Here is a 144,179-nt window from a genome sequence, read left to right as displayed (position 1 = left end):
TACTATGAAACTTTAACATCGATTTTCTCAAAAACTATAAGGTCTTTTTGAAAAAAAATGTTTTCCTCTTATTCCTCCTGATCTCCTTAATATATTCTCCAAATTTGAGGCTCTTAGCATTTAAGGGGGCTTTGCTATTAACCCTTAAAGTCGGCGGCTTTTTTATATTATACGCAGCGTTACGGTTTAACGCGAAATTACGGTAGCGTTTAATGCGAAATTACGGCATGAACGAAACGCGAAATTACGCGTTGAAAATTACGCTTACGGTATTTTCAATTACGATTTTAATGGCAATTACGCTACCGTAATTTCGCATCGTAATCGCAAATTTCGCATGCGTAATTATAGTAATGCTAAATTACGAAAATTTCGGCTCAACTCTAGGGAGGACGCTGTCTGTTACTTTTTGAGGGGGAGGGGGGGGGGGCGCTGCCTAATGCTATTTAATGAGGGGGTTGCTGCCTAATGTTATTTATTGAGGGGGGATGCTGCCTAATGTTATTTATTGAGGCAGGATGTTGCCTAATGTTATTCATTGAGGGGGATGCTGTCTAATGTTATTTATTGAGGGAGGTTGCTGCCTAATGTTATTTATTGAGGGAGGATGTTGCCTAATGTTATTTATTGAGGGGGATGCTTCCTAATGTTATTTGAGGGGGACGCTGCCTAATGTTATTTATTGAGGGGGGTGCTGCCTAATGTTATTTATTGAGGGGGGCGCTGCCTAATATTATTTATTGAGGGGGGATGCTGCCTAATGTTATTTATTGAGGGAGGATGTTGCCTAATGTTATTCATTGAGGGGGATGCTGTCTAATGTTATTTATTGAGGGAGGTTGCTGCCTAATGTTATTTATTGAGGGAGGATGTTGCCTAATGTTATTTATTGAGGGGGATGCTTCCTAATGTTATTTGAGGGGGACGCTGCCTAATGTTATTTATTGAGGGGGGTGCTGCCTAATGTTATTTATTGAGGGGGGCGCTGCCTAATATTATTTATTGAGGGGGGATGCTGCCTAATGTTATTTATTGAGGGGGACGCTGCCTAATGTTATTTATTGAGGGGGGGGGGACGCTGCCTGTTACTTTTTGAGGGGGGGGGGCGCTGCCTAATGTTATTTATTGAGGGGGACGCTGCCTAATGTTATTTATTAAGGGAGGACGCTGCCTGTTACTTTTAAAAGGGGGGGGGGCTGCCTAATGTTATTTATTGAGGGGGATGCTGCCTAATGTTATTTATTGAGGGAGGACGCTGCCTAATGTTATTTATTGAGGGGGACGCTGCCTAATGTTATTTATTAAGGGAGGACGCTGCCTGTTACTTTTTGAGGAGGGGGGGGGGGCGCTGCCTAATGTTATTTATTGAGGGAGATGCTGCCTAATCATGTTATTTATTGAGGGAGGACGCTGCCAGTCTAAATAGATTTGCATTCTGTGGGAATCTGCTGCCAATAGATTTGCATTTTGTGGGAATCTGCTGCCAATCTAATTGTCTAATACTCTAATTGCATTTTTTTTCCTTGTGGGATATTTGTGGCTGTAGTAAGAACCTTCGGCCCTCCACCATGTGGTCTGAAAAAAAATTGACCCTCCATGCCCGTAAAGTTGGACAGCACTGATGTAGAGCAAGCATTGTAGAGCAGCTTCCTCGCAGAGACTAGAGATGGCATATAACAAAGCATATCTACAGTACATAAAGCAAATGAGGGGCTGTACAAAGGAACGTAACAGAAATATTTTGCCTGTATATGACTAGAGCACAGGTCAGGCCTGGAGTGCCAGATCCATGCAAGTGTTTAGGATGGACTGAGAAAGAGAGGAATGTGTTCTACCTGATGGACCACATCTTTTCTGATTCAGACCCATCCATTAATTTGAGCTGTATCAAAAATGTGTTAGGACCTCGGCCCTCAAAGGACTGGTTTGACATCCCTGGTCTAGGGTTACTGACTACCCAGCAAGCCCATGGTGAACCACAACTCTAAAGAGTGTGTAAAGGGCTAGTGGTAAATGTCTAGAAATGGAAAATGTTTTCCATATGTATCATACTAAAGGTATGGGATATGGTGATATTTTGCCTTTCTACAGGTTATATGTCTGAATACTTCTGCCACCTGCAGAGCCTCCTGGTATGTTTACATCTCCCTGGCTCCTCCCAACTCCTGCCTCCCTTGAAAAGAGACAGAAGAGAAGAACAGGAGAAAAGAGATGAGAATCGTGGTTCAATCGCCTCACTCAGAAGCAAAAGAATGCAGCGCATCAGTTTCCAGCTATGTGGGTGTGGCTTATGGTGCTGCCTGGATTGCATCATCTCCACCGCTCTTCTAAAAGCAGTTTATTTGGCATTAACTCATCAAGGACCCTCTACACAGATTGAAAAAAAAAGCTCTACAAATAATTGCCTACAACCCATATCTAGGAAAACATTTGTGCCTGAACTGAGGACTTTAAAAAGGGATAAAAATAGCTAAATGCTGAAGAGCATGGTGTATATACACAGGCTTGTGAAAGAATGTCAGCCTCTAATGGAGTTCTGCCAGCCGATGTGACTCTTTGTTCATGTAAAACATCTTCTGTGTGGTATTTCTAATGGTTTCCTGCCTAGGCTCAGCCTGTTAGCAATAATGCCTAACAGGCAGTTTACTGTATGAACGTGATTCAGTGTTACAGGCTGCTACTCTATAAATAATGAGAGTGCCTCAGGACTCCGCACACACACAGGTGGCAGCGCATCCACTTGTTTTAAAATGTCTTTCTTCATGTTGCCTGTGGAGAAGCGGAGGACGTCGCATCTGCCTGGAGAAAGCCTACCATCTGTTTCCTGTTATCCGCAGTAATTGCCGATAGATGAAGGCTTTCTGCTTTCGTGATTTTTTATGTGACATTGTGGGGAAATTCATTAAGTGGATATGGATAGATTGTCTTATCTGCAGACGTAACAGACGCCCCTCAGTTCCCCATAAGCACTCGCTAATAATCAGTGTTTCCATACACAGTACTCTGGGAAAGCTTCAAACATGACATTAACGTGGGCTACTCATTAAAATTCACCCATAGTATGGATCAGTAAGACGCGTGTCAGCATTACCAAACAACAGTATCATTCCAAGACAAGGAAAGTCTAGTTCCTGCTGCAAGATTTATGTTATTGCCACGCCCCCTTATGTGGCCTGCAGAGTTTGCAACTTAAAAAAAGTAGAGTCCCGGCTATTTAAACTCAACCCTTAGGGTCGATTTCCACCAGACGATGTGCGTCTCAAGTTCTAGCGTATTTACCTGGGGCTTCTTACAGTGCCCATAGCCTTACAGGTCTGCTCCTTTGTGCTGTGCCCCCTGAAAGCTCGCCGGCTGAACCGGTCGTGCGCTTCTACACATGCCCGGCCCCAGCCCCACCTCCTTGATCGTACTCCCATTGGTGGGAGCATTCTGCACATGCACAGTTTGTAAAGATTGCAATTGCACATGTGCAAAATGCTTCTGGCAACGAAAGCGTGATCGAAGAGGCGGCAGGCCGAGCATGTGCATAAGCAGTCAGTGATCTTCCAGAGGGAGATAGCCACACAACAAAGCAGATCAGAAAGAAACCGAGGGACCTGGTAGGCTGCGGGAGCTGGAAAAAGCCCCAGGTAAGTAAAATGGAACTTTTCCCCCCGTTTCAGGTTTCCATTAAGCCTACAGCAGACATTTTCCATGTTATCAGTGTTACTATCTTGCCAAAGCCAGTGATGTCATGTTACCACCAGGCTGTCACTGTTGCTAGATTACTAGACCATAGAGTACACAATAATGTCACCTCTGATACCATATTACCAAAGCTACAATGATGCTGTTATCAGAGATATTAAATGTCATGTCATTCCACATAAGCACCGCCAGCAAGAAGCTATTTCGTTATTGATTGCTCATTACTAGAGTCAGAGTGAAGCAATGTTGCCAAATTTTTAAGGCCAGATTTATACTATGTCAAACACAAAACAAACACAGAACATTTATATCTCGCTTTTCTCCTGACTGACTCAAAGCGCCAGAGCTGCAGCCACTAGTACGCGCTCTATAGGCAGTAGCAGTGTTAGGGAGGCTTGCCCAAGGTCTCCTACTGAATAGGTGCTGGTTTACTGAACAGGAGGAGCCGAGATTCTAAACCCTGGTCTCCTGCATCAGAAGCAGAACCCTTAAAGGGGAACTTCGGCCTAAACAAACATACTGTCATCAAGTTACATTAGTTATGTTAATTAGAATAGATAGGTAATATAATCTCTTACCCACCCTGTTTTAAAAGAACAGGCAAATGTTTGTGATTCATGGGGGCTGCCATCTTTGTCATGGGGGCAGCCATCTTTTTGGTTGAAAGGAGGTGACAAGGAGCAGGAGACACAGTTCCAACTATCCTGTGTCCTGATTACCCCTCCCAGCTGCACACGCTAGGCTTCAAATGTCAAATTCAAAATGTAAAAAAAAAAAATTGCACCAAAACAGCAGAAAGAGAACAACAAAATCAGAAAGCCCATCATGCTTTGCACAGCATCAGGGGAAAAAAGCCCGGGCAGTTTTCTTCTGTGCAGCTAAAAATGAGGTTTGTATAAGAGAAACAAAGTTCTGATGCTGTGAAACTGTTAAAGAAACACAAAGCCTTTTCAGTGCTGCTGAGTCGATTTTTAGTCCGGATGTTCACTTTAACAGTACACTATCCAGCCACTGTCCATCCCTATTCCAAATTTCCATGTTGCTTCTGACTTGCAGCCTCCCTTTTCAATTTCAGACTTCTTCTATATTTAGCAACCCCTTTTCCCAAGTCCAGCCGCCTCCTTGGTCAGCAGTCTCTCAAGACCTAGGCCTTTGTGGCCTTTCCAGAAACGTATGCCTGCTAATTACCAAAGCCTAGGTAACGCTATGTTGCTATTTTTTTCCTGCACTGTCTCCAGCTGTGGACCTGCACCTACAATATGTGACTGTCGTCATCATCGGTGGGGGTAACAAATACGGTGAACACTTCCGCTGTCAATAAAGTTATTTCTGTAAAACCGCTACATTTCACTGACAAATGATGCAGCACTTCGCCTACAACTGTCACATCTGCGATAGAATGCATTCTCCATTTCCAGAAAATTGTCTTGCTTTCTACGTGCCTCATTTATAATGAGCCGCTATATTATCTGCCACACACAAAGACAAGAGGGGGATAATGGCCATAAAATAAACACTTGTAAGTGCTTTGCAATGCTCTTTTCTCGATTTTTATATATCGTGTACCATTAAATGAAGGGAAAGGCAGAGATGGAGAGGGGATCCTGAGGTATTTTCTGAGCATAATTGATAATGGGTACATTTATATTTTTCTTTTATAGAAGTTTACACAGGTATTTTAGGGACGTCTCTCTGTTGATGTGATTACCACAAGGCACGGTGACTTGAAAAATAATGAAGAGCCAGAATGCTACAGCAGTTTTAACGGCCTTTCATTAGTAATATTGATTTGTTGTTTACAACAGTAAATCCATTTTATATGGGCCTAAGGGGATGTAGCACAAAAATTCAGAAAAAAGGCTTCTATAACCAGCACATTCATTACCACTGGTTGGTTAATGCAGCTTTCTGAAGCCTTCATTCACACTTGATTCAATGTGTTGACATGCAATATATCTCATATGTGAGATGGCACATTAAAGGAATCCTTAAAGCGGATCCAAAAAGTAACTATAACAAATAACTTATCTATATACCTTATCTAAAGTTTAGATAGTTTACACAGCAAATCTAGCTGCAAACAGCTTTAAAAGTTTATGATTATTTATTGCTGTGATACAATGAGGGCAGCCATGTTCTGTTTGTCACATTGTCACAGGCCTTAGGGCTGGAGATGCTATCAGCTTGCCTGTGTGTAAATTCAGTCCCCTCTCCTCCTCCCTCCTCCCCTCTGTCTCTGAAATCTCTGGTTAGTAACCATCTCCTCCTCCTGCCCAGACTGAGCTCCCATAAGCCCCTGCTACCTGGGACTGAGTGCCAAGGCTCCCTTGAAAAGCTGTGGGAGATACTTGTTTAGTTTATAGGGAAATCGAGTATTAAAATAAAACAAAAACAGTATTTGGCTTGAGGAATGCCCTATAAACTATATGAAAGGAACACAATTATGCAATGAGTAAAAGTTTATCTCGGATCCACTTTAAGTCATATAAAAAAAAAGGCAGTTCTACTTACCTGGGACTTCTATTGGCCCCTGCAGTCGCCCTGTGCCCACAATTCCAATGTGACTCCCCCAACCAGCTGCAGTAGCACTGCTCCAGACTTCACTCTGCGCACCCTGACACTCTATGTACAATCAATGCTGGCAGGAAGTGATGTCACTTTTTTCTATTGGTGTAAATGGGAGACTGATGCCTATTGCAGATGATTATGTAGAGGCACAGCAGGATTTCAGCTACAGTATTTATTAGGGCTGATCAATGAGATGCAAATCTTTCAGAAATTAGGCACATTTTTATGCAAATGTATGCAGTGTGAAAACTGACCAATCAATTTAAACCCAGGTTTAAACTGATTGGTCCATTTTCAAGCTGCATATATTTGCATTAAAATGTGCATACATTTGCATGAATTCTGAACAATTTGCATATCTGTGATCATCCCTAGTATTTCTACAAACCACTGAGCTACTGAAGAACATATAACTGTACTGACCCAGACACAGCCCTCTCAAACCAAGCCGGTATGGGTGCCCTCTGCCCCTAGTAGGCCCCAGGAAACTGCTTATGTTCTGGTTCTTTAAGAAGTAGACTAGAAATAATTTAAATGGAATTGTATTTGCTTTCGGTTTTTTTTAGGTATTCTCTACATTCTCCTAAAACTTTATTTTTCTACACGGCAAAAAAATCAGTTCCTGGAGATCAGCCAAGCACCAAAACACACATTAAAACTTTTAAAGTCAGAAAGGCTGCGAGGCAACGCTTCAATGTCACACTGGGCATTTTGTCTCTGGCTCCTTTCAGAGTGGCAGGTCCTTGGGTCTGTCTGGGGATTGTCCTTATTGTCTGGGTAAGACCCCCTGTGGCGTTTGGCATTTGAGTGTAGCACTGCAGAAGAATAGGGGTTTGAATAGGTGTGCTACCTCTATTCAGAGCCTGGCTTGATTTTTCCATCACTCTAATTTTAAAGTTCAGCCTGTGACCTGCTATTAATTGCACAGTGTGAGGCCCAAGCTTTTTGTGCTGGAATTGTACAATAGATATTTAGGGCTGTTATTTTCTGTCATAATTGTTTCGCTTTTATTTTTTTTTCCTCTTTGGTTCAGTTGGAACCAACAAAAGGCTCAACAACTGCAGTCAAATTACTGCATTTCTTCCACTTGTGGAAGTCAAGAGAAGAGAAACTTGTATTCGGCGTACAATTTCCTGTTCCTGAAAGAGCCTTTGCAGGTATTCAAGTTCACGTGAGCAAGATATGAACCCACAATAAGGTACTTCAGGATAATAAGAGAATATGCAGATCATTCCTTTATGGCCTTCCTTTGGTATCCATTCTAAGCTGCTGGTTCATAATAGCACAACTATAGCCTCATAGATTTATAATATCAATTAACCCAAACAAGCTCCTGGGGGAAGGTGGTCTTATAGTATACATCTGGCCTCTGGGTGTCTGTTCTTCTTAGGGTATGTACTGTTTAAGATTATCTATACTGTTGTGGGTCGTTGGTTCCTGTTCTGCTCCGGCTAGGAGCTGGAGCAGAACAGGAAATATGTAACGAGCTGATGAATCCTGTAAATACACATAGTTTCAATACAATACAATAACGTTTGTAAAGCGCTTTTCTCTTATAGGACTCAAAACGCATAGATATGTCTCAGTTCAAGACAAGGTTGCAGGCTGGACTGTGTTACAGAGGAAATAGTCCGGTCAGGTGTTCCTAAATGTCAGACTAAAGAGGTGGGTTTTCAGTTTGGACTTAAAGAGGAGCTGTTAGGTATAAGGTCTCAGAGAAAATAAACACATATATCAGTAGCTAAATATAGGTTGTACTTACATTACATATGCATTTCACTGTCCACGTTTGGATTTCACAGAATTTTTATATAGTATATGCAGAGAATGATGCTCCTGACAGCTCATGGCAGGTTCCATGTTTGTCTGTCTCTTATGAAGCCAAATGTGTCGTCATGTCCTCCCTGCTTCCTGATCACAGAAAAGCTCGTACTGAATAACACTAGTGTGCAGTGAATATTAATGAGCCATGTGGCTAGGAACAATAGCGGACTCCTGCAGTGTACTCTGCCCGGAGATTTATCAGTGCTGTGCGCTGGACTGAGTTACATGCTATTGTTACTTGACCCTGTAACTTCTCATTAGCAGCCGAGGGGAGAGCCCCAGAATGCTTTGCAGTATGGTATGCGGCTTGCGTCTTCTTAAAGAGACACTGAAGCGAAAAAAAAATGATGATATTATGATTTGTATGTGTAGTACAGCTAAGAAAAAAAACATTAAGATCAGATACATCAGTCTAATTGTTTCCAGTACAGGAAGAGTTGAGAAACTCCAGTTGTTATCTCTATGTAAAAAAGCTATTAAGCTCTCCGACTAACTTGGTCGTGGAGAGGGCTGTTATATGACTTTTATTATCTCAACTGTAATTGAACTGTTTACTTTTCCTCTGCTAGAGGAGAGTTAATTACTTCACAGACTGCTCTGAAAGACTCATTTTGAATGCTGAGTGTTGTGTAATCTGCACATATTATAGAGTGATGCAGTGTTAGAAAAAACACTATATACCTGAAAATAAAAATATGAGAATATTTTCTTTGCTGCTAATCTTCTAGTAATTATTCATAGTACACAACCAATTCATTATATCATATATATTTTTTCGCTTCGGTGTCTCTTTAAGAGCTTGGGAATAACAGCTTTGCTGATAAGCACACATCAAATGTAAGAGAGATTTTTATCTTCAGTAATGCCTTTTTGGCTTCCTTCTAAACTGTTTAACACAGGAGAATAGAGGTTTAAATTAGCTTTTGTAGCCTGACAGTTACTCTTTAAATGCTTCCAGGGATGGAGCTATCCTGATTGGGTGTGGAAGGAAGTTCCACATTGTAGGGGAAGCATGACAGACTGCTCTGTCTCCAAAGGTTTTGAGGTGGACTCTGGGGGTGACCAACGTATTTAATCCTTTTGATCTAAGATTTGGGGGGGGGGGGTGATGCAATTGCTGGAGGTCCAGTTATCCTGCCTCTGTGACTACTGAACACAACATGTTTCTTTTGGCCATCTACAAAAATTCTTAATATTTTGCTTTTTCAATACCTGAATGGGTACATTGTAATAGTAACATCCCCTATGAAAACCCTATTCCCTGTGCATGTGGTCCTTCCTACCTACTTACCATGATGCCTGCTTCACTAATTTATAAATCTTCCTCTCCTCCTAGTATCTTTGCTCACTCTCAGTCAGTTTTAAGCCTCATACACACGCTCAACAAAAGTCTTTTAAATGCATAATCATCAAACAACTTTTGTTGTTGAAACAACCAAATAAAGTTGTTTGCTATTGTTCAAACAACTGATAAGACGCAGCTCAAGTCAATCCAAGTCAATCCGCATGAGCATGTAGGAGGAGAGTGATTGCTCTACTAATTGAAGCCACGCCTCTTTGCTAACCTGCCAGTCTCGAGTTGAGAGGTGTGGCTTCAGACTAATTGAAAGGTGTATGTGGGGGAGGGAAGAGGGTGCAGCCCAAGGCCACTGAACAATAAATTAAGTTTGATGAATTGGCATAGCAAGCAGACTTTTTAATTTTATCAAAAAGTACAATTGTTTGTTTTGCAAACCACACATACTGTGTAACCAAAAATATCATATTAAATGCTTCCCAAAAAATCTGCCTGAACGAAGGTTTTACAACTGGGACACATAAACCCAATTGATGAATGATCTAGTTAAAATGATCAAATTGTCTGAATAGCTAGATTTCCACCTGGTCAGCCCATACAGACTCGCCCTGATGCCAATGTCTGGAGCTTTTTCCAGTTCCAACAACCTTTCAATTATTTTGTTATGAATCATTCATTCATTATAACTGTTTTGTGTTAATATGTATGTGAGCTGACCAGTGGCATAGCAATAGGGAATGCAGAGGTTGCGAGCATATCGGGGCCCTTCGGCCAGAGGGGTCCACTAGTGGCCCTCCTTCATCCATCTTATTAGCTTTTTAGTGGTGCTATGCTGGTACTGAATACCTCTATATGTGAACTGAATAGTGGTGATCCTTGGCAAGCTTTTTTCTTACTCTGATTACCGTACACTTCTCTGAGCTGTCCTTGGTAGGTTTTGGGGCTCCATATCAATTGCAATAGAGTGCTTGGGGCCCCATGTAAAACTTGCAGCGGGGCCCCAAGCTCCTTAGTTACGCCACTGGAGATGACGTTCTTTATTTTTCACTGTACTGCATTATATATTGCTGTGTTACTTGACTTCTATTGTGACAATATTTTTTTAACAAATAAAATGACTTGATTTCTATTGTGACAATATTTTTCTTGTTATTGTATCTGAACGTTACACGACACGCCAAAACAAAAAACATAAATAAAAAGTAAAAAAGAAAAAAGGATCAAATTGTCTCTTGATCAAAAGTGAATTCTTGAGCAGTTAGATTTAGAAAGACTGTTAAATAATCATTTTATTGGCTGGGGAGTGCTAATACATTTATAGACACGTGCGATAAGGAAATCTCACTTTGGGGTAATAAACCACGTAAGGACCCCAGGCTTACACCCCCTAGTGACCAGGCTATTTTTACAAATTAGTGTTCTGCAGCTTTAATGGCTTGCTGCAGAGCCATACAACTGAGCACTCAAATGAATCCCACCCCCCCCTTTGCCCTCTGCCCACCAACAGAGATTTCAGTTTGTTGGCTCTGATCGCTGCTGACAGTTTTAGTTTTGTTATTTTTTTAAATGTATCCATCCGCCCTCCCTCCCTCCCCCCGATGTCCAATCTGGACTATCCTCTCTCATAGGCATCAGCCTATGAGAGGGGATCATGTTGTGTGCCTCTCCAGGGGACAACCAAGTGACAGGGCTGTCCCCAATACAGCGATCACTGTACAGTTTATCATCACTGTACAGTTTAAATAGAAGACGGATTCACGGTCTAACAGTCTGCTAGCAGCAATCGTTGCTTTCAGACTGTTGATGGAACGGAGCTCTGTCACTCAAGCTGGGATGCACACGATCCCTACAATTTTTTCCCCGGGACTTGATGCCAATCAGCGTTACGCGGTCCTGGGGAGCCACCTTGCTGTGGAGTTAGGCGGTCGTAAGGTGGTTAAGTCTTCCCCTTGGCTTAAGTGGCATCCACCGGTCGCCATATAACCCCAATCCTTGCTTCAGAATTGGCATACTAGCACTCAAATTTTGACATGATTCTAGGCCCGGAATACCTGAAGGATTTGTTGCAAGTGCACCACACCTCCCACAAACTCAGATCAACAAGATCTAAAAATTTGACCACCCCCAGAGTCCAACTCAAAACCTTTGGAGCCAGAGCTTTCTGTCATGCTCCTCCTATCCTTTGGAACGCCTTCCCACACCCAATCAAGACAGCACCTGGAGGTGTCTAAATCAAAGCTGAAAAGCCTCCTGTTTAGTCTGGCATTTATGACAGCCACACTTGTTTCGGAGAGGGGGAGGAGAATTATGATGCCCACATTTGTTTTGGGGGTTGTCCACAATTGCTAGGGTGAGAAAGATGGAACTTAAAGAGGAATTGTATTGAAAATAACATATGAATAAAATTGCTTATTTTTAACAATATTCATTTATAGATTTAGTCAGTGTTTGCCCCTTGTAAAATCTTTCCTCTCCCTGATTTACATTCTGAAATCTATCACTGGTGGTGACATCTTTATTCCTGCCAGGTGAGTTGTACAGAATCTTCGTTACTGGGAGTTCTATGCACAGAAGAAGATACTGCTTGCTTGGCAGCTGGAAAAAGCTGTTAGTTCCCACAATGCAACGAGGTTCACAGACAGCAAACTGTCAGCACCATGGTCATGACATCACACTGTGGGATGAGTTTTACCAAAGTATCAGCAATACAGACCCCCATGATGATCTATTCAAGGAAAGGTAGAGATTTCTTGTGGGAAAGAGGGTATCAGCTACTGATTGGAATGAAGTCCAATCCTTGGCTAATGTTCCTATAGAAGGGGGGGGGGGGGGGGGATGTATGTCATAGTTTCCCAACTGAGTCACTTGGCCAAAGCTTATTATCAGGGGCGTAACAATAGACCCTGCAAGGGATGCCTCCTTAGGGGGGCCCAGACGCCACAGGGGGCCCGTGGGGGGAAAAGTTTGAGAGACTGACGGCTAAGGGCATGGAGAAAAAAAAACATATTCTGCTCTCACACCATTGTTATATTGACTGCATGTGTCCACCACACAGATAAGGAATCACACACACTTTGGAATTTGTACACTGTCCCTGCTCTCTGGGGTTCGTAAAAAACATCTGTCTCTCACTGCTGCAAAGTTCTGATGACTAGATGTACAACCTTACAAACAAAGGAGTCACATTTTGAAAAAAAAGTTGTAGACTTTCCCTTTTCAGCAAAAGGATTCCTAGATTTTTATCACATGGGCTAATGACTTATGGCCTCTGAATACTTTTACAACATGGTGTGGAGATTGATGTCTTACTGTTGCTGCTTCATTGAGAGCTTCTTGTCTCACATGGAGTCCAAGATCCTGTAATAACAGTATCAATCAGTGACATTCTGAATGTTACAGTAAATACTATATCTTACGTTCAGCATGTCATTGTTGTTCCTCCATATAGCATGTGCTCTTATGTAGTAAAATAATACAGCTGTGTGTGTATGTATGTACTGGGGGCAGAGCTGCAACGAGGGACTTGTCAGCTGCAAGGGGCTGGAGGAAGCCCCGGGTAAGTAGATCTGGGGGGAGCATAGATTGCCTGACGTTTCCTTTAAGTCTAATTGTTTTTATCTGCATGGGGAAAACACATTGGTCCTCAGTTTTCCTGTGCAGAAAGCGAGGGGGGTGGGGGGCCCCATCCAAAGTTTTGCAGGGGGGCCAGTGATGTCTAGTTACGCCCCTGCTTATTATTGATTTGACACAGTGTGTATATCTTTCTGCACTGACCATTTTCTTCATGTATATAAATGCAGTAAAAATCTGAATATATGTAGGTGTAAATAATGAAGCATCAGTTTTTTTTTCTCTCCATTACTCTCCGAGGAGCCTAATCGATAATATTGATAACAGTTTAATTCCCACAAACAGCAAATCGATAGCTGTCTCATTCCCTTAATTTAAAAATCCATGCCAATTTTATTTTCTTTATTGTATAATCAATAGCTTTCTCATTCTCTTAATCATAAAATTCACGTTGTTCAGGCGTCCTGCACAGTCCGTATCTCCTGCGTTGCGTGTCAGCTGTGATTTTTGTTTCAATAGGGTAAGATAATATAGGAGAACTGCACAGAAAATCTCTCTTCTTACAGGTGATGCAACAGTCGCTCGTTAACAGGCAGTCATAATCCAACAGTCGCTCATTAACAGGCAGTCGTAATCTCCTCTGACATAAAACCATTGTCTTCTAAACTTTGAATAAATCAATGCTCCCGAATGACATTTATGAAAAACAGTGTCCTTGAGGACTGGACAAGCTAAAAGATTGCTATACACCAGCGGTTCTGGATGCTTGCCTGGCTTACAGGGGCAAAAAGAGATCATTTGCATATTTAGTAGCAGTGCATTGTGGGTAACTGCAAATGTTCACTCATAGCTGAATTATTGCAAGTTTTCTTCTGTTTTAAGAAGGCAAATCACAGCAAGCATTGCTTTTTAGTAGGAGGCCTTCTCATGCTCTTTTAGCCGCTTATACATTCCTAGTGGTTTGGGTCACCTTGAGTTGCTTGGTAACTCTCTTGAGGACTGGAGAAATAGACAAAAAGTAAGGAAATATGGGGGGCGGCGCCTGGACGCTGACCGAAGCAGTCGCATGCTCTAACAGCTCCGGCTCTTTAGGCCTAAAAAGCACCTTTCACCCCGTTGAACCGGCCACCAAACAGCCTTGATCACACACTGAGACTCTGCTACATCGAGCATGGGCTCCAGGAAGCAAAATGCGGACACAGAAGCCGGCATCGCTGGCATCTTCCAGCGCAAGAACCACGGGGCCTCGGCCCAAGATGGCGCCTCCGCACCGACCGAGCCAGCTCAGACTCCTGGGCGTCAAAATCCCCAGAAGGAAGCGGTGACCAAAGCAGACCTCAACAACCTCTTCACTAACCTGGAGAAGCTTATCAAATCTGCGAACACCAACACCGTGAGAGAGATAAGCTCCGAGATCACCGCCCTCGGGACCCGGATAAATGAGCTGGAGGATGGCCTAGACAAGGTGAAAGCATATTGCAAACAGTCAGACACGGACATCAAAGAAGTCAGGGCTGACATAGCCACGCTAATGGAGGCACGTGAGGACAGCGAGAACCGGGACCGGCGTTGCAACCTCCGAATCCGGGGCATATCAGAGGAGGAGGAGGAGATACACCCTTACCTGGCCGCCTTATTCAACAGCATCGCCCCTGCACTGAGTGAAGAGGACTTGCGGATGGACCGCGCACATCGCGCCCTGAGAGCCAAACCTAAAGCAGGAGGCCCGCCTAGGGATGTGATCGTGCGGATGCACTTCTACAGCTCCAAGGAAACTATCCTACTCTCGGCTAGAGACATCCCCAGGATCAACTTTAGAGGTTCGCAAATCCAGATATACCCCGACCTCTCGCCAACAACACTGAAAAGACGCAAAGAAATGAAGCCACTGACCGCAGTCCTCATCCGCCACAAGATAAGGTACCGATGGGGGTTTCCATTTAAGTTGGTGATATTACACAAGGGGGATCAACTCTCTCTCACTGATCCGGCCGAAATTCCGGACATGCTCTCCCAACTTGGCCTAGAGCAAGATGGCGCAGCAGCACCAACCCTAACTCCACGTCCGGATCGCATTCCCCCCCCGGAGCCCACATGGTCCAAGGTTCCTTCCAAGAGGGGCTCACTGAGTCCCCGCGCATCGGATCCCGCTTCCCCTGCCTCCGTAAGCTCGGAAGGGTGAGAGCTCTGCTCCTTGCATGGATCGATGACTTTCCGCCTGCATGCGGAATCTGTGACTCTCGAGGACATACCTAACTGGCAAGGCGGTTTTCCGCCTCTCACCTAGCAATGGCACCACCTCGAAACTTTGCTCAGGACCCGCGGGCCCTCAGGCCCCCGCTATTTAGCCACAGATACTGATCCCTTCCACCCCCCAAACCGCCCTGCCTAGCCGGCGGCAGAGGGACTTCCAGGGCCGCCCGTGCTCACTGTTCTGCCGCTACCAGATAGGCCTATCTTAGCGAGGACGCTTCCTTGGCGCTCAGTCCCCACGACATGCTGTGCTACTTAACACAGCTCATTCTTTTACTTTTAGAGATATTGCGTTCTGATATCTCTCCCGCGAGCTCAACAAGCTCGCTAAATGTTTATTGCACTTTATTATTTGCTTGTTACTCCTGCTGTTATAAGTTTTTATGTTTGTCCTATTATGCATGCTTCTGTCTGGGCCACAAGCGGCTCACTGTTAAATTACATAGACACCAGAGGTTTCGTGACTGTGGGGGAGGGAGGGGGGGTGCTGCTCCTTGCTATGGAGGGGTGGCAATGTTGTACGGTGGGGTAAGCTTGACTGCGAGTGAGCGGTCTGAACGTAACGGGTGCCTTCTTAAATCCCTCTTCGATATCCATAAATGCCCGACGTAATGAATAGCAGCCCGGACCCGGGACTTTCTTCCCTCAGAGTCATCACTCACAACGTGAAGGGCCTTAACTCCCCTAATAAAAGACGCTTGGCGGGCAAGTACTACTTAGATGCTAAGGCCGACCTAATTTTCCTTCAAGAGACCCACTTCAAAAAGAACCACGAACCCAAATATTGGCACAAGTCGATTCAGTCCGCTCACTATGCCTCGGCCCCTCAAAAAAAATGTGGAGTGGCCATATTGGTACACAAAAGGTTATCCTTAAGGGTTGATACCACTTATAGGGATATAAATGGTAGATTCGTTATAGTGACAGGAGAGTTACTGGGTATACCGGTTACCCTTGTTTCTGCGTATGCACCCTCAGAGGGCCAGAAACAATTCTTTCACACCCTTTCCGGGAAGATCTCACTTTACAGAAAGGGAAAAGTAATAATTGCCGGTGACTTTAATTCTTCTTTAGACGGCAGGGGCACGGGCACACACAGGCGCAGCTCCTCCTCTAAAACCCTCCTGCAATTTATTAACGACAACAATATCTGGGACTCATGGAGAGCGCTGCACCCTGGAGAGAGGGGGCACACCTTTTTTTCTCACCCCCATCAAAGTTACACCAGAATAGATTACATATTCATGGATGCAGCACTCCTAGACAACCTGGAGCAGTCGGAACACCTAGAGATCTCCTGGTCAGACCATGCCCCTGTTACCGCCAGTCTCCGCTCACTATGCTATAAAAGCCCCCCCAATTGGAGATTAAACGACTCCCTCCTGACCGACACTGACTCTGCCTGCACTATATCCAACGAAATCAACCAATTCTTTCAACTAAACTCCCCTGACGACACTTCGCAGGCCATTAGGTGGGCCGCCCACAAAGCCACAGTCAGAGGGAAGATTATACAAATATCCTCCAGACTGAAAAAACAGGCTAGGCAGCGCTCAGACTTCCTAAAAAAAGAAATTAGACGACTCGAGACCCATCATGCTGCGGTAGGTGACCCCCAGACGCTAGAATCTTTAAAATCTCTCAGACAGGAACTGTGTTCAATGCTCTTTTCCAAGGCAGATTACTCCATCAAGCTCACCAACCAGAAATTCTACGAGAAGAGCAACAAGCCAGACACTATGCTAGCCAGGAAGCTCAGCAAGAGACTAGCATTAAATAGGCTGAACCCGATACGTGATACCAAGGGCCAGCTTCAACACAACCCCACGGTAATCGTACAGCAGTTTGCTGACTACTACCGCAAATTATACGACGGCACTACCACAGACAGACTAAAGACCCGAGCGCCAGACATCCTAAATTATTTAGGCGGCATCCCTATCCCCAAACTCAGCGAGGCACAAACCTCTCATCTTAACAACCCTGTCACCACTGAGGAAGTCCTGGAAGCTATCAAGACCCTGAAACCCTCGAAGGCCCCTGGTCCGGATGGATACTCCCCAAAATATTACAAGGTACATAAAGAAGCTTTAGCCCCTGAAATTGCAACTCTTATCAATAGGTTGATGAATGGAGAAGAAGATCTCCCACCTGAAATGCTAAGGGCCACCATAGTGGTCATCCCTAAACCAGGCAGAGACCCGGCGGAGGTAAAAAACTATCGACCTATCTCCCTAATAAATATCGACCTTAAGATTATAGCGAAAGTCTTGGCAACAAGACTTAATAAGTGCCTCCCCTCTATCATCCATCCGGACCAGACCGGCTTCATCATGGGCAGGCAGACTACAGACAATGTAAGGAGGATGGTGGGGTTGTCTGAGCGGATGCGGGCCTGTCGGGCGCCTACTCTGCTCCTATCTTTGGACGCGGAGAAGGCGTTCGACAGGGTCGACTGGAGATACATGAGATTGGTAATGCGGTGTTTTGGTGTTCCAGGGGGATTTTTAAATGCTGTCAGAAGTATGTACACGGCCCCCTCAGCCGCAGTTTGCAATATGGGACTGACTTCGTCCCAGTTTCCTATCCTCAACGGAACCAGGCAGGGGTGCCCCCTCTCTCCCCTTCTATTCGCCATGTGCATCGAGCCCCTTGCCATTCTGGTCAGGCAATGCCCGGACATCTCAGGGGTGGAGGTCGGAGGGAAATCGTATAAAGTGGCTTTGTTCGCGGATGACACCATATTCTCACTCACAAACCCACAGGTCTCACTCCCTATTCTGTACAAACACATAGACAGATTCTGTGGCTACTCTGGATTTAAAATTAACAAAACCAAGTCAGAGGCGGTGGCCTATAACTTGACTGAACTACAGAAACAGGCTCTTGCCTCATCATTTGGTTTCAAATTCAGAGAAAAAGGGATTAAATACCTAGGGATTCACCTCACTCATAAGCTGGATCAATTATATAGAGCCAACTACTCCCCTATGTTATCTAACTTGCATGGTCTGCTAAACGAATGGGCACACTACCAACTATCCCTGACCGGGCGAATTGCGGCGGTCAAGATGACCCTCCTCCCCAAACTATTATACCTGTTCAGGGCCCTACCTATATCCATCCTCCCAAAGGATATAAAAAAACTCCAGTCTCACATCACAACATTTATATGGAATAACAAACCCCCTAGAATCAAATACCAATACCTAGCTAGAAACAAGACCCAGGGAGGATTCGGGGCCCCCCAGCTCCTTCAATACTACTACGCGGCCCGTATGGCCCAAACACTGCAATGGGCCTCTCCCATAGGCAGAACAAGATGGGTGGACCTAGAGGCATCACTTATAGCACCTTTCCCAATCTCTAACCTAATCTGGACCCCCCACCCAGCTATCCCTGGCCTATCGGGTAACCCCATAATTCTGCAATCAATTGTCCTTTGGAAAAAAATATCTAAAAAATTGTCATTAGAAGGCCGACCCTCCCTGCTGGGCTCCCTATTTGGCAATTCAGACTTCCCCCCTGGTATCCAAGTGTCTGAATGGCATAATTGGACAGACAATCAGATCACCAGAATAGCTGACCTTATGGAGGGGGGGGGAGATGTTGCCATGGCAAGTTATATCCACTAAATATCCCCTACCCCCATCTGAAATCTTCCACTACCTGCAACTAAGAGGATTCATCAATCATTTGAACAGGGTAGGTTTACGCCCCGAACTGTCACACCTGGAAAAAATGTACTTAAATGACTATGCAGAAAAAGGTCTCATCACGGATCTATACTCCATCATATGGTATCAGACCCTGGATGAGATATCTACCCCTATGAGCAAATGGCAGGCCAGATTAAACAAAACAATAGAGGACAAGGGCTGGCTCTCCATCTTCGATAGCATGGCTAAGTCTTCCCTTAACTGCATCTATAGAGAACGAGCATACAAAATCTTTTATGATTGGTACCGAACCCCCTCTAGGTTACACCAATGGAATCTGATGCCTACCAACACCTGCTACAGAGGTTGTGGCCGTGAGGCGGACCAGATCCACTGTTGGTGGAGCTGCCCCCATGTTCAGGCTTTCTGGGAGACATGCTTCCTCCTGATATCAGAGGTCTTAGACGTTGAGGTGCAGGCCGACCCATGGGTAGCCCTATTCCATAGATATAACCCCCGGGTCCCTAAAGGGCACAACGCATTCATAGCACATGTCTGTAACGCAGCACAATCCCTAATAGCTCAAACCTGGAAAGGAACCTTCCAACCCAACAGGGAGACCCTGATTCTCAAAATTAAAGAGATACATTCTATGGAACACATCACTTTCTCACTAAATGACAAACCAGATAAATTTCTGAGCACTTGGAGTCAGTGGTCGGCCTGGACCTCATCTCATTAGCCTCACCCCCCCCCCTCTCCCCAATCCACACAAAGTGAACCCTAGGTGGATAACGCCTTCTCTGCACGCCCCCTTGCTCCTCCCCCCCGCCCCCCCCCTCCCCCCTCCCGCAGCACGCGGAACCCTGGACCAAGTAAAGCAGCACACGTGAGCTCAACCAACCCGTAGAGACGGAAGTATGCTAATGGAGTTAAAGTTTTGTTGTTGTGTATATATACATAATATTTTTCTCTATTTTCTGTTCCTAAAGCACATACCATGTCATGCTCTATGCCTGCCTAAACTTTAAGCAATGCTTTAACAGATTAACATCAGCAGTAATGGCCGAATAATGTTGACATGCCTTGAGATGAATAATGCTAATGTTTTTCTCTTTTGCTCACCTTCTCAATGGAAATGTGTATATTTGTACCATGACTTTAAGCCTTTTCAATAAAAGAAAGTTGAAAAAAAAAAAAGTAAGGAAATATAACTAGGAATAGAATCAGCAACAGCAAATACTAAGAGTTTGTTTTCTGTATATCATTAGTGTGTCCTCAGGTAGATCTGCTGGAAGCAGGAAAGTTGGACTGCAACCATAGGATCTCATGGGTAATATCAGCTGCTGTAGCCACAGTTTGCATAGCCAGGTATTTTATCGGGTGCCTCAGGTGCCCACATTTCCCACAGTAGCTGATATTACTACTATATGGGTGCCTAAGGCAGCAAACAAATGTCTGTGGCACCCAGTGGAGGCTCCAGCTTCAAATTGTTTGGGGGGCACAATGGCTGGCTGGTGGGGCCCATTTGGGTGAGTAAAATCAATGTTTGTATGGCGAGCTTTAGATATTTCTTGTCTACCTCCAGTGATAAAATTGGCTACTTGGCTAGTTTGCTGACATGCTTTAATCCTTACTTGCTAGCAAGCTGCTCCTGTGTGAACAGATCACAGACAAATCATTCCAGCTGCCAGCCTTTGTTTCACGACTCTGCAAGCAAGGGGAGGAGGAACAGGCAGGAGGAAGGGAAACACTGGGACTCATATGCAATTCCCTTTTACTCCTGAGTTTTCTCCAAGGAGATAATTTTTCATCTTCTGCCTAAAATAACTTTTTCTGCTCTCTGCAACTGAAAAATACCAAAAAGTAGGTGAAAAAGTCCTGCCAAAACTATTTTAAGTATTCTCTTGCTGTCTCATGAATTAAAAAACATTTTATTGACAAGTTTGAAAATATTACCTAGGAGTAAACTCAGGAGAAAAAGTGAATTGCATATGGGCCTGTGTGTGTAATTCCTTATGTTTGTAGCTAAGCACTGCTGGAGACTAAGCTCTAGTTTATTGGTTAATTTAAAAGAAAATCAATAAGCTTTCAGCTTGTAAGCCTTCTTGAGACTCTATTCCTGTTGAAAGACAATGTTAGAACATACAGTCAGAGGGAGGGAGAAATATTTATTTTGCAAATATAAGTATGAACCAAATGCATTATGGCCACCCATGGCGGCACCCAATATTTTGTATAGGGTTTTTTTGCAGGCAGTTTAGACTAGGGATTGTCGTGGGGGGAGGGGTGTTTAACCACTTCAGCCTTCGGGCTGTTTTCACCTTAAGGACGGAAGCGATTTACCCCTGTCATCGCTCCTCCTATTTATTTGACAATAACTTTATCACAACTTATCACACCTAAATTATCTATCTCTTGTATTTTGATAACTTGTTTTCAGTAATTGCTTTATTTTCTATGCATGTTACAGGGAAATACAAGGAAAAAATTGTAAAACACTTGTCCCGGCTATGACAACATTTAAGTTATGTTCCTACCACAATATATGGCAACAATATATTATTTGGAAATAAAGATCTATTTTTTTCATGTTTGAACCCTATCAATAATTACATGTCCTTATTTGTCAACATAATAGTAATATACCCTTATGACATGCATATTAAAAAAGCTCAGACTCTGAGGTAATTATTTATGTATTATTTTTTTTAAACTGTCATTTCTTTATTTTTTTACCTGGCGTTTATATTTAGTAGTTACGTGGAAAAAAGGGAGACAGGGTTAATATGGTTTTGATAAATATAAAGTTATTTATTTTTAGTTTTTGTTTAGTTTAATTTTACGTTTTGGCTACTAGATGGCGCTATACACTATCCTGGAAGTTACCAGGAAATATACCAGCACAATAGTCATCCAGATAGGATAAAGTGGTTAAGGTTAGGCGTCATGGGGGGAAGGTTTAAGGTAAGGCATTGGTAGGGGTGGTTTGTGTTAGGAATTGGAGGAGGATTAGGCATTGGTAGAGGGCGTGTTCTGTATGAGAATAGGGTTAGCTGTAGTAAATTATCTGTATCATTACACTTTACTATCAGAATTGCACTGCAAAATCGTAGAATATCTGTACATTTACCAATATTTTACTACCGGCTATTTTGGGTGCCCAAATTTTCAACGCCCCTTTTTGCATGAACACGATCTGTTGGAATTTGTCAACATTTAGCCAAAAAAACATTCTGGGCTGTTTTTGACCATTGCAGCACTGTAGGAAAGACATCTGCTGTCACCTCAACCTTGTACTTCACTGACGTTGTGCTAATGCATCAGCATAACACATCTTTATTATTATTTTACTGCAGCGTTATGTGGTTGGTATGCTGCTGCTATATAAATAAATAATGAATAAGGGCCATGTATAGCCTGGGTCTCTATTTTGCTGATTATTTTCACAGGAATCCAGAGGTGTGGAAAAACAGTCAGCAAAGAACCAATTTGAATCAATCATGATGTTAATTAACAAATTATTAGCACCTGCAATGCCCATGTTATGCTAATCATGTGTGCACATTCAGCTGCTATAAAACTTCTCAGTTTGTTAGGTGTTGTCACAGTTATGCCTTTATGCTCTGTTACAAAACTAGTAGCTCTGCATTCAGAGGCACATCCCTTTCTGGGCAGTACCAACTTCACTGTGCAGTTTAGTATTTACATGTACAAAGGTAAGACAGCCATGATACTTAAAGCGGTATAAAACCATGACATTCAATATAAACATGTTTTCCTACTTTTTATATGCCATACGGTTATCATATTTGCTTTTGTGCATAAATATTATTGTTCATTTAGAAATTACAAGTTTCCAAAGTACACTTCTTTTGCTCTGAGAGCTGACTTTGCATTTTATTCATAACGGCTTTATTCATCTTCTAATGCAAGCAGAAATGCTTTCTGATTGTCTGTCTGTGTTCAGGAGAGTCTGCAGTGTCAGAGAAGTGTTTACATTCCTCACTTGATACAATTAAGTAAACACAAGATAACATTATCTCCAGTTCGGATGCGTCCAGCTTTCCCGGCAGGGAGCTTCTAAGTCCTGTGTTTAACCCTTTGAATGCTGTGCTAGTAAAAAAAATGGTGGTAGTATATAATATGCTGTACATAATGTATTAGAGCAAAGAAGAAATGCTGGGTTTCATGCCACTTAAAAGAGAAATCATAACCAAGACTTGAACTTCATCCCAATAAGTAGCTGATGCCCCCTTTCCTATGAGAAATCTTTTCCTTTTCACAAAGGGATTATCAGGGGGCTTTGTATGGCTGATACTGTGGTGAAACCCCTCCCACTGTGTGAACCATGGTTCTGACATCGCACTGTGGGAGCCTCGTTGTGGTAAATAACAGTGGTTTCCAACTGCAAAAAAAAAGCAAGCAGCATCTCCTTCCACTGACATCACCTGCCAGCAGTAAAGATGTAACCATGTGATAAATATCAGAATGTAAATCAGGGAGAGTAAAGATTTTACAATGGGCAAACACTGTCTAAATCATTTATACATAATTATTGTAAAAATGAAGCACTTATATATTACCGTTACATTATTTTCACCGGAGTTCATCTCCAACCAAACCTGAGATGAATAAGAAGTAATATTCATACATACCTGGCACTTCCTCCAGCCTCTTCAGCCTGATCGGTCCCTTGCCGCCGTCCTCCGCCTCCTGGATCCTCCGCTATGGCTCCCGGGAACTTCCGGAGTAGGGGCTTACTGCGCATGCATGGCCCAGGCATGCTCCCATTGTTGGGAGCATTCTGCAGCTGCGTAGTACTACGGTGCAGTCACAGAACGTCCTGGCCATGGGAGCACAACAGGGGAGGGCATGTGGCCGCACTTTGCCTGTGCCAACCGGTTCCGACTGGCCGAAGTTACCGGGAGGATTGCGGAGGATCCAGAAGGCGGAGGACGGCGGCTAGGGAGCGATCAGGCAGAAGGGGACTGGAGGAAGACCCAGGTATGTATGAATTTTTACTTACTCAATCCAGAATTTTGTGCCAATATTTTCATGATTAATTAATCAAATCATACAAAAAGCAGTTATCTCCATTAAAACTGACTATTTTTCTAGAAGCTGATCAATCACTGTTTAACACTTCTGATTGATCAAGACGTTATTAGACAGGGCCGAAAATTTGTAGTGAACTGGAATTGACTTTCTTTTGCATCCAGAAGAACAAGACGAATAGATGTCATTTTAACCTATTTTGTTCAATGCTGAAAGAATACACATTGAAATAAATAAAAACAAAACAAAAAACAGTGTATTGTGATGATTGACTGTTACCAGTTGGTGGATAGGAGAGCATCAGCTAATAGCAGGAAACTTGTAGAGCATGTGGCAGGCATTGTTTTAGTGGTAAGGTATGAGATTAATTATTATAGTGTATGGATTTGTCAGTTACTGACCCGACCCATTCACGGATATTTGATGAATTGCTGCTTGACCTGACCTCTGCTTCCCCGACCTTGATCCTGATAATTGATTTGGCTTTGTCACTTTGGTCACCTCCCTCCAAATACTGGGTTTGTCCTTGGGTGTCTTTTCTTTGCTGCTACCTCATGTCACATTTTCTCCTTGCCCATGTGACGTTTAATAACCACATACTTAAGTGAAACTCTACATCAGGCTTTCTCAACCAGGGTTCCCTGGAACCCCAGGATTCCTTGAGGACTCTGTAGGGGTTTCTTGGCATTTTACCCCATCGTGGGGGAAGTATAATAGAGCACACTATAATAGGTGGTACTGTAACAAGAAGCACTAAATTGGGGGGTCAGGAGACAGTATAATAGATGGCAGTGTAATAGGAGATAGTGAAATTAGCAGCCTAACCTATTTAAAGACCATGCCTCCTGAAAAATAAATGCAGGGGTTCCTCGAGACCGAAATTTTTTTTGCAGGGGTTCCTTGAGATCCAAAAGTTATTTGCAGGATTCCTCCACGGTAGAAAGGTTGAGAAAGGCTGATCTACATTTTACACAAATTCCAAATAGTCACGGGGCTTTAAATGAACAATTTGTCTTTTATTCTTCTTTCAAAGGTTCTTCATGATTGCGGACAAGAATTTTGGCAGTTTTCAGCGCTGCGTAATATGTTGGCGCTTTATAAATACAATAAATAAATAAATAAATAATAAGCATGTAAACGCAATTTTGGAATTCCAAATCACATAAAGAGACTGCCTAGGCAGAAACTTTGAAAGAAGAATAAAAGACAAATTGTTCATTTAAAGCCCCGTGACTGTTTGGAATTTGTATAGTATCTAGATTAGGGGTGGAACAGTACTACTTATTTTATTGTCATTGTATTGAAACTCTACATTCGCTTTAAGGACCACTATCATGAAAAATTGTAAAATTTAAAATGCATGTGTATGCATATGTATAAAATGTACATTTTATCCAGAGTAAAATGCAATTTATATTTTTTTCCTATCTCTGTGTCAGGTACAGTAGGCAGTAAAATGCTGACATATCTGACAGGTTTTGGACTACTACATCTTCTCATGGGCGATTTCAAGTTTTCTGATCCTGTTCTATAAAAATAACTGCAGATCCATGACAACCTCTCTCAAGGTCATCGAATTTGCTGATGACACTACCATCGTTAGACTTGTTATCAAGACTGACGAGCAGGCCTACCACCAGCATGTTGTTAGTGTATGCCATTGGTGTAGAGAAAACAGGCTGGTCGAGACCATCGTCGGCTTCAGGAAGCATGCCCCTACCCCAACTCCAATCCACATTGATGGCACTGAAGTCGAAAGAGTATCCTGCGTCCGCATCCTGAGCACCACCATCTCCAACGACATGAGTGGAAAGGCTTACACCGCCACGACCCAGAGGAAAGCCCAGCAGAGACTGTTCATATTTCACCGATTGAAGACGTTCGTTATGGCCCAGGCACTACTTACAAGCTTCTGCTCTGCCTCTATTGAACCCGTCCTCTGTTTTTTTTATCTTGGTATGGTATGCCAACGACTGGCGCAAACTACAGAGGTTCATCAGATCAGTGGAGAGAATCATAGGGAAACCCCTCTCCACACTTATTATTATTTATTGGATTTATATATCGCCAACATATTACGCAGCGCTGTACAATAAATAGGATTACAGAAAATGATAACAGGGATGACAGCACAATACAGGTAATAGACCATAGATACAACAATACAGGTAATAGGCAATAAGATACACAACACAATGCAAATAGTATACAATGCCAGATCATACACTGGAGTGGTAGTGGTAAAATATAAGCTCCCATAATTCTGGGTAAAGTGCACACAGTCCTGTATGATACACAAGGGGAGAGGGCCCTGCCAAAGGCTTACAATCTAGAGGGAGGGACCTCCTGTACAACACCAGACTGCACTCAGAGCATTGAGGATTGTCAACAATCCCTCACACCTGGCCCACCACTTCTTCAGTCCGCTCCATTCATGTTGAAGTTTTCGGGACATCTCCGACAGGACCATAAGGCACAGACAGGCCCGGATTTACATCACAGGAGCCTATAGGCACAGATATCTTGGCACCCTAGGCTTTCGCCCTCCATGAACCTACAAACCCCCGCAAGTGTGCTGACTGTCCCAGCTGTCACTTCTCCCTTACTTCCCATGCTTAGTGTAGGTAGCTACAGGTGCCCCTTAGTAATACGTAGCCAGCAGTACCTTCAGTATTGAGTAGCTAGATGTGCCCCTGTGCCCACTTGTCAGTGGAATACCTTCAGCAGGGTGAGTAACTTCTTATTTACACTCTCATTTGGACTTTGCATAGGGAAGGAGGGAGGGAGGCACTCGGGGAGGGGAGTGAACCACCTTTTCATCAGCAGGTGCCTGTAGGCATGTGCCTACAGTGCCTTATGCTAAATATGGCCCTAAGCACAGAAACACCTTTTTCCCCTTGGTTGTCAACCACCTGAACTCTGCTTCACCTGTGACCCGATGACATTGGATCAGGGAAGTATGTAAGCCTTAGCCCCCCCCATCAGTCATTATTAAGACACAGCCTCTGTCTTTTTTTAGCAGAGGTACTCGTTGAACATAAGTCCTGTTTGTTGCTGTCCAGCTGTTTTGTCTGAGTAGCTGATATGCTTGTCGTGCTTATGACGTATGTTCAATACATTTCTTCCACTTCCTCTCCTCGCAGCTCCCTTATCACACATGGCTGCTCCAGTGCAGAGGATGACAACAGAACGCCCAGGTGAATTCTCAGGGTGACTCACAGCCGAGGGCAATCTATTTTTATTTTGCTGTAATTGTCAAAGTGCATTGTGTAGGATTTGCCCAGTCATCTCTTTATCACAAAGATTCCTCTCTGTCCATTGACCCATTGCAATGCTTGTCTAGAGATGGTCAATGACTGTAAGAAACTAATCATTCTGGGTTGATGTTAACATTATGCTTATTTTATGCAAATGTATGCAGATTTGCATTGTACTAATCAAATGCAGTAGCTGCATACATTTTCACAACATTAGCCTTCCAGGGAGGTGTGTGCACTGACCCCATCATTTTCCCTACCACACTATGGGCCCAATCCAATTCACTTTTTCTCCTACGTTTCTCCTAGGAGACCATTTTTCATCTTCTGTTTAAAACAATTTTCCAGCACTGTGCAATTGAAAAAGTATCAGAAAGTAGGTAAAAAAGTACTGTCATAATTATTCTGAGTATTTCCTTGCTTGCTAGTGGCTGAACCACTTCCCCTCCTCAGCATGAGTATCTACGTTCCTGTTTTGTAAATGATACTGCTGCGCGCTCCCGCTTACCCCCACACACACACGCGCGCGTTCCCAAGCCATTCTCAAAGCCCATCCATGCAGTGCTTCCTCTTAGCATAGTAATACTAGTGAGCAGTGAGTACATCTTGTGGCCAAAAAGTATAATTAATTTACATCTACATTTTTTTTCAATAAAATATATACATTGATACTTTTAAACATTTTAAAGAGGAACTCCAGTGAACATTTTACTGTTGGCAGGTGATGTAGATGTTGCATGGTTTTTGGCAGTTGGAAACAGCTGTAAACAGCTGTTTCCCACAAAAGTTCAAACTTTTCTTGTGGGAGGGGTTACTTGTGAGAGGGGTTTCACCACAATATCAGTCATACAGCGCCCCCTGATGGTCTGTTTGTGAAAAGGAATAGATTTCTCATGTAAAGGGGGGTATCAGCTACTGATTGGGATAAAGTTAAATTTTTGGTTGGAGTTTCTCTTTAAATTAAACCCTGACCTCCCACACTCCCCAATAGTTCCCCAAAAAATTGGGGGTAAAAAAAAAATTACATTTTTTTTTACAATTAAAAAAAAAACATAAATAGTTCCCTTAGGGGCTGAACTTTTTTTAACCACCCTGGCGTTCTGATTAAATCGCCAGGGTGGCTGCGGGAGGGTTTTTTTTAAATAAAAAAAAAACTATTTCATGCAGCCAACTGAAAGTTGGCTGCATGAAAGCCCACTAGAGGGCGCTCCGGAGGCGATCTTCCGATCGCCTCCGGCGCCCAGAATAAACAAGGAAGGCCGCAATGAGCGGCCTTCCTTGTTTTGCTTATATCGTCGCCATAGCGACGAGCGGAGTGACGTCATCGACGTCAGCCGACGTCCTGACGTCAGCCGCCTCCGATCCAGCCCTTAGCGCTGGCCGGAACTTTTTGTTCCGGCTACGCTGGGCTCAGGCGGCTGGGGGGACCCTCTTTCGCCGCTGCTCGCGGCGAATCGCCGCAGAGCGGCGGCGATCAGGCAGCACACGCGGCTGGCAAAGTGCCGGCTGCGTGTGCTGCTTTTTATTTCATTAAAATCGGCCCAGCAGGGCCTGAGCGGCAGCCGCTGGCGGTGTTGGACGAGCTGAGCTCGTCCAGACCGCTCAGCTGGTTAATATGTATGTCAAGGGGGTATATTACTGTTACTTTTTAAATTATGGGCTTGTAATTAGGGGTGGATGCAAAAATGAAAAATACACCTTTATTTCCAAATAAAATATTGGCGCCATACATTGTACTAGGGAAAAACATTGCAATAACCAGGACAAATGGGCAAATAAAATGTGTGGGTTTTAATTAAGGTAGCATGTATCATTTTAAAACTATAATGGCCGAAAACTGAGAAATAATGCATTTTTCCATTTTTTTCTTATTTTTCCTGTTAAAATGCAGTTAGAGTAAAATAATTCTTAGTAAAAAGTACCACCAAAGAAAGCCTAATTGGTGGCAAAAAAAACAAGATATAAATTGTTTCGTTGTGAAAAGTAATAATAAAGTTATAGGCGAATTAATTGAAGGAGTGCTTTGCTCTGGTGTTTATGGGGAGGTGAAGTGGTTAAAGGATACCAGAGCTGAACTCTTTTGGAGAAACAGGGGGAGCAGGCATGTATGGGGAGCTGTACTAATGCCCACCGCTCCCCCCATTCTCCTACATCATGCCCGTTTCTACGGGTGTGCGACCAGTGCCACCGCACGGCGCACAGTGCAGCACTGAGGGGAAGGGGGGCGCAAGCAGAAGGACGGGACTGACAGAGAGAGGGTGATGCTCACTGAAGAGGAAAGAGGCAGCAGGGCTGCGATCACCTCTCTGTCACATCTGACTTCTCCTGGGTGTCCTGTTGCCTTGGCTGCCAACGTCAAGTAACCACCACATGACCACTGCGTGGTGACACTGACATCCTGGTTGCAGCGGCACTGTGCTGTGCAGCAGCCATCAGGGCAAAGAAGGAGTTGGCTTGCTGCTGATGTGTTCCTGCGTGTGGTGGGGAAGGAACTGACAGGCAGCTGGGGGCTGAGGCTGATTTATCACTGTGCTGGGGTCGCGGTCCATGGTGGCTACAAGCAGCTGTCCGGACATTTAGGCAAGGTTTCCTGGCCGCCATAAGCCCCACCCCCAATTGCAGGGGACACGATGGCTAGGGTGGCTGGCTAATGTGAGCCCTGTCTCTGCATGCAGCAAAGGCCATCTGCAGCCCCTGGAAGCTCATTTACGAGCTGAAAGGTGGAAGTGTGCCTGGAGGAAGCCCCATCTCATGTCCAGAGGAAGCCCTGCCTCTCCCTGCACAAGGGCCTCTCTCTAGCCCTTGTGACCTCCTCTCTCCCGCCCAGTAGCTACAGTGGCCTTTTGATTACCCCCAGTACCCCCAGTGACCTCCTCCTCCTCCCCCCACTAGCTCCAGTGACCAACTTCCTCCTCCCACTAGCCCCAGTGACCTTCTACCCCCCCCAGTAGCCCCAGTGACCTTCTGCCACCTCCCATTAGCCCCATTGACCTCCTCCCTCCCTCCACTAGCTCCAGTGACCTTCTGCCACCTCTCACTAGCTCCAGTGACCTCTCCCCCCACTAGCTCTATTAACCTTCTGCGTCCTCCACAATCCAAAGTGACCTTCTCCCTCCCTCCCCCCACTAGCCCAAGTGACTTCCCTCCCCCCACTAGCTTCATTGACCTCTATCGTTTTTGTGGACACTCTCAGTGGGAAGAGGGGGGACGCTCCTCTCTGCCCTGGTCTGAGTAGTACTCTAATGCCTGGTACAGTCCATGCAATTTCCCGTCAGATTGACAGTTCAATCAATAATTTCAGGCAGGTCCGGTCTGATTTCTCATAATTTTTCTGATCAATTTTTCAATCACTTCTACACAAAATAGATCAGAAAGACGAACAGAATTCAGATTGACTGTTGAATCAATAATTTCTGACAGGTCCAATCTGATAGGAAATTGCATGGTGTTTACCAGGCATTATCTGCTATATAATCTTCTGTGTATGATCCATGAATTTGAGGCTGGTAGTGAGTGAGTTTAGTTCCTGCTTAGACAATCTGCTATGTGATCTCCTGTGTTGGCTTAGTAGGTGTTTTCTTTATTTCTGAACTCTACCTCTGTTTTGGCTTCCTGACTGCCCCCCCCCCCAACCCCCCCTCTCAAGTATAGGTGGTATAGCCACCACAACGGATCGGATCTTTAAGATCCACTACAACTCTCATGCAAAGTACCGTGATTGTTTGGGGGGAGGGGGGCGCATTTTTTGACACTCGCCCTGTGAGAAATTTATCCTAGAAGCTGCACTGTCCTCCATCCCCCTCCTTTGCTACCTAAATGCCCCCCCAGCAGTCTCTTCCGTGTCAGCTGGGTTGTGCATTAGTGCACAGGCACTGGTGCAGCTTTGGGCCCCTCCCACATACCGCACCCACAGCCGGGAGCGCAGCTCTGGTATCCTTTATAAGCAGGGCCGGCCCTAGACTTTTTGCCGCCTGAGGCAAGCTTAGAAAAAATTGCCGCCCCCCCCCCTCCTCCTCCAAGCCGTGGGTGGGGGGCCACCGAGCTGGAGGGGTTGCGGGCAGGAAGAGGGTATTGGGCCTAGCGGTGGGGAGGGGGGGTCAGACCCCCCCCCCTCCCTCACTTGGGTCCCCCCCGATCTGCGCTCCCCCTCCAGCTTTAAATAGTTAAGTAGCAGCCGATAGTAAGAGGCACGGGCAGGGATGACTCACCTCTTCCGCGTTCCAGCATGCGCTCCACTGACGTCACTTCCTGCAACGCCGCCCACTGTATTGTAAGTGGACGGCGTTGCAGGAAGTGACGTCAGTGGAGCGCATGCTGGAACGCGGAAGAGGTGAGTCATCCCCGCCCGTCCCTCTTACTATCGGCTGCTTCTTAACTATTTAAAGCTGGAGGGGGAGCACAGATCGGGGAACCCAGGCGAGGGAGGGGGGGGCGTCCGACCCCCCTCCCCACCACTAGGCCCAATACTCCCTTCCTGCCCGCTACCCCTCCAACTCGGCGGCCGCCCCCCCCGCAGCCCCGGCCGTGCGGGTGCCGCCCCCCTAGAAGTGCCGCCTGAGGCAAGAGTTTCACCCCGCCTCATGAGCGGGCTGGCCCTGTTTATAAGTCATCATGGATAAGATGTGAAAATATCACCTGGTCCAAGTGCAATTGGATTGGGTCCGATGTGCACTGGCGTAACAATAGGCCCTGCAGCCCCTGCCCTTGTATAAACAGGAAGTCGCGTCAGACACTAGAGGGAGAAACGTCCTCGCTGGAGCACACGGAAGGTATGTAGCTGCCAATGCCCACACAATGGTATTGATGCTGGATGGGAGCGCAGAGGGGAGAGCCCGAGGTGAGGGGAGGTACCGTCCCCCCTCCCCGCCATTTGCGGCCATGGCTTTCCTCTCATGCTGCGACCCCTTCAGCCCCCCAAAATGGCCCGAGCTAGGGGGGACCTAGTTACACCCCTTCCGATGTGTGCAATATATGTAAGCCGTTTCCCCTCTTTTCTAGTGGGTTAATAAACACAATTTATCCAGAATAAAGGCCCCATAAGACCCAGCCTGTTATGTACAGTGATGGTTGTCCTGAGGGGACATTCATTAGGTAACAGTTGGTTGATTGTTCTTCAGGGTTTCTTTGTGATATGAACTGTAAATCAGGCGCTGAATGTGACACTTCCACATTCACTCATTTACAGAAGTGGCTCTCAATCACACCTGCGTGTCACATGCTGCTTGTACTGGAATGAAAATAAGGCAATCTATAGAAGGGTGCATTAAGCAAATAAGGGATTGTTGTTCTCAGGCCAGATATCCCTCTGGCTTACATAGCTCAGGATTGGAGGCGCCCCGTGTTGATATATTTTAGGCGCTTTGCTCAGTGGAAAATGTAAGAGGAGAGAGCTCACTAATACATCAGTCAGCTAAACTCTACACATGTAACTAGAAATCACAGCACCACAGCTGATAAACTCACTAAAAAAGAAAATAAAAACTCTAAAACACCTAATTTAGCATAAAAAACCTATATGGCACTGAGAGCGCTGCCCCATCCATGACGCCAAATTAAACTTTGGCATCAGGCAGCATGTCTAGAGCGGCATCTCGCTCCCCTTCCTCCCTCCCTGCTGCTGCCAGGGCCAGATTTAACCACTTATCGACCACGGTCAGCCGATCGGCGGACTTAGGTGTTAAGTGGTTTTACATGGAAACTTTCCATGTCAGTTCACGGAGGGTGTGAACTGTTTACATCAATACGGCGCTGCGATCAGCGATCCCCGGCATCTGATAGGCTAAAGCATATTAAAGGCGGCGCTGGACGGATCGCCGCCCTGTCAATTTATAAATACTGTTAACACATGAAAAGCTGAAATTACCGAGCAGTGAGGTAAATTACTGACTTGTGCGGTAAATACCTAAACAAGTCAGTAAATGTCAATTCATAAAGCCTACAACATGCAGTAAAGGCATGAAACAATACCTTCTGCTTTGAAGTAAGGGGTGAAAAGAGTGCGGAGTCTGTGTGAGGAGACTGTGCTGAGAGACGTGACTCACAAGCAGAAGCAGTGAGAGCTATGACTAACAGGAGCAGGGAGCCAATAGAAACAGTCCCTGTCTTCTGCAAGTCTGGATGATAGAATCTAATAGGGCCCACAGCCTTTTCAGGCGGGACAAGCTTTTAAACCCCCCAGGCAGCAGCAGAGCGAGAGCAGAACAAAACAGGCTTCCCCTGAATACCTTAGGCTATTTGGCTGTTTAACCTCTTGGGTTCCTGTTTGAAGATGTGTAGGAGCTAGTGGGGAAAATCACCTAAGCAGGGTATGTGTAAAGTTTCTTGGAAGTTAATCTAAGCTGAAGCAATTAAATAGAATGTTCAGAAAGACTAATAGACAGATTCAGGGCAAGCAGAGGCAGTATAACAAAACATGTACATCTAAAGGAATGTCTGAGATGCCTCTTACTATTGTAATGCCCTCACTGCTAGTAACAACACAGAGACACTCCACTCTCTTCTGCTGTTATGAAAAGGTTTTTGTCAATGGACTTCGGTAATTTACTGAACTTCTACCGCACCTGTGAAAATGTACATGAATTAGCACACAAAAGTCTAAAATACCGAATGCTGTATTTTCATGACTAGCCTTTTGTGAATCGACCCCTCTGAAACACCCGAGCTCCATTTGTATGCTTACACTGTTTCCTTGATCCCCCTGTTCAAGGTATTTACATGTGACAATAAGGTGTTTGCATTGACGATAAGGTGCTATATTCAAAGTTTCCAATCGGCAGACTTCACAGTAGGAGGCAGACGTAAGCCCTTCAAATTACATAGCTATATGTAGCTCTTTCAAGGCTTAAGCAGACCACACCTGCTGCATAAATGTGGCCATTTACTATACAATCTTGTGGCTGATCGATTGTTTCCATGGTAATCGGTAGGAAACTATCAGGCGTCCCATTACCGACGGAATTCCAACTAACCATTTTGATTCGATTAATGGAATTAAGTCCATCGTTCGGATCATATTGGTTAGTGGGAATTTGGCCATTAATTATTATTATAGTTGATTTATATCTTTAATAGGGATGGTCGGAAATTCTGATTTCCGATTCTGCAGAAATTCCGTTTTCCGCCAACGCAGATTACCGATTTAGCGGATTTCCGATCTATGTTTTCAATTCCGATTTCTGATTTGTCTTTTTTTTTGGTCATTTTGTGCATTCTCTAATTGACCAAATACTCCTGAGCTTACTCAGCATTCTCTGATTGGTCCAGTGCTTCCGAGTTCTGTAATTAGGCTAAAATTACAGAGTTACGGTAATGTGGCATTTCCATGGAAATCCGATTTCCAATTTCTAAGTTGCAGTCAGAGATGCCAATTTATGATCGGAAATGCAGAAATTTTATTTCTGCGGAATGAGTATCCCTAATCGTTAATGGATATGACCGATCATCTCTGATTGACTACGGTGACAGTCAGAGACAATTGATCGGCTGCAGGATTGTATAGCTAATTGCCGCCTCAATACGCCTTCTCAGAGGGTGCAGGGGGATATGTGTCCGCAGTCTTAAAGCGGAATTGTCACTATAAAAATCAAATTTCAACAGCAACTGGTCTGAGTGTATTAAGTGATAAAAATGCTAATCCTGCATTCAAAACTTGTAAAACTTTTTCTGCTGTTATGGTTTGTAGTTATCACATACTTTAGGAGCACTGGCCCTAGTGCCAAACAGTGCCAAAGAGTTGAATTCTGGGAGTTCTTTTTCTCTATAATATATTCCTCCTCTTCCATTTATTCCCCTATCTAGCTGCTTATCAGAAACCCCCTCTGATTACTTGTGTTTACAAGCAAGGCTGAGGTGACTCAGTGATTGGATGTGTAAATAAAAAAATAGACAGTGCAGTTGTTAGTATACACCTCAGTGGGAGTGTCTGAAGACTCTGGGAGGAGGGCAGCTAATGAATACACAATGAGCAAGAGAAGGGAGGGGGGAAAACAAGAGTCAGGGAGGATATGATGTCAGCGTTAGCTTGGCAAGATGGCCACTGCCTAGAATAGGATTTTCTGCTTTTCCTTTATAAAATTCACAGGAATCATTACGTGGATAGCACAATACATCTGTTATGTAAGTAGAAGTAGTATTTATCTACTTATACATGTGTTTTTATTTCTAGGTTAGCATAGGTGTCTCTTGTTCTTTAAGAATCGCTCTGATTTACTTCGGAGTCACTTTACATTTAGAACTGTTCCCCCTTTCCAGTTGAACTTAGTAAGTTGAATTTGGCTCCAGCCAGACATGAATAAAACTAATTTTCCCAAGCCAGTCGATAGAAAAAGTCTTTTAATTCCATGTTGGTCGTGCCTATAATTGTTCAGCACCTTGTAGACAAAATACAAGGATAACTGGATGCACAGCCGTGTTTGGCTTGTTAGAAGCCTTTGTTTAATTTCCTGCAGTATAATTATTTTAGCTGGCTAAATGCAAGAAGACGCTTAAAGTTAAACAACATTTTAATTATGTCTTATAAAATGGCAACTGGGAAATAAGGGAGACTTTACACATCATAGGAAGAAAATAAAAACTTGAATGACTCAACTGTCAAAGAAAAAGCTTCATCTAGTTCTGAGAAGTACAGAATCTCAGCAGTGTCAACAGTAATAGCAGTGATATTTATCATGTCTCCATTCAGGACATGTCACCAACTCTGCTTTTAGTTGTCTCAGTAATATTCCCTGAAGAGGGGACACACTTGTCTATTTTCATGCATGTTTTTTGCGCAGAAAAACTAATTTAAATCAGACCTGAAGTGAAAATAAACGTATGAGATAATGAATGAAATGTGTAGTACAACTAAGAAACAGAACATTAGTAGCAAAGAAAAGAGTTTTATGTTGTTTTACAGTACAGGAAGAGTTAAAAATTTTCAGTTGCTATCTATGCAAAAGAGCTTCTCTGAGCTATTCAACCCACCGGGTCAAATACAGTCCTATTTTCTGAAGCACTTAAACAGCCAGGAAACAGTGAGAGACAGCTTGAGATATAGGTTTTTTTTGCTTCAGGTTTGCTTTATACCATAGCTCCCAACTGTCCCTCTTTTGGAGGGACAATCCTTTTTTTGGGAACCCAACCCCCCTTTCTCCCTCTTTCTTCCTCATGTGTCCCTCTTTCAGGACTGATTAGTGCGGTAGCAATAGGGGGTGCAGAGGATGCGACTGCACCAAGGATCTTGGGCCAGAGGGGTCCACCCTCAACCACAGTATTAGCTCTTTATTGGTCCTGTGCTTGTAGTGTTCACTCCGCCGCACGTGCACACTTGTCCACCCGCCCGGCTCCCTGGCCCCGTCCTCCTGACCCAACGGCTGTCCGTGCTGCGCTCATGTGCAGTAGCCAAAAACCAAGGACACAGGGACAGGATGACACAGGGACACCTGTGGTTTTATTATATAGGATTTGAATAGTAGTAATCATTAACAAGATGTTCCCCATCCCCTGCTTGCATCTCTGACACTGTAGTTGCCATTGGCAGGTTTTGGTGTGCCGCATCAATTGTTACGTATAGAGTGCTGGGGAGCCCCCAATGTAAAATTTGTACTGGGGTCCACAGCTTCTTAGCTACGCCACTAGGACTGATGTACAGATCTATGGAAATATATGTATTTTTTTACAAAAAAAATGTGTTTAAACTATGGAAAGATGCATACCATTTTGGAGCGCTCTTTCTCCTCTTTCCAACGCTATATAAACCGCCACCCTACGCCTTTTAGTTTTCTATATTTTTGCGATCGAAATCGCGATCACGCAAATAGCGAAAATTAAAAGGCATAGGCGTAGGGCGGCAGTTTATATATTGTTGGAAAGAGGAGAAAGAGAGCTTCAAAATGGTATGCATCTTTCCATAGTTTCTGCACTGCTCGGAGTCCCTTTAATTCACTCCAAATCTTTAGTCTCATTTTTTAAATTGATATATAATTTTTATTTTCAAGTGTTGATATAAAGGAAAATGAACCAGGATAGAGAGGACCAGTGTGTTTTGAATTATAAAACATATTTTTCTTATGAACTCTTTATGGTATGCGTGACTATGGGGTGTGCCAGGGGATTGAATAGGGGTGTGTCAGAGGGCGTGGCTTAAGTGTCCCTCTTTCTTATCTCAAAAGGTTGGGAGCATACAATATATACACGGTAATAATAATCTCCATGAGCAGAGCAGGTCCATGTACAGCTGCCATTTCTTCTATATACATTAGTCACTTTCTTGCACCCATCCCCACAACATCAGTTGCCCTAGGCCATGGCCTATTTGGCCTTGTGAAAATCTGACATTGAGTCTCAGACCCAGACCCTGTTCAAATATGATAAAATACAGATAACATTCTAATATGGTGAACTCGCACCAGACTCCAGACAGGATGAGATGAAAATGCCACAGTGCACTGCTGAAATGGCTGTAATTCAATTAGCAAAAACAGGTCAATTTGAAATTTAAGGCTCTTAATTACAGAGCGAACATATCTCTAATGGAAGTCACAATCCTGAGTGACAGGAGCAGAGGGAAGTAAATTAATATGCTATCATCAGAGTTTAATTAACAAAAAGGCAATATGCCGAGCATCAGCCAAAGTTACATAATGCCACAGCTGAATATTAATTTACATGGCAAAAAAAAATAATCACATGTATATATATATATATATATATATATATATGTATATATATATATATATATATATATATATATATATATATATATATATATATATATATATATACAGTGGGTTGCAAAAGTATTCGGCCCCCTTGAAGTTTTCCACATTTTGTCACACTACTGCCATAAACATGCATCAATGTTATTGGAATTCCACGTGAAAGACCAATACAAAGTGGTGTACACGTGAGAAGTGGAACGAAAATCATACATCATTCCAAACATTTTTTACAAATAAATAACTGCATAGTGGGGTGTGCGTAATTATTCAGCCCCCTGAGTCAATACTTTGTAGAACCACTTTTTGCTGCAATTACAGCTGCCAGTCTTTTAGGGTATGTCTCTACCAGCTTTGCACATCTAGAGACTGAAATCCTTGCCCATTCTTCTTTGCAAAACAGCTCCAGCTCAGTCAGATTAGATGGACAGCGTTTGTGAACAGCAGTTTTCAGATCTTGCCACAGATTCTCGGTTGGATTTAGATCTGGACTTTGACTGGGCCATTTTAACACATAGATATGTTTTGTTTTAACCCATTCCATTGTTGCCCTGGCTTTATGTTTAGGGTTGTTGTCCTGCTGGAAGGTGAACCTCCGCCCCAGTCTCAAGTCTTTTGCAGTCTCCAAGAGGTTTTCTTCTAAGTGTGCCCTGTATTTGGCTCCATCCATCTTCCCATCAACTTTGACCAGCTTCCCTGTCCCTGCTGAAGAGATGCAGCCCCCGAGCATGATGCTGCCACCACCATATTTGACAGTGGGGATGGTGTGTTCAGAGTGATGTGCAGTGTTAGTTTTCTGCCACACATAGCGTTTTGCATTTTGGCCAAAAAGTTCCATTTTGGTCTCTTCTGACCAGATCACCTTCTTCCACATGGTTGCTGTGTCCCCCACATGGCTTGTGGCAAACTGCAAACAGGACTTCTTATGCTTTCTGTTAACAATGCCTTTCTTCTTGCCACTCTTCCATAAAGGCCAACTTTGTACACTGCATGACTAATAGTTGTCCTATGGACAGATTCCCCCACCTGAGCTGTAGATCTCTGCAGCTGGTCCAGAGTCACCATGGGCCTCTTGACTGCATTTCTGATCAGCGCTCTCCTTTTTCGGCCTGTGAGTTTAGGTGGATGGCCTTGTCTGGGTAGGTTTACAGTTGTGCCATATTCCTTCCATTTCTGAATGATCGCTTGAACAGTGCTCCGTGGGATGTTCAAGGCTTTGGAAATATTTTTGTAGCCTAAGCCTGTTTTAAATTTCTCAATAACTTTATCCCTGACCTGTCTGGTGTGTTCTTTGGACTTCACGGTGTTGTTGCTCCCAATATTCTCTTAGACAACCTCTAAAGCCCTCACAGAGCAGCTGTATTTGTACTGACATTAGATTACACACAGGTTGTAGCGATCGGTGTCAGCACACAGAGAGAATCTGATTATTGGTGATCTGCAGAATCACCAAGAATACAGATGTATACCTGATTATTGATGACCTGCAGAATCACCAATAATACAGATATAACTAACCTCTGGACACCTATATAATGTGAGCGTTTGGTGCAACAGTAATGACTTTGAGTAGGACCACCCGAGGAGCAGGCGGCCCTTGGCAGTATGAGGAATACCTCCCTCTGGGAAGTATGAAGACCTTCCAGCAGCCTGAGACTTCCAAGGGGATGGAGCTCCAGGCTGAATAGCAGGAAGGCCTCGTGGCTAACTGACCCCTGGAAGGTGGGCGTCACAGGTAGCAGTGAAGGCTAATCTCTCTAGAGAGAGTGATGGCTCGCAAGGTCGGGCAGGCTAGGTCAGCAACACACGGGCAGATAAAGTACAGAGACAGTAGACTGATTCAGTAACCGGGGACAGGCAGAGTTTGGCAACAGGAAGGCAGATATGCTGAGGTACCGAATCAGAAAGCAAGAGCGAAGTCAACAGAGCAAATGGTCATAACAGGTAACAAATAAGGCCTAGTCTTGGGTGTGAGGTCCATGGTCTTGACACCCTGGAACTAGTCTGAAGTATAACACAATAGTAACACAGTGTCCATAGTCTTGAGTGTGAGGTCCGTGGTCTCAACACCCTGGAACTAGTCTGAAGTATAACACAGTAGTAACACAGTGTCCCTAGTCTTGGGTGTGAGGTCCGTGGTCTCAACACCCTGGAACTAGTCTGAAGTATAACACAATAGTAACACAGTGTCCCTAGTCTTGGGTGTGAGGTCCATGGTCTCAACACCCTGGAACTAGTCTGAAGTATAACACAGTAGTAATCTGGCTCAGTGTGTGAATCTCCAGGTCTTCCTGGTTCTAACACACTGTGGGATCTGACTATGGTCTGAGTGCTTTCACGTAAGTGTTTGCAACGGCAGACAACTTGAGACTGACCAGCAATAACTATATATAGAGCGGCGCTCCCTGGCGCCACCCAGCGCTGATCAACCAATAGCCGCCCGCTCTGAGATCAGCTGACCAACCTGGTCAGCTGATCCCTCTCCGTTTGTCATAAAGGTTCCGCCTCTCCGCGCGTGCGCGCGTATTCCTCAATCTGTGTGCACTAGAAGGCCCAGCCACATCAGACGCATGCCGCCGCGTGTAAACCGCTGAGCTGAATGCGGAACCAGCCGCCTCGCTGCCAGTCCGCGCGGCGGCTTTTCCGCAATCTATTACACAGGTGCACTCTATTGAATTCGCTTGAGATTGGACCATTAGGGGCCACATCAATACTAAATAATAAATCTAATCTTCACATTCCCGATCTCCTAGCACTGACCTTCTTCTGTGGTGCTTGTGATACACGTTGTACCCACAACATCAGGGGCGTACCTACAGGTGAGCAACCTCTGCAACCGCAGGGGGGCCCAGAGCTGTAAGGGGGCTCCAACTACTACTTCACTCCCTCTGATAAATGGCTCCATCCTTCAGATGAGGGGTTTTTGTGGCTACACTTGTAATGGGTGTGAAGATTATGATGGCCACACTTGTTTTATGGTCCTTGCAAGATGGGCCCCCAGGCTGTCAGGGTCAGAAGGAATTGGCAAGGGAGAGGGTGTGAACATTGGGGGCCCCATCAGAGTCTTGCTGTGGGGGCCCCATGATTTATAGTTATGCCCCTGTACTGCATAGAAATGATAACTAGCATTTGGCTATACAACAACTGAGTAGAGCTGATGTTCGAATTCAGTAAAGCGAATGCGAACACACGATCCTGACTGCCGCTGTTCAACACCCAAACAGACAGGATCAGGAGACCTTCACTGCCCCGTGTGTCACGTTGCCCTTCACGTCACTCCTGACCCTGTCCACTCCTTTGACTGCTGAACAGTGGCGGTCGGGAGTATTAGTGTGTGTTCAAATTCACTATACCGAATTCAAGCACCAACACTACAACCGGTGTTGGTGGCCAAACAACAGCTAAACACTAATCAGTTATGTAGACTAAAGCCAGCACCCAAAGCAAAGAACCTTGCTGTGTATCAACAGTGATGAGCGAAAATGGCGTTATTCTTTTTCGCATTAATTTTTGCAAAAATGTTACATTCGACTTTCAAGTGAAAAAGGCCATTGAAAATCATTTTGTAATAAGTTTGTAATTTTTTGCATTTTCCACAATTTGCACTAAAAAACAAATTCATGCATTTCCAGATTTCTGGTGTTTTCACAAATTTGTTTTCTTTGACCATTTTGCAAAATACAACATATTTTCGCAAATATTTTCTTTGAGTTTGATGAGAATTCGCAAGCATCACTGATTTGCAATCGTTTTCTGATAACCGGCGTTCAGTTATACAGTAACCAAGCACTGGCTATACAATAGCTGAGCACCTGCACTGCATAGCCACAACTTTGAAGTCCAGTCTACCGTGTTGCCTTATATATCAGAGTGCCCTGGGGCCCAAATGACACGATCCACTCCATGGTGCTTGGAACAACGTAGCACCCAAGTACCTACGAAAACTGCATACAAGTTTGTACGAGAAAACTGTGTTACTGAATCCATTTTAAAAAATAAATGTGAGATACTTACGGTACCTCATAAGCTGAAAGCCTCCAGATGATCCCCAGATCCTGGTAGAGCCCGCCATTCTTCCTCTGGCTGTAGTCCTGATCGTGGACGAGCCCATCCGTACTGGGCATGTGCAAGTAAGGTCCGCACATGCCCAGTGGAATGCAGCTGCTCATGCATGTTTTTTCTTCCTTGGTGCACAAGCGTTTTCTGCTACTCGCACATGCCCAGTCCATAGCTCAACTACAAGAAACCTGCACAAGTCGAATAGGTATAAAGGGACCGTTCACTGGGATGTTGGGCTCAACCAGGTCCTGAGCCATATAGAGCCTTACACTTTTAATGTGAGTATCTAACTTTTTTCTTTAAACATGCACTGTAGTGACAGATATGATGTCAATTATTCAGGATACTCCCTTTTATGTTAATGATTTTGGTTTCAGCATCAGAAACAGTTTCTATATCTATATATTGCTGTATATCAGTACGTAACCCCTGCCCAGTGATGCTTAAAGGGAACCTTAACTGTGGGGGGAAAAAAAATTCACTTACCTGGGGCTTTCCCAAGTCTCCTGCAGCCGTCCTGTGCCCGCGCCGGTCCTTTGGTGCCCTCCGATCTCCCTCCGCGGCTAAGTTTCGTTTTCGGCCGACTGCCAGTCGTCCTCCGGCAAAGCGTCCTCTTCTTCCGCATTCCCCGTCGTAAAGAGCCGTAAAGCGTGTCCGCATGGTCTTAAAGAGAACCAGAGATGAAGCACCCTCTTGTATTTTACCTTATAAATCAGTGGGAACATGACAGTAAACACCTAATCTGCTCTTTGTTCTCTGTTTAATCTGACTGTTATCACCTCTGATAAGAATCCCTGACTGAACACTCAGTCTAGCTTTGCTACGGAAAGATTATAGCTGAGTCTGTCTTCTCTGGTGTCTTTTCAAGCCCAAGCCTGCCCCCTTGTGGCTCTGCTATAATTATTCCCTGCAAAGCCAGACTGAATGCTCAGTCTGGGATTCTTATCACAGCTGATAACAGACACTTTTAGCGGTGAGGATGAAACAGAGAGCAGGGTAAGTGTTTTCTCTAATGTTCTTACTGATATATATGGTAAAATACACAAGTGTGCTTCGTCTCTGGTTCCCTTTAAATGAAAATTGTAAAAAAAAATTAAAAAAAATAAGCAATTTTTCATGTATTACTTTAGTTTCGCTACAGTTCCTCATTAAATCGCTTCCTTTGTACTAGAAAGGTAAAGAGTTGTCACAGGGGCCCTGGTGGCTGACCGCAATTGGCCTTCTAAACGGTGCCAGCGCACAGATCGTGCGAACTCTGGTCGCAGTCAATGCGCAGGAACCGTTAAGAATTAGCCGCAGACAAACCAGAAGGGAGCCTGTGAGATACGGGTGATTACAACTTCACACACTGGTTCAGGGTAGATCTGCAACCACCGCGGTTACCATGGGCCCGAGGAGCCCACTGACTGACTAATCCTGCGAATAAAACGGTTAAACACACTGTATTCTGTCTAGCCGACAACAAACAAACGGTAGCGTCTCTTCAGAGACCCGGGATCAGTTCTGTGTGCGCTGATAAGCAGGGTAGCGGAACAGTGAATGACTTGGAGGAAGTCTTTTATTCACAGCAATATAAATAATTAATATATACAGACAATTATTAAAATCAACAATTATTAAAACAGTAATAGCCAGTATGAAATAAAAGGGGAGAAAATACTTAGGGTTTGTGGAAATATGTCCTTTTGTGGGAAAATCATCAAGTCCAAGCAAAACGGTTTCAAGTTCTTAAAGTTCTTTGTTTCAGAGTAAAGTTCAGCAGAATTCTTTGTTCCAGGTTACAGAAGATGGCCAATCAAGATGGCCGCTAGCCCATGTGTCCTTTGTTTCAGAGCTTCATTCAAAGTTCAGCAAAATGGCCACCAGCCATGTGTCCTCTGGCTGGCAGCAGGATGTTCTCATATGGATGGAATGGGAGGACTCTCTGCGGAGTCCCTTGCAACCACTTTTGAACAATGCCCATCTTTGGGTGGAGCATCAAGTACAGCCCAGGGGTTGGACAGGGGCGGTGAGCTCCCTGGCTAGGTGCTCTATGCCCATCAAATATGACTTTGGTCATATCTCGGCTTCCGCTTTCCGCACACACATGACCATCACATATTCATATTTCTCAGACTAGCGCCGTTCATATGATACCAAACTTGGGCATGTTTTCATGCCCGGCTAAAAAACGGTGGAATTCCCCGAGTTCTGGTTCTGCCAGTGGCCCCAATTTAATATCAAAATACTCACAAGATCCGGACGAGCAGAATGATATAACTTCCACATTTCTCACCTGAACGGTATTGCTTAAACATGCTCAAAATCCTAAACTCCATGCTTTCTTAGATGGCTCCGGCAGGCCCGCCATCAGGGGGGGACATCCGTGACTCCCGTCACGGGCCCGGCCCTGCAGGGGGGCCCCATCCCTGCCGCGGCCCTGGCGGGTGCCGCCCGGCCGCCGCTCAACCCCCCATGACCGCTGCTCCCTCCCTCCCTCCCTCCATCCCTCTAACCGCCGCCGCCTCCACCTAGTCAGACCCCGATCAGACGGCGACAATAGTGCGGGCGCTAGGACCCAGCGCCCGCACTGATATGCGGAAGTGACGTCACTTCCGCATATAGAGCGGGTGCGTCCAGCGCCCGCTCTGGTCGGGTCGCCGCTGATCTTGAGGTCTGACGCTGGGCAGCACTCACTGGCAAGGTAGGGGAGGCAGCGGAGGCGGCGACGACGACGACGGCGGCAGCGGCTGGGGGGGGCGGCTCCCTGTCACTCGCTCACTAGCTAAAGGGCCTCCCTGTCACTCACTCACTACCTAAAGGGCCTCCCTGTCACTCACTCACTACTTAAAGGGCCTCCCTGTCACTCACTCACTAGCTAAAGGGCCTCCCTGTCACTCACTCACTACTTAAAGGGCCTCCCTGTCACTCACTCACTACTTAAAGGGCCTCCCTGTCACTCACTCACTACCTAAAGGGCCTCCCTGTCACTCACTCACTCCCTAAAGGGCCTCCCTGTCACTCACTCACTACCTAAAGGGCCTCCCTGTCACTCACTCACTATTAAAAGGGCCTCCCTGTCACTCACTCCCTAAAGGGCCTCCCTGTCACTCACTCACTAGCTAAAGGGCCTCCCTGTCACTCACTCACTACTTAAAGGGCCTCCCTGTCACTCACTCACTACTTAAAGGGCCTCCCTGTCACTCACTCACTACTTAAAGGGCCTCCCTGTCACTCACTCACTACTTAAAGGGACTCCCTGTCACTCACTCCCTAAAGGGCCTCCCTGTCACTCACTCACTAGCTAAAGGGCCTCCCTGTCACTCACTCACTAGCTAAAGGGCCTCCCTGTCACTCACTCATTAGCTAAAGGGCCTCCCTGTCACTTACTCACTAGCTAAAGGGGCTCCCTGTCACTCACTCACTACCTAAAGGGGCTCCCTGTCACTCACTCACTACCTAAAAGGGCTCCCTGTCACTCACTGCCTAAAGGGCTCCATGTCACTCACTGCCTAAAGGGCTCCATGTCACTCACTACCTAACCTGGGGGTCCCTGTCAGAATCCAGGTGAGAGGTGTCTACCATAATAAGGGGGCATTCTGCCTATTTATGTGAAATGCTGTCTATTTATGTGCCTCATGACTGCTGAATTTGTCTTGTTGGGGGCCTAATGATTGAATTTTTACTTGTTGGGGGCCTCATGATTTGTTGGGAGCCTCAAGATTGCTGAATTTGTCTTGTTGGGGGCCTCATGATTTGTTGGGGATCTCACGATTGCTGAATTTGTCTTGTTGGGGGCCTCATGATTGCTGAATTTGTCTTGTTGGGGGCTTCATGATTGCTGAATTTGTCTTGTTGGGGGCCTCATGATTGCTGAATTTGTCTTGTTGGGGGCCTCATGGTTTGTTGGGGGCCTCATGATTGCTAACTGCGAGACTATGGGAAAAGCTGAATCATTACCATATGAGACAATAGCATTAAACCTACTTTTTTAGCTTTTTTAAACAGAAAATAAAACTGGGAGGTTCTAAAAAAATGATGGAGCACTTCCTCCTTCCGGCTTGAAGGAGGAAGTGCTCGATATCGAGGCTTGCAACGCGTCCATTCGGACACTTGCACCTCGTTGAAACGCTGGGTGGAGAACGGCGTTCTGGGTAATTAACCCCGCCGCATCTAGCCACTCAGCTGTGGCAATTAGAGCTAACTTGAATCACGAGTATCCACCGTGGTTATTCGTGATTAATTTGTGGACAGCAAGCCTCCAACTAGCTCTGCCAACATGTAATGGCTACGCACATTTCTCAGTTTGTGTGGGGGGGGGGGGGCCCGGACTGATGATTTGTGAGGGGCCCCAAAATTTCTGATGGCGGCCCTGGCTCCGGCCGGTCTGAGCAGAGCAGATTTTTGAATAGCCCACTGCTGGGAGCTCATCCTGTCTTCCCCAAAAGGCAGAGTGAGTTCTCTGCTGGCTAATTAACATCTAGGTGTCACCTGGTTCCCAGAACAGAAAGGGGAATTGTGCCTTCCACAGGGAATATGTCCAAGCTAATTAACACCTCCCCCCAGGCTTTTACTCAGCTAAGACAGATCCCCCAGCTGTTCCTAGGCAGAGGGATACTACACATCAAATCTTGGTTTAACGATTTGTGTCGCTAACCGACCGCAATCGCGTTTTGGCCGACTGGGCGTCGCCCGGCGTCACAAGAGTGATCGCTCTACATTTGTTTTTTCTTGTTTACCTCTTTCTTTTTTATGAAAACCTTTCATGTCACTGCTCTTTAGTTGCTTCACGGTCCTTTTTTCACAAATCCTTCTAAAGTCTCTGATTTATTTGGACTCCGATAATCTGAAATACGATTGGTGGCAATGTGTTACTGAACATTTGTGCATCATTATTGCTCCTTCCTCCCATCAACACAGTCTGTTGTCACACCCACAACATCAGAGATGTCCAAACCTGCTTTATTTAATGTGCCATCAACACTCAGCAACAAATAACCCAGCAAACGTCAAAAAGTCCAATGAATCAAGTTATGCTCCCGGATGCTGAAGTCTCTTTATTGACACAAATCAGCAGGGCTCTCCCAGACATAGATTTAGTGAACAGCAAATAATTATAACCTCCAGTGCGGCTTGTAGGAGTTAAATCAATGGGGACAACGAGCCTGCTGCATTTGCTTAGCGCTGTTTCTCTGGTTACCAACACAAACCAAACAGTTGAGATTGTAGTCAGATCACGCACTGTGCTGTGACAGCAGTGTATAATTGCTGAGCACTCCCACAGGAAAGCTGTCTCTGTGAAACCCTGAAAGGTGTTCTCTTATAGATTACCATATGCTCCAAGCAGCGCGTGTCCCCCGCAGGAACTCCGCAAACTTTTATCTTAATTATGAAAGAAAAATGGGAAGATATTCAAAACTGTCATGGAATGCTGTGCGTTTCTCTGACATGGTAATGAAAAGTCCTCAGGCAAACAACCACTAGGATCAGGTGAATGGATTCCAGGGTATGTGGAGGTTCTAACAGTCTGATCTGTCAATGATTTGTTTTTTTTTTGTTTTTTTACTGTAACAAGAGAATGTGTGCATCACCAAGTGAAACCTGATATATCTGGCTGCAAACTTGGCCTGATTGGCTCAATTGAGGGCTGGTGCACACCAAGAGCGCTTCTGAGCGCTTTTAAAAACATGTGCGCTTCAAAAAGCGATTGGTTTAGCAAATGTGGGTCCTGCAGCATTTTTGCTGATTTATGAGGCAATTCAGCCTCAATGTTAAGGATAGGAAAGTGAAAAATCTCCCTGAAAAGCGCTAGATCAGATCGATTTTCCAAGTGTTTTTGTTACAGAAGCTGTTCAGTTACAGCTCTACTTTAACAAAAAAAAAAAAAACCCTACACCAAAACGCTCCAAAAATCGCCTTAAAAAAATCACTTCAAAAAGTGCTGAGCGTTTGCTTTTACGCTAGCCCTTTTTGGCGTGCACTGGCCTTAAGCAGCATTGCTCATGCAAATTTGCATTTGCTTCCGCTTGCCAGAATATGCAGGATCTTACAACTAATTACTCTGCAAAATTTTGCTCTGCAGGGATTAGTCTGCTCATATTTTCAGTCAGTAAGCAAAACAATGATTCTAGGAAATCAGAGTAAGAAGTCTCAAAGGAAGCTCCAAGTATATTGGATTTCCAATTCAGCACAGTGTATATGCTGTCTGTCAATCATTCAATCGTAGAAGCAGGCCCGCCATCAGGGGGGGACATCCGTGACTCCCGTCACGGGCCCGGCCCTGCAGGGGGGCCCCATCCCTGCCGCGGCCCTGGCGGGTGCCGCCCGGCCGCCGCTCAACCCCCCATGACCGCTGCTCCCTCCCTCCCTCCCTCCATCCCTCTAACCGCCGCCGCCTCCACCTAGTCAGACCCCGATCAGACGGCGACAATAGTGCGGGCGCTAGGACCCAGCGCCCGCACTGATATGCGGAAGTGACGTCACTTCCGCATATAGAGCGGGTGCGTCCAGCGCCCGCTCTGGTCGGGTCGCCGCTGATCTTGAGGTCTGACGCTGGGCAGCACTCACTGGCAAGGTAGGGGAGGCAGCGGAGGCGGCGACGACGACGACGGCGGCAGCGGCTGGGGGGGGCGGCTCCCTGTCACTCGCTCACTAGCTAAAGGGCCTCCCTGTCACTCACTCACTACCTAAAGGGCCTCCCTGTCACTCACTCACTACTTAAAGGGCCTCCCTGTCACTCACTCACTAGCTAAAGGGCCTCCCTGTCACTCACTCACTACTTAAAGGGCCTCCCTGTCACTCACTCACTACTTAAAGGGCCTCCCTGTCACTCACTCACTACCTAAAGGGCCTCCCTGTCACTCACTCACTCCCTAAAGGGCCTCCCTGTCACTCACTCACTACCTAAAGGGCCTCCCTGTCACTCACTCACTATTAAAAGGGCCTCCCTGTCACTCACTCCCTAAAGGGCCTCCCTGTCACTCACTCACTAGCTAAAGGGCCTCCCTGTCACTCACTCACTACTTAAAGGGCCTCCCTGTCACTCACTCACTACTTAAAGGGCCTCCCTGTCACTCACTCACTACTTAAAGGGCCTCCCTGTCACTCACTCACTACTTAAAGGGACTCCCTGTCACTCACTCCCTAAAGGGCCTCCCTGTCACTCACTCACTAGCTAAAGGGCCTCCCTGTCACTCACTCACTAGCTAAAGGGCCTCCCTGTCACTCACTCATTAGCTAAAGGGCCTCCCTGTCACTTACTCACTAGCTAAAGGGGCTCCCTGTCACTCACTCACTACCTAAAGGGGCTCCCTGTCACTCACTCACTACCTAAAAGGGCTCCCTGTCACTCACTGCCTAAAGGGCTCCATGTCACTCACTGCCTAAAGGGCTCCATGTCACTCACTACCTAACCTGGGGGTCCCTGTCAGAATCCAGGTGAGAGGTGTCTACCATAATAAGGGGGCATTCTGCCTATTTATGTGAAATGCTGTCTATTTATGTGCCTCATGACTGCTGAATTTGTCTTGTTGGGGGCCTAATGATTGAATTTTTACTTGTTGGGGGCCTCATGATTTGTTGGGAGCCTCAAGATTGCTGAATTTGTCTTGTTGGGGGCCTCATGATTTGTTGGGGATCTCACGATTGCTGAATTTGTCTTGTTGGGGGCCTCATGATTGCTGAATTTGTCTTGTTGGGGGCTTCATGATTGCTGAATTTGTCTTGTTGGGGGCCTCATGATTGCTGAATTTGTCTTGTTGGGGGCCTCATGGTTTGTTGGGGGCCTCATGATTGCTAACTGCGAGACTATGGGAAAAGCTGAATCATTACCATATGAGACAATAGCATTAAACCTACTTTTTTAGCTTTTTTAAACAGAAAATAAAACTGGGAGGTTCTAAAAAAATGATGGAGCACTTCCTCCTTCCGGCTTGAAGGAGGAAGTGCTCGATATCGAGGCTTGCAACGCGTCCATTCGGACACTTGCACCTCGTTGAAACGCTGGGTGGAGAACGGCGTTCTGGGTAATTAACCCCGCCGCATCTAGCCACTCAGCTGTGGCAATTAGAGCTAACTTGAATCACGAGTATCCACCGTGGTTATTCGTGATTAATTTGTGGACAGCAAGCCTCCAACTAGCTCTGCCAACATGTAATGGCTACGCACATTTCTCAGTTTGTGTGGGGGGGGGGGGGCCCGGACTGATGATTTGTGAGGGGCCCCAAAATTTCTGATGGCGGCCCTGCGTAGAAGTCAATAGAAAACTAATGTGATTGATATCCATTAGGCCCCGTTCACACTTGCGGTTCTCTGCCAAACGGACCGGATTGACCTGACCGGATCCGGACCGGATCCGGATCGGAACCGTACGGTTCTGATCCAGATCCGATCCGGATCCGGTCAGTTTGCATCAGGTGTTCATCAGGATGCGATCCGGATCCGTTTGGCAAAAGATAGTAGAAAAGGAATAAAAATGTTGGGGTCTGGGAGGTCAGCAGAAGGTGGACCTGTGGAATCAGGCCCTCCGCTGTTTAGCACTCACCTATACCTCCGACATACTGCCAACATCTCCAGCACGTTTAAAATCACTGCTGCTCCACTCCAAAATGCTTGCCCATGTGTCCCCATCCAAAATCGCTGCTTCAATACGCATAGGAAGTGGGGTAGAACATCCGGATTTTTAGCCAGTGTGTTGTGCGCTCTCCGGTTCTCATTGGTTTGTATTGGCCGGATGGTGCAGTCCGGCTCCGCTCCGGATACGGCTGCCAGAGGAGCCGGACCAAAAAATAGCGCATGTTGGGTCTTACGCCGGAGTCCGGATCCGGTCCGGACGAAACGGACGCATGTGAACGGACGCATAGGCTTTCATTGCTATGCCGTGCGTCCGTTCCGTCCGTTCTGCATGCGGTCCGGCTCCGGCACGGCGATTCCGGACTACGACCGCTAATGTGAACCGGGCCTAATACACTCACAGCCCACTGACAGTGGGATGTGACTACCGTAAGTAACCCTTGGTAAAGGTTTTTCTGTATATAAGATTGATCCCTCGTTTTTAGGGGTACTTTGTTTTAATTTTACTTTCTTCTTACTTTACTTTGCTTTATGTTAGTTTGTGTAACCTAGTTTATCTTATTTCTGATGGCAGCTTAATTCAGTTTAGAAGTGCTGCTGACTTCTGACTGCAACAATACTATCAGGGAAGGAACTTGTATAATGCAGCCTGAACCACATGCGTCAGGCAGCTTAATCCAAAGGGCACCTATACTTGGCTACCTATACTAAGGGCACCTATATTTGGCTACCTATACTAAGGGCACCTATATTTGGCTACCTGTATTTGGCTTCCTATACTGGGGACTATTTTAGTTAAAGAAAAAGAAATACAGGGGCTTGCCGCTCAGGAAGAAAATATAGAAAAATTGCAAATAACCTTTATTTAATCACCAAAACATCAAACCTTAATTTCTCATAATAAACTAGTTAAAAACCAAAAGAACACGGCTGGGGTCGACCTCCTGAAAGAGCTTACATCACACCACAGACCTCCTCCACATTCACACACGTCCGTATCTGACTTGTATAAATATTCCAGCAGTATTAATTCCGATGCACTAAATACTGAATCAGTCTCTAAGCAGAGCCCATAACTCTCTGCAGACAGCAAGCCATAGTGTGCATAGCATCCACTTAAATTCCAGCAACTTAAAGCAAATTTAAAGTATTTAAAAAATATACTTATGTCAGTAAAGGGAAACCTCCAGAGCCTTTCCCAATGATCAGTGAGCTCCCCGCTTCTATCCGGGACCCTCTTCTTGTTTGCAGCCACGTTCTCCTTCTTGTATGAGTAAGATTGCACTGCATGGGCGCCACTAGGGTTTGCACCTATGCAGTAGCATGGAGCCACTTGTGCAAAGAGGAGAAAGAGCAGCGGTGCTCATAAAAGAGCATAGCGAACACGCTTGTACACAGAGGGGAGCAGGGCTACGGGCACCATATTTAACATTGTTGTTAAATATTTTGATCCCAGCTCAGGAATGGAGGGGCGTAAGATCAAGAGGCTTCCATCTACTAAGGCAACTATCTATTTTTTTTTTCTTTCCATTTCAGGTACAGCATTTTTAATAATTGAAAGCTCAGTATATGCAGACAGTAACATTACAAACCAGTCATAGTGCACCATCTACTGTCTAAATATGAGAATGCAGGTGATAAATGCATATAATGTAACAATATTTAAGACATTTAGCGTGGCTTTCCCTAATGGCGGATTCCTTACAGATCATGTAAAGAGTGCTACACAACATTTCCATGATAGCCTTCAATACGGCCACCTGTGCTCCTTGAAGAAAACTGGTAAAAATGTAACGGCGACATAAAACATAACAAAGTCACTACATGGTCCTGCCAATAGTCAAAGAAATAAGTGCAGTGTGAACATTGTTGCGGTTTCAATGGTAAAGGAGACAGATAGTCTGAGCCACTTTCCAGAATTTGTGTGGAACTCCGTCATACGTAGGGTAATGACTGCTGAATTTCATATGTGGTGCGCATGGGCGTCCGCAGAAAATTTTCCAGGGGGGGGCAAAAAGTGGGTAGCCGCAAATCTGGGCTGGTGTTGGTGGAGCTACGTCATGCGCCGAAAAATGGGTGGGGTCATGAACCAGAATGTGGGTGTGGTCGTGGGTGGAGACAAGTTTACATGAACTAAGCAATGGTGAGACATTAGATTAGGACAGTGGTGGCGAACCTTTTGGAGGTCGAGTGTCCAAACTGCAAAGTCACTTTACTATCACAAAGTGCCAACAGCAATTTAAACTAAATACAAACGTTTTAACTCATACATGAACATTATGGAAAATTACGTTAAAAATAAACTGTGAAGATAAACAATTTCATCCATCGTACTCCTGAAAAAATTATTCATTTTTTTTAGAACCTCCCAGTTTCATTTTCTGTTTTAAAAAGCGGAAAAAGTAGGTTCAATGCTATTGTCTCATATGATGATGATTCAGCTTTTTCCATAGTCTTGCAGTTAGCAATCATGTGACCCCCAACAAGACAAATTCAGCAATCATGAGGCCCCCCCCATCAAGACAAATTCAGCAATCATGAGGCCCCCAACATGACCAACTCAGCAATCATGAGGCCCCCAACAAGACAAATTCAGCAATCATGAGGCCCCCAACAAGACAAATTCAGCAATCATGAGGCCCCCAACAAGACAAATTCAGCAATCTTGAGGCCCCCAACAAATCATGAGGCCCCCAACAAGACAAAGTCAGTAAACATGAGGCCCGCAACAAGACAAAATCAGCAGTCATGAGCCCATAAATAGACAACTTTTCACATAAATAGGTAGAATGCCCCCTTAATATGTAGACACCTCTCACCTGGCAGCATTTCCCCAAAATACACTCAATCTGACAGCAGTGGTTCCCCAAAAATAGGTAGCCCCAGGTCTATAGGTGTCCCCAGAATAGGTGGCCAGCGGTATAGATGTCCCCAGAACTGGTAGCCAGGGGTAGAGATGTCCCCAGAACAGGTAGCCAGGGGTATATGTGCCCAGTATATGTAGTCAGGGGTATATGTGCCCAGTATATGTAGGCAGGGGTATATGTCCCAGTATATGTAGGCAGGGGTATATGTCCCAGTATATGTAGCAAGGGGGATATGTCCCAGTATATGTAGCAAGGGGGATATGTCCCAGTATATGTAGCCAGGGGGATATGTCCCAGTATATGTAGGCAGGGGGTATATGTCCCAGTATATGTAGCCAGGGGGATATGTCCCAGTATATGTAGCCAGGGGGATATGTCCCAGTATATGTAGGCAGGGGTATATGTCCCCAGAAAAAGTAGCCAGGGGGATATGTCCCAGTATATGTAGGCAGGGGGTATATGTCCCAGTATATGTAGGCAGGGGGTATATGTCCCAGTATATGTAGGCAGGGGGTATATGTCCCAGTATATGTAGGCTGGGGGTATATGTCCCAGTATATGTAGGCAGGGGGTATATGTCCCAGTATATGTAGGCAGGGGGTATATGTCCCAGTATATGTAGGCAGGGGGTATATGTCCCAGTATATGTAGGCAGTGGGTATATGTCCCAGTATATGTAGGCAGGGGGTATATGTCCCAGTATATGTAGGCAGGGGTATATGTCCCCAGAAAAGGTGGCCATGTGTGCCCCAGCAGGAGGGGAGCAGCGCAGAGAAGAGGGAGAGCTATGGGCACTCACCTTAGGGGGCTCTCCCTCCCTCTCTCGTTCTCCCCTCCGGAGTCTGGAATGAAGTGTGCAGCGGCTGGCAGCGGGCGGAACTTACCTCCTCACGTCGCACGCGCCGGATGGATTAGCCGCTACTCTGGTCTGATCCAGACCAGAGTGCGGCACCAGAACTTCCGGCGCAGGAGCGAGACGAGGTAAGTTCCGCCCGCTGCCAGCCGCTGCACACTTCGTTCCGGAGGGGACAGCGAGGGAAAGAGAGCCCCCTAAGGTGAGGGAAGGGGGGGGGGGAGACGTCCGCCCTTCCCCACTGTGCCCATAGCTCTCTCTCTTCTCTGCGCTGTTCCTCTCCTTCTGGCTGCATGGGCACGCGGCCAGGGGGGGGCAGCGGGCGGCCAGGCTCGGGCAGATGCCCGGTTTTGCCATATGTGCGGTGGTGGTGCGGTGATTGCTGCATTTCGTATGTGCAGTGATTACAGCATTTCATATGTGGGAAAGTGTTCATATGCATTTAATTTCATATGTGGGATAATGGCTGCTGCATGTGATATATGGGGTAATGACTGCTGCATTACAGATGTGAGGTAATGACTGCTACATTTCCTATGTGGGAACGTGTTTGCTGCATTTTATTTGTGGGGTAAGGACTGCTGCATTTAATATGTGGGGAAATGACTTTTGCATTTCATAGTGGGGTAATGACTGCTGCATTTCATATGCGAGGTGACTGCTGCACTATGCACAAGTGGCTCGGTGCTACTGTTCAGGAGCATCCATGCTCACTTGGCTGCAGCATGGCCACGCTTGTGCATGAAGAGGAGCGGGGATGGGTGGTGCCTGGAGGATGGGTGGGCAGTCACGGTGGTGTCCTTTCCTCTTCCTAGATAAATATCTCTCTTTTTGTTCCAGACCACCTCGGGTTCTCTTTCCTTTTTAAGTCTAATACTGTATCACTTTTTATTAGAATGTCACTATATGATATGTAAAATAATTAGCTCACCTGCTGTCTTTTGTGTAAATTATAGTGTCCATAAAGACATCCATCCAGTCATATGTGCAGTCCTGCATCACTGAGGGATGTGTTTATATCAGAACGCCACTACCTGCATTTTCTCCTAGGAGATAATTTAAATTAAAAAGTAGGTGAAAAGGTACTATTAATTTGAATATTTTCTTGCTTTCTGTTGATTTAAAAGGCAATTTATTTACAAAGTGTGAAAATATCACCTAGAACCCAGCATTGCTTAGAAGAACTCATGGGGAAGTATGTTATCAGTTTGATCACCTGTTAGATTTGTAAGGTTCTGATTTGCTATGATGAGTTCCTGGTTTAACACATGATTACTTATGACCAGCAAATCAGAACCTTACAAATCTATCAGCTGATTGCCATCCCTACACCTAGGAGAAAACTCATAAGAAAACGTTTATTGAATAGAGGCCCAAGTGAGAGGTTGAGTTCATTTGTTGACGAGATTCTTGTTTTCCAGCTTTCAAATGTTCAGATTACACAGCAGCTCCGATAGCTCTGAATATGTTAGAGGGAGGCACTGATTATTTAGAAGATGATGTGTCCATGATAGGTCTTCAGACTGCTCCGCCTTCCAGAGGAATTATAAACATGTACGTGGATCCATCCCTTTCACACACATACAAGAAATAAACATTTAAAAGACTACAGCTCCCCTTAAAAGTGCCCATATACATTTAGCGATGTATGGGCAGATTCAACCAACAGAAAGATCTCTCCAATCGAATCTGATCAGAGAGAGATCTATTGGCTGCCCATACAGCATACAAGCACATTTCTGTTTGATTTCAGCATGAAATCTTTGGAGAATCGGCCTTGTGATTCCTCCTCACCGCCCCTGTCCTTGTCTCCCTAAATGCGTTATGCGCCCCACAGTGTCCGTACTTTAAGATACTTTCCCTGTCCACTGTCCCTCGAGTGTCCACTGTTCTTCTGCCTTGGTGCCCCATGCGGCTGCTGGCATCATAGCTCGTGGGGCACATGTGTGACGTCACACACTCACCCCACGTGCGATACGCCGGTAGGCACATGGGTCCCAAATGTGTAAATGCAGTGGACCCCCAGCGGATGGCATGACAGATAAAGTATTGTAATGCACGGGCACCAGGGGCACATAAAAAATATGGTAGGGACAGCAGCCAGGGGTTCCATTACGTTCATCGTTCACCATTACCGTATGTCATTACCGTGGCGCACCTGACCGACCGCGTCTGCCCAATTTTTCTCAGCATGTCCGATTGATACATTTGACCAATTATCGAGTTGGATGGTCGTGGTCGATCGGCCACGAAGTTACTAGATCTATGGCCACCTTACAGTCATTGGGCACCTATCTGGTTTCTTTTTTTTAATATCTGACTTCCTTGTTGCAGCCGCAGCTCCTCCGTTCAAATCCCCCGCCACGGGGGACTTCAGATGTCTTCGGGAGCCGAGTCCTCCCGAAGACAGTGCGGGAGAGGGCGCTCATGTGTGCACAGCATGGAGTAGCACTCTGGCTCCCGAAGACTTACGAAGTCTCCTTTCGGCGGCGGAGACAGCAGCATTTGACTAAATTGGTTGAATGCTGCTACGGGGGAGCCAGCGCTGTAAAGGGGACTGGGAGAGGAGATGGAAGGCTCATTAGGACACTGAGCCTTCCCTCTCCTTAGGCAAGTATGTAGCTTTTTTTTATATATATAAAGCCGATTCCCAATGGCTTTAAGTGTGAGATAGAGAACTAGTGCCAAGGACAACCAAAACAAAAGCAAGAGGTGGCACAGAAGATCCAGGGCATCTCTGGGCACTTACAAAGAAAGAATTGTGCATGTTCATGTGTCAATTGTGTGTTCACGGTCATGGGGCATGACAAAATAATGTACCAATCCAGCAAGAGTGTAACTAGAAATCAGTGACCTTTGCAAAACTTTGGATGAAACCTCCTCGCCTCAAATTAAAAAGAGGTCATTATTACAGTCGTATGATATATCTTAAAATGATGAGTTTTCCACAACTTCAATATCTACCAAACACCAATTAGGCATCCTGTTCCTCCCAAACCACATAATTAGGCAGCGTCGCCAAAACAACATAATTAGGCAGAGGTTTCATCCTAAAACCATAATTTGCCAGTGCCCACTTGAAATACAGGTGAAACTCAAAAGGTGAAACTAATATATTATCAAATAGGAGCCCTTTGCAGGTGTTTTGAATTAATTAGCTGATTAGAGTCTGACACTTTGAGCCTAAATTGAATATTGAACATTTTCACAATATTTCAGGGGGTGTTGCTAGGATCCTAAGAGATCCGGGCACTTTTGGACACTCCAGCCAGAAAATAGGTGTGGCCATGCACAAGAATGTGGATGTGGTCATGGGTGGAGCTAAATTTACATGAACTTAACAGCGGTCCAAGTAGGCGTGCCTAAAAAAATGTTGGATGAAGCCTCTTCTCCATTAAAGAGCATTTGTAACTAAAAACAATCCCCTGGGGGGTACTGACCTCGGGTGGGGGAAGCCTCTGGATCTGATCGAGGCTTCCCTATCCTCCTGTGTCCCACGGCGGTCTCGCTGTGCCCCTCCGAACAGCGGGGATGTAAATATTTACCGTCCTGGCTCCAGCGCAGGCGCAGTATCGGCTCTCCGCTCGGATAGGCGGAAATAGCCAATCTCTGTCCATCCGCTCTACTGCGCAGGCTCAAGTCTCCTACATCTGCGCAGTAGAGCGGACCCGACTGAAATCAGCTATTTCCACCTATTTCCGAGCGGAGAGCAACAACATTGCCCGCGCTGGTGCCAGAAAAAGTAAATATTACACAGCCTGCCAAATGGTCAGCTGTGCGTTCCGTGGGCTGCAGCGAGACCGCTGTGGGACACAGGAGGACGGGGGAAGCCTCGATAGGATTTAGAGGCTTCCCCCTACTGATGTGAGTACCCCCCAGGGGAACTTTTTTTAGTTACAGAGTCTCTTTAATACAACCACCCCCACCCCCCCCCCCCCCCCTCTCAAAAAAATGCAGCATATCACATACATAGGCAGTGCCACTTAAACATATCTAGGCAGAGTTACCTGGCTTCTGTGCTGGCTGGTCAGGCTTAGGCGGCTGCCCTGCTGCCAGGTAATCTGGCAGTTCCCCTATATCATTCCCTGACCTTCTAGTGGACCCCCTTCCATGCACCCATGGGTCTCCCATTGAGGCACCACAACTCCCAGCATGCTCCCATAGAAGAACCACAGCTCCCTGCATGCCCCTATAAAAACATCACAGCACCCAGCATGGCACCACAGCACCCAGTATGCCCACATAAGGCACCACAGCACCCAACATACCCCCGATTGATGCATCACAGCTTCCAGTATGCTTGCCTTTGAGGCACCACAGCTGGCTCTGCCTAGGGGACATCGGAGGCACCCCAGAATTGATCCAGGGCACGTACCACTGATCATTGGTGCTAGCAACACCCCTGATTCTAATGGTCTGAGATTTTGATTTTGGGGTTCTCATAAGCTATAAGCCATAATCATCAAAATTCTAACAAATAAAGGCTTGAAATATGTTGCTTTGCATGTAATGAGTCAATTTCCTATATTCGTTTCACCTGATAAGTTGAATTACTGAAATAAATTAACTTTTGCACGATATTCTAATTTTTTGAGGTTCACCTGCATTTAGGCAAAGACCCAAATAAGCGTCATTAAGCAAAGTGTGACCCTAAAGCTGGCCATACACTGGCCCGATTTGCGCCCGTTTCGAAAGCAGATTCGATCACTGGGATCGAATCTGCTGCCAATCGTTCGCGCTAAACGCACCCGCCGATCCGATTTCCTCCCAAAATTGGATCGGTCCGTCGATCGCGCCGTGCGGGAAATTGCCGTCGATCGCCCGCGGGTAGGGAGCGTGTCGTTAGCGGCGGCCGATCCGATCAAGTATACATTACCTGACGCTGGCTCCCGGGCATCTTCTCCGCGCTGCACCGCTCTGTTCCTGCTTCCATCCCAGCGTACATGAACTTCCTGTGTCACTCCAGTGACCAGGAAGTTCATAAAGAGGGCGCTCTATTTGAACTTCCTGGTCACAGAGTGACACAGTGTACGCTGGGATGCGGTGCGGAATGCGGTACAGCGCGGAGAAGAAGACCCGGAGCCAGCTTCAGGTAATGTATACGGGGGGAGGGGGGGGGACAGGCGACAGGAGCAGCATAACAGATTGTGATCGGTTTCAGCCTGAAACCGATTCACAATCTGTTTGCAGTAAAGGCAGCCATACGATCCTTCTATGATCAGATTCGATCAGATAGGGATCTGTCAGTTGGTCGATCTAATGGCAAATCGACCAGTGTATGGCTACCTTAAACAACATAACTAAGTAGCATATCCCTCAAAGTAACACTTGATTTCCTAAACAAAATAATAAGCTACAACAATTAGATTTGAATCCAAAACCCTAGAGATGCAAGGCATCAGTCCGTTATTCCAATTAGCTTTGCCGTTAGACACTCAAACATCAACTTTTTTGCTGTTTACTTTGACATCTGAGCTGAATAATAATTTTAGAACAAGTAATGTATATAGTAAAAACGGTTGTCTTTTTTAAACTATGTTTTAAGCTTATATTCATTTTGCTGTATCCAATAAATGTAATATTGAGGTATTTATGTAAAAACTCTCCCTTTCCATCCTGTTGTGATATTGGTTTCATGTGACCATCCCCAAGTTCCATAACATATGTTGTAAAGTAATTCATGCAAGTCTTGGCTGCTTAACTCCTTTGTTCTGCAGAGCATTCATGATCCCGGCAGCAGATCTGGTCGCCCTGGCTACAGTAAACAGACTAGGTAAGTCTGTAGACTTCTCTCTGCTATTTACTTCCCTGGCTTCCTCAGCAACACAGAGAGATTCAGGGATCGTTATGTAAGAGCTCGCCAATTAAACGACACAGAGGAGGAAAAGCCTTGAAAGCCAACAATATTTCATCATTATAACTGGAGCTGTGACATACTTCATCCCTTGTCTTGTGTCACTGAGGGCTGAGAATGGGCAGTAAACAGATTCCATTAAGAAGGGCCACCTCAGCTGGCTACAGAATGCCAGATAGGCCCACAACTAAGCTGACATCCACTTCTTCAGTGTCATTCAGCAAGGCCCATCCTGGGACAAGAAGCCTCCCGACTCTATCCGACAGGGAGAAGGAGAAGCAAGCCTGGGGAGATGCCGTCAGGCAGGACCACGTATGGAGGGAGTTTGTGGAAGCAGAAAGACGAGGAGAAAAACGATGGTGAGGCTTAAAAAAAAAAAGAAAAGAAATAAATGGTATTGGGTGTTCTGTAATAACTATGGCAAAGGGGAACATGTCTTAGAAAGCTTGAGGTCATACTCATTGGGGGGAGAGTTAACAGCCAGAGACGAATAATAATCCCATCATTTGAATAGCGTTTTTCTCCTTTTGGACTCAAGGCGCTTGAGAGCTGCAGCCACTAGGGCGCGCTCAATAGGCTACCCTGCAGTGTTTTTGAATATTGCCTAAGAACTCCTTACTGAATGCTGGATTGCTAAATAGGAAGAGCCGAGTCTCGAACCCTGGTCGCCTGATCTCTTAACCTGTATACTATCCAGCCTCTTAATGAAATTAAAATGAGGCCTTAGGGGTAAAATACCACTTTGGATTCCTCCTGCTTGACCCTATAGGTACATATTAAAAAGCATATAACGTTATTCGTATTTACACGTTAGAAGATCTTGTAACGTGTAACTACAAATAAAGTTATATGCTTTTTAATACGTACCTATAGGGCCATGTTCTTCTGGATCTAAGTGTTTGATTACGTCCTCCCTGGTACTTTATCCTATTCGGTTACTGCTTGATTCCTCCTGCTTGCCAGGTGACTTTTTCTGCTAAGGAGAGCAGTTTGGAAAGGGTATTAGAGCAAGTGGGAACCTGGCCCCTACACAACCCCAAGCCCCAGGGACTTGCCTAGTTTGCTTGTGGATAATCTAGCTCTCATACCAACTCACAATCATTATAGAAAGGGTTCTCAATGCACTCTCATTTTGTGTGACCGATGCTTGTGTAAATCAGAATCTGAATAAACTTAACGTTAGGTGAAATAAACTGATGAGATGAGATAACAATTGTATCTATCCGTCTTTTGTTTTGTGTTGTTTTTTAGATATCTGCTCAATGGCAGTCTATAAATTGTCCCAGAGCTGAAATAAATGAACTATTGACCTTTGTTATAGATCCGCTGCGCTCAGTTGTTCTCTGCAGGAAAAAGTTATAACCCAACAAAAGTCCATGCAAAGAGAAACTCTTACTTGTATGCCTAAAAAAAACTCCAGAAACATCCTAATTATTATGTTTGGCACTGTACATACACATTAATCTCATCAAGGGGCTGATTCATAAGGGCTCGTTTCCACTATCGCGAATCCGCATGCATCCAACGCATGCGGATTCGCACATGGTATGCAAGTGAATGGGCCTGTTTCCACTGTTGCGTTGCTGATGTGCGTTTTTTTGAGCGGTGAAAAAGCTCACAAAAGAGCCAACGAATTCGCCTGAGAGTGGAATGCATGCGAATCGCATGCAATGTATTTAATAGGGAAATCGCATGCGTTTTCCCCATGCGTTTTTTGCTGCGAATTCGCATAGGTACCGATGTAAATTCACACAGGCAGTGACATGGTTAAAATCGCATATACCCTCACCTATGCGAATTCGCATGCGAATTCGCGGCAAAAAACGCACGGGGAATCGCATCCGCATGCTAATTTATCAGCGGTGGAATCCAGGCGATTCCGCACCGCAATATTTGAAACGAGCCCTAAAGCTTTTCTGTTGGATTATCTCACCTTACTTACTAATTACCTAGCTCATGATTTAGGCCCGGTTCACATTAGCGGTTGTTTGCCAAACGGACCGGATGACCTGACTGGATCCGGATCGGAACTGTACGGTTCTGATCCGGATCCGATCCGGATCCGGTCAGGTTGCATCAGGTGGTAATCAGGATGCGATCCGGATCCGTTTGGCAAAGTAACGTAAAAAAAAAAAAAAATGTTGGGGTCTGGGAGGTCAGCAGAAGGGGGACCTGTGGAATCAGGCCCTCTGCTGTTTAGCACTCACCTCCACCTCCGACATGCTGCCAACATCCTGCCAACACCTCCAGCTCGTGCTGCTCCACTCCGAAATGCTTGCCCATGTGTCCCCAGCCAATATCGCCGCAACAATCCGCATAGGAAGTGGGGTAGAACATCCGGATTTCTCAGCCAGTGTGTTGTGCGGCCTCCGGTTCCCATTTGTTTGTATTGGCCGGATGGTGCAGTCCGGCTCCGCCCCGGATACGGCTGCCGGAGGGGCCGGATGAAAAAATAGCGCATGTTGGAACGGAGGCCGGAGTCCGGATCCGGCCCGGATCCGGTCCGGCTCCGGTTCTGCAGAACGGACCCATGTGAACGGACGCATAGGCTTTAATTGCTATGCCGTGCGTCCGTTCCGTCCGTTCTGCAGGCGGTGCGGCTCCGGCACGGCGATTCCGGAGGGCCACCGCAAGTGTGAACCGGGCCTTACTGTATCTCTCCATATCGAACTTGGTAACTAATAATTTACCTCTCCTTAAATGACTCAACTCTCTCCTTGGGCTCAATCCAATTCACCATTTCCCCTAAGTTTTCTCCTCGGTGATATTTTCATATCATATAAATAAAATTCCTTATAAGCCACCAGCAAGCAAGAAAATGCTCAGAATAATTTTGACAGTTCTTTTTCACCCACTCTATGATACTTTTTGAATTGCAGAGTGCTAAAAAGTTTTTTTAAAACAAAAGATAAAAATGTATCTCCTAGGAAAAACTCAGAAGAAAAAGTGAATTGTATCAGGCCCCTTATCTCTTTATCTCATGCATTTTCTCTCCTTATTTGTTTATGTCATGAATTAGTGCTCCTTAAGGTCCGTACACACGCCGGACTGGAGGCAACGACGGGTCCATTGTTGCCTCCCGCTGGGTGGGCATTCCAACGACAGTCCGGCGTGTGTGCGCACTGTCGGCGGACTGATACAGCTGTTTCTGAGCGATCTGCCGGGCGGATCGCTCAGAAACAGCCGTATCAGTCTGCCGACAGTGCGTACACACGCCGGACTGTTGTTGGAACGCCCACCCAGCGGGAGGCAACGACGGACCCGTTGTTGCCTCCAGTCCGGCGTGTGTACGGACCTTTACAGTTAAGGTGAAGGATAAAGGTTCACATACATCAGGAGATTATGGGCACATTCGACAAAGAGACAAATGTATCTCTAGTCGAATCTGATTAGAGATAAATTTGTCTCTTTGTCGAAGCTGCCCATATACTGCAGGCCGATTCCCATCCGATTTCAGCATGAAATGTTCAGGGAATCGGCTGAGCCTGCCGCGTCCGCCCCGCCATTGCCCCCCGAATGTATAAATGTGCCCCCGATCCCCCCCTTCCCCCCGTGTGTGCATTTATACATTACCTGTCCTGTTGCAGCCTCCGCGCGGTGTCTCGTAACCTCCGGACAGTTTTCCGTACACTCCAGTGGCGCATAGCATCTGACGTCAGAGCACATTTATACATTAGGGTGCAGCGGCTGGGGTTTCGTTGCTTGTTCCGAAATTGGCCACTGTACCGCCGCAATTGGCCACCTTACCGCCGCACACCCGATCCACCAACTTTGGCCCGACAGCTTGCACCAGGCGCAATTCGACTAACGCAACCAATTTCGGCCCGAAATTGGTTGCATCCTTGATCGCACCTGCACTTGGCGGCACCGATTTTCTACCAAATCGATAATAATTGAATTGGTTGGTGGATCGGCTGCCAAAGTCACCTGATGTATGGACACCTTAAGTAAGCTTTGTAAATCATCCCCCATGCCACTTGTCACCTCCGATACACTTTAGAAGTATGGCCATTGCTGGTGTGAACCATATGAACACTTTTATCTTTTTAATATCCTATGATCTTCGCTGACAGTTCTAAATCTCGGCAAACCTCCATAATTATGTTCCACAGCCAAGTGAATAAGATCTGTTTACTATAACTCAGCTGTGTTTACCAAGACAGGTCACACTGCAGATCAGGTTTCACTGAGAAGACGTGTAATGTGCTGGTAATAGCTCAGATCTTAGCACAAATCTCAGGCGATCTCTGTAGCGTATTGAAGCCCCATACAAATGCTAAATCTGTGTCATTGGAGCGCCATTGAAGATGTCTTTATTGTCTTAATATCACTATCTGTCATGACTAGGGCCGGACTTAGCACTAAGCCCGCTGTGCACAAACCTAGATGTAATACACATACAAAACACTGCGCTAATGCAAGGGTGTAAAATGCTCGGTGGTGCGCTATCCAGTTCAAAGTGTACAATTATATATATTAAAACAGCGCACATATGGAGTCCAAAATGATTTGAGGATCAAAATTCTGCAAGTCAACTTTAATCCTTGACTCACAGTAGTGATGTATACAGTATATATCTTCTACAGTGTGTACCACCACCACACCCTCAAAATGGAACACTCACCGCAATAAATTGACCCACTGCAAGACTTGGTCAGACAGCGCCTGCAGGGACATCAAGGCCTCCCTCTGCCTATACCGATCATTACCGATCCACTCCACAAATTCAATATTGACTCCGTATCAATAGCACCTCAAACCAAACCAATAGGCCTTATGGCTTAATAACGTTAAAACAATTTATTAAAAATTATTCCAAACAACTCACATGCTTGTTTCTTTAAAAATGGCACTGAGTTTTTACGGGCTTAACCCCGATCGTGGGCCACCTGGCATACTTTCAGCGGCGCTGTCTCGCTGCACTCCGGCTCTCGCGTGCCACCCCGACCTTGCTTCCGCCTCCTGCGTTCCACGTACGCGCGTCCCGCCCGACCGGTTTCATCACATCCGGTGGTTCATCAAGGTCATGATGAGTCACCGGATGTGATGAAACGCAGGAGGCGGAAGCAAGGTCGGGGTGGCACGCGAGAGCCGGAGTGCAGCGAGACAGCGCCGCTGAAAGTATGCCAGGTGGCCCACGATCGGGGTTAAGCCCGTAAAAACTCAGTGCCATTTTTAAAGAAACAAGCATGTGAGTTGTTTGGAATAATTTTTAATAAATTGTTTTAACGTTATTACACCATGGAGCCTATTGGTTTGTTTTGAGGTGCTATTGATTTTGGACTCCATATGTGCGCTGTTTTAATATATATAATATATATAACAAACCTAGATGTGCCAGGGTGCTGAGAGACAGCTGTCACGCATTTGTGAACTTGCACATGCATGGCCGCTTCTAGATTTCTCTTGCTGCCTGAAGCAAACGTGCGCAGTTTAGTCAACCTTGTTTTCTGATTCGGCCTGGATGCTGATAGGTGTATGAAAGGTGTATGGCTGAGAGTTAATGTGTAGGTGGGTGGCTGGGGCATAACACACACTTCATCAGACCTACATGCACCGCAATCAACTGCAGGTAAACCAGAGGGCAGAATGGCACGTTGCGAGGAGGTTGGGCAAGCAAAGAGCTGTGCATATTTAATTAAGGGGCGTGACAGCACACACAGACTCACAGCAGGCAAGCTCTGTGCTCCATGAGTCAGGCAGAAACAGCAGAGCAAAGGGAGATACTTAAAATGATCAGCTGAGTGTAAAGCTGATGCTTCCCCCTACAGTCTGCTGCCCTGAATCACATGATTCAGTCTGTTTCATAGTAGGACCACCCCTGTACACATGCCCTCCTGGAGCCACAGTGACGTCACCACTTCTGGAGCATAGAGTGCTGAATGGGTGGGCTAGATGAGTATGCCCACTCATCCCTCCTGTCCAGCTCTCTATGCTCCCTCAGGTGGGGTAGGGAAGGGGGGAGAGGTGACAGCTAAACAGCCAGTACACTTGCAGTGTGGTTCAGCGGGTAGAAACGTAAATGTTGGGATTTGTGGGTTCAGCGGAAGGTGCCAGAACTTCTCTACCTATGGGCTCCCGAGATGCATAGTGGATTGCTAAACAGTAATCAAGTGCTGTTTTGTACTGTTCTTCTCAATGTGGGGTGTTGCTCCCTTGTTCACCGCTTGTTGCCCTGTCAGGTGTGCGATTAGAACAGTAATGCAGGCCCAGACAAAGTGCTACATCTAGGCCTGAGGTAAAAGTGATCTTCAGCACTGATATGAGATTTCAAAGGCATTCTGGGCTTCAGCACTACAGTGTTTATCTGATTCACTTCCACCTCTCCCCTGACTCACTGCTGTGAGTCATAATGTGTCATAATGTGAGTCATGCATGAAAAGTAATTATTATGGGATTGCATGTGGATTTCCCAGGGACATTATTTGTCTATTCAATGGGAACGTCTAGGTGTCTCTTTCTAGGAAATTAATGAATAGTAGTCTTTGCAATTAGTTGTAAGATGTTCATTCACAAATGTGCCAGCAGTGTCTGCATTGCAGCTGTCCCTTCTTATAACAAGTAATATAGAAAGATGGTAACCAAAAACAATCAGCACTAGAACGTTCATTCCATACCTCCCAACTTTTTGAGATGAGAAAGAGGGACACTTAAGCCACACCCCTGCCACACCCCTGCCACGCCCCTGCCACACCCCTATTCACGCATACCATAAAGATGTCCTAAGAAAAATATGTTGTTTTACCATTCAAACCACACTGGTCCTTTCTATCCTGGTTCATTTTCCTTCATATTAACATTTTAAAATGAGTAATATATCAATTTAAAGGATGAGAATAAAGTTTAGAGTCAAACACATTTTTTAATTGAGAAATATATATATTTACATAGAAAGAGAGACAAAGTCCTGAAAGAGGGACAAATGAGGAGGAGAGAGGGACAGGGCTCCCAAAGAGGGACTGTCCCTCCGAATGAGGGACAGTTGAGAGCTATGTCATCCACTAATGTCATAGCATCCGGTGTCAGTAAACTTCAGTGACCAGCCACCAATAGCAGGTAAATGAAAAGCTTACCAGCCCACAATACAAAGATAAACAAGCAGAAAATGGTTTAAAGTAACTGTCAGGCATAAAATCAACTCTTTATTTTTATCTGATAAACAAGTAATAAGGATGTTAACCAGGCAATCCAAAAGTTAAAATCACTATTACTTTTCTTGTTGATAAATTATCATTCCCCAGTTTACCTGACTCTTATTTGGTTCACACAAAATTTGGTATGCAAAAAGGAAGTTGCAGGGCATGCTGGGTTGTCCTTTTTTGCTTCTATACTTTCAGACTTAACTAATGCAGCCCGATTGGCTGAAGCCTCTTTCCCTCCTGTTTTCCCCTCCCACACTTCTGTCCCTCTCTGATTGGCCAGTATTTCTCATGATGAGACAATGCACTTTCTATAGTGAAAGGCGGGCAATCGGAGAGAGGAGACTAAGGGAGGAAATTACATCAGGATTGGCTTCAAAATAGCCACACTTAAAATGAAAAATGCTAAGAACGATTTTCTCTTTTTTTTTACTGTAGAAAAATCACTGAAATCAAAATTTGGACAGTACAATACTTATGTTATGTAAGTAGAGCAAGTATTTATCTACTTATATATGTGATTTTTTTTGACAGCTCCTCTTTAAAGGACCACTGTTGCGAAAATCTTAAAATTTAAAATATATGTAAACATATACCAGCGGCAGGCAAATTACAGCCCGCGGCGCCTGCCGACAGGCGGACGGATTTCACTCCTTCCCCCCTCCCTCCCTGTAAAATTGTGAGCGCGCAGCAGGGGATTTGAAACTCACCTCACTCACCGATGTCCCGCGTCGCGTCTCCGTAGCAACATGACGTCACATGACGCGACGTCAGGACGTGCCAGCGTATGAAGTTCATCTGGGACAAAGTATTAGGGCTCTTTCAGACGAACGGCTAAATGGCATGTTAAATGCGCCATCTAGCAGCCGATTGCAACTACTGCCGTAGTCAAGTGCCGCTCGGTTGCAAAAAAAAATGTAACTGAATGGGAGCATTCATACCACATGCGTGTCAGCAGCGGACAAGCGGTGCGGATACCACCCGGTAAAAAAGTCCCGCTGCATGTAGCGTCCAGGGCTGACTACCGCCGGCTCGGATACACATGCAGTGGTCACTGCAGGTGCTGGACACTCACCACACAAATGCAGGAGCAGGCGACAAGCAATAAAGTGCACTGCTGTCAGCCATTCATGTAAAAGAGCTCCTAGTAACAGGTGGGGTTTTAAAAGGTTAGGAGGTGGAACTAGTACTGCAAGTGAGTACCCCAATCATCTGATTATTGGTAATGCGGGATGTACAGTGTGCAATTTGTATTGCAGTTTACATTTTTTATTTGCCTTGATCACAGGAAATAAATGATTAAAAAACCATCCAAAAATTCCACTTATACTCAGCATTCAAAGTAAGATGACAGGTTTTCTTTTATTACTTCTAGGCATGAAAATTGGAGTTTCCTAAAAGAATACGATTCACTGGTAAGATATGAATAAATCTGCAATCTGTGCTAAATGCATTTCCAGCAATATCCATCCATTGATAATCAGTAATAAATTACATGTATCAAAGCAAAGTATTAGTACTAGAAGGCCATGGAATACAAGTCAATAAAAATATCACTCCAGTCAATATTTTGTTTCTATTGACTTTCATTATGTGCATTTTTGAAGATTATGCAACAAAACCAGCGTTTTGGAAAACCCACGCATCAAAAACGCATGTGCGTTTTTGATATGAGTTTGTTCCTGCAGGCCATAGACATTAGCGGTAAAAACGCCAACGTTTTCCGCGACGCTAGTGTTTCTGCTATGTTTGCACCTAGCCGAAGGCTAAGAATGGTTAGCAGGCATTCAAGGTATGTCAGAGGCCCACTGAGCATGCAGCTGTGATAGCAGGAGAGTTAAAGTGTACCTGAGATGAAAGAAGTCTCAGGTTTTATACTTACCTGGGGCTTCCTCCAGCCCCGTTGAGGCCGATCAGTCCCTTGCCATTTCCCTGGGCTGTTCCTGTGTCCTGCTGGAGGTAAGTATATAACCTGGCACTGCTTTCACTTCAGGTTTCCTTTAATCCTGGTGTACACTTTAATTTATGATTGCCCAATCACTGGCCACCCCCATGTAATATGAGGGTTTACCTACGCAATCTGCTCATAGTATTCAATATCTGTTGACCCCCATACTACATGGAGGTGGTAAATTTAGTAAGTGATTTGCCTATTATAATTTAAAGTGTGCATCAGGCTAATATTCTAGTACAACAAAGCTGCATACACATGTCCAATTTTATTTGGTCAATTTTATCTCTTCCATGTAGTATGAGAGCTTACTTACACAATCTGTTCATAGTATTCAAAATCTGTTGGACCATTATTGTTGGAGATGTAAATTGATTGTGGGAACGTACATTATACTCATATCTGGTGGTCCTGCCCTAGACTGATGACGATTTGGGCAGATCTTAAGACTTTGTTATAAAAAAATAAAAAAATAATGCACGAATCAACATCCTTGTGGCCCTTTTTGGAATTAGAAAAAAGAAATAGAAATGTAAAGACAATGAATGAATAATGATTGGAACCGTAGCTGCGAGGAAACCAATAGGGGCACACCGGCTTAGTGAAAAAGCACCTTCATTCCAGAAATGGTATGACAATATGAACCTTTTCTTTCCAAATGAAAAGCTGACATGGCATGATATTCCAATATAGAAAATGATTCCACTGTTATAGGACTATTGGGTGCATCTTATTAAAGAGACCCTGTAACGAAAAAAAAACCCTCTTGGGGATACTTGCCTCGGGAGGGGGAAGCCTCAGGGTCCCAATAAGGCTTCCCCGTCCTCTGCAGCTTTTAGGAATCCAGCGCTGGCTCCCCCATAAGTCTCTGAACGAGGCTTGACAAGGGAACGCAAGCGTGAGTAATATTTACCTCTCCGCGGTCCTGCGCAGGTGCACTAGCGGCTCTTCATTCAGGTAAGGTGGAAATAGCCGAACCTGATCGTATCCGCTCTACTGCACAGACGCAAAGGACTCACGCCTGCACAGTAGAGCGGATACGATCGGGTTCAGCTATTTCCACCTTAACCCGATTGAAGAGCTGCTAGTGAACCTGCGCAGGATCGCGGTAGGTAAATATCTGCGTCGACACTGTTCGGGGGCTGCTGCACAGGATTGCTGGGACACCAGAGGAAGCCTCGAGGTAAGTATCCCCCAGAGGGGTTTTCTTTCATTACAGATTTTCTTTAAAGTGTAACTGTCGTGCATAAAATCAATTCATTTTTATCTGGTAAACAAGTAATACGGATGCTAACCAGGCAATACAAAAGTTAAAATCTCTATTACTTTTCTTGTTTATAAATGATCATTCCCCAGTTTGCCTGACTCTTATTTGGTAAGTTGCCGCACAAAGGAAGTTTGGGTTGTCTTTTTTGCTTCTTTATTTCCCCTCAGACTTAACTAATGTACAGAAGCAAAAATGGACAACGTACCAAATAAGAGTCAGGTAAACTGGGGAATGATCATTTATAAACAAGAAAAGTAACAGAGCTTTTAACTTTTGAATTGCCCGATTAGCACCCTTATTACTTGTTTACCAGATAAAAATAAAGAATTGATTTTTGATTTTATGCCCGACAGTTACACTTTAAAGATAAGCTTCCTTGTCCCCTCCCTATCCCCAGGGAACAATTACCTAATAAATAGCTACTTAGGCTAAAATGTGTATATATATTTTTCAAAATTAACTTTGGTCTGTAAGGCTTCTTGCACACAAGGACGTTACAGGCGCACGTTAGTGCAGCCTGTAACGCTCCCCCAACGCACAGCAATGTAACACAAGTGGGCTGTTCACACTGCCCACGCTGCGTTACATTGTAACGCAGCAAAGTGCTGCATGCTGTGCGTTCTAGGCGGCTATGCTGCGTTAGACTGTTTGCACATGCTCAGTCATGTTGGGGAGGAGGGGAGAGCGGCCGGGCACATGGCTAATTAATATTCACTGCACTCAGTGACGTGCACTGTTTACTTCCTGGAGCGGCCGCTCTGTGCGGCGGTTGGCCACGTGATGCCGCATGCGTCCAAGAGTACGCATCACGGACGCCAGAGTGAGCTGCACAACGCGGCTCACTCCGACGTCCACACCAGAGAGCACCAGGCGTTGCGTTAGGGGCATGTTATGCACGCAGCGTCCTGGTGTGTAACTAGCCTAAGAGCTTGAATGAATGACACGAAGAATGAACATCTCTGCTTTGTAACAGAGCAGGATATCAAAATGCACTACCAAATGTGTACAACGTGTGTATAAAAAAGTATGCAGTAATGTGCACACTATTATAGAGTGCACATTATTTAATTTTTATAGCATGAAGATTTCTATAACATGCAGAGTGCAAGTTAGTTTATGGTCATGTGTCGCACCGTCACACAGAATGCATAGTAGTGTGAACTTAGCCTTAGTGTTATCTTATAACTTTTGGTTTGTTTCACTTGGAGCAATTTCTTTTTTACTGTTCAAACATTTTTATTGATTTTAAACAATTCAAAGCATAAAGCAGGCAGTAGTCATACACTTAATGCTTGGTCTTGTCAATAAAGAAGCAGTATTACACAACACTGCAAACTACAAGAACATCACATTTGCCAAAGTAAACAATGTATTCAAACAACTTCATTATGATCCAATGTCTGGTTATAATTGGATGACTATTCACTCATTTTCTTGTTTCCTTTCGGCTAGACACTCGGTGAACCATAATGCCTTACAGCCAGTTAAGGTGGCCATACATCAGGCGGTCAATAGACCATTCAATTTGATTATTAGAAGAATATGAAAATAGGTGCCGCCAAGGCATGCCCAAATGACGATGTGGCCAATTTTGGTCCAAAATTGCTTGCATGTGTCGATCGGACGTGCTGCAAGATGTAAGGCTGAAATACTTGACCGGATGCATGTGTAGTAGAAAAGGCGTGTGATATTGGAATGAGCAACGAATGCAACGGAACCCCCTATGCTGTCCCCCCTAATGTAAAATGTGCCCCCAATGCAGTATACGTTACCTGTCCATGTCCACCACTGGCTCCGGGCTCTTCATACACGCACCCAGGGGCGTAACTAAAAATCACTGGGCCCCCCTGCAAAAATTTGGATGTACCCCCCGCCCCCAGGGGCCCGCTCAAGGCCGTTTTGGGTGCAGGAGGGGTCAGAGCATAAGGGGAGAGCATGGCCACCTACATCGGTGGAGAGGCGCCCCCTCAGCACTCCCCCTCCAGCATTAAATAGGTGGCAGCAGCGGCGGGCAGGAACACAGGCATACCTCTGTGTTCCACTGCGGAGGGCCGATCTCTAAGTGCCACTCGCTACTTCCTGATAAACAGGAAGTAACGTCAGACGCTTCGAGAGCGGAACCTGTGGCAGTGGAATGCATGGAGGTATGTCAGTGTTCCTGCCCACCGCTGCTGCCACATATTAATGCTGGAGGGAGAGTACTGAGGGGAGAGCCCGAGGTGAGGGAGTGACGGGTGCAGGGGCTGCAGCCCGAGGTGAGGAAGAAGGGGGGCAGGTTTCAGGGGCTGCAGCCCGAGGTGAGGAAGGGGGGGGGGGGGGGGAGTGGCGGTTGCAGGGGCTGCAGCTCCTATTGTTACACCACTGCCCATGTGATTGCCAGCATAATATGGACGCTTGTGACTTCACACAAGCGCCCTCATATTCGCTGATGACCAGGTGGGGAGCGTGTACGAGAACGGAGCACAGAGCCAGCGGCAAACACGGAGAGGTTAAGTATACTGCACGGGGGGGGGGGTGTCTGAAGGGGCACGTTGGGGAAGCACAATTTACATTAGGGGGACGACATGGGAGACTGCAGATGCAGCATCACAAGGCCAATTCCCGAGAGGTTTTATGCTGAAATTGGTTCGGGAGCCGGCCTGCCGTGTATGGGCAGCCAACAGAACTCACTCCCCTTGGTCAAGCTTGCCCATACATAGTCTAATGTATGGGCACCTTTAGTCCCATGAGCCCTTCCTCCTGTGGTGTGTGGGGGGGGGGGGGGGGGGGGGAGCTTACTCAAGTAATAGCTAGCAAATTATGTCAATTAAAATAAAGGGTGTAAGGGAGTGTAGTACAGTTAAATTAGGTATTCATCAACGTCTTTTGCTTCTATTTATTTAACCCCATTCCTCAGCATCCTGGCTGATAGTATTCTGTTTCCTGCTCTGTTAGGGTAATGAAAAGGAAGAGGTAACGCTCCCCGAACAAGTGCCGGTGTTCTCAGACCAGGTGCCCAACACCACCAATGAGATTATTGGCAGCAGGATAGAGACAGAGCTGGGAAAGAGCCTCGTGCGCATGGACTTCTTCCTGACCAGCGGCAACCAGAAGAAGAAGCTGGGAGTGGAGCTCCTGCCATGCTAACCACAACCAGTCACCTCAAACCAGACTGACCCACCTATCCACAGACTGATATACCTCAGCTGGAGATTATTTTCTACACAAGCCTTTTGGAAGACAAAGAAATAGGTATTGCTTTTTCATTTAAAGTGATATTCCACTTTTCTAAAGGAAAGAGCAAACATTTCCACCAGGTCATCTTCCCTCATTCTTATGAGCATATAAGAAAAGCCCACAGGAGTTAGAAGACCAAACACCTATTCTGCTTCAATGATGATATGCTGGGGCTTCTATCTGGGTCTATATCAGCTTCTGGAGGTGGGGCTACCATGTCCTTACAGCTCTATGGCCTGGTGCACAAGAAACAGGTCATGTTGCCATGCGCAGGTGGCGCTCAGCAATTCTACTGGTACCAATGCCTGTTGCTGCTCCCCTGGGCTTACGTGCTGGTAAAATAGCTGTGCGCTGCCTGCTTGTGTCAAGTTTACCAGCCTTCAGCACATCTGGCTCCATATGTGGTAGCTCTGTGGACCACTGCACAGACATTGGGAACTTCTCTGGAAGCCTAAAAGATATGGAGTGACTGTTTAATGTATCACTAAACATCTGTGAGATGCATGTTCAGCTGACCAACAAAGCCCACACCATTACTTACTCACTTGTGAGCAGGGCTGTGGAGTTGGAGTAGGGGAAAGTTTGGGTACCTGGAGTCGGCAGTTTCATAAACTGAGGAGTTTTAGTCATATGATTTTTGTACCCACTGCATAGCCCTGACTGGGCCGTGTAGTCGGAGTCAGAGTAATTTTGGGTACCTGGAGTCGGAGTCAGGAGTTTCATAAACTAAGTCATGGTATGATTTTTGTACCCACTCCATAGCCCTGCTTGTAAGGCCACACCTTAAATACAGAGCATAGTCCAGGCCAGGCCAGAACACAAGGAGAGGAGATTTAGAGAAAGTTCAGAGGCCAGCGATGAATGAGAACACCAACTTCAAGTATGAATTTGAGGTGACTGTGTATATAACATTTTAGATAACATTATATTTATAGAGTCTGCAAATAAATGTATTTATGCAATGGATAGTGAGATTAGCCAAAGCAAATGAACTGAGCGCTGGTTATTTTGGCACTGGTACCAAACAATTTTTACTTAGACTTTATAGTGCTCCTAGGAATTGATACAGTTTTTGGCGTTCTGTATCCATCTCCTAACTGGTCTACAAGCATTCTTGAGATACTTTGATGGTGCCTTGCCAGCTGCTTGAGCTAAACTAATAAAAAAAAAAAAAAACACCACTATAATTGATAGCAGGTAGAAATGAATTAGCCTAGTTTGCAATGAAGAAAGTGATTAGTTACACCTGACTGAGTTTTCAATTATTTCTAGAAGGTGGAGATGCAGCTCAGTGACTTTTTTTAACTGTTGTATTATATCTAATAACTATGCTGTTATATTTAAGTAAATAAATTAAATTTTTTGGGTGCAATTCTTAATTTCAGGACGCAAAGCTGAAAAATGCATATTTTAAAGGTTTTTCCCTGTACTCACAATGAAAAATATACTTCAAAGTATTTTACCTACAAAAAATAAAATATTTGCCTCACATATCTACCAGAATTGAAGCCAATGTATCAATTAGGAACTGGAGTTTAGCTACATTATAAGATAGTGAAATTGATGCACTAAAGACAAAAGTCATCACTTGCCTATACAGTTGGAGTGCCCATGTACGAGCCATACACCCGACAAAGCTAGAAAGTTAGGAGAGGATGTACTATATCCTATTAACTTTTTTTCTGAGATTTTTCAAACTCCACAATACCTTTTTTTTTTTTTTTTAAGCTCCCACAAAGCAAGAAAATTCCGTGCTCAAATTATTTTGATATTACCTTTTTAGTACTTACAATTCTAAGCACTAGCAATTTTTTTTTTAACTAGGATGAAAGAAAAAAAAACAACAACTCAGGAGTAATGTGAATAGTAAAGGGCCCATACTGTTTGGAAATAGAGTAAGGGTAGTTTAGCTTTCACACTTATTGTACCTCAGACCGAGTAAAGAATTTATACTTCAAGCCCATTTCCATTACATGCTGTGCGATGTGGCTATATAGCCGCAGTGCACCACAGGTGTCCTGAAACCAATGGACGGCAATGGAACAGTTTCCACTGCAGGCAGGTTATTCAGATCGATCCGAGAATCAGCAGCATGCTGGAGATTCTCATGCGGCCACATCCGCCTATCTCCTCTATTCACTTCCGCATTGGGAGATGCACAAGTGACGCAAATCCAATGCGAAGGCAAACACGAATTGATGCAATTTGGCAAGGTAGCCTTGCATCACTTTAAAAGGGCTCAAACCCACTAGAGAGATTTTCTGAGCATTTAGGGAACGATTCAAACCACTAGCAATTTCCCTAAATGGTCAGCTAATGTTAATGGGTGGGCCAAATGCCACTAGAGCAATTGCCAAATCGCAAAACATGCAGCATTTTCACATCTAGCATTAGCATTTCTGCAAAGTATATAAACGCTGGTGTAATCAAAAACTGCACAGAGCGCTTTTGCTAGCATTTTGAAAATGACTGCACGCTAATAAAATTGAAAGGACCAATCAGAATTTAAACCGCTAATCGCTATACAATCGTTGTCAAAAGCTGACACTTTTTCAAAATGATACCACAATTGCTCATGAAGTCTTACAAACCGCTCATACAAAACGCTAGCGATTTGTAGTGGGTTCCAGGCCTTATAATGGAAACAGGCCCTTACCTGGGGCTTCCTTCAGCCCCATCAACTCTGTTGCCCCTCTCCCCAGTGGCTCAGTTCCTCTGTAACAGACCCCAGTAATAGGGCTTCAGTCACACCACTCTGAACTTCTTTACTCCATCTCAGGTTTCCTTTAAACACCTGAAGTGAGAAGTATATGGAGGTTGCCATATTTATTTCCTTTTAAACAATACCAGTTGCCTGGCAGCTCTGCTGATCTATTTGGCTGCAGTGGTGTCTGAATCACACCAGAAACAAGCATGCAGCTAATCTTGTCAGATATGACAATCATGTCAGAAACACCTGATCTGCTACATGCTTGTTCAGGGCGTATTGCTAAACATACTAGAGACAGAGGAGCAGCAAGGCAGCCAGACAACTGGGATTGCCCATTGGGAAATATGGCAGCCTCCATATCCCTCTCGCTTCAGTGGTCCTTTACACCTCGTACATGCGCTAGATGGTTCTTGGCCAATGCAGCTAAGAAATGAATGGCCTCGGCGTTTCGACAATTGATCTGGCTCGGCCGATAGCATGTCAAGGGTATGGTTATCCCAGGGATTGCCATGCAACGGTCTTCGTGTAGATGAGGCACTAGGGTTAAGAGTTGGGGGAAGTTTGTAGTAAAAAAAAAAAAAAAAAAAAAAGGGTTCAGCAAACAGCACTCAAGGCTCCAGACTCCATTCAAGTCAGTCAATGGGAAGTGAAATAGATCGCCAAGTACTAGTAGGTGATAAATTTTTTTTTCGCTAGTTAAAAAGGGAACCTTAACTGTAGATAGGGAAAAAAAAAAAAAAAAAAAAAAGTTTCACTTACCTGGGGCTTTCCCAAGCCCCCTGCAGCCAGCCTGTGCCCTCCGGTCCCCCGCTGCGGCTTAGCTTCATTTTTGGCGACTGCCAGTCGGCTCCCGGCAACGCGTCCTATTGTTCGCCTTCCCCGCTGTGAAGCAAGTCATGCAAGCGTACTTTGCCTGCACAGGATGCGCTTCACAGCGGGAAAGGGAGCCGACTGGCAGTCGCCGAAAACGAAACTAGGTCGCAGCGGGGGACCCGGTGACACTTAAAGGAGCTGCGAGGGCACAGGATGGCTGCAGGGGGCTTGGGAAAGCCCCAAGTGAAACTTTTTTCCTATCTACAGTTAAGGTTCACTTTAAGTCAGAAGTAAGGCACCCTTTTTTGTGAATTTTGATTTTTTGCAGGAACTACCGACTTTTACCGCATTTTTTACGCATGCGGATAATTCATGCGTAAAATTTTACACATGCTGTAAATGTTCATGCAAGCGATTTTGTGCATGTCAAGATGGTCTCATTTCAATCGGGAATTTACCGCAAGTGCATTTCCGCATGCGGAAAATGATTGTGAATAGAACCCATTGTATATTTATAGACATTTGCTGGGACCTGAGGGCTGGGTTTACTATAACAAGATTCTACTGTACTAGCAAAGGAATTAATTATCTATGCTGGAGTTTAAAACCTTAACACTACACAGAAGAAAAGCTTGCATTTTCTTTTACACTTTAGCTTCTGTCATAGACTATGAGCCAAAGTCTGTAATAAAACTGCAGGCAACTGTACCAGAAGTCTACATGACATCTGACAAAAATATAAAAAAAAAAAAAAAAAAAAAAAAAGGAGGAAAAGGGCAAATCATTCTGGATTTTGTGCACAGTACAAAGCTTGCAATAGGATCAAATAAGCATTCCATATCCAAGTTGCATATGCTTTGCATGAAAAGCAGAGTTATTACCTTATTGGTCATTGAGATGCAAATAATTCCAAGTTGATGCAAGTTTAGGCAACTACAAAATGGGCCAATCAAATCTTGTCAAGGTGGAGAAGATTGAGTGTAGCAGTGCACTACAGCAACCACATGATTAAATGAACCCTCTCTGCCAATGTCTGCTCTTTCCTTGCGTACACACAGACCTATCCTCGGTCCTCTAGGCTGGTTTCACACCAGGACGTTGTGTTAGAGGGGGCGTTAAGGTCGCATAACGTGCCCCTAACGCAACGCCTGGTGGTGTTGGAGCAGGACGCTACCAAGAGCCGCGTTACAAGCAGCTCTTGGTGCGCCTGCTCTTGCAGTCACTGCGGAGACCACGTGAGTGGAGCTCTCCGCATCACGTGGTCCCACCGGCCAATCGACGCACAGAGCGGCTGCTCCAGGAAGTAAACACTGCACGTCACAACGTGCAGTGAAAATTAGCCATGTGCCTGGCCGCTCTCCGCTCCTCCCCAACGTTACTGAGCATGTGCAAGCAGTCTAACGCGGCTCTGCCGCTTAGAAAGTACTGCATGCAGTACGTTGTCTGGTGGCGCAGCGTTACTATGTAACGCAACGTGGGCACTGTGAACAGCTTATTGATTTTTCATTACTGTGAGTTGGGCTGCGTTACAGGCTGCTCTAATGTGCGCCTGTAACGTCCCACTGTGAAACCAGCCTTATTCTTAAAAAGAGTATAAGGAAATACTGAGAATACCCTATGAGGAGATGGACTAGTCCAAAACCTGAGATCTCTTCTAGCTACTGTAAGTGAAAGCAACATATCAAGTTTTACTCTGGGAGAAATGTACCTCATATGCATGTATTAAATTTTACAATTCTTTTGAGACAGTGGTGGAGCCCCTAATCAGCTATGCCCTGCCACGTGTCATCCAGCAGCAGTGCATAGTTTGACCAGCAAGGGGCGCTTAAATTCTCCCAGCTGTATCCTAATCACTTCCGTGGATTCATTTATTACTGGTTGCTTTTTGAAGAAATGAACAAGAAGCCAAGTATAAAAGCAATAGATATTGGTAAACATTTATTTTTTCCAGAAATAAACAGCAGTCTACATAAAACAGCAGATTCATTATGCAGCAGTAATGTTTTAATTTAGTATAAAAAAATATTTAAAAATGAAAACTAAAAAAAAAGCCACAGTAACCCCTGGACATGGGAGGAGAGACAGTCATGGCACATCAAGTAGTTTGAAAGGGTTAGTGTACTTCTATGCAAGTCTGCTTAAAGTAATGGTAGATTATGGACTAGAGCCTTATTTGTATTACTAGTTTTGCTCATCACTATAGCAGCATTAGTAGCTGGCATCCTGCACACTGTGTCTGCAAAGATGCTGTCAGCACTCCAGTGGGAGGCAAATGAGCATTGAGAGGTAAATTTACAAATGTAGACTCCGTTGTTTCAAAATACATTTCACAGGCAGGAATCGGCACACAGCAGCTAATCTACTATCACTATGAAGTACAAATACAGATGGCCCAGCAAGCTCGTGGTGAACCAAGACTCCTAGGAATGTACAGTGTGCTAAAAAAAAGGACCAAAGAAAGTCCTACACACACCTAGGAGTTCTGGTTCACCATGAGCTTCCTGGGCAATCTGTAGAGTACAGTGTAAGCCTTTAGGGAAAGATGGCTGTGGCAGGAAGAACAGGATATGGGAGCTGGAGACTGATCAGTGGTTCTGCAATTCTTGTTCCACCTCGGCACGGAGGCTTTCTGGAGCAACAGTCATGTGAACTTCACCATCATCTGAGACATTGTGGCAGTTTTAAGATACCGTCCTTTCAAAAGTTGAGGGGTGCACATTATACAGTATGTTACATGTAAAGGAAGGGGAGGATACAGAGCACAGCTGTGATGAGCGAGGAGACCCCCTGGAATCTGCTACTGGAATTCTTGAGGTGATAAGCAGTGAGTAGGTAGAGGGAGGAGTACCTTAAAGAATACCGAAGTGACATGTGACATGATGAGATGTGTATGTACAGTGCCTAGCACACAAAACTGTGCCGTGTTCCCTTTATTCTTTCTCTGCCTGAAAGAGTTAAATATCAGGTATGTAAGTGGCTGACTCAGACAGGAAGTGACTACAGTGTGACCCTCACTGATAAGAAATTCCCTTTTTTATCTCTTTTTTTGCTTTCAGAGGCCATTTTCTGCTAGGAAAGTGTTTTATAGTTGGAATTTCCTATCAGCGAGGGTCACACTGTTGTCACTTCTGAGTCAGGACTGAGTCAGCCACTTACATACCTGATATTTAACGCTTTCAGGCAGAGAAAGAAAAAAAAAAAAAAGGGAACACAGCATAGTTATTTGTGCGCTAGGCACTGTACATACACATGTCTAATGTCCCATGTCACTTCGGGTATCCTTTAAGATTGTGCCCATTATGCAGTACCTGTGACAATCCCCCGATGAGCAGTGTGGATTGATACGGGAAGACATACCAACAGCCAACAAGCAGATACCAATAGAAGCAGTGAGGGTTGTAGAATCTACTGAATGGCCAGCAGAGGACACTCTTAAGACCTGGGTCCACTAGGAATTGCAAAATGCAATTGCTAACGACTTTCCCAGGATGTCCTTTGGGGCAGCAGAGTACACAAACACTTTTTAAACGGGCAATGGTGCCATTGTAGCTGGTATAAAGGGTAGTATGAGAGGCCACAGATATCCAGATCCTGGCTCGGCGTCCCAGTGGAGAGGAGGCTTGTGGCGGAGTGTCTCTACAGCGCTCACATTCTTCACACTGCTGGAAGAAGAAGAGGGGACAAGTGGAAGTTACACATTAACTTCAGGGAAGATGTGAAAGAAGTGTTCTAACTGCTAATAGATGAGTCATTCTATCTCGCTACAAAGCACAGCACCCCACGCATAACTAAAATACCTTGTTCCAGCTCTGTAACATCCTCTGCATCTCACTACTCAGCAGAAAAGGCATGAGAAGCAGTCATTTCCCTTTACCTTGCCTGCCAGGCTGATCTTTTACCTTGAGGCTCACAAAGAACAAGCAAGCTAGTATGATAATTACAGCAACATTTAGGTCATGGCAGGGCACTACACAATACTAATAATAGCCAGAAGGTACAAAAAGTCATTAACCCAATCATGACCATGCATTCAAACACATATGCTGGTACAATAGGTCTGTACTTGGCAATAGAGACACACACAGCAATAGAGACACACACACACACACACACACACACACACACACACTTCTCTTGAGCAGAGTAGCATCGTTAAAGGACTACTATTGTGGAAACATGTAAAATAAAAAAAAAAAACGTATATAATGCAAATTTGTCCCAGAATAAAATGAGCTATAAATATTACTCCTATGTTGCTGTCACTTACAGAAAGCAGTAAAGGTCTGACAGATCTTGATTAATCCCATCTCCTCATGCGGGATTCTCAAACATTCCTAGATTCTTTACAAAACCCACCTCCTTAAAAGGATCTGTAGAAAGATGCAGGCTGGTTTCCCAAATAGACTGCACATTTTGAAAGTTGTACTGAGCAACAGCAACATTGTATAAAACGTACATTTGTCCCAGAGTAAATTGAGCATTTTCTCCCCATTAAAACTTTTCACGCTAGTGGCCCTTTAAAAAACAGCACAGTAATCATCTCCCACTCACGAAGAACAACCATATGACACGACAGGAGCCCCACACAGTATGCATAGTTATGATCTATGAGACAGAGTATTCTCAGTTGATGCCAGTTTTATGCAGCAGCTGCATTTGAGAGGTCCATTTCCAACAGGGCTGTGGAGTCGGAGCAATTTTGGGCACCCAGAGTCAGAGTCGTGGTTTCATAAACTGAGGAGTCGGGGGTCGGGTGATTTTTGTACAAAATCCACAGCCCTGTTAAATATTAGACTAAGGAGTCGGAGCCAATTTGGTGAGTCGGAGTTTCATAAACTGAGGAGTCAGAAGATTTTTGTACTGACTCCACAGCGCCGATTTCCAAGCTGCATAAAAGACTTCAAAACATTAGCATACAATTAGCATCAACTCAGAATTAGCATCTCACTGCATCCCCAATTACAGCCACTCAGAAAGGAAGCTCTACACCCTTAAGACAGACTTTTCATAGTTGACGGTAACATCCCTCCAAACCTTTGGTTTGCTTCTGGCAGCGTGTTTGGAAGGTGTGGACATGGCAGCTCACCTCAGTGCAATACTCAGGCATGGGCCTCGATCAGCTGGTGAGTTTCTGGTCTGGACGCATCCTCCAGTCTCTCCCTCTCTGCCTCCTCCTCCTGCAGCTGAAACACAATGGAGCACATAAGCAACTGAAGATACAAGCTCCTCAAGCAGACCCCCATTCCTTGCTACTCCCTTCTGGGATAAAAGGAAGTCAGACTGAAAATGCATAACAGCAATCAGCCCATCTATAGATGACATTTTAAAATAGACCTGAACTGAGCATATGTCTGTTTTCAACAATACCAGTTGCCTGGAAGTTCAGCTGATTTTTGGCTGTAGTGGCATCTGGATCACACACACCTGAAACAAGCAAGCAGCCAGACACACCCCTCATCACCATGCCTAAAGTCTGATACACTTACAATTTTGATTTAGCCAATTTTACCAACTCCATGTAGGTCCGATTGGCCAATTAAAACTGAAGAATGTATCAGGCTTAAAGAGAACCCGAGGTGGGGTTCTAACAATGACATCTGCACACAGAGGCTGGGTCTGCTTATACTGCCCAGCCTCTGTTGCTATCCCAATCCCCCCTAAGTTCCCCCTGCGCTCTGCTATGCCCCTGAAATCACAGCCACGCTGTCAACACGCAGCGTGTCATAGAGGGCTGTATTTACCTATGTAGTGTCAGTCTCACTGCTCCCCCGCCTCCTGCATAGCTCCGGTCCCCGCCTGCATCCCTTCCCTCCCAGCTGATTGGAGGGAAGGGACGCAGGCGGAACCGGAGCTATGTAGGAGGCGGGGCTAGCGGCGAGAGTGACATTACATAGGTTAACACAACCCGCTGCGTGTCGATTTATGGGGCATAGCAGAGCGCAGTGGGAACATGGGGGGGGGGGGGGGGGAATTGAGATAGCAACAAAGGCTGGGCAGTATGTGCAGATATTGTTAGAACACCACCTCAGGTTCTCTTTAAAGAGAGACACTGAAGCGAAAAAAAAATGATGATATTATGATTTGTATGTGTAGCACAGCTAAGAAATAAAACATTAAGATCAGATACATCCGTCTAATGGTTTCCAGTACAGGAAGAGTTGAGAAACTCCAGTTATCTCTATGCAAAAAAGCAATTAAGCTCTACGACTTTCAAAGTCGTGGAGATGGCTGTTATGTGACTTATTATCTCAACTGTTCCTGGACTATTTACTTTTCCTCTGCTAGAGGAGAGGTCATTACTTCAGACTGCTCTGAAAGACTCATTTTGAATGCTGAGTGTTGTGTAATCTGCACATATTATAGAATGATGCAATGTTAGAAAAAAAAAAAAAAAACACTATATACCTGAAAATAAAAGTATGAGAATATTTTCTTTGCTGCTAATCTTCTAGTAATTATTCATAGTACACAACCAATTCACTATATCATATTTTTTTTCCGCTTCAGTGTCTCTTTAAGAGTATAAGAGGCAGGGGATCAGTAGGACAGCCAGACAATCTGTATTGTTTATAAGGAAATAGATCTGTAAGCCTCCATATACATCATTTCAGGCATGCTTAAAGTGGTTTGAAAATCAGCATTTCTTTGCTCTACAAAATTCCTTACAGCTTTAAACCTACTAGCACAAACAAAAATTGTAGCAGAGCAGCATTCAAACAGTTAAACACAGCACTTTGTCCTGCTATGGAAAGCCCCTTCAGCTTAAGATCCGATCTGGAGAGAACAGTAGCTTTTGTTTAAATTCATCAGTTGTTACATTGTGTGTAACAACTGAAAAGGAGCTCTCCATACGCCAAGCATACATAGTTCAGAACAGCTCACTAGAAGAAGATTTTAATATATAATAAAAAGCAGCGTGAATAAAATGCAATAGCTTTTAGAGCAGATACTTTACTTTGGGAACTTGTAAACAGACAGACAATGTTAATTGTACACAAAAGCAAATATAAGCTGTGGGGGAAAAAAATAAAAATGGAAAAAAAAAAAAAGTAGGAAATCACACTTGAGCAACTCTTGATATTTTGAGCAGAGGCGCATACCTGCAGGGCTGTGGAGTCGGTCCAAAAATCCACTGACTCCGACTCCTCAGTTTAGGATTCCACTGACTCAGACTCCTCTAATTTGCATATTACAATTTTGTTGATTAAAAGTATGTAACATGAAATTCGTCTCTTAACTGCCAACGCTTAGGAATTTTACAAGACAACTGAAGTGAGCAGGATATGTAGACTACTATATTTATTCCCTTTAGACTAAAACTAGTCCTTGGTAAGAGTACTTGTAAAAGGTACAAACCGGAACAAAGAACATCAGGCCCTAGGCAATGTAAGTGTGGGTACATGTAAGAGTGATGTGCAGGTACTCTGCAGGGGAATGAGGAGATTGTAAACAGACAACACCTCTGTGTTCAATGTGCACAGCATTCTCAGTGGATTCCCTGCAGCTCTGTGGGGAGTGCATATGTAGAGTATAGTACTACTGTGTAACAAAGTAAACCTGAGACAGATGAAATTAAAGTTTTATACATACCTGGGGCTTCCTCCAGCCGCCTTCAGGATAATCAGTCCCTTGTTGTCCTCCTCCACCACCTGGATCTTCTGCTATGAGTCCAGGTACTTGAGCCAGTCAGGCGTAGTGCGCATGCACACACTCCGCCGCCAGGAGCATACTACACCTGTGCAGCACTATTGCGCAGGTGCAGAATGTTCCTGGCTGTGGGAGCGGCATGCGCCGGACAGCGCTGACTGGCTGAATTACCAGGACTCATAGCAGAAGATCCGGGTGGTGGAGGACAGCGAGGGACTGATTAGCCTGAAGCGGGCTGGAGGAAGCCCCAGGTATGTATAAAAAAAACTTTACTTTTCATCCGTCTCAGTTACCCTTTAATTTGTAGTCACCAAACCAAATTTTAACATATCACATTATTTGATTTCATCAGCAAAGGGAGTGCATACATTTGCATAAATCAGAATCGACGCAGAATTATTTCCATCACGTTGACCATCTCTATTAGTGACACGGCTACACATCAGGCTTTATTCTTACAGCATAGATGTTATTTAGTATATATAAGAGATTCCTGTGTACACATCATATATACAGTCACAATCAGATATGTATATCTGACCTTAAAAATACAGGGACTGCTTTATTGAAGCAGCACAATTAATTTTGATTGGTTTATTTCATTTTTGTGGACTAAGCACAGCTATTACTGTATATATACATTATTTTTAATGACTATTATCTGAGAAATAGAACATTTATCATATTTTCTATTTTAATTACAGTTACAAATTCATTAGGAGTCGGAGCATTTTTTCCCGACTCCGAGCACCCAAAATTGCCCGACTCCACAGCCCTGCATACCTGTACGTCAGATTCTGAAACAGCAGCACATACCTTTTGTCTGAGGAAGGATTCCCCACATGGGCCAATACCCCTCAATATAAAGGCTATAACACAGCAACGGATAGACAGGCCAGCCTCCACCGCTGACAGGAACATGGAGGGGAACCACAGAGCCAATGTTGTGTCCTGCACAGAGAAGAATGGTCCTGAGAACACATACATAGCAACAGAGAGAGATTTCTTTTTTTTTTGGGGGGGGGGGGGGGGAGGGGGGGGGGGTAGGCAGCGTGTGCTGTGTGTGTGTGTGTGTGTGTGTGTGTGTGTGTGTGTGTGTGTGTGTGTGTGTGTGTGTGTGTGTGTGTGTGTGTGTGTGTGTGGTGTGTGTGGTGTGGTGTGTGTGGTGTGGTGTGTGTGGTGTGTGTGGTGTGGTGTGTGTGGTGTGTGTGGTGTGTGTGTGGTGTGTGTGTTAGCAGTACATAAACCCAGGTTATGACTGAAGAGGGAAAAAAAAAAAAAACCTCAAATGATGCCCACTGTCGAGGGCCAACAGATTTTAAATACTATACAGATTTTGCAAGCGGTTTCGCAGATTCCAGGTTAGCATAGCTTTCAGTGACCTTGAAGCAAACGTGATTGTGGAGAACTTGCCCAATTTCCTCAGTAGTTGAAGACTCCACCTCCAGCACTGGGAACCTCTGAACATATGACAAGAGCTTACTAATATTAGGGATGGTCAACAAGATGCAAATAGAGTGGGTGCAGGATTATGCATATTTTATATGCAATGTATGCAGCTTGAAAATGGACAAATCAAATGTTACCTCAGCAGATTATTATTATTGCATTGTAAAGCTGCATACATTTTCCATGCAAAATTGGCATACTGATGCATCTCATTGACCATCCTCATACAAGGCCTCTTTTCCACGGACTGTTGAGCTGTGAGTTCAGCAAGCAGTCAGGGCTCATTCACACTAGGGGCATTTTGGGCCCTTTTTCAAGCGCAGGCAGTTAAAACAAAAAACTCAATTTCTGTGAGAAGGTCCATTTCAGTGCGGTGTTCCGCACTGTACGTTCAGCAAAGCTGTGCCTGCACCATTTTTTGGGGGAGTTTTGCTATAATGGAGGGTATAGGAAGAGCGCTAAATTCTCACAAAACCGCTTTATGCTGCAATTGCATTCACGTTTTACAATACATTGTATCATTCTTTTCCGGGTCAGAGTTCACTTCCTGACTTGCGGCAGGGAGTGAATTACAAAACAGCTCTGGAAAAGCGATTTTACCAGAAATGCAGTGCGCAGTGGAGCACCGGGAAGGGGAGAAAAAAAGTGCACAAAACGCTTGAGATTTTAGGTGTGAATGAAGCCTCACCAGGCAGCATCGAGTAGTTACCAGGCAGCAGCAAGCAGTTCTGAGTTTGAGAGGCATTTCACTGTCTAAGGGCTGGTGCACACCGAGCGGCTTTTTGGGCGTTTTCAGATCCGCTTGCGGCTGCGGATCTGCTTGGTCAATGTATCTCAATGGGGTGGTGCACACCAGAGCGGCAGGCGTTTTGCAGAAACGAAAAATGCCTGGGTGAGGCATTTTTTGGATTGCGGATGCGTTTCTGCCTCAATGTTAAGTATAGGAAAAACGCAAACCGCTCTGAAAAACGGCACTTCAGAGCGGTTTTGCAGGCGTTTTTGTTACAGAAGCTGTCCAGTAACAGCTTTACTGTAACAATATATGAAATCTACTATACTGAAAACCGCAGCAGCAATCCGCAAAACGCTAGCAAAACGCCTCAAAAATAAAAAGCGTTTAAAAATCTGCTAGCGTTTTGCGGATCTGCTAGCGGGTTTTGGTGTGCACCAGCCCTAAGGCCTGGTGCACACCAAAAACCGCTAGCAGATCCGCAAAATGCTAGCAGATTTTGAAACGCTTTTTCTTTTTTCTGTAGCGTTTCAGCTAGCGTTTTGCGGTTTTGTGTAGCGGTTTTGGTGTAGTAGATTTCATATATTGTTACAGTAAAGCTGTTACTGAACAGCTACTGTAACAAAAACCGCCTGGCAAACCGCTCTGAAGTGCCGTTTTTCAGAGCGGTTTGCGTTTTTCCTATACTTAACATTGAGGCAGAAACGCATCCGCAATCCAAAATCTGCAGCAGCCCGGGAGTATGCGTTTCTGCAAAACGCCTCCCGCTCTGGTGTGCACCAGCCCATTGAAATACATTACCCTAGCGGATCCGCACCCGCAAGCGGATCGCAAACCGCAGCGGAAACGCTCCGGTGTGCACTAGGCCTGACAGTCTGTGGAAAAGAAGCCTAATACTAATATGTTCTAGTGGCGTGAATGAAATTAAGGCATCAGGAAATTTGGGCGCAGGCAACATACCCTCACTGCGACAGCCAGGGTCCTGCACTGTAGCTAGACTCCTGTGCAAACCATGCCGTTCACGTTTCATTATTGTGCTGGCATCCAATTTAGAATCAAACCCCCCCCCCCCCCCCCCACCACCCTATAAAATGCACAAGTTTACTAACAAAACAAAAAGTCTGTGGAGGAAGCCCACCCACATACAAGTAGCCCAGCCAGTGACTCACATATATCCGCGTTGTGTCAAACGGGCACTCGTTACTCATTATGACGGAGCGGGTATCTGCAGGAAGTACTGTAGCGTTACACCCAGATAGCAGGTTCTTGCCTCCATTAGCAATGGTGAGGGAGATGGATAAAACCAGGCCCACAAAACAGGCTGCTGACAGAAAAGCATTGAGTAGGGAGAGGACCAGGAGCGCCCAGTGCTGTAAGGAGATAAACATCAATACACTAACTGAAGGAATGGTGGGGAGAAAATATGGGGCATACAAGTGAGGAGAGCAGAGATGAGAGAGGAAGGAAAGCAGGGATAAAGAGGGGAAAGCAGACAGCATGACAGACCCAACAACCAACCACTGAGATAAAAGAAAAAAAAAAAAAAAAAAAAAAAAAGTGTACCCAAGCCAAAGATCAGGTACAAAAGCCAAAATTACTTACGGTAATTTCTTTTCCAGAAGTCGGAAGGACAGCAACCCTGAGACTTGTCTCCATCCACATTCACTGGACAGGAACTAGATTAAAAGATTTGCATAATTGATTAGGCAGAGAGCACATATAACAAGCATCATGTCCTTACCCCTTCAGTTAATAAAAAAGACTCCACACCATATGCTTCTTCAAATAATTTTAATAGAAACAGCGGTGGGTTATAAGGGTGCTGTCCTTCCGACTTCTGGAAAAGAAATTACTGTAAGTAATTTTGGCTTTCCCAGAACGTCTCAGGACAGCAACCCTGAGATGATATACAAGACATAACTTTTAGGGTTGGGGGGGGGGGGGGGGGGGGGGACTACAGCTTGCAATACTTTTCCCCCGAAACTTAAATCAGTACTAGACATTACGTCCAGCCTGTAATGTCTTACGAAAGTATTCTGACTCGACCAGGTGGCTGCCTTGCAGATTTGCTCAACAGATGCTCCTGCCCTCTCTGCCCAAGAGGTCGAAACTGCCCTGGTCGAATGTGCCTTGATTGAAGATGAAAGCTGCTTGCCTTGTTGGGTATAGGCCACTGTAATAGCCTGTTTGATCCATCTGGCTATGGTTGCTTTTGAGGCCTGTTTACCCCTGAATTTTCCCGCAAATAGCACTAGCAGTGCATTCGATTTTCTCCAGGACTTGGACCGATTGAGATATTCCAACACACACCTTCTGACATCCAAGCAATGTAACTTCTCCTCCTTCTGATTTGCCGGGTTGGCGCAAAAAGAGGGAAGGAAAATTTGAGACCTGTGAAATTCTGAGACCACCTTGGGAAGGAAAGTAGTATCCAGTTTAAGAGTGATCCTGTCATCTGATATTATACAGTAAGGCTCCAGAACAGATAATGCCTGTAACTCCCCCACCCTCCTGGCCGATGTTATTGCCAAGAGGAACGCTGTTTTTAGGGACAAGCGTTTGTCTGAACTCTCTTCCATTGGCTCAAAGGGGGGGTTCACATAAGCCTTGTAACACTGTGTTTAGATCCCAGGGAGGCACTCTGTTCTGAATAGTAGGTCTCAAGTCTTTTAATTGCCTTAAAGGGGAACTTCAGCCTAAACAAACATACTGTCATTAAGTTACATTAGTTATGTTAATTAGAATAGATAGGTAATATAATCTCTTACCCACCCTGTTTTAAAAGAACAGGCAAATGTTTGTGATTCATGGGGGCTGCCATCTTTGTCATGGGGGCAGCCATCTTTTTGGTTGGAAGGAGGTGACAGGGAGCATGAGCCACAGTTCCAACTGTCCTGTGTGCTGATAACCCCTCCCAGCTGCACGTACTAGGCTTCAAATGTCAAATTCAAAATGTAAAAAAAAAAAAAAAAGCACCAAAACAGCAGAACGAGAACAACAACATCAGAAATCCCATCATGCTTTGCACAGCATAAGGGGGAAACTGCCCGGGCAGTTTTCTTCTGTGCAGCTAAAAATGAGGCTTGTATAAGATAAACAAAGTTCTGATGCTGTGAAACTGTTAAAGAAACACCAGGCCTTTTCAGTGCTGCTGAGTCGATTTTTAGTCTGGAGGTTCACTTTAAAGAACCTGATTATATACTCTTCTTCAGCTAATTTCCTATCAAGAAATACACTCAAGGCTGAAACTTGCACCTTTAAAGTACTAGTGCTTAACCCTTTCTGAAATCCACTTTGGAGAAATTCTAGAACTGAATTAGACTGGGAAGTGTCCCTAGTGTTGGATTCACACCAGGTATTGTATACCCTCCAGGCTTTATAGTAAATCTGACGTGTTACTTTTTTCCTGCATTGCAAAAGTGTCTCTGATAATTTGAGAAACCTTTACTCTTCAATAATTGCCACTCAGGCTCCATGCAGTAAGGTGAAGCAGGTTCGGATTGGGATGCATTGCTGGTCCCTGCGACAATAAGTCTCTCTGTTCTGGAAGGATTAAATGCTCCGTAGCTAACCATTGTAGCAGAGCAAACCATGGTCTTTTGGGCCAATATGGGACAATCAAGATTGCTTGGAGCACGGTCTCGATGAATCTTGTTTATTACCCTTGAGATCAAATGTAGAGGAGGAAAGATGTACATCCTGTGACGACTCCAGGTGATCGAAAAAGCGTCCACCGCCCAGGGCTTGTCCTGGGGACATAGAGAGCAAAACAGACTGCATTTGGCGTTCTTTCTGGCAAACAAATCTACCTGCGGAACCATCAAGTGTTCCGTTATCTGTTGAAACACCTGTTCGTTCAAACTCCATTCGTCCTGGGAAAGAACTCCTCTGCTCAGGAAATCTGCCAGACAATTCAGAGTTCCTTTTAGGTGAACTGCCCTTAGGGATCTCAGATTCCGTTCTGCCCAATGCAGAATTCTTGACGCCTGAAGCTGTAGCGATCTGCTCCTCGTGCCTCCTTGATGGTTTATGTACGCTACAACTGTACTGTTGTCCGTGCGTATCGTCACATGTGACTGAAGAATCTGTATACTGAAGGCTTGTAGAGCTTCCCAGACCGCTTGCAGTTCTCTGCTGTTTGATGAACGATTTTGAAACCTGCTTGACCACTGCCCCTGGGCTGTGAAAGAATCCAGATGAGCTCCCCATCCCCAAGAGCTCGCATCCGTTGTGATAACAATTTGCGTTGGAAACTCCCACAGATTCCCCTTTAGTCCATGTTGTGGCTCTGTCCACCAGAGTAGTGACTGCTTGACACTCCAGGGAATCATGAATCTCTTGTCCAGCGATGAGAGATGCTTGTCCCATTTGGAAAGTATCCAACACTGCAGGCCTCTTGAGTGTAGTTGACCCCATTGAATCGCTGGGAAAGATGATGTTATTGTCCCCAATAAAGCCATAGCCTTCCTCAGAGATATTGCCTTCAAGCTCTGAAAAGAGAGAACAGACTTTAATAACAGAGAAGATTTTCTTTTAGGTAGGAACAGTCTTTTGTCAGCAGTACAGATCTCAAACCCCAAAAATTCCATGTTTTGGAGAGGCTGTAAGGATGATTTCTCCCAATTAATTAACCACCCCATGGTCTGAAGAAATTCTAAGGTGAAATCTGTTTGTGCCTTAACTAACTGCACAGAAGGTCCCCATATAAGTAAATCATCCAGGTAAGACATAATGTGAATAGACTGAAGCCTAAGCACTGCTAGAACTTCGGCCATGACTTTTGTGAATAGCCAAGGGGCCGAGGACAACCCAAAGGGAAGAGCCACAAACTGGAAATGTCTTACCTCTCCTTGTAACCTCACTGCGAATCTCAGGAACTGCTGCGATTCCAGGTGAATTGGCAAGTGAAGGTAGGCATCCTTGAGATCCAGAGACGTTAAGTAACAGTTCTCCTGCAGAAGGTTCAACACTGAACGGATGTTGTCCATCCGAAACTTTCTGTATCTGACCACTCTGTTTAGCCTTTTCAGATTTAAGATGAATCTGTAGCTTCCTTGAGGTTTCTTTATGAGGAAGACCGGTGAGTAAAATCCTAGTCTTTCTTGACATCTGGGGACTCTTCGAATGACTCTTTTCTAATAGAGAATGGACTTCGTTTTGGAGTGCTTGGGCCTGAGCTGGAACTCTTGGGGAGGGGGGTTACAAAGAATTGAGCTGGAGGTGGAGCTACAAAGTCTATTCTGTAACCCTGCAGAATAATGTCCAATAACCATTTGTTTGTGATTTTTACCTGCCATTGTTCGTAGAAGTGAGCCAGTCTGCCTCCTACTGGAATCCTGGCGTCATTGTTTTGGCTGTTGATTTGTAGTGGCGTAATGAGGGTTGGTCTTGGATCGTTGGGACTTATTGGGGAGCCACTTCCTTCTCTGGTTCCCTTTATTTTCTTGCTCACCTTTCCCACGAAAGGAACGGTTAGGGCGAAAGACCTACGGAAAATTCTTTTTCTTATTATTTATTATTATTATTAATTAGATTTATATAGCGCCAACATATTACGCAGCGCTGTACAATAAATATCAGCTGATCTTTCCAGAGTCTCTTCCAGCTTTGTCCCGAATAACAAACCTCCTTCACACGGAATACTACACAGCTTAGATTTAGATGAAATGTCCCCCTGCCATGTCTTCACCCAGATCCCTCTTCTGGCTGAGTTCACTAGGGCCGTGGACCTCGCTGTGAGCCTCACAGAGTCATCTGCTGCATCAGACAAATAATTAGTCGCATGTAATATCTTTGGAAAGGAATTTAAAATCTCCTCCCTAGGCTCCCCTGAGGCGATCTGTGATTGAACCTCCAACAGCCACAGTTTCAAGGATCTTGCCACTGCTGTAGAAGCAACAGAAGGTTTAAAGTTCAAAGATGTTGCCTCCCAGGCTCTCCTCAGACTATTATCCATTTTCTTATCTAATGGATCTTTGAGACTACCAAAGTCCTCAAACTGAAGGTCTGATCTTCTAGAAACCTTTGACAGGGACGGGTCTAATTTAGGTGCAGAACCCCAAAAATTTCTGGTCTTCCGGACTATACGGATATCTCTTATTTAAAGATTTTGGCCAAAACGCCCTTTTATCAGGATTTTCCCATTCTTTCTTGATAATATTTTTAAGGCTGCTGTGTACCGGTATAAAGGAAGTCTGAGGTTCTGACAGGGTTTCATACATCTGGTCAAGGGGGGATAAGGTTTTACGTTCTATCGTAATTCCCATAGCTTTACGCATAGCTTCTAACAGTTCCTTCATAAAATCAGTAGAAAAAGCAAACTTCTGATTTTTAACAGACTTATCTGTAGACCTTTCAGTCTGAGGGGATATCCTCCAGAGAGGAAATTTCTAATTCTCCATCTGATATCTCTGAATCCTCGGATTCGTCCCCCTTTCTCTTTCTCCTTAAGCTGGGGTTCTCTATAGGAGCTGAACCCGACGGGCCCGGTATATCCGAACCTGCCGGAGGAGTAGGAACTGACACAGGAGTATGAGCAGTCTCTATATTAGATACCACCACCTCTGGGTGGGCCTTAATAGTCTGCACCGCAGATGAAATTTCTGACCTTATCCATCCTTTTAACTCAATCATAGTGGGGGTCTCTTCCCTGACCACCTTCTTAGTACAATCTTGACAACATTTTTGAAGTAGAAGACATATAATTTCCACAAACAGCACATTTCTTTCCAGCTTTATGTGTAGATTTTGAACCTGAGTGTTGTACAGATTTATCAGGTTTATCAGGCTTATCAGCTCTCTCCTGTCTTGAAGCAGATGATTTAGAGTCTGATCTTTCCATTTTAGGCTGAAATTAGATAAAGACATAGCAGCCATTAGCCCGACTAAGCCTAATAACCCCCCCAAACAGATATGTAACAATATCCACCATGAAACATACCAGAGGGTACGGAGCTTGACTCCACAGAGCCCTGGGAGGAAGATCCGGAGGCAGCCTCCATAGTCACAGCATGTCAGAGTGACTAAAAACCGAAGCTTTATATAGCTCACCTTAGCTTTGGCCCGCCCATCCTTCCAGTGCTGATCCGGTGGACTACTGATCCCAGAAGCGCTATCGCTTGCTGCGCCTGCATAGGCAGCCTGGACGCTGAGATCCACGCTGTACCGCTCTGGAGCGCACGCCGGGCTAGGAACTTCCTGCTTCCGGCGTCTGGTCACGTGGGCGCCAGTCACGTGATCCGCGGGTGGGACTTCCTGCACGCCGAACTCTTCGCCGCTCAGTCACTTCAGGGGGAGGCAGATAGCGAGTAGCATGACCCCGCGCCAGACAACTAGCTGCCGCAGACTCAGGGGATCACACAGCCCGCGGCTCCTGCAACTAGCATGGGTGGCCAGCCATCCCCCACATCTAGATCCTGCTGGACAGGAAAACAACTGAAGGGGTAAGGACATGATGCTTGTTATATGTGCTCTCTGCCTAATCAATTATGCAAATCTTTTAATCTAGTTCCTGTCCAGTGAATGTGGATGGAGACAAGTCTCAGGGTTGCTGTCCTGAGACGTTCTGGGAAAATGAGACTTACCTAAGAGAGAAGCCTCAGCATCCCATTAAGGCTTCCCTCAGTGCTGTGTTGTCTCCTGTTGCTGAGTGTGCCCCACCCCCAGAAGGAGACTAGGCATTGTCGCTAATCATATTGGGGCCACACACCTACTCTCCCTTCAGCGTGGCCACACGAGCACGCCCATGCAGTAAGCTAGAGCTGCAAGCTCCATGCTACTGTGCATGCGCAGCCATGCTTGTGTGGCTACTGCACGGTTGCATTCGTAACAGAAGAGAGCTCAGGGACATCAGATAACTGAGGGAAGCCTCAGTAGGATCCTGAGGCTTCCCTCTCCAAGAGAATATCCAATTTTGTACCAGAGCTTCGGCTCCAGATCACTAACACTGCAAAAATGTATATGAATATATTAAAGGGACTCTAACAAAAATGTCATTGTGTTTTCTACCATCCTACAGGTTCCTAAACCTATTATAATGTGCTCTGGCTTACTGCAGCACTTTCTACTATCACCATCTCTGTAATAAATCAGCTTATCTTTCCCCTGTCGGACTTGTCATCCTGTGTCTGGAAGGCTGCCGACTCTTCAGTGTGATCTGCTATGCATGCCCCCTCTATGCACACTCCCGTGTGTGTGTGTTATTTACATTAGCCAGCTTTTCTCTGCTCTCTTATCTTTTACAAGCTGGATAAATCCTCTGTTCACATACTGATGAGTCACATACTGCAGAATTACAGACAACCTGGCAGAGCTGTCTGCAAGAGTAAACTAACAATCAGCTTGTAACTCTTCAGTGAGCTGCAGGGAGAAAGAAACACAAATGATCTCTTGAGATTCAAAAGGAAGGCTGTATACAGCCTGCTTGTGTATGGATGTATTTTCTATGTGTGGACATTCTGTACATCAACCTACTTCCTGTTTTGGTGGCCATTTTGTTTGTTTACAAACAAACTTTTTAAAACTGTTTTTGACTACTTTTAATGCGGCAGGGAGCGGCGAAATTGTGACAGAGGGGAATAGGAGATGTCCCCTAACGCACTGGTATGATTACTTTTGTGTGATTTTAACACTACAGATTCTCTTTATACATGCACACAGAAACCACCATGACATGAAGAATGTTTTAGCCCCTCAATTGCCGGCTATTTTTATAAAAGCTACATGCCAGTGCCAGCTATGTTTGTATTGTGTCGATTCATTAAAATGTCTTGCCCAAATCCAGACGTACCGAAATCCAAAATTATTAGGTGCAAATACGGTAAATCAGGATTTAGAATTATGCTAATTACGATACAGAATTTTACTAGTTATGAAAGTCTTGTAAAATGCACTAATCAAATCTTGCAGTAAAAGCCTTTCACGGGTCCATATGCAAGCTGCATAGATCCGGAGTAACATTTTCATATTTCTGCATCAACTTAGAATTATTTGCATATTTTAAGTGAAGTTGAAAGTCAGAATTGAACCTAAAGCCTTTTAGGGTAGGAACACACTAGGCAGAATTGCATATGTTTTCCACCATGTGCTTTTGGAAAATGCATATGTGATTCTGCCTAGTGGTTTCCTACCCCAAGACATCCCTGGGAAAGGAATATGGGAACACAAAAATGGCCATAGGATGTCCAAAGTAGTTCTGTATTAAAAAGCTTATAGATGCCAGTTGCATACGGATGCAAAACACAAACAACCATAACATGCATGGACAAGGGTTGTAGAGGCCCTGCAACACAAGAGTAGAATACAGAGAACAGAAAGATAGACAAGGAATATACTCACAAGTCTGGCTCTGGCCAGGTTCCTGGAGGCCAGGATAGCACAGATTCCAGTTGTGATGCTCTACAGGGCAAACAATGAAGCAGACAAAAGGTTATAACTAAATGAGACATTTATTGGAAGTCAGAATCTAGTAAAAAAAAAAAAAAAAAAAAAAAAAGGACAAAGTGATTGCATTCAGCTTTGGTGTACAGAGGTCACACCCATGTAAAATGTAACCATTCCATTCTCTGCAAACATCCATCAAGGCAACATGGGAGATTTATATATCCTGTGATTCACATGCCCCTACTTAAAGGGCCACCATCGCAAAAAAAATAAAAAAATAAAAAAAAAAAAGTAGGCAGCTAGAATCTGACAGAACCGACAGGTTTTGAGCCATGGGCTAGTCTATCTCCTCATGGGGGATTCTCAGCGTTTTCTTCAGCATTTCCTGAACAGCAGTTGCTGACAATAGTGTGCAAGTGAGTAGAGAGGCTGGCTGGCATCTTACTGTTTTGGCAGTTAAACTGCTGTTCAGGAAATGCTGTTGAAAACAAAAAAAACCCCTGAGAATCCCCCATGAGGAGACTGACTGGCCCAAAACCTGTCGGCTCTGTCAGATTTAACTGCCTACCTTTGTTTTTGCGATAGTGGTCCTTTAAGCTCTGTAAGATAGAGGAGGGAAGGGGGTTTGAATTATTCTGTATGGTCACTGCTCACACCTATATCTAACATACAAAGTAGATCTGAACTCAGAACTTCTCTGCTGTAAAAGATAAGCACCAGCATAACATTTAAAGAATGTTTTGTTACAGCTGATACAAATCCTCCAATAAATGTGCAGGGTGTACTTCCTGCTTTCCTGGAAGCAGGCATTGCTAACATCCTGTGCTTCACACATATTGAACAGGAACAGCAACTACCTAGTCCTGCACTGAAAGTAATGTGGTATCTAATGATTGACAACAAGGTTCTAAATTTCAAGTTCATGCAACTTTTATGAAGATTACCAGCCAGACAGGTACAATTTCAAGTTTGAATTGATCTGCAGTAAATTATCAGAATTTGTACCTACTAGAAATGACTAGCCTCTCATAGCCCATCATCATTCCTGTTCCTAAGAAACAAGGCATCTCTGACCTCAACAACTACAGGCCTGTAGCCCTGACATCCGTTATCATGAAGTCCCTAGAGAGAGTGGTCTTATCCACCCTCAAGCTATCCACCTTGCCCCTACTAGACCCACTCCAGTTCGCCTACAGGGCAAATAGGTCCACTGATGATGCTCTAAACATCTGTCTGGAACACATTACAACCATCTAGAGACAGGAAGGACATGTATGCCAGAGTACTGCTACTAGACTTCAGCTCGGCATTTAACACTATATGCCCACACACCCTCCAGAATGTTCTGGCCACACTTGGGGTCCACTCCACCCTACGTCTATGGATCACTGACTCTCTCCAACAGATCCCAAGTTGTCAAGCTGGGGGACATCTACTCACGAGAAGTGATAACCAACACAGGGACACCCCAGGGCTGCATCCTGTCCCCATTGCTCTTCTCCCTTTACACAAACTATTGCAGATCCATGGTAGACTGTCAAAATCATAAGATTTGCGGATGACACCACCATTGTCGGCCTCGTCACCAAGGACAACATCCAGGACTACCAGCAGCAGGTGGAAAGACTATGCCACTGGTGCAAGGAGAACAGCCTGGTGCTCAACAGCCAAAACCGTCAAACTTATAATTGACTTCAGGAAGTCTGCTCCTACCCCACCTCCCATCTACATTGATGGTACCAAGGTGGCCAGAGTGCCCTGTGCCTGCCTGCTGGGCACCACCATCTCCAGCGATCTCAGTTGGATCTCAGTTGGAGGGTCAACATCATGTCAACCCAACAGAAAGCCCAGCAGAGAGACTTCTTCCTCCACCAACTGCAGAAGTTCGGCATGGCGCAGGAGATTCTAACATGCTTTTACACTGCCACCATTGAATCGATCCTCTGCTCCGCCATCTTGGTCTGGAATGCGGGAGCCACCGCCAGTGACAGGCACAAGCTACTGAGGATCATTAGGTCGGCAGAGAGGATCATTGGGAGACCTCTGCCCTCACTTGACCACCTGTATAACACAAGACTGCGAGCCAGGGCTCTGAGGATGGCAGGTGACCTCTCTCACCCAGGCCACTTTTTTCACCCCACTTCCACTGGGTCGGAGACTCCGGGCCATCTCCACCAAGACCACCAGACACAAGAACGCTTTCTTACCTATGGCCATCAGCCTCCTGAACTCCCTTAACATTCTACCAACCACTATCAGCACCCTACCACCTGCAAAGGAGCGGTAGTCTTTAGCAGTGCGGTTCTGAAAGATGAATACAGAGCTATATGTATATCTGATGCTGTTGGTATATTGTGTATGTTTTACTGTTATTCTGGCATTTTTTCTGCCTTTCTCTATGTACCACTCCATTGTGCCAAATCAAATTCCAGGCGTGACCCAGTCATGCTTGGCGAAATAAAATTATTCTGATTCTAATGGCATCCAAGGCATTGCTACTACCTTCAAAGGCTAATCACATAGGATTTCCGCTTCCAGATAGCATTCCTTTGACATTTCACACCCACACTCACCAGCAGTCCTGAAACCACAGAGATGATATTGGCGGTGCAATATTCTGGGCTCACTTTCTTCTCTGGGTTGGACACATGCCTCAGAACAGTCCCATGAACAATGGCACCCAAGATGAAATTTATATGACCAATGAAGATCAGTGCAATTCCAGTTCTCATTAACTGCCGGGGACCCTTCTGCAGGTCTAGTGGAGAGAAAAGGGGGGGGGGGGGAACACCTGACAGTTAGTTACTCTGTACCATTCTACATAGGAAACAAAGCTGCACATGTAGCTAAAGCCACTCAGCATTCAGTGGACATCCAACTGCCTGCTACTAATCTCGTTTCCTCCAACTGAAATGCAAGCTGTATCCTTTCACACTGAATCAGCTGCCGTCAGTTATAACAGAACGGAACCTGATGTGCAGCCCAGGTGAAGGTGATGTCCATGTCTCTCTATGGGTCAGTTCACAGTTTTAACTGAAATCTGTGGAACAACTGCTCAGTTAAACATCAGTTTTTTTTTTTTCTTCTTTTAAGCAGACCATGAAAGTCCTAACTCAGCTGGAGCACACCTAAAAGCAATGGCATAACTGCAAACACTCAGGGCCCTTTTCCACTAGCGGCGATTGTGATTCTGAACCGCAAAACTCTAGCGATTTTAAAATCGCTATGGTTTGCATTTTAACATAGGAATTGCGGTAGGTAGTTTCCACTACCACGATTCATTTTTTTTTCTCAAGCGCGATCGCCGGGAAATTTTAGGACTTTGCTGGATCGCAATCGCTAGCATTTAGCACGAACGCTAGCGATTGCTAGTGGGAAAGCGCTCTAAGCGCTTTTAGAAGTGATTTTTCTAAGTGATTCTAGGCATGTGCCTAGCGATTTTCTATTTATGCCTAGCGATTTTTGTAGAGTTTTGGTGTAGCAAAAACAGTAGAGCTGGAAGTGTACCGCTTTTGCAGAAAAAAAAAAAAACCCTGTTCAAGCACTTTTTAGATCAAATTTTCCACTTTCCTATACTTAAAACATTGAATCGCCTCAGAAATGCTGCAGGACCTACATTTGCAAAAAAAAAAAAAAAAAAAAATTATATATACATATACACATTCACATCACTCTGGTGTGATCCATCCCATACATTAGGACAAGCGCATTTCAAAGCGCTAGCATTGAAAAGCACACAGAAGCGCTCTAGGTGTGCACTAGACCTCAGACATGCTTCATATACACCATTTAAAAAAACATGGACGGTGAAGTGAAGAACGTGGATTAGCTCAGTAAAGATCACCAATCTAGGTCGGATAAATAAGGCCTCTTTTCCATGGAATGTTGATAGGCAGTGAAATGCCTCAAACACTCCCAACTGCTTGTTGCTGCCTGGTAACTGCTTGCTGAGGACACTGATCAACACTCCATGGAAAAGAGGCCTAAGTCAGCTAGGGAATAGTCTTGATGTGTCAGAAAAGCAAGAAAAATAGCAGGCAAGGCTTCCAAGTGACTTCACCAAGAGCCAAATTATGATGAATAGACAATTTGGGCTCAGCAGGTATTATGAAATCTTATACAATACAATACCATAACATTTCTATAGCGCTTTTCTCCCATAGGACTCAAAGCGCTTAGGCTCTCTCAGATTCAGTAATTAGTAGGATGAAGTATTCACACAACAAAAGTTATATTTCTGCAAATGCCAGACTGAACAGGTGGGTTTTCAGTCTGGATTTAAACACGTCCAGGGATGGGGCTGTCCTGATCTGTTGAGGTAAGGAGTTCCAAAACGTAGGGGCAGCATGACAGAAGGCTCTGGGACCAAAAGTTTCCAAGTGGACTCTGGGTATGACTAGATTATTAGAACCTGTGGATCTGAGAGTGCGGGGATTGCTACGCAGCTGTAACATATCTTTCATGTATCCAGGGCCTAGATTATTCAGGGATTTAAATGTCAGTAGGCCGATCTTGAATAGGACCCTCCATTCTATAGGTAGCCAGTGAAGGGAATGCAGGACTGGCGTTATGTGGCAGTGACGGGGTTGGTTGGTTAGCAGTCTGGCAGCAGTATTCTGTATCAGCTGTAGGCGGTACAAGGCCTTTTTTTGGAAGGCCAGTGTAGAGAGCATTGCAGTAGTCCAGTCGGGATGTGATGAAGGCGTGGACTAAGGTTGGCAGATCTTCTGGGGGTATGAGGTGCTTGATTTTTGCAATGTTCTTCAGGTGAAAATAGGATGATTTCACCACAGCAGAGATTTGAGTTCTGAAGTTTAAAATCCCCATCAATTAGAACTCCCAGGCTACGCACATGATCAGAGCTGCGTAGATCCGTGCCTCCTATTCCCAGTGGTGAAGACTGCAAGTTAAGTTGTTTTGTTATCATGCTCTGCCCTCCAATCAGAAGGACTTCAGTTTTGTCTGCATTTAGTTTCAGCCAGTTGTCATTCATCCATTGCTGTAGTTCGCGTAAGCAGGCGTTTATAGTTAGAGTTGGGTCTGTCACACCAGGCTTGAAGGAAAGATATAGTTGGGTGTCGTCTGCATAGCAGTGGTATGTCAGGCCATGTTTTTGGATTAGTTTTCCCAACGGTAGCATGTAAATCTTCCATGTACATACTGGTTAGTACCTACTAAAGAGTGGTCCAAGGAAAGCCATTCAGCAAACTGGAAACAGTGTCATGAGCACCCAAAGATGCAGGGAAGGGCATTAGGTCTGATCCCACAAGAGAGCTAGAGTAAAGCTTGGAACACATTTTCAATGATGATTGGCCAGAGACTAATAATTACCACCTCCATATAGTGTGATGGTCAACAGATATACTATGAGCAGATTGTGTAAGTAAACACTTATACTACATGGAGGTTGTAAAATTGGTCAGCGATTGGCCAATCAAAACTGAAAGTGTGTTCTAGACTTAAGGTGTAACGGAAGCAAATACTGTTCCAGGATTTATACTTACCTGGGGCTTCCTCAAGCCTCCTTCAGGCCATTTGGTCCCTCACCATCACCTCAGGCTGCTCTGGTACTGCACTAGCCAGCCCAGTACATTGCCTTGGTACCTCTTCGTTGCACATTTGCAGTGCATCCATCGTGCGTTCCTGTGGCCAGGAGCCTTCTGCACCTTCACATCTGCCCTTCCTATTCCATCAGCAACCGCTTTCTACATGTGCCACTCGGTTTGCAGAAACCCAACTCTGACCATCATCATGCAACACATTACAGCCCAGAGCCGAGCCATTTCAGATCACCACTACTCAGGGACACATTATAAAGAGACACACACGCCAGTTGAGCAAGGCAGCCACAATGCGATCTGTAACAGGCAGCCACAATGCGATCTGTAACAGGCAGCCACAATGTGATCTGTAGCAAAAGTTTAGAATTATTACTGTAGGCATCAACTCAACCTTTACTCCTGATTATAAGCTGGCCACACTTGCACTATGCGCATCAGGGGTGAGGTCACCCCTATCCTCATACACAGCAGCAGAGGGCGCTGTACTATAATCCACAGCAAGCTGCGGGGACCCCCATAGCACCCCGACTTGCTCACCGAATCCACAGGGACCCGCCCCGCTCTTCCAGGCGGCCATGATCGCTTCTTTCAGGAGGGCGCAGCCCCGGCTGAAGACACCTATCGGGCCACGCCCACTTACGTCATCACACCTGTCCAAGCTACACTCACCTGGGAACGATGAGTTTCTATACCTCCGCCTCCATGTGAAAACCCCGCCTCTCATTTACACCGACCGCCCACTGCCATAAACTCACCCATTGAGACACAACCTAACCCACGCCCCCTACAGGTAAAACCACACCCCGCCCTATGAGCTCTTGTATAGCGGCAAAGAAACCCACGCCTCCACGCAGGGTCGGCGGAGCTGTGGCTGACTGGCTGTGACTAGCGGAGTGGTGGGCGGAGCTGTAGCTTTCACTACTGGCAGGGTGGGCGGACTGACGGCAGGGTGGGCGGAGCTGTAGCTGTGACTGACGGCAGGGTAGGCGGAGCTGTAGCTTTGACTGATGGCAGAGTGGTCGGGCTGAAAACAGGGTGGGCGGAGCTATAGCTGTGACTGCCGGCAGGGTGGGCGGAGCTGTAGCCGTGACTAGCTGCAGGATGGGCGGAGCTTTAGCTGGACTGCCCGCAGGGTGGGCGGAGCTTTAGCTGTGACTGCCGGCAGGATGGGCGGAGCTGTAGCTGTGACTGGCGGCAGGGTGGGCGGAGCTGTAGCTGTGACTGGCTGCTGCTGGTCTGCAAGGGGAAGAGGAAATGGTCCAGCAGCCGCCTGTCCTGATGGAGCTACACGGAGAGCTGCTGGTGTTCGCTAACTGGAGCACCCTGCTAGTGTGCATGGTGCTGAAATTCCCCCAGATCCTGTCCATCCTGCGAGCCAGGAGTGCGGAGGGGCTGAGCCTGGGCAGCGTGCTGCTGGAGGTGACGGGGTAAGAGCATGCCGCCCTCAGCACCGTCCTGTGGCTTAGGGGCTGCATTCCTGACATACAAGGATCAGATCAGTGCAGCTTCCCTGGCCAGGTTACGTCTATCCGGGTGGCAGAAGCACAGCAGTGCCTGACTACATTCAGTGTACAGATCTATGGGGTTTCTTTTACTATTAACTGTTTTGTCCTGTGAGAGAGCTGGTACTTCTGATCCCACCCACTGTATCCTGCAGTAGTCCTGGGAAGTGGGAGTTCCAGATCCCACTTACCACATACAATCCTGTAACAGTGCTCGGTATCTCTGATCCATCCAACTATCCTATCCTGCAACAGCCCTGGGAATTCCTGATTCTACCCACTATCCTATCCTGCAACACTCCAGATCCCACCCAATGTCCTAACCTGTAACAGCCCTGGGAATTCTGGATCCCACCCACTGTCCTATCCTGTAACAGCCCTGGGAATTCTGGATCCCACCCAGACCCATTGTCCTATCCTGCAACAGCGCTGGTAATTCTGGTTCTCACCCATCATCCTATCCTGCAACAGCCCTGGGAATCCCAGATTCCACCCATTGTTCTATCCTGCAACAGCTCTGGGAATTCCAGATCCCACCCACTGTCCTATCCTGTAACAGCTCTGGGAATTCAGGATCCTACCGTGTCCTATCCTGTAACAGCTCTGTGTATTCCTGATTCCACCCACCACACTATCATGTTACAGCACTAGTCGCTGGGTATTCTTGATCCCACCCGCTGTCCTATGTAACAGTGCTGTGTTCCTGATCCCACTCACTGACCTGATTTGTGAGATTGCCAGTGCTGTATCGATAAATAATAATAATTTATAATGCATTGCTGATTTCTACCTAAAATACTAGTTGCCTGGTTGCCATGCCATCCTATGCATTTAATACCATCACTGACTAGAGACGGTTGTGGAAATGCAAATAATTCTGAATTGCATACAAATTTAATAGAGATTGTTTGCAGCTTGGCTTTGAACCAATTACAATCAGCAGCCGATAACGACCGCCTCAGCCAGAGCAGGGACAAGGTCCTCCAGCACCCAAGGCTGAGACACCAAAGTGCGCCCCTCCATCCCTCCCACCCCAGCTGTCACACACTGATTGCTATTAGACTAAGAGGGCCACAGGGCCCACAACCTCCCCAACACCTTAATATCTAGTTATCTGGCTTGCAGTCACTGCTATGTATCCCCTTTTCTTATTTCTTTCTGCTTCATACACAATTAGGAATGACAGCTGAATGAATTGTGCGCCCCCTCCTACACTGCGCCCTGAGGCTGGAGCCTCTCCAGCCTATGCCTCGGCCCGGCCCTGGCCTCAGCCTATAATCAGGTGTGTGTACAGCAGCCCCCATCCCGTGAGTGATCTGTCTAGCGCGGTGGTGCGCAACCTTTTTTGTCCCAAGGGCCGAACTTCAAATCAAGAAAAATCTCGAGGGCTGGAACATATGCATACAAAATTTCGATGTAAAACTTTTAACGTTTTTCTAGTAACAGTTAACATGGTGTTGGAAATGGAAAGAAAACGACAATATAAGAATTGTTGTACTCACCATTTGATGCACATTTTCTTAATGAGAAGTTTGCGGCTGTTTTTCAGAAACCAATTTCTGGATATTTGGCTCCAAATTTGTAACACTTATTTTTAATACAGATTAATGCAGCAATGGTATCAGAGTCCAGTACGGTACCTGGGTGTATGCACAGGGCAGATTAATGCAGCAATGGTATCAGAGGCCAGTACGGTACCTGGGTGTATGCACATGGCAGATTAATGCAGCAATGGTATCAGAGGCCAGTACGGTACCTGGGTGTATGCACAGGGCAGATTAATGCAGCAATGGTATCAGAGGCCAGTACGGTACCTGGGTGTATGCACAGGGCAGATTAATGCAGCAATGGTATCAGAGTCCAGTACGGTACCTGGGTGTATGCAGTAATGAGCACATGGCCTGTAGTGTGCTGGCTGAGGAGGCTGTCAGCTCTGCTGAGGAGGAACAGAGGCCTAATTACCCACATGTGGCCTGTAGTGTGCTGGCTGAGGAGGCTGTCAGCTCTGCTGAGGAGGAACAGAGGCCTAATTACCCACACGTGGCCTGTAGTGTGCTGGCTGAGGAGGCTGTCAGCTCTGCTGAGGTGGCACGGAGGCCTAATTACCCGCGGCCTGTAGTGTGCTGGATGAGGAGGCTGTCAGCTCTGTGTGGGGCTGAGGGGGCTGTCACAGCATGTGCCCCGGTGTCTGCCCGCGGTGTCCTGCGGAGGAGAAGAGGATCGGGTGGTATTGTGTACTATCGGCACTCGGCAGGTATTGCGTCTCGCGCATACACCAGCGTGTGCTCCGTATTCAGCCCCAGGTAGCGCTGGGATAGTTAGAAAGCCTCGCTCATTGGTTACTGCAGGAACCTTCCTCCAATAGGAATTAGGCTGATTCCTATTGGAGGAAGGTTCCTGCAGTAACCAATGAGCGAGGCTTTCTAACTATCCCAGCGCTAACCGGGGCTGAATACGAGCACGCGCTGGTGTATGCGCGGGACGCAATACCTGCCGAGTGCCGATACTACGCAATACCACCCGATCCTCTCCCCCTCCGCAGGACACCATGGGCAGACACCGCGCGGGCCACAGAAACTGGTTTCGCAGGCCACAAATCGCCCGCGGGCCGTAGGTTGGGCACGGCTGGGATCTACTCAACCCCAGCTACTGCCACTGTCAGCTACACAGCCGACACACGTCTGTGCAGCCCAGTCCAGCTATTGTCACCCAAAGGGATCAAGTCCTAATCCCTGACCGGCGACATCTATCGAATTGTGTACACACCAGGAAACTGTGAGGACCATGGTGCTGGCAGTTTCCTGTCTGAACCTCATTGCATTGTGGGAAATAGCTGTTTACAACTGTCAAAAAAGCAAGCAGCATCTCCTTCCAGTGACATCACCTGCCAGCAGTAAAATGTCACCATGTGATAAATGTTAGAATTTAAATCAGGGAGAGGAACATTTTTACAATGGGCAAACACTGACTAAATCATTTATACATAATTATTGTAAAAATGAAGCACTTCTTTAATTACATTATTTTCAATGGCGGTCCTCCTTAAAGAGACTCTGTAACATTAAAAAGATCCCCTGGGGGGTACTCACCTCGGGTGGGGGAAGCCTCCGGATCCTAATGAGGCTTCCCACGCCGTCCTCTGTCCCACGGGGGTCTCGCTGCAGCCCTCCGAACAGCCGGCGACTGTGCCGACTGTCAGTTCAATATTTACCTTTGCTGGCTCCAGCGGGGGCGCTGTGGCGACTTTCGGCACGGAAATAGACGGAAATACCCGATCTCCGTCGGGTCCGCTCTACTGCGCAGGCGCCGGAAACTTGCGCCTGCGCAGTAGAGCAGACCTGACGGCGATCGGGTATTTCCGCCTACTTCGGCGCCGTCAGAGCGCCTGCGCAGGAGCCAGGAAGGTAAATATTACGTCACCGCTGCACGGAGGGCTGCAGCGAGACCCCTGACGGATGGACGGCGTGGGAAGCCTCATTAGGATCCGGAGGCTTCCCCCACCCGAGGTGAGTACCCCCCAGGGGCCGTTTTGTCGTTACAGTTCCTCTTTAAAGAAATATGGAGGAAACAAGGTGGGGTAATATACAATATGTGGTGTTTTCATGTCCCTGGCTGCTTGTTATAGGTTAGTGAGTAACAAAAGCTCAGGATCTACTGATACTAGAGGTCAGAATAGCATCCAGACTAATAATATTTTTTAAAACTGGGTCTGCAATAGCAGCCTCCATATTTCTGTAAGTGCAATTTACTTTTAATGTTAGTGCTGAAAAAAAAAAACGTGCCTAAACCTAATGTGCTTCTTTCCCCTAGATTTCTTGTATTTCTACGGTACCAAATATATTATGACTACCCCATGGAAACCTACCTAGAATATCCAATACTGATAGCACAAGGTAAGTGTAAAATGACTCGTCTGTTCCTTCTGCATATGGCTGCTGGTCATGTTTTCCACGTGGCTAAACCACAGGGGCGATCCATAGCGTTTCACTGTTTTTTGGGATTTTTTTAGACACTGCATCTGAATCCCCATAGCCATGCCTGGCACAGTTAGAGGGTTTCGGATGTGTACTCTCATCAGCACAAGTGCTAGATGTCCGTTTCAGAGACGGATGCCGTCACAAGTGTGAGAGGGGCCTAAGGGATGGTTTCCATCAGGAGCTGCGGCCATTTCTGATTCAGCCGTGGCTCCTGTTCTGATGCGTAGCTGCAGCTGCATTGATTGGCCGTGCCATGTACACCTATAGGGATTCCGCTGCATTCTGCATAAAACTGACGCATACCATCCAGATTCGCACCGCTGTGCAATCTGGACCACAAGCCACTAGCATTTCCCTGCCCCACTCGGATGTGGGGTAACGCTGCAGGTTTGGTTCAGATTTGGGCTTAGTGGAAATAGGGCCTAATTGTCTTTAAAGGGACGCTGAGCACTCATTAAAAATGAAATTGTGACTTACCTGGGGCTTCCTTCAGCCCACTGTAGTCCACAAGGTCCCCCGGCATCCTCCTGGCCCCGCTGGCAGGCTCCGTTATGATACGACTTCGGCCTGCAGTCGTCAGGGCTGCTTCCCGCTTTGCCGTCATCACGCTGGCCGGCGTGATTATGCATATCGGCAAAGTGGAAGCAGCCCTGACGACTGCAGGCCAAAGTTGTATCATAACGGAGCCGTCAGCGGGACCAGGAGAGGAGCCAGGAGGACGCCGGGGGACCTTGTGGACTACAGTGGGCTGGAGGAAGCCCCAGGTAAGTCACAATTTCATTTTTAATGTGGGTTCAGGGTCCCTTTAAAGGAAACCTCAAGTAACAGGCATATGGAGGCTGCCATATTTGTTTGCTTTTAACCACCCTGGCGTTCTGATAAGATCGCCAGGGTGGCTGCGGGAGGGGTTTTTTTTAATTAAAAAAAAACTATTTCATGCAGCCAACTGAAAGTTGGCTGCATGAAAGCCCACTAGAGGGCGCTCCGGAGGCGTTCTTCCGATCGCCTCCGGCGCCCAGAATAAACAAGGAAGGCCGCAATGAGCGGCCTTCCTTGTTTTGCTTCCCTCGTCGCCATAGCGACGAGCGGAGTGACGTCATGGACGTCAGCCGACGTCCTGACGTCAGCCGCCTCCGATCCAGCCCTTAGCGCTGGCCGGAACTTTTTGTTCCGGCTACGCTGGGCTCAGGCGGCTGGGGGGACCCTCTTTCGCCGCTGCTCGCGGCGGATCGCCGCAGAGCGGCGGCGATCAGGCAGCACACGCGGCTGGCAAAGTGCCGGCTGCGTGTGCTGCTTTTTACTTGAGCCAAATCATCCCAGCAGGGCCTGAGCGGCAGCCTCCGGCGGTACTGGACGAGCTGAGCTCGTCCAGACCGCTCAGCTGGTTAAACAATACTGGCTGCCGGGCAGTCCTTTATTTCATTCTGGCATCATTGGTGTCTGACTCACACACCTGAAACAAGCATTCAGCTAATCTTGTCAGATTTTTGTCAGAAACACCTGATCTGCTGCATGCTTGTTCAGTGTCTATTACTAAAAGTATTAGAGGCAGAGGATCAGTAGGACTACAGGTCATCTGCCATTTTTTTTAAAGTAAATATGGGAAATATGGTAGCCTCCATATTCCTCTTGCTCCAGGTTCCCTTTAAAGTGAATCCAAACTGAGTAAAATTATTTAAAATAAACACATGATGTAGCTGCAAATGAAAATTACATACTTACCTCACCATCAGTTCCTCTCAGAAGCTCAACATTTTCTTCTTAAAGAGAACCTGAACTGAAAATTAAAAGTCAACATAAACATGAACACGTCATACTTACCTCCTGTGTAGTCTGCTCATCAATCTCTCTCTCCTCTCCTGCGTTCTGTTTGTATGCTGTGATCAATGGAGTTCTCCGTCCTCCATTTTGAAAATGGCCATTACCCCATAAGAGCTTCCTGGTCAGCATACTGTTAAACTGTTATATCGCCCACTTGAGCCATAGGGAAACATGGACATTACCTTGCACATTCAGTTGTAACTGACAGCAGCTGATATATAACTGACAGCAACTGGTTTATTTCAGTTCTGACAAAATATCAGAACTGGAAGGGATCACTGTAAGAAGAAAATGGTGAGCTTCTGAGCGGAACTGACAGTGAGGTAAGTATGTAATATTCATTTGCAGATACGTCATGTGTTTATTTTAAATAATTTTACTCAGTTCAGGTTCCCTTTAAAGTGATTCTTTCCAGTTCTAGCAACATTTTTACAGAACTGAAATATATCAGTTGCTGTCAGTAATAACTGAAAGGACAACTGAATGTGCAAGGTAATGTCCATGTTTCCCTATTGCTCAAGCAGGCAATATTACAGTTTAACAGTGTGCTGACCCGGAAGCTGTTACAGGGTCATCTCCATTTTTAAAATGGAGGACGCAGAATTCCATCGATCACGGTGAACAAACAAATGTTTGTTGACTTTTTTTAATTTTCAGTTCAGGTTTGCTTTAAAGGACTCACGAGGCTTATAATCTATTTTTACTTACTTGGGATTTCTTCCAGCCCCGAGCAACCATCTCAGTCCCTCGCCGCAGCTTCCTCAGTGTCCTGCTGGCTGCCTGTAAATAGCAGCAACCCAGCGGGTGGGAAGATCGGAGCTGCGGCGAGGGAATGGAAGAAGCCCCAAGTGAGTAAAAATGGATTATAAGCGTTGTCTCATGAGTCCTTTTAAAGAGAAACTCCGACCAAGAATTGAACTTCATCCCAACCAGTAGCTGATACCCCCTTTTACATGAGAAATCTATTCATTTTCACAACTGGATCATCAGGGGGCGCTGTATGGCTGATATTGTGGTGAAACCCCTCCCACAGGAAACTCAGAGGACTGTGGTACTCCTGGCAGTTTCCTGTCTGTGAACCTTGTTGCATTGTGGGAAATAGCTGTTTCCAACTGCCAAAAAAGCTAGCAGCAGGTACATCTCCTTCCAGCAGTACAAATGTCACCATGTAATGTCAGAATGTAAATCAGGGTTTTAAAAGATTTTACAATGGGCAAACACTCACAATCATTTATACATAATTATTGTAAAAATGAAGCACTTTTTTTACAGTATTTTCACTGGAGTTCCTCTTTAAAGGAAACCTGAAGCGAGGAAAATTATTTAAAATAAACACATGATGTAGCTGCAAATGAATATTACATACTAACCTCACCGTCAGTTCCTCTCAGAAGCTCACCATTTTCTTCTTACAGTGATCCCTTCCAGTTCTGACAATATTTTGTCAGTGTAACGATCAGTGTCAGCAACCAGAGAGAGAATCTGATCCTTGGCGAACCGCAGTATCCCCAAGAATACAGATATACCCGATTATTGAGGATCTGCGGAATCGTCAATAATCAGATATGTCTAACCTCTAGACACCTGAGAGAGTGTAAGTGTTTGGTGCAACAGTAACAACTCTGAGTGAAGACCACCAGAGCAGCTGGCGGCCTAAGACTCCTGGGGAATTCACCCCTGACTGTGGGTGATATTCCTGTAGCCTGTGGACCCCTGAGCGAGGGACCGAGGCTGGGGTTGCAGGAAGCCCTGCTGCTGATATAAGGTCTTGCCCTGAACTGGGCTAACGTAATACAGTAGTAGCACAATCCTAGTCTTGGGTGTGAGGTCCGTAGTCACAACACCCTGGAACTAGTCTGGAGCATAACATAAATGATAATACAATTCCCTAGTCTTGGGTGTGAGTTCCGTGATCATCAACACCCTGGAACTAGTCTGGTATATAACACAAAGACAATACAGTTCCCTAATCTTGGGTGTGAGGGCCTTGATCTCAACACCCTGGAACTATGCTAGAGAATACACAGAAGATACACAGTATTCCTAGTCTGAGGTGTGAGGGCCTTGATCTCAACACCCTGGAACTGGTCTAACAAATAATACAATCCAATTAGTACTTTAAGCTATCAACAGAATCTGGCTAAGTGTGAATTCCCAGGTCCACCTAGTTCAAACACACTGTAAGGATCTGACTATGGTCTGAGTGCCTTCACGAAATGTTAGCAATGGCAGACAACCAGCAACTGACAAGCAGCAGAATATATAGTTGCTGGACTCTGCCGCCCCGCCCGAGCCATTCAGCCAATCATGAGTCCTGCGGGAATCAGCTGATCGTCCTGATCAGCTGACACTTCCCCTGCTGGTATAAAGGTCCTGAGTTCAGGCCCGCGCGCGCGTAGCTCTCCATCTGCCTATGTGCACTAACAGACCCAGCCACACCAAGTGCACGCTGCTGCATGCAAACCGTCGCATTGGACGCGGAAACAGCCGCTTTGCTGTCAGGACATGCGGCGGCTTTTCCGCATTCCACCATACTATCAGACGCGTGTCTATGCGTGCAAACCGCCGCGTTGGATGCGGAGTCAGCCGCCTTGCTCTTGGCACATGCGGCGGCTTTTCCGCGTTTTCTCACAGTCAGAACTGAAATATACCAGTTGCTGTCAGTTATATATCAGCAGCTGTCAGTTACAACTGAATATGCAAAGTAATGCCCATGTTTCCCTATGGCTCAAGTGGGTGATATTACAGATTAACAGTGTGTTGACCAGGAAGCTGTTATGGGGTAATGGCCATTTTTAAAATGGAGGACGGAGAATTCCATTGATCACAGTGGACGAATGGGACGCAGGAGAGGAGAAAGAGATTGAGGAGTAGACTACGCAGGAGGTTAGTATGACCTGTGTATGGTTATTTTGACTTTTTATTTTCAGTTCAGGTTCTCTTTAAGGGTACATTTACACTGAATCAGTTTCTGTCAGTTATAACTCTAACTCATAGCGCTATGCAAATGCCAGTAGGAGGAGGTTAAGTTGGAGGCAGTTGAGAAGCTGGTAGCCAGAATGCGACCCGAGCTTTTCTATACTTACTGTCATGACAGGATGTGTGAAATAAAATAGATGTAATCAGAATACTACAAACTTTGGTTGTAAAAAAATTCCTGACCACAAAGTACTAAAAACTGTTCGGCTATTCTGTTATTTTACCAGAATTATATGTATTATGTGATGCCAGGTAATGGTTCACTGTGAGGCAATACCAGATTTATGCTAACTGTATACATTTTATTGCAGATGGTGTGCTCTTACTGTTTATCTTCTACTACACCGGAAGCATGCAGAATGCGCTGACTTACGCCAGCGTGTATCCTTTACACCCGAGGCAGCGGATACAGTATTACAGGCCCAATGTGTTCACTGGGATTAGTTTAGTCAGACTTTTGTTACAATGTCTGGGAAAATGTCACACAGCATTGCTTATGTCTGGAAGAATTCAACCAGGTGTTTTAATACTAGAAAAACTTGCATATTCAGTTATTACTGTGGACTGAATTATGGGAAAACTAGGACAACCCACCCAGTATTTTCAGTTGGACACATTTGCATGTGTTTGTCAGTGTGTTACAGCGCCTGAATGATGTATGCTGCGTTTGTTTGTTCGCCCTCGAATGTAATGCCCCAAATGGCTCTTGTGTGTATTGGCACACTGACATGAAGGCAGTTTCCTGTAAGAGCATTTTAAAGAGTAACTGAAGTGACATGGTGAGATAAACATCTGTATGTAAGTACAAGTCCTACATAGAGCTAGCCTGTGTTCCTTTTTTCTCACTGTAAGGATAACTGAAGTGAGAAGTATATGGAGGCTGCCATATTATTCCCATTATTCCCTTTTTAAACAATACCAGTTCCCTGGCAGCCCTGCTGTTCTGTTTGGTTGATGCAGTGTCTGAAGAACACCAGAAACAAGCATGCAGCTAACCTTGTCAGATCTGACAATAATGTCAGAAACCCCTGATCTGCATATGCTTGTTCAGGGTCTATGGCTAAAGGTATTAGAGGCAGAGGATCAGCAGGATAGCCAGGTAACTGGTATTGCCTAAAAGGAAATAAACATGGCAGCTTCCATATCCTTCTTACTTCAGTTGTCCTTTAAAGCCATTACACCGATGCATGCAGTCTGGTGGGGCCCGGGAACCAATCCCTTGGGCGACACAAGACCAATGCTTTACAGACTCCTCACTAGCCTGCAGGCTAGCATCCTGTTCTGGTGCTATGTGGGTGGGGAGGGCTGGCGGAGTAGCATGGGACTTACGGCTTGCGGCCACCAAGGGCGAGGGGGAAGAACAATTGGACCGCCAGGGTTAACGCTGGCTGGGGCATCAGGGTTTGCTGCACAGATTTTAGCAACAAGATTCCTCTCTATTCTGAATCTAAAACTTAACTTTTAATATCAAAGTCTAAAAACTCGAACAATTTTACTGACTGACATACAAATATTACACTTGCAAGTATTTGCTAGGCCAGCACCGTCGGCATATAATTGGACAACCTAGATTATCCAAGGCTCATAGCAATTGCTAGTTAAGTTTTAGATTCAGAATAGAGAGGAATCTTGTTGCTAATATTGTAAATCAGGTTCTGTTGCGTTTGCTGCACAGATGCCAGATTCTCGGTTGATGTGGCCGTAATTGGCCACGTCAGCCAAGTTTCGTCTGGCATGTGTTCGAGGCTTAAGGATCCAGGCTGTAATGCAAAAATTAGAAAGAAAAAAAACACAAGATACTTACTTCTGGATCCTCCAGAGGCTTACCATGTCCCCCTCAAGACCACCAATGGACTCTGTAACCCTCTGAAAGTTTGCAGAGGGGGCTCCTGTCCGTGAACGAGCACAAGTCCTACTGTGCTGTCAGATGGCTTGTGCCTGCATAGAGCCATGGAGCCACTCATGCCTGGCGGAACAGCTAAGCACGAGCCGCTCTGTGCCACTGTGCAGGCTACAGCCATTAGCGCCTGTCGAGGGTCCCATCACTGGAACGGTGAGGTGCAATAGGTTGGGGGAAGCTACTGGTTTTCGGTAGGATAACATTTTTTTATTTTAAAACCCTACCTGGGGGGGGGGACTAGCTGGATTAGGTAGCATTGATTACCTTCGCTCCTGTAAGGTTTTATCAGCTAGTTTAATACCCCCCCCCCCCCCCCCCCCCAAAAAAAAGAAAGGGCGGGAAAGGGGCAGGATCAAGGCAGAGAATGGGCACAGAAAGGCAGGCGTTCTGCAGGGCTGCCTCTGCTGCAAAGGAGGCCCCCTCCCTGCTCCAGCCAGCAACTTGTCAGCAATTTGGGGGAGGGGGCACTGGAGAGCGGCGCAGAGAAGACCCCTGCGTCCCATTTCTAATTTTTAATACACTTTGTGGACGCTTTAAAGTGGACCTGAACTCATCAGAACGTCCTCTCTGCTCTAAAAGATACACGACAGCATAATCACCTTTAAACAAAGAACATTTCTTTGTTACAGCTAATACAAATCCTGCAATACATCTGCAGTGTGTCCTGATTCATGGAAGCAGACATATTGTTACGTTAAATAAGACCAGTGGCCCTACCCGTGCTTATGAAAAAACTTTATTGGTACAAAATTGTATGCAGTCATATGCGACTCGGTTTCCCTCAATAAAAACACTTAAAAACACCAAGGAATGGGAGGGAGCGCTCCTTCACAATTAATTCCACCAATCGCCATTAGGTTACTGCAGCAGGCGATCGCCCGACCTCAGTCTATGCAGATCGCCCCTGCCACCAATATGGTCTGATTGTCTGTGGACCCACCACCGACGCACATGCTTTCAAATGAGCTTATCTGCCATCTCTGCTGTAACAGTCATGTGACACAGCGGGGAGATCGAATTACAACTATAGATGAAAAACTAACTATAGCAAGTAACTTGTCTATATATCTTATCTAAAGTTTAGATAGTTTACACAGCATATCTAGCTGCAAACAGCTTCAAAAGTTTATGATTATTTATTCCTGTGATACAATGAGGGCAGCCATGTTCTATTTGTCACATTGTCACAGGCTGAGGGCTGGAGATGCTATCAGCTTGCCTGTGTGTAAATTCAGTCCCCTCTCCTCCTCCCCTCTGCCTCTGAAATCAATGGCTAGTAACGTCCTGCCCAGACTGAGCTCCCATAAGCCCTTGCTACAGTGCCAAGGTACAAAAGGAGCTGTGGGTGAAGCTGTGGGTGAGGCCTGTTTAGTTTATAGGGAATTAGAGTATTAAAACAAAACAAAAAAGCGGCAATACATTACCTGCCGGCGTGTGTCCCTGCTGTTCCTTCTCCGCGCTGGGCTCCGGCTGGCTACACTTACTTCCTGTCGGGGGAAGTTTAAACAGTAGAGCGCCCTCTACAGTTTAAACTTCCCCCGACAGGAAGTAAAGTGAAGCTGGAGCCCAGAGCGGAGAAGAGACAGCGGAGACTGGGGGACTCGCACCGGCCGGATCAGGTAATGCATGCAGGGGGCGGCGGCAGCTCCACAGATCGTGAATCGGTTTCATAGTGAAATCAATTCAAAATCTGTTTGCAGTGTAGGCTGCCAATAAATCCCTCTTTGATCAGATTCGATCATAGCGGGATCTATCTGATCTGGTGGTAATGGACCAGTGTATGGCAGCCTTAGGACTGTTTCTTAAGCTTTTATTTTTAACCTTTAGATAAAAAAAAAAAAGACTGGACTGAAATTCTATTAAAGGTACTGTATGTTATATCATCCAGATAATTCAGAAAAGCATTAGCAGTGAGCGAAATGCTCTCCACTCTGCTAAAAGTCACCAAAGCCTGCAGAGAAAACACTCTGCTGTTTGAGTCTTACCTACTAAAATGGGGAGCTGTGTTTACCTGGGGAGCTGTGACTGTAGGTAAAGTAAAACACAGTCTATTAGCCCTTTCCATAGAGCTGGCCATACATGTATCATTTTTCCTTCAATTACTTTGACTGAATCTGCCGACAGTCTATTGAGCACAGCATATCCAATCATTTTAATTTTTATTGTTCGAAAGTGTGATTGGAGATTCTGGTAAATTGATGAGTTAATTAAAGAAGCTATTACAGTGGTGAAAATTTTAATAAAAAGTAAATAAAATATATACAATGTATCCGGAAAGTAATCACAGCGCATCACTTTTGCTAGGCTTTAGTAACTCAGATGTAGAATCTTTAACTGCAAATCAGCTTCCTTGGGCTGTGGCATATTTTGGTCCTCCAGAAATGGATAATAGATTTGGCACTGGTAAGTCTGACCTCGCCCTACTCTGCTAGCAGAACATTCAAAATGTGCATGTTCTCTCTGGTCATACTCGTATGTTTTGTCAGATCATCCACACCATGATTTACCTACACTGGTGACCAGAACCCACCCTTATGTTCAGGTTGGGGAGATTGTTCTGTGACATCTTGTGCTGGTAGAGACACATAGTATGGCTGGACAGGGAGCTCCTCCCCCACCCCTTCTTGTAGCCATAGGCCCTGAACAAGCATGCAGATCAGGTGCTCTGACTGAAGTCTGACTGGCTTGGCCACATGCTGGTCTCCGGTGTGTGATTCAGACACTACCAATGCCAGACTATTGGTATTGTTTAAAAGTAAATCAATATGGCAGCCTCTTTATGCTTCTCACTTCCGGTTCCCTTTAACCTCACTGGCGGTACGCAGATGCGGAGGCTGCGTCCGTGCAAGGGATTTTTTTAATTCAAAGTTTTTTGTTAATGTTAGCTAGCAATAGGCTTGCTAACTGTGGCCCCCAAGTCCCCCGGCACCAGTCTGACATCCCCCCCCCCCCGATCGCCGCCGGCAACACTCACCCGTCCGCAATCCCGCGAGAGCCGCAGCTTCCCAATTCGCTTCACTCGTCGCTATGGCGACGATCAGACATGACGTCATGCGCAGTTCCGATCCTCCCCATAGCGAAGCCGGGTGCTGATTGGGAGGCTGCACCATCGCGGGATCCCTGGGGGGTACGTATACCGGCGGCGATCAGAGGGGACCGGAGGCACTTGGGGGACATGGTTAGCTAGCCAAGTGCTAGCTAAACCACATAAAGCCATTTTTATTTTTAAAAAATCCTCCCGGGGCCATGCGATCCCCAACGGCGGCTAGCCCGATACTGTGTCGGGCTTACTGCCAAGGAGGTTAAACAGGGCTGTGGAGTCGGAGCCGGGGCAATTTTTGGGTACCTGGAATCGGAGTCGGGAGAAAATGCACCGACTCTGACTACTAATGAATTTAAACTGTAATTAAAATAGAAAATATAACATGTTCTATTTCTCAGATAGTCATCATACATTTATATATACAGTAATAGCTGTGCTTAGTTCACAAAAATGCAATAACCCAATTAAAAAAGTTACTTGTGCTGCTTTAATAAAGCAGTCCCTGTATTTTTAAAGTCCCACATACATATCTGATTGTGACTGTACAGTATATATGATGTGTACACAGGAATCTCATATATACTAAATAACATCTATGCTGTAAGAATAAAGCCTGATGTGTAGCTGTGTCACTAATAGAGATGGTTAATGAGATGGAAATAATTCTGCATTGATGCTGGTTTATGCAAATGTTTGCACTCCATCTGCTCATGAAATCAAATAATTTGATATGTTGTTAAAATTTGGTTTAGTGGCTATGAATTAAAGGGTACCAGAGACGGATGAAATGAAAAGTTTTTATACATACCTGGGGCTTCCTCCAGCCCCCTTCAGGCTAATCCGTCCCTCGCTGTCCTCCTCCGCCAGCTGGATCTTCTGCTATGAGTCCTGGTAATTCAGACAGTCAGCGCAGTCCGACCGCGTGCCGCTCCCACAGCTCGGAACTGTCTGCACCTGCGCAATAGTGCTGCGCAGGTGTAGTATGCTCCCAGCGGCGGAGTGTGTGCATGCGCAATTACACCCGACTGGCTCAAGTACCTGGACCCATAGCAGAAGATCCAGGTGGCGGAGGAGGACAGCGAGGGACTGATTAGCCTGAAGGGGGCTGGAGGAAGCCCCAGGTATGTATAAAACTTAAATATCATCTGTCTCAGGTTTACTTTTGTTACACGGTAGTACTATACTCTACATAAGCACTCTCCACAGAGCTGCAGGGAATCCACTGAGAATGTTGTGCACATTGAACACGGAGGTGTTGTACAGTGGTGTGAAAAACTATTTGCCCCCTTCCTGATTTCTTATTCTTTTGCATGTTTGTCACACTTAAATGTTTCTGCTCATCAAAAACCGTTAACTATTAGTCAAAGATAACATAATTGAACACAAAATGCAGTTTTAAATGATGGTTTTTATTATTTAGTGAGAAAAATAACTCAAAACCTACATGGCCCTGTGTGAAAAAGAAATTGCCCCCTGAACCTATTAACTGGTTGGGCCACCCTTAGCAGCAATAACTGCAATCAAGCATTTGTGATAACTTGCAACAAGTCTTTTTACAGCGCTCTGGAAGAATTTTGGCCCACTCATCTTTGCAGTATTGTTGTAATTCAGCTTTATTTGAGGGTTTTCTAGCATGAACCGCCTTTTTAAGGTCATGCCACAACATCTCAATAGGATTCAGGTCAGGACTTTGACTAGGCCACTCCAAAGTCTTCATTTTGTTTTTCTTCAGCCATTCAGAGGTGGATTTGCTGGTGTGTTTTGGGTCATTGTCCTGCTGCAGCACCCAAGATCGCTTCAGCTTGAGTTGACGAACAGATGGCTGGACATTCTCCTTCAGGATTTTTTGGTAGACAGTAGAATTCATGGTTCCATCTATCACAGCAAGCCTTCCAGGTCCTGAAGCAGCAAAACAACCCCAGACCATCACACTACCACCACCATATTTTACTGTTGGTATGATGTTCTTTTGCTGAAATGCTGTGTTACTTCTACGCCAGATGTAATGGGACACGCACCGTCCAAAAAGTTCAACTTGTCTCGTCGGTCCACAAGGTATTTTCCACAAAGTCTTGGCAATCATTGAGATGTTTTTTAGCAAAATTGAGACGAGTCTTAATGTTCTTTTTTGCTTAAAAGTGGTTTGCGCCTTAAATATCTGCCATGCAGGCCGTTTTTGCCCAGTCTCTTTCTTATGGTGGAGTTGTGAACACTGACCTTAACCACTTCAGGACCACAGTCTTTTCGCCCCTTAAGGACCAGAGCCTTTTTCTCCATTCAGACCACTGCAGCTTTCACGGTTTAATGCTCGGTCATACAACCTACCACCTAAATGAATTTTACCTCCTTTTCTTGTCACTAATACAGCTTTCTTTTGATGCTATTTGATTGCTGCTGCGAGTTTTACTTTTTATTATATTCATCAAAAAAGACATGAATTTTGTCAAAAAAATGACTTTTTTAACTTTCTGTGCTGACATTTTTCAAATAAAGTAAAATTTCCTATACATTTGAGCGCGAAAGTTATTCTGCTACATGTCTTTGATTAAAAAAAAACCATTCAGTGTATATTTATTGGATTGGGTAAAAGTTATAGCGTTTACAAACTATGGTGCCAAAAGTGAATTTTCCCATTTTCAAGCATCTCTGACTTTTCTGCGCACCTGTCAGGTTTCATGAGGGGCTAAAATTCCAGGATAGTCCAAATACCCCCCAAATGACCCCATTTTGGAAAGAAGACATCCCAAAGTATTCAGTGAGAGGCATGGTGAGTTCATAGAAGATTTTATTTTTTGTCACAAGTTAGCGGAAAATGACACTTTGTGACAACAACAACAAAAAAAAAAGTTTCCATTTCTTCTAACTTGCGACAAAAAAAAAATGAAATCTGCCACGGACTCACTATGCTCCTCTCTGAATACCTTGAAGTGTCTACTTTCCAAAATGGGGTCATTTGTGGGGTGTGTTCACTGTCCTGGCATTTTGGGGGGTGCCTAATTGTAAGCACCCCTGTAAAGCCTAAAGATGCTCATTGGACTTTGGGCCCCTTAGCGCAGTTAGGCTGCAAAAAAGTGCCACACATGTGGTATTGCCGTACTCAGGAAAAGTAGTATAATGTGTTTTGGGGTGTATTTTTACACATACCCATGCTGGGTGGGAGAAATATCTCCGTAAATGACAATTTTTTTATTTTTTTTACACACAATTGTCTATTTATAGAGATATTTCTCCCACTCAGCATGGGTATGTGGAAAAATACACCCCAAAACACATTATACTACTTCTCCTGAGTACGGCAATACCACATGTGTGGCACTTTTTTGCACCCTAACTGCGCTAAGGGGCCCAAAGTCCAATGAGTACCTTTAGGATTTCACAGGTCATTTTGAGAAATTTCGTTTCAAGACTACTCCTCACGGTTTAGGGCCCCTAAAATGCCAGGACAGTATAGGAACCCCACAAATTACCCCATTTTAGAAAGAAGACACCCCAAGGTATTCCATTAGGAGTATGGTGAGTTCATAGAAGATTTTTTTTTTTTGTCACAAGTTAGCGGAAATTGATGTTAATTGTTTTTTTTCACAAAGTGTCATTTTCCGCTAACTTGTGACAAAAAATAAAATCTTCTATGAACTCACCATACTCCTAACGGAATACCTTGGGGTGTCTTCTTTCTAAAATGGGGTCATTTGTGGGGTTCCTATACTGCCCTGGCATTTTAGGGGCCCTAAACCGTGAGGAGTAGTCTTGAAACCAAATGTCGCAAAATGACCTGTGAAATCCTAAAGGTACTCATTGGACTTTGGGCCCCTTAGCGCACTTAGGGTGCAAAAAAGTGCCACACATGTGGTACCGCCGTACTCAGGAGAAGTAGTATAATGTGTTTTGGGGTGTATTTTTACACATACAGATGCTGGGTGGGAGAAATATCTCTGTAAATGACAATTATTTGATTTTTTTTTACACACAATTGTCCATTTACAGAGAGATTTCTCCCACCCAGCATGGGTATGTATAAAAATACACCGCAAAACACATTATACTACTTCTTCTGAGTACGGCGATACCACATGTGTGACACTTTTTTGCAACCTAGGTGCGCTAAGGGGCCTAACGTCCTATTCACAGGTCATTTTGAGGCATTTGGATTCTAGACTACTCCTCACGGTTTAGGGCCCCTAAAATGCCAGGGCAGTATAGGAACCCCACAAGTGACCCCATTTTAGAAAGAAGACACCCCAAGGTATTCCGTTAGGGGTATGGTGAGTTCATAGAAGATTTTATTTTTTGTCACAAGTTAGTGAAAAATGACACTTTGTGAAAAAAACAATAAAAATCCAATTTCCTCTAACTTTTGACAAAAAATAAAATATTCTATGAACTCATCATACACCTAACAGAATACCTTGGAGTGTCTTCTTTCTAAAATGGGGTCACTTGTGGGGTTCCTATACTGCCCTGGCATTTTACGGGCCCAAAACTGTGAGTAGTCTGGAAACCAAATTTCTCAAAATGACTGTTCAGGGGTATAAGCATCTGCAAATTTTGATGACAGGTGGTCTATGAGGGGGCAAATTTTGTGGAAGCGGTCATAAGCAGGGTGGCCTCTTAGATGACAGGATGTATTGGGCCTGATCTGATGGATAGGAGTGCTAGGGGGGTGACAGGAGGTGATTGATGGGTGTCTCAGGGGGCGGTTAGAGGGGAAAATAGATGCAATAAATGCACTGGGGACGTGATCGGAAGGGGGTCTGAGGGGGATCTGAGGGTTTGGCCGAGTGATCAGGAGCCCACACGGGGCAAATTAGGGCCTGATCTGATGGGTAGGTGTGCTAGGGGGTGACAGGAGGTGATTGATGGGTGTCTCAAGGTGTGATTAGAGGGGGGAAATAGATGCAAGCAATGCACTGGCGAGGTGATCAGGGCTGGGGTCTGAGGGCGTTCTGAGGTGTGGGCGGGTGATTGGGTGCCCACAAGGGGCAGATTAGGGTCTAATCTGATGGGTAACAGTGACAGGTGGTGATAGGGGGTGATTGATGGGTAATTAGTGGGTGTTTAGAGGAGAGAAGATCTGCGGGCGATCTATTGGTGTGGGTGGGTGATCAGATTGCCCGCAAGGGGCAGGTTAGGGGCTGTTTGATGGGTGGCAGTGACAGGGGGTGATTGATGGGTGGCAGTGACAGGGGGTGATTGATGGGTGATTGACAGGTGATCAGTGGGTTATTACAGGGAATAACAGATGTAAATATTGCACGGGCGAATTGATAAGGGGGGGTCTGAGGGCAATCTGAGCGTGTGGGCGGGTGATTGGGTGCCCGCAAGGGGCAGATTAGGGTCTAATCTGATGGGTAACAGTGACAGGTGGTGATAGGGGGTGATTGATGGGTAATTAGTGGGTGTTTAGAGGAGATAAGAGATGTAAACAATGGATTTGGGAGGTGATCTGATGTCGGATCTGCGGGCGATCTATTGGTGTGGGTGGGTGATCAGATTGCCCGCAAGGGGCAGGTTAGGGGCTGATTGATGGGTGGCAGTGACAGGGGGTGATTGACGGGTGATTGACGGGTGATTGACAGGTGATTGACAGGTGATTGACAGGTGATCAGGGGGGATAGATGCATACAGTACACGGGGGGGGGGGGGGGTCTGGGGAGAATCTGAGGGGTGGGGGGGTGATCAGGAGGGAGTAGGGGGCAGATTAGGGACTTAAAAATAAAATAGCGTTGACAGATAGTGACAGGGAGTGATTGATGGGTGATTAGGGGGGTGACTGGGTGCAAACAGTGGTCTGGGGGGTGGGCAGGGGGGGGTCTGAGGGGTGCTGTGGGCGATCAGGGGGCAGGGGAGGGGGAAATCAGTGTGCTTGGGTGCAGACTAGGGTGGCTGCAGCCTGCCCTGGTGGTCCCTCGGACACTGGGACCACCAGGGCAGGAGGCAGCCAGTATAATAGGCTTTGTATACATTACAAAGCCTATTATACTTGTTACATGCGGCGATCCGGGTGCTAGTAACCCGCCGGCGCTTCCGAACGGCCGGCGGGTTACAACGAACGGTGGGCGGAGCCAGTCCCCGGCGGCTGATCGCGTCACGAATGACGCGATCGCCGCACAGACACTCCCGCAGCCGCCCCCGCCGATGGGCGTATTGCGGTCGTTTGGGCCCGGTCTTTGCCGCCGCCCATCGGCTGGGGGCGGTCCTCAAGTGGTTAATTGAGGCAAGTGAGGCCTGCAGCTCTTTAGATGTTGTCCTGGGGTCTTCTGTGGCCTCTGGGATGAGTTTTCTCCGCGCTCTTGGGGTAATTTTGGTCGGCTGGCCACTCCTGGGAAGGTTCTTCACTGTTCCATGTTTTTGCCATTTGTGGATAATGGCTCTCACTGTGGTTCGCAGGAGTCCCAAAGCTTTAGAAATGGCTTTATAACCTTTACCAGACTGATAGATCTCAATTACAGTACTTTTGTTCTTATTTGTTCCTGAATTTCTTTGGATCTTGGCATGATGTCTAGCTTTTGAGGTGCTTTTGGTCTACTTCTCTGTGTCAGATATCTCCTATTTAAGTGATTTCTTGATTGAAACAGGTGTGGCAGTAATTAGGCCTGGGGCTGACTACAGAAATTGAACTCAGGTTTGATAAACCACAGTTAAGTTATTTTTTAACAAGGGGGGCAATCACTTTTTCACACAGGGCCATGTAGGTTTTGAGTTTTTTTTCTCACTAAATAATAAAAACCATTATTTAAAACTGCATTTTGTGTTCAATTATGTTATCTTTGACTAATAGGTAACGGTTTTTGATGAGCAGAAACATTTAAGTGTGACAAACATGCAAAAGAATAAGAAATCAGGAAGGGGGCAAATAGTTTTTCACACCACTGTATATTACCAATAAACCTGGTTCAGCTTGTACATGAAGAATGTGTAATAGAGGAAGAATCCCCTCATTCCCCTGCAGAGTACTTGCACATCACTCTTACATGTACCCACAGTTACATTGCCTAGGGCCTGATAGATGTTCTTTGTTCCTGTCTTCTACAAGTACTCTTACCAAGGACTAGTTCTAGTGTATGACTAAAATTATTAGAGGCAGAAGATCAGTCGGCTAGCCAGGTAACTGGTATTGTTTATAAGGGAATAAATAGGGCAGCCTCCATATCCCCCTCACTTCAGTTGTATTTTAAAATTCCTAAGCTTTGGCAGTTAAGAGATGCATTTCATGTTACATGCTTTCAATCAACAAAATTGTAATATACAAATTAGAGGAGTCGGAAGAATCCTAACCTGAGGAGCCGGAGGATTTTTGTACCGACTCCACAGCCCTACCTTTTAAAGCTGGCTGTCTACTGGTTTGCGGTATGTAACTTAAGACTGCTAAAAGCAAAAGACAGCCAGGCAATACAGGCAAGATCAATATTCCTTCTCTCTACAGTAGAGTCCATTTTCTGAACAGAAGTGACATGTGACAATGTTGTGTCTTACAGAACCTCTGCACACTAATCAGCGCTTCAAGCAAGTTTCTTCAGCTGCAGTATTTGTGGCGCGCCAAAGACTCTGGACAGGCTAGCGCCCTCACATGGGGCATGGCAACCTACACTTCTGCTAGTAAGACTGTGTAGTACTAGTAATCTGGGTAGATTTTAAAGTGTCTTATTGTTGGGTCTCTTGGACTTTTTAGGGAACAATTAAGGGTTCTTTCACATATTGGTTCTCCTGGATGGAGAGATGCAACACTGGGGCTGTCCTGGGTGGAGAGATGCAACACTGGGGCTGTCCTGGATGGAGAGAAGCAACACCGGGGCTGTCCTGGATGGAGAGAAGCAACACCGGGGCTGTCCTGGATGGAGAGAAGCAACACCGGGGCTGTCCTGGATGGAGAGACGCAACGTCGGGGCTCTCCTGGGGGGAGGGACGCAAGGCCGGGGCTCTCCTGGGGGGAGGGACGCAAGGCCGGGGCTCTCCTGGGGGGGAGGGACGCAAGGCCGGGGCTCTCCTGGGGGGGAGGGACGCAAGGCCGGGGCTCTCCTGGGGGGGAGGGACGCAAGGCCGGGGCTCTCCTGGGGGGGGAGGGACGCAAGGCCGGGGCTCTCCTGGGGGGGGGAGGGACGCAAGGCCGGGGCTCTCCTGGGGGGGGGAGGGACGCAAGGCCGGGGCTCTCCTGGGGGGGGGAGGGACGCAAGGCCGGGGCTCTCCTGGGGGGGGGAGGGACGCAAGGCCGGGGCTCTCCTGGGGGGGGGAGGGACGCAAGGCCGGGGCTCTCCTGGGGGGGGGAGGGACGCAAGGCCGGGGCTCTCCTGGGGGGGAGGGACGCAAGGCCGGGGCTCTCCTGGGGGGGAGGGACGCAAGGCCGGGGCTCTCCCGGGGGGGGGGGGGGGAGAGGGACGCAACGCCGGGGCTCTCCCGGGGGGGGGGGGGAGGGACGCAAGGCCGGGGCTCTCCCGGGGGGGGGGGGGGGGACGCAACGCCGGGGCTCTCCCGGGGGGGGGGGGGGGGGGGAGAGGGACGCAGCGCCGGGGCTCTCCTGGGTGGGAACTTGATGTTGGCCTCCTGTTTTGCAGTGGGTCAGCTAGCACCTTTATCAAAAGACTGTTCTGGCAAGAGCAAATAAAATGTAGTTTTTAGTCAAGGGGACCTTTTAGATTTCTTCACATCACACATGTATAATTAAACTGTTTTTGTCCTTACAGCAAGAATATTTACCACGTTAATGACCACAGGAGACAAAGCAGGTACTGTAATTCATTTCAAATAACATTTACAGTATAGAATTGTTATAAAATAGGCATATTAAAGAAAAACAAATCAGCCGAGAATAGGGCTTAAAAATAAGTCAGCTTATCTCCAGATCAGGTGGGTCCTCGTCTGCCACCCCTTGACCCACTCTAAGTGTATTGCATGCCCCCTTAGCCCCTATGCATTGGACAGCACGCTGCAGGCAGCTTACACGTTAGAGGACATGTTATGGATTTCATATAGTATATATTACGTCTTCCAGGTCTAGCTATGAGTCCCTTCAGCTTCCCTACTCCTTACTAGAGCTCCTTGAGGGCAGCTGATGGAGGTGAATTCACTGCCTGTCAGCTGCTCTTGTGCACCATACTGGTTGTAGACAGGCGGCCCATGAAGTCACATCTGAGTGCGGCCACAGCTGTGCCAAATGCTACATGTTGTGGTTCTCTGGCACCAAGTAGGGCCACCGTGTGACAAGTGCTGACATGTATGGTGTTCTAACCACTGCCATTCAGCTGCATTTAAATTGTACCAAAACGGCGCTCTTAAAGGATACGTCCAAGCAACACAAAAAAGAAAAAAGATCCACTTACCTGGAGCTTCCTCCAGCCCCTGGCAGCCCCCTGTGCCCTCGCCGCAGCTTCCGGTCTCCTCCGCTGGCGAAGCCTAGCTCGCCAGGTTGGGTTCCGGGTCGCTTCTTCTGCACTCCATGGCGCGGGTCACGTTGTCTGCTGCGCCTGTGCAGTACCGTCCTATTGATGTCTGGGTGACCCGCAACGTGGAGTGCAGAAGAAGCCGACCTGGCTAGGTTGACTTCCCCAGCGGAGGAGACCGGGAGCCACTGGAGCTACGGCCGAGGGCACATGGTGGCTGCCAGGGGTTGGAGGAAGCTCCAGGTAAGTGGATCTTTGTGTGTGTGTGTGTGTGTGTGTGTGTGTTGCTTGGACGCAAACGACACTCCTGTCTAAAAGAGGACCTAACGTGGCAATCAGTTTATCAGAGTGTTGTTGGTAGGTTTTCAGTTTTTAGCAGCTCATATTATTTTGGGGAATTAAGGAAAAATCTTTTTTTTTTTTTTCATTCAGAAACGTGGATCCAGGAGCGCCACCAAAAACGGTTCAAAAATGGCGTGCCAGGGTCCTCACCCCAGTACCAATACAATACAATGAAATCTTCCAAGGACTGGCACCACAAGATGTATTTATAGCTCAGTGAATTTTATTGCAGCATAAAGCAATGACAGCCCGCTGTTTCGGCCTATTGGCCTTTGTCAAGTTGCACCAGAAACAGAACACACAGTGACAACCACCACACATATATATATATATATATATAGCCACGCCCCTTAGGGCGATCTCTAAGCCAATCCTGAATGGAGGATAGAGCGGACCTGATGGGAAACCAGTCTCAAAAATATACCAACCAATAACCAATCAGTATTTTAAATATAGACAGGAAGAGACTCACCAATCGGGGAGCGGTATAAACCGCCGCTCTGTAAAACACTAGAACAGCTATGGCCGGCGCATCTTTCCCTTTGCTGAAACCTCCGGTACCCGGAGGTGCCAAGCTTGACGTCAGAGTCACGTGCACTAAGCACATGACCGCAAGGCCAATCACGCATGCCGCTGAGCCATCCAGCGATACACCAGAGCGGCTCTGACACAGACGGTGGGTGGAGCGGCCAGTGCATAACTTAGCAACATGTATGCATACAATTACAAACAGCCGCATACTCACCAACCCACCGTCGGCCAGAAAAATAGGGAATATTGCCGCTCGCTCTTGTCCTCCCGATTCAGGATAATCTAGAAAAATGAAAAACAAATGCTGTTAACAAAAACCAAAGAGCAAATACAATACAAATACTGTATACACAATGTATGAGCAGAATAACAGGGATGGAAACATTGATGTAAGCACTAATAATCCGAACAATATATTAAATAATAATACAATAATATTGTTCTGATTATTAGTGCTTACATCAATGTTTCCATCCCTGTTATTCTGCTCATACATTGTGTTGGTTGGTGAGTATGCGGCTGTTTGTATGCATACATGTTGCTAAGTTATGCATTGGCCGCCCCACCCACCGTCTGTGTCAGAGACGTTCTGCTGTATCACTGGACGGCTCAGCGGCATGCGTGATTGGCCCTTGCGGTCATGTGCTTAGTGCACGTGACTCTGACGTCAAGCTTGGCACTTCCGGGTACCGGAGGTTTCAGCATGGGGAAAGATGCGCCGGCCATAGCCGTTCTAGTGTTTTACAGAGCGGCGGTTTATACCGCTCCCTGATTGGTGAGTCTCTTCCTGTCTATATTTAAAATACCGATTGGTTATTGGTTGGTATATTTTTGAGACTGGTTTCCCATCAGGTCCGCTCTACCCTACGTTCAGGATTGGCTTAGAGATTGCCCTAAGGGGTGTGGCTTTATATATATATATATATATATATATATATATATATATATATATATATATATATCCACGCCGCTTAGGGCGATCTCTAAGCCAATCCTGTGTATGTATGTATGTATATGTCACTGTGTGTTCTGTTTCTGGTGCAACTTGACAAAGGCCAATAGCCCGAAACAGCGGGCTGTCATTGCTTTGTATTGCTTCATGCTATAAATACATCTTGTGGTGGCGGTCCTTGGAAGATTTAATTTTTTTTTTTTCATTAAAATGCACAGTTTTGGTTTTTTTTCCTCATTAAAATTACGAAACGTATCGTGGCAAATGAGTAGGAAAAAGATTTTGTATTCTGGACAAAATAATAAAATTGAATTACTGGCAGAATTGATATATATATTACAGATATCCAGGCTATGTATTGTAGATACTGCAGCATTCATTATTTTCAGCTTGCCAGCTTTCCATAAAAGTGAACGAAAATCGATCGAAATTCAGATCGGACATGTTGTTGGAAAAAATCAATCTGGCAGGTAAATCTGCCAGAAAATTGTATCGTGTGTACCTAGCGTAAGCACAGGTGCGGCCACCAGGCCAACGGCAAAAATCCACCTCTCTTCCAGTTCTTGTAACCTTCATATGTATGCAAAACAACCAGACTCCCAGGCTGGATATATGCAATCAGAGATTGCTTATTTTAAGCTTGTTTGAACAGGTGTGTCTTGAGGGTAGGTTTGAAAATTTCCAGGCTTGGAGAAGGACGGACAAGCTTGTGGGAGAAAGTCCCCAAAAAAGGTGACACTCGTGAGAAGTCCTGCTTCTCCATGAATATGTAGAATAAATGATCTAGTAACTACATAAATACATATTCAGTGTTCTCAGAATTTTTTTCCAGCTGGGTGGCATGAAAAAGTAGCCTGGTGGGGTGCGATGAATGAATGCAGGGCCAGCACTTTTCTGCACAACTCTGCTTACAGCATAGGAGGAGGTGAGCTGATGACAGCCGGGTGCTGACCAAAACTAGCCGGGTGGAGCACCCGACTAAAAGAGCCTGGGGAGAACACTGTATATTGTTGCTCACCAGCTGCACATTAGCACAATAACTTTATTTTAATTGCTTTGACACACAGGCTTTGCATTATACTAATGAGGTATCTCTCTGCAGTGTTGCTACGATTCGTTGTGCTGCTGTTCCTCAATCTCTGGGTCACGATGGTCATCCTGAAATACAGGAAGAAGGAAGAGAAGAAAGACACCAAGAAAGAAGACTAAGCGGCTCTGGCTACACATCACATCTATGTGACGTCTACAGCTACCTTCCTTCTTCAAGTTACATAACACAGACAGGGTGATCAGTATTTATAGCGTATAGTAAATCTCCCACCCCCAGGCTTCCACAACCTTAGATGATAGACTTTTGATTCAGCCAATGGTCAGAAGTGGGTGTGGCTAGCAGTGGGCCATAGCTGTAAGAATTGATCAGGCATGCTTAAAATCTATTACTCTGATACATACAAGCTTGCCACCCTAAGCATTTCAGGGCCTGTTTCCACTAGGTGCGAATTTGTACGTTTTATCAGCACACAAAATCGCACACCAATGATTTCCTATGGGCTTTTTTCCCTTTAAATGCTGAATTTGTATCCAGATAAAAGGAAAAACTGACAATCCTGTAACCATTTTTTTCGACGTGGCATGCAGAAAAATTGCATATACAGGTAGTCCTTGGTTAACAAACAAGATGGGGACTGTAGGTTAGTTCTTAACCTGAATCGGTTCTTAAGTCGGAACATTGTGCTATCTCTGTGCCACCTCTGCCCTTTGGACCTGTTTATACAAGTTTAATGGCCATTTTTTTCTTTGTTTTTTTTAAAAATCGATTTTCTCAAAAACTACAAGTCCAATTTGAAATTTTTGTTTTTGGCTTGTTCCCATGAAAACAGAGAATCCGGGTCGTTCGTAAGTCGGGGACTACCTGTAATGCGATTTTCGCTTTTCCACGCATGTTTTCACATACACTATCAATAGGACTCTTTGTAATGTTACAAAAAAATGTGCGAATGCGCATGCTTAATCACATGTAAAAATCGCATACATGAGTATGCTATTTTGCATTCGCACGTGAATTTTGCATCCGGAAAATTGCATGCGCTTTGCATACTTCATGTGCATATTTAGCCTAAGGGCTTGTAAACACTGCAAGTAGCCAAGCATAATCGTAAATGCAGTGCGATTGCGGTTTTTTAAAATCAAATCAAATCTCCCTGTGCCACTATCGCAGCTCGAAGTACAATTCAATGTGGCACGACCGCGGCTGCCTCAATGCATGGTAGATGTCCCAGCATGCATTGCAGTGGCCAGACATCAAAGTGTTCCACACTCCCTCCAGCATAACTCCAAGCAGTTTTCCCCGACTTTCTAGAGTCAGACTGCTGTTTATTTCTATATGAAAACAATTGTATAAATATTCCCTTTTATTTGTATGCATGTTACATTGAGTATGACTTGCCTACTTGAAACAGAAGGTATTTGCAATAACTCTGCTTACAGTAAGCAACTGTAGTCTCCCACAATGCATCACTACTGAATATACAAATTATCTCTTTATGCCCCTGAAGCCAGGCTTACATCCAGATGTATAGTAAGCCATTAGCTTGTTACCAATTTTTATATTTGAGACTTCACAAAATGTGTACAAATCTTTGTATCTTACTGATGGAGGGTAGCGTATGTAAAACCCTTTCTCAAGCCTGCAGATGTCGTCCTATGTAACCCTCCGTTGTGCAGCATATGGTCCTGAAAGAGTGGGTGACCTGGGAAAACCTGAAATTCAGGTGCAGGGAATGCGGTTCTCTTGCAGACATTTCTGAACTACTGTAGTATCTATAAGCACCATCCGTTATGCAGTAGTTTATAATCATTAAACAAGTCACTTGTCTTGCTTTAAATAACTGACTTGCACCTTTCCCTGTATCCATACTCTCCATATATAACCACTCTGTTTCCAGCAGGTTTCTCTGGACAATGATTGTTTAGATTGCCCTGGTTTCCGCAGTACAGGCTGAACTGAGAAGGACTGACTGCATAAATGAGTCCTGTGAGAAAACTTGCTGTAATTATTTTGCTCTGATCTAGAACTAACTAGGGATCATTTCCAAGTTGGAAACTTTTAGTTGCACGTTAATGTAGGTCATGGCACCCTGTGGTGTCTGCAGTAAGTTACAACTTGGTTTACAGGCTATTTACTACACTTGCGTTGAGGCTAGTTTCACACCATGTGTGGTGCGATCGTCCTTTGGCAGAAGAGCCTGGGGGCAGGACGCTCACACTGCACCATGTCCTCTTCCATATTACCCTGTGGCTTAGTGGGCCGACAGGTTAGTATGCGTAGCGCCAGCCCCACCTCCTGCCGCTCAGTGACATACTTCCTGCTGGACAGGAAGTACATCACTGGATTACCATTGCTCCCATGTCGCTACCGCAATCAATCGTTTACACTTACCACATCACCATTGACTTGCATTGCTGCATAATCTGTGCAGTAGGCACGGATCATGTGGCAGCACACTGCAGAGTTTGCGGCGATTTTAGTACATCTGTCGCATCACAATAGTGTGCAAGTCTCCATAAACTTGCACTGCCCTTGCGACAAGCTGCGTCAAGGAAGAGCACCGCAACGCATGTAGTGTGACAGTAGCTTCAAAATATAAAACCTACAACACCCTTTCCTGTTTATGTCACAGGTCATACGAATGTGGAAATATTCTAATTCCTGCAGAATGGAATTCAAGGCAGTAAATATTTTTTATGGTATATTTTTGTATATCTTGGTTAAAAGTGGTGATAACTTTTTTTTTTTTTTTTTGCATTTGTATATTTTGGGGTAGAATGGGCATTAGTATAAAGAAAATGGTTTAATATGGTGACTTGTGTCAAAAATAAATATGAAATGGTTTCAACTTGCACAACTTGTGTTTTTTTTTTTTTTTTTTTACCAACGTTTTATTAAAAACAGAAGAAACATTACAATTTGCACAGACAATGCTCAGTCACATGTCTATACAGATTTGGCCGGCATTGTACCCAGATTGTGTCTCAGTATGTTAATAAAGCATTCCATGATCAGTTACAAAATGTACAATAAATGGTATGTTATTACAAGGGAACCTCATGTCTGAGTATCTTTATTATCGTGTTGCATCTATAGAATACATAATATATATGAAAACATTTATTGCTGCCAGAGAACCGTCCATTTCTTGCCAGATCAAGAGCTAGCCAGCCATTTACATCAAATGTTTTAAAATGTACTAGCCGACCCGCGGCGTAGCATACGACGCATAAGAGGGTAGAGGGCAGGAAGGGGGTATTGGGCACAGCGGCAGGGAGGGGGGGTTGGACCCCCCGTACCTCACTTAGGTCTCCCATGTGCGCTGCCCCTCCAGCTTAAGCTCAACAGGAACCCCCCTCCTGCTTAAGCACAGTAGCAGCCGCCACTATTAGTAAGAGGCAGCAGGCGGGGATGACTCACCTCTTCCGTGTTCCATCGTGCGATCCACTGTTGTCACTTCCTGCAATGCCGCACACTGTATTGGTGCAATTTGCCTTTTTAAAACAGAAGGAAATCTGCAATAATTCAGCTATAAGTGAACATGTGTGGTTACCTACAATACACTGCTACTAAATATGCAAATTACCCCTTTTCCTTCTTGGTAAGCTAAACAAGCATCCAGAGCCGCTGGTGTATAGCAACCATATAGCTTTACATTTTACACAGTCATATCAAACCCACATGTAGACAGCCTGTTTCAGACTTTTGGTCCTCATCTATACATGGCAGGAATTGATACGGCTGTATGAGATAGGGCTTGGACCAGTACAACAGAGTAACCAAGTAGCTCAGGGTGACCCAAACCACAAGGAATGTATACGGGGATAAAATGGACCAAAAAGACCTCCTACTAAGAAAACAAAGCTTGGTGTAATTTGCCTTCCTAAAACAGAAGGAAGTATGCAATAATTCAGCTATAAGTGAACATTTGTGGTTACCCACAATGCACTGCTACTAAATATGCAAATAATTCCTTTTCACCCTTAGCAAACCAAGCAAGCATCCAGAACCACTGGTGTATAGCAAGCCTATAGCTTTAAATTTTACACAGCCATATCAAACCCACATGTGACAGCCTGTTTCAGACTTTTGGTCCTCATCTGTACATGGCAAGGATTGATATGGCTGTATGAGATAGGGCTTGGACCAGTACAACAGAGTAACCAAGCAGCTCAAGGTGACCCACACCACTCGGAATGTATAGGGGGATAAAAGGGACCAAAAAGACCTTCTACTAAAAAAACAAAGCTTGGTGTAATTTGCCTTCCTAAAACAGAAGGAAATATGCAATAATTCAGCTATAAGTGAACATTTGTGGTTACCCACAATGCACTGCTACTAAATATGTAAATTATTCCTTTTCACGCTTGGTAAGTCAAGCAAGCCTATAGCTTTAAGTTTTACACAGCCTATTTCAGACATTTGGTCCTCATCAGTACATAGCAGGGACTGATAAGGCTGTATGAGATAGGGCTTGGACCAGTACAACAGAGTAAGCAAGCAGCTCAGGGTGACCCAAACTACTAAGAATGTATAGGAGGCTAAAAGAGACCAAAAAGCACTCCTACTAAAAAAAGCAAAGCTTGGTGTAATGTTCCTTCTTAAAACAGAAGCAAATCTGCAAAAATTCAACTATAAGTGAACATTTGTGGTTACCCACAATACACTGCTACTAAGTATGCAAATAATTCTTTTTCACCCTTAGCAAGCCAAGCAAGCATTCAGAACCACTGGTGTATAGCAAGCCTATAGCTTTAAATTTTACACAGCCATATCAAACCCACATGTGATAGCCTGTTTCAAACTTTTGGTCCTCATCATTACATAGCATGTATTGATAAGGCTGTATGAGATAGGGCTTGGACCAGTACAACAGAGTAACCAAGCAGCTCAGGGTGACCCAAACTACTAAGAATGTATAGAAGGCTAAAAGAGACCAAAACTCCCTCCTACTAAAAAAGCATAGCTTGGTGTAATTTTCCTTCTTAAAACAGAAGCAAATCTGCAATAATTCAGCTATAAGTGAACATTTGTGGTTACTCACAATGCACTGCTACTAAATATGCAAATGATCACTTTTTGCCCTTGGTTTGATATGACACTACTTCTTCTTGTTGCTTGGACCAGCCCCTTCTTCTTGCTTGGACCGGCCCTGGGGGCAGGGCGCTACTTCTTCTTCTTGCTTGAAGGTTGAGGCACTTACTCTATTATATATATATAGATGTGGCGAGCCCATTGGGCTATGAAATCTATCAACTTTCCTTGTGTTTTGTCTGTTGAGTGGATCCTGAACCATGTGGGGCTGATGTGTCTGCTGCTAGGCGTAGGTGTGGCTGAGGTAACCATAGACTACATCAGGTCAGCTAGGATATAGTCAGGTAACACACAGAGATGCACTCTTCTGTTGCCACCATTGAGGGTTAAAGACATGTTTACTCTAAATTCCTGAGCAAGGAGGGAAGTTGGAGCCAAGGGAAAAGTGTCTTCCGAAGAGCAAGACTTTACGGTAATTGTTTAAAGATAAGTAATTATTTCATTTTTGCTTATTATTAAGATTATATGTGAATGTTTTCCTATTTGTGTTTGCAACTGTGCAGTTCTGCTATTACTTTTTATTTTGCAGTATCCTAAATATTTTGCTTTAGTAAAATCAAGTTTCTTGCAGCAAGTGTGTGCTTATTATGGTATATTGCAGTGTTTTTTCAACCACTGTTAGTGCCGCGAGATGTTGCCTGGTGTGCCGTACGGCAGGGGTCCCCAACCACCGGGCCGAGGCAGGTCTGGCCTCTCGCTCCTCCCCGCGGCCGCCGCTCCTGTTACCTTATCATGAGCGGGCGGCTTCTTGTCCGATTAGATTCCCCCGTAGCCGCTCTCCTCAGTGGCATCTCCTATTACAGCAGCGCGCTCGGCGGCTGCTGTGATGAGCAGGAAGCGGTACAGCGGTTCCCATGGTAACGGCGATGCATATCGCCGCTACAGGAAGCCGCCGAGCGCGCTGCTGTAATAGGAGATGCCACTGAGGAGAGCGGCTACGGGGGAACTCATGATAAGGTAACAGGAGCGGCGGCCGCGGAGGGGGGAGGGGCACTACCTACCCATACTAGGAAGCTATACTGGGGCACTACCTACCTATACTGGGCAGTATTGCTAGCTATACTGGGCAGTATTACTAGCTATACTGGGCACCACCTACCTATACTGGGCACTTTACTGGCTATACTGGGGCACTACCTACCCATACTGGGCACTATCTATCCATACTGGGACTATACTAGCTATACTGGGGTAACTATACTAGCCATACTGGGGTAACTATACTAGCCATACTGGGGCAACTAAACTCCCTATACTGGGGCAACTATGCTAGCTATTCAGCCGCACCCCTGCCCCCCATAACCCGCTGCGCACGACACTGTCCACTAGGTCGCGCAAACACCCGTGTCCCCCCCCCACCGTTCTGGTCAGAAAGTGGTCCCCGGGCCGGAAAAGGTTGGGAACCACTGGTATATTGAACTATATATTTAATTTTGTAATCTGAGCAATACAAGTGGGGGCTCGTTCGGGATACTCTCATTGCTAACTGATTTGTTGCTGGAATTGATTTTTAAATGTTTCTAAGCAAAGTATTGCAGTTTAAGAGTACTGACACAGTGCAGGAGTTTTGTAAGCTGTCCAAGTGACTAGGACAGAGTGCGTGGACACCAGTAGCGAAGGTACTAGACAAATATGCCTCTACTTTTAATGTAAAAGGTTTAGATAATTTTAGAGATGATTTTGAAGACTTAAACCTTAAGGCAGGATGAGGCACAGAATGGGGATAAAGGTGATTGTGTTAAGCAAGAGTCAGGTAGTGAGGAAAATTCTTCAATGCTGGGAATACATTATTAGTACTTTCCGATCGCTTTTACGATATTTTTTTTTCTAGTAGATTTCCATTTACTTCTATGAGAAAAACAATCAAAATTAGATCAGACCTGTCGGAAATTGTCTATCGAGACATCTATCTGCAGAAAAAAACTCATGGTGTATTCCCAGCATTAGCCTGAATAAAGGTATAGATTGACATGATGCTCGAATGTAGAGCTGGAGCAGATAAAACCTCTGATCACCAGACGAAGGAGGCAAAAAGCTGCCCTGGATGGTGAAAGATTTTACAACAATCCTAAAGTCGTTAGAGCTGTGAAAGTTTCTTGCCTCTGTAAGGGAGGGTTCTTTAAAGAAAGCCCAAGGTGGGCTCATAGGTTAAAAAAACAACAACAAAGGCTACCTGATCCGGGGGGCTGAGCGGATCAGGTAGCTGCAAAAAACGCAGCTCCTGTGGGCCGCACTGGCTTACTTTTGCTTTCATGACCTCTGGGTCACGACGCTGGAAAGAGACTGTGTCTCTCATTCACAGTGTTCAGGGAGGCGGGGGAGTGGCAGGGGGAACGGCCAAGAAGGGAGAGCTGCCCAATGGCAGCTTTGGGAACCCTGCAAGAACACTCCTGGTTGGTGGTTTAAATAGGGGATCCCTCTCCCATATGTTTACCTCCGAGATAGCGTCAAATAACAAATATTGTCATCAATCTCAGGTGGCTATAGCATGGCGGTGGGGGACACAGAGGCAGCAAACATGCCTGTGTCCCATCTGCCCCCCTCCACGAACCGCCTCGGGTTCTCTTTAAAGTACCTATAACACAGGTGTGGAGAAAACTCTTTAAAGAGAACCCGAGGTGTTTTTTTAAATCTTAAAAGAACACAGAGGCATGTTTTGTGCACAATTACATGCCTCTGTGTCTTATTGCAGCCGTTGGTTACACCCCCCCCCCCCCACCCCCTGCTGTTTCCCACGACAATTAGCGCTAGGCTAGCAACAACCTGCTTACAAGATACAAGATGGATTTATTCGCCAAGTACGGTGTTGCCGTACTCGGAATTGCTTGTGGTACACATGGCTTGGCAAGTACGTAAAGACAGTTGTACAATTTACATATATATACGGCTACAAGTTACACATACTGACAGCATTTACATACATTGGCGGCTACAGTACCGCATACCAGCAACATAACAGTACGATACATCTTTTGTATTGTGTGTTAGATATGCAGAAAAGGAACAGAAGTTTGTGTGTTAGAGATGCAGAGAGAGGCAGAAGAGCCACTGAGGCGAGTATGCTGAATGCAGACTAGGACGGAAGGGTCAGGAGTCAGAGTTGTTGAGCAGCAGAACTGCCTGGGGGAAGAAAGAGTTCCTGTGCCTGGTGGTCTTGGTTGGGATAGTACGGAAGCGGCGGCCGGATGGGAGGGGCTCAAAGAAGCGGCTGCCAGGGTGGGAGGGACCGCAGGAGATCCTGGTGGCCCTCTTCCTCATCCTAGCCGCGTGGAGGAGATCGAGAGGTGGCAGGGGCGATCCGATGATCCTTTCCGCCTCACTAATGATTCTTTGCAGTTTATGTCTGTCGCTGGCCGATGCGCGGGCATGCCAGACGATGACTGAGGAGCAAAGTATGGACTACGTGGTAGCGGTGTAGAAGCTGGTCAGCAGCTCCCGAGGCATACCAAATTTTTTAAGTTGGCGCAGGAAAAAAAGCCTCTGCTGTGCCGCCTTCTGAATTTTGATGGTATTCTGTTCCCACCTTAGGTCAGTGGATAAGGTTGTGCCAAGGAACTGGACCGATGACACTCTGGAGACTTCGGTCTCGCCTATGTAGACTGGTGGGTGAGTGGGAGGGTTCCTCCTGAAATCCACAATCAGCTCAACAGTCTTTGTTGCGTTGAGGACCAGGTTGCAGTTCTTGCTCCACTCGCAGATTCTCCCTATCTCCTTGCGGTATTCCCGCTCTCTTTACCTGCAGCCTGTCACTCAGCTTCTCCTCCCCCGCCTCCTCTATTGCAGGGCTTCTCCGCCTCTGTACTCTTGCTGCCCGCCTCCGTGAGCTTCCTCCAATCAGGAAGCTAAGCCGCTACCCAGAAAGCCATGAAACTGCAGGTTTCAGATACATACTTCTCATGCTAAAGTGAAGGAAAGGTTTTCATGTAGACCTGCAGAAAACAGATTTCTTGTTTATAATGCACGTTTTTGCTGACAATAGCCAGCACAGAATAATGATAATTAGCAGAACCTAGCAGCAATAGCACCTGAGGAACTTCACCAGAATAATTCATTAAAGGGAAACTGAAGTAAGAGGTATACGGAAGCTGTCATATTTTTCCTTTTAATCAATACCAGTTGCCTGGCAGCCCTGCTGATCCTCTGCCTCTAATACTATTAGCCATAGCCCCTGAACAAGCATGCAGCAGATCAGGTGTTTCAGACTTTAAAGTCAGATCTGACAAGACTAGCTGCATGCTTGTTTCTGGTGTTATTCAGATACTACTGCAGATAAATAAACCAGCATGGCTGCCAGGCAACTGGTATTGATTAAAAGGAAATAAATATGGCAGCCTCCGTATACCTCTTACTTCAGTTCCCCTTCAAGGCTGTATCCACATTTGTCTATCAGTTTTCTGCATCAGTTTTTCTGCATGAGTTGTCGGACAGTTTTGCATTGTTTTTCTGCACGTGAAAAACGCATTCAATTGTGAACTAGCCTGTTGATTTACATTACCACTAAACATGCACATTAACAGTGAAAGTGAAGCATACACTTGATTGTAGGCTTCACCTTACCCAACACAGCACGGGTAACGCGTGGAGCCACAGTCCGGATCGATTGTGTTCTTGCTGTCATAGGGAACCCAACACAAAGGCCACTTTGAGTGTGGCCTTTGATGATGGCTGCAAAGAGAACACTCAACTCAGCAACTTCTATGAAGGCTTTACTTTTGTATCAAACTGGGTTGGCAGAGACTCAGGAGGAATCTCACATGGTGGAATAAGAATCTAAAAACTATGGAGTAGAGTAAAACAACAGCACAAAACACCTAATATGCACATCATCAAAATGCCACCTCAAAGCCTTTTTTCAGCGCACACACACAGTATAAGCATGACTGCTGTAGCACACAAAAGCTTGAACAAACAGCATTTCAATTACTAGCCACAGGCAGTAATGTAAACATGTAATTTTGTTTTTATTGGCATATCACAAAGTAGAACACAACCATAAAAGAAAATACAAAAATATATAGTATTTACAACATGTACATTTGCAATTAAACACTGTAAACACAACTTTAAGTTCTATTTATTCCATCCTGAGTTAACCAACTGATAATAAAATTTCACTCAATATATAAATACATGGACAAAGTTAATGCTAATAATAACTAGGCGTTTAATCCATGAAATGTATGCACATTAGAAAAACAGCACAACTGCACACTGACTAGTTACAGAGAAATTACAACCAGATAGTGAGCCTTTCTGTCCCAGTGATGGGGTCACTAAGGACACAATGGGGTATATTGACCTCACCCATTAAACTTTATATGCGCAGGAATTATTGTAAAAAAAAAAATTATATGCGCAGGTAGCGCACGTAAATTTGACAGGATTTTACAAAATGTTTGTAAAGTTTTACATAATATTTATAGCTTGCATTATACAGGCAACATGGATGTAAAGCCTCGCAAACTTTTAAGTGGATTTTTAAGGGTAAGATAGAATTGAAAATCAAGGAAATCAGGAATATAGTACCTACAGAAAAGAGACACATATTGCCATGCTTAAACTGATTCTAGCATTTGTAGAAAGTCAGTTATGTCGTTTCTCTAGAAGGGAACACCCTACAATAGTGATGATTGGTGTCCGCTTATAGGAAAATAGGAGTAGATGATGGTTCTCCTAAAATTATATTGGTAATTCCAAGCCAGGGGAAAATGATGCAAATATTCATAACTGTCATTTTACTCTGAAGACCTGAGTTCTTTGCCTCCGGACTCCAGGCCCTAACAAGATCAGATACTGTAAAGGTCATATAAATATGCTGCTCTGGAGCTTTTAAATTAACATTGTAAATAAATGGATCTGCACCGAAAAAAAAAGACATTTCACCATCAGACTCTTAACCTCCCTGGCGGTAACCCTGACCTACACTCCTGGTAGCCGCCGCAGAGGATTACATGTCCCCGGGAGGAATTTTTTGAATAAAACTTGTAAACCTTGTAGCTAGCACTAGGCTAGCTACCGGTGTTCCCCAAGTCGCTCTGCTCCGATCCCCCCGATCGCTGCCGTTATACGTACCACCCCCCGGATCCCGCAGCCTCTCCGAACACCTCCAGGCTTCCCTATGGGGAGGATCGGGACTGGGCATGACGTCAGACGTCATGTCCAATTGTCGCCATAGCAACGACTGAAGCTGATTGAGGAGGCTGCGGCTCTCGCGGGATTGCAGCTGGGTAAATATAAGCGCCGACAATCGGGGGGATCAGAAAGGTGAAGGTGGACTTAGGAGACACAGGTAGCTAGCCTAGTGCTAGCTACAAGGTTTACAACAAGTTTTATTCAAAAAATTACTCCCACAGACGCAACCACCGAAACTGCGTACTGCCAGGGAGGTTAATGGTGCAAAGCCTGGTGAGCTTTAAGTACACTGCCTGCACATGTAACGTTTACTGGGGTGTAGTGGACATACCCCAATGCACTTGTTCTAAGTTTTCTCCTAGGTGATATTTTCACACCTTCTCAATAAAATGCCTTTTAAACCACCAGCAAGCAAGAAAATACTGAAAAATATTTTGATAGTACTTTTTTCTCCTACTTTTTGGTACTTTTTCAATTGCAAAGTGCTGAAAAGTTATTCCAAATACAATGAAACAATATCTCCTAGGAGAAAACTCTGGAGAAAAAGTGAATTGCAGATGGTCCACAGTGACTCAATGGGAACACATACATCAATAGGTCATTAGTGTTTTTTAATGCAAATCATCTTAACTTTCATTGGAATTTGATGTTGATCGCATGCAGCTTGATATTGGATCAGTAAAAAAACAAAACACAAAGTTATTTTGATTGGTTCAATTTCAAGCAGCATGCAATTTACATAATATTTCAATGCAAGTCAAAATTATTTGAATGTCATTGACTATCTCTGTTTAACGCTGGTAAAAAAAGAAAACAAATATTTTGCCTGGAGTTCTCAAAACATGAAAATTAAAACAAACCACAAACAAGCTTACAAAATAAAAATAACAGTAGTAGAAACACTAATACAAGAGCCAAACACAACATAAAGTTTACATAAACATATAGCAAAAACTGGTGCCTATTTTCAAGAAAAAGTGCAAAGTGTCTGAAATCAAAAGAAGAGCAGTTATCCAGCCATTCAGAATTCTTGCTTCAATGAACACCCGAAACCTGACTGCTTGTTTGGCCAACTGTTGAAGTGTTCAAGTTATTCTAAGGCCCCGTTCACACTGCACACGTTTCCAGACGCGTTTTGGAAACGCGTGCAGGTGGCCGACATGCACGACATCAGACAGTGCATAGAGTGCAATGTCTGATGTTCACACTGCATGCGTTCCGGACCTGTGCGGTCCGGGAACGCATGCTGCACGCATTTTTTGTAAAAACGCGTGGCTGTCCCATTCGCTTTTCAGTGATGGGACCAGCCACGCAACGCACACAAACGCGGATGGTGTACGTTCGTACGCGTTGCGTTCCGCACGCATAGCCATCCGCGTTTGTGATGTGAACGGGGCCTAATGGCTGGTTCACACTGCAAGCGCTTTTCTAAGCACTTGTGATTTAAAAAGCTCTTGCTAATGTAATGCTATGGGGGATTTTTTTTCTTTGTAATTCACATCCCTCAACTGGGATCCCACACATAGCGTTGCATTAGCAAAAGCGGCTAGTGGGTCCCAGGCCTAATGCCTGTCGCAATAATTAAGCTGATTTATCAAGTCAAGTGCAAGGAAAACTGGAATGGGATTTGGAGCAGATACCAAAAGCAACCAATCTGCTTCTGAATCAAATAAGAATTCTGATTGGTTCCTCTAGCCAACAAACTCAGTTTTTATTCGATTTATACTCAGCAATTATAAAATTATAAATAAGTTGAGCTTATATAAGAGAAAAATGCAATGTTTTCAGAATTGCTTATGTTTGTAGATGGCAAAAGCTGGCATTGAGTAAACCTCCCTACAACCATTTAGCCACACCTGGGGCTTCGTCCAGCCCCCCATAATCTAAGCGACACCACAGTTCTGTAGTCCTTCCCAATGGCCTAAAAAGTGTACATACATATATCCACTAAGGTATCCACTCCAGGGGCTTGATTAACAAAAGCGTGCTATGCGCTTAGCGTGCAATGTACCGTGCGTGAAGGCACTTTGCCGCATTAGCGCGCGCACGTAACTCTGTATGCGCACAAACCTTCACGCAGGGCACATTGCGCGCTAAACGCATAGCACGGTCGTGCTATGCTTTAGCGCGCTTTTGTTTATCATGCCCCAGGACTGGGTCTTCCATTTTCCCCGAGCAAGCCCCCGGTTTTCCACAATCCATCCCACACTAGGCCCCGACCACAAATGGTCGGAACTTTTGCACCAGATATTGTAGCTTTTGCGTGTGCACAGTTGGCTCCAGGACACTGCTCTGGCCATGCTTCTGTCTTCACCTGCACTGCTGATAGTGTTGTAAAAGTGCATGCCATGATTAGGAAGCTGTCAAGAGCATGGTCAGAACAGCTTCCTGGAGCTAACTGCACATGTGCAAAAGCTAGAATTATCTGGGTCACTGGTCACAACCACGTGTGGTCATCGTACAGGAAGGATGGTGGAAAACCGGAGACTTGCTCGGGGAAATAGAGAACACAGTCCTGGAGTGGATACCTTAGTAGATGTATGTATGAACTCTTTTTGGCCCCCTTTTTATCCATTAACAGATAAAGGAAGGTTTTGTTATGTGGGTTGAGTGAGTTTGAGCCAGTGAGGTAATAATGCGTATATCCTTTTAAACAACAATATTTTTTGTATATATCCTATCACCTTGTCATTGCTGTCTGCAAAGCCAATTAATGTAGGCTACAGACTTCCTATTCATAAGTTATTGGACAGGCTGCCTTGCCCTGGGTGCCAAAATGTCCAGAAACAACCTTGTATACAATCAGTTAGTGGATACCATAGGAACTTAGGAAGCAGTCACTGCTGGTGAGAACCTCATCCTGGGATAGTCCTGTAGTTAGATTAGCTGAGGCCTCCACTTCTCTCCTGAAGGCCATAGTGATAATAATACTCTTCTTGTGTATATATCCTTTTAGATGAAGTCCATTATCAGGCTCTTGTCACCAGTCCAGCCTCAGGTCTGCTTTGCTCCACACATATTTTCCACCTCTTTTGAAGAACATCTTTTCATCAAAGCCACTAAATTTGATCGCATTTTCAACACCAACATCCAAGATGGACCTGGAGGGATCTTTCCGCCCGTTTCGGCAGTCCAGGAAACGCATCTAAAAGGGAAGAATAAAAGTCACATTTCTCACTCTAACCCTTTTTCCTCAAATTCTTTCTCAAAACACTTTATTAAGGTAATCGAGATAAACAGAGGAACACCAAGAGCCCCAATAGTGTAGTATGTATTGACAAAGGGGTAATGACAAAGAGTAATAGTTGTTATACTCACAAACATGGGTCACCAATAGGCAACCACTGTAAAGGCAGGTGGGGAGATTATCCTGACCCCACTCAGGAATAAGAAGTCGCTCTCTGTAGATAGTAGAAAGGGTCGCAACCCTCCACCAAGGGTGGATACAATATTATATAAGAGAGAACAGAGGCGCCAAAAGGATAAAATGGGTTTTAAAGGAGCTTAAAAGCCAAAATTTGGTAATTAGAGGAGGCAGTGGTGAACTTATATAATTTATTAAGGTAATGA

The 144,179-nt window shown here is 45.3% G+C and overlaps 4 protein-coding genes across 8 annotated transcripts in view; 2 read left to right on the top strand and 2 right to left on the bottom strand.

Annotated features, from left to right (window-relative positions):
* Positions 1-59,983: 59,983 nt before the first annotated feature.
* On the top strand, positions 59,984-85,630 carry CIMIP5 (ciliary microtubule inner protein 5). Of its 2 annotated transcripts, XR_011031332.1 has the most exons (4): positions 59,984-60,409; positions 68,565-68,604; positions 73,342-73,638; positions 85,498-85,630. XR_011031332.1 is itself a non-coding variant. In XM_068280300.1 (3 exons), exons 1-3 carry the CDS (start codon positions 60,168-60,170, stop codon positions 73,531-73,533), a joined length of 474 nt encoding a protein of 157 aa, XP_068136401.1. In that variant the 5' UTR covers positions 59,984-60,167; the 3' UTR covers positions 73,534-74,982. The 2 variants fall into 2 exon arrangements, 1 of the variants encoding a protein (XP_068136401.1); XM_068280300.1 differs by lacking the exon at positions 85,498-85,630 and having other exon boundaries at positions 73,342-74,982.
* LOC137571335 (keratinocyte-associated protein 3-like) lies at positions 79,079-102,775 on the bottom strand. Of its 4 annotated transcripts, none has more exons than XM_068280296.1 (7): positions 102,584-102,775; positions 98,927-99,111; positions 96,309-96,368; positions 88,142-88,342; positions 85,610-85,744; positions 82,233-82,329; positions 79,079-80,805 (listed from the first exon to the last, which is right to left on the bottom strand). In XM_068280296.1, the coding sequence occupies exons 1-6, from the start codon at positions 102,636-102,638 to the stop codon at positions 82,246-82,248; spliced, it is 720 nt and encodes a 239-aa protein (XP_068136397.1). In that variant the 5' UTR covers positions 102,639-102,775; the 3' UTR covers positions 79,079-80,805; positions 82,233-82,245. The 4 variants fall into 4 exon arrangements, with proteins under 4 accessions (XP_068136397.1, XP_068136396.1, XP_068136399.1 ...); XM_068280295.1 differs by having other exon boundaries at positions 79,079-80,808; positions 102,584-102,773; XM_068280298.1 differs by lacking the exon at positions 102,584-102,775 and adding an exon at positions 102,452-102,563 and having other exon boundaries at positions 79,079-80,808.
* Positions 102,776-103,121: 346 nt separating this feature from the next.
* On the top strand, positions 103,122-132,443 carry SLC66A3 (solute carrier family 66 member 3). The gene is made up of 7 exons (XM_068279089.1): positions 103,122-103,341; positions 107,227-107,309; positions 112,505-112,574; positions 116,439-116,496; positions 124,612-124,732; positions 125,815-125,856; positions 129,438-132,443. Exons 1-7 carry the CDS (start codon positions 103,169-103,171, stop codon positions 129,542-129,544), a joined length of 654 nt encoding a protein of 217 aa, XP_068135190.1. The 5' UTR covers positions 103,122-103,168; the 3' UTR covers positions 129,545-132,443.
* A 10,544-nt stretch (positions 132,444-142,987) lies between these two features.
* Positions 142,988-144,179, bottom strand: part of RSAD2 (radical S-adenosyl methionine domain containing 2) — a 20,372-nt gene continuing 19,180 nt past the window's right edge. Inside the window, exon 6 of the mRNA XM_068279088.1 lies at positions 142,988-143,754. Coding sequence (XP_068135189.1) covers positions 143,590-143,754 — 165 coding nt within the window. The 3' untranslated portion in view covers positions 142,988-143,589. The remainder of the gene's footprint in view (positions 143,755-144,179) is intronic.

This window comes from Hyperolius riggenbachi, chromosome 4 (genome assembly GCF_040937935.1).
Source record: "Hyperolius riggenbachi isolate aHypRig1 chromosome 4, aHypRig1.pri, whole genome shotgun sequence".
Taxonomy (NCBI): Eukaryota; Metazoa; Chordata; class Amphibia; order Anura; family Hyperoliidae; genus Hyperolius; species Hyperolius riggenbachi.
This window is presented reverse-complemented; position numbering and strand designations above follow the sequence as displayed.

What these genes read in the sequence shown, in the direction of transcription:
- LOC137571335 (XM_068280296.1), bottom strand. Translation starts at nt 102,638, where the DNA reads ATGAGAGGCGGGGTTTTCACATGGAGGCGGAGGTATAGAAACTCATCG. An exon ending in CTGTGGTTTCAGGACTGCTG is followed by an intron (nt 96,369 to 98,926) that starts GTGAGTGTGGGT and finishes TTTGCCCTGTAG; the next exon opens with AGCATCACAACTGGAATCTG. An exon ending in ACCTGGCCAGAGCCAGACTT is followed by an intron (nt 88,343 to 96,308) that starts GTGAGTATATTC and finishes ATCTCCTTACAG; the next exon opens with CACTGGGCGCTCCTGGTCCT.
- CIMIP5 (XM_068280300.1), top strand. Translation starts at nt 60,168, where the DNA reads ATGGGCAGTAAACAGATTCCATTAAGAAGGGCCACCTCAGCTGGCTAC. An exon ending in AGACGAGGAGAAAAACGATG is followed by an intron (nt 60,410 to 68,564) that starts GTGAGGCTTAAA and finishes TATTACTTCTAG; the next exon opens with GCATGAAAATTGGAGTTTCC. An exon ending in TAAAAGAATACGATTCACTG is followed by an intron (nt 68,605 to 73,341) that starts GTAAGATATGAA and finishes CTGCTCTGTTAG; the next exon opens with GGTAATGAAAAGGAAGAGGT.
- SLC66A3 (XM_068279089.1), top strand. Translation starts at nt 103,169, where the DNA reads ATGGTCCAGCAGCCGCCTGTCCTGATGGAGCTACACGGAGAGCTGCTG. An exon ending in GTGCTGCTGGAGGTGACGGG is followed by an intron (nt 103,342 to 107,226) that starts GTAAGAGCATGC and finishes TCTTTCCCCTAG; the next exon opens with ATTTCTTGTATTTCTACGGT. An exon ending in GCGCTGACTTACGCCAGCGT is followed by an intron (nt 112,575 to 116,438) that starts GTATCCTTTACA and finishes ACTGCAAATCAG; the next exon opens with CTTCCTTGGGCTGTGGCATA.